General features: G+C 47.4%; 1 protein-coding gene across 1 annotated transcript; it reads right to left on the reverse strand.

Moving 5' to 3' along the window:
- Positions 1 to 3,438: 3,438 nt before the first annotated feature.
- Positions 3,439 to 93,931, reverse strand: LOC119152173 (pro-neuregulin-2, membrane-bound isoform-like). The gene is made up of 12 exons (XM_037397055.1): positions 93,761 to 93,931; positions 66,966 to 67,137; positions 54,931 to 55,049; positions 50,878 to 50,943; positions 39,724 to 39,844; positions 28,662 to 28,720; positions 17,189 to 17,212; positions 12,773 to 12,875; positions 11,723 to 11,846; positions 10,188 to 10,315; positions 7,352 to 7,576; positions 3,439 to 5,897 (listed from the first exon to the last, which is right to left on the reverse strand). The coding sequence occupies exons 1-12, from the start codon at positions 93,846 to 93,848 to the stop codon at positions 5,240 to 5,242; spliced, it is 1,887 nt and encodes a 628-aa protein (XP_037252952.1). The 5' UTR covers positions 93,849 to 93,931; the 3' UTR covers positions 3,439 to 5,239.
- Positions 93,932 to 123,613: the final 29,682 nt, after the last annotated feature.

The following is a 123,613-nucleotide window of genomic DNA, read 5'->3' on the forward strand; positions in this document are numbered from 1 at the left end:
CCTCCATCTCATGCTCCCCAGGTCTGTCTGTCCATATGCAGCCTCAAGGTTTATGGAAGAAGATACCAACATCTGCATCGCTGGCTGAAGACATTCCGGGAACTGTTCCCAGAGGAGCCCACAGCAACATTGAGTGCCATGGCTCTTTCTCCAAGGCATCATGTGCTTTGCTGTGTCAGGTACCACACAGATATCCCCTGGACTGAAGACTTTCAAGATGCCTCTACTCACATGAAGTGTTTGGTGCCCAGAAAACACTTGGAAACAGGCCTTGGAGAACCAGGCCTGACTCTTGTTCTCCATAATCCCAGGTAATATTTTGTACCTCAGCCTGTCCTTTCTGACCATCCTCTCCATCAGGCAGTGACAGCTCTAGCATGTTTGACGAAGCCACCAAGAGCAGCTCAGTCCCCCATGCTGAGGTGCCAGGCTGCCATCCTCAGTTGGCAGCAAGTTGTGGGGAAAAGCAGGATCTTGCAGAATCCTCTCTGGGCACCAGGAAAGTGCCTCGGAGCCATGGCACTTACCACCCAATGGATGTGGAATAGGGTGGCAGCCGATGTTTAACAGCCCTCGGCATGAGAGCTAAGAGGGTTAAACCTGCACTTACTGACAGCCAGCAGTTTGCCCTGATGCACAAGTACTGATCCAGGTGCATATGCATGTGCAGATGTGGTGAGCATCTTGCCTACAAGAGGGCACTGAGAATACTAAAAAATGCCTTGTTTGACCAGCTCGCAGTCTCAGCTTGTAGCTAGGAAGAAAATGCTTTGTTTCTCTCTCTTTCCCTCCCTGGAGGTGAAGGACTCAGCTCCCCACCCACCACTAAGAGAGAGACGAGCAGCGTGTCAGAGAAATCAAGCAGCCACATCTTTTTCTCCTCCTTTAGCTGCCCCAATGCACTTTCTGGCATAGCCCAGCCAGTGCCAGACTTCGGCAGGCAGCGCAGCTGCTCTGGGTCTCAGGCAGCATCCCCTGATGGTGCTGGTTCCGCCTGACCTTCCTGCCAGGCCATTTCCTCCAGACACAACCTGACACCAAATTAATTTTAGAGGGACTGTTTTTTGGGGAAGGGAGAGGCTTTGCAATCCCAAAGCCAGGAGCCGACATTCCTCTCCTGCTTGTGTCACTCCACTGTGTCAGCAGAGCAATTCCTTCCCCTCTGGGAAGGGCAGCAAAGGCATTGTACATGCGGAGCAGTGCTGGCAGGAGGCTTTGGTGGCTCTCCTCACCTTTAAAAATGGCTGTAAAATATTTACGGCCAAACCCTAGGAATACGCATAGCTGGAAATGAGGGAGCTAAAAATAAACCAGCCAGGGAAAAAGGAGAAATATACAGGCTTCTTTCAGAGGCGATTGGAGAGAAAATTGAAGTAGTGTAACCGCCTCCAAATACAGAACACAATTATGGGAATCAAGGGGCGTGTTGAACAAGAAGTCACCACAAGAAATCATGAGGCTAGACTGCCATGGCTCAGAGCTAGCAGTGTTACAGGAGAGGCAGAACATCACAGAACCATGGAGCAGTGCGGGGCAAACATGTGTCTCCTCTCTGAGGGCCCCAGGGAGCAGACAGCACTGGTGGTGCCCCATGTGGAGCAGCTGCACTGAGCATACCCTGAGGTTTGACCACACGTTGCTCTGCACCCAAGCCCGGAGTGTGGCAGGAGGAGCCCTGAGAGCTGCAGTCTTCTTGTAAATGCAGATGCTGCTGTGCCAGCCCCAGGTGGACTCCTCCATGAACAGAGCTCATCAGCATACAGACACGGGAGACCCAGGCAGGGAGAGGGGGTTGCTTTGGGACCCCTCTCTTTTCTGTGTGGCTGGTTTCCCCGGGGAGCCTCACCCTTGGTGACTCCCAACACGTGTCCCTTCCAGGAGGTCAGGTACTCTCTGCCCATGCCTGTCATCTCACCATGCTTCAGGAGATGCTGGAGAAGGTAAGCTGGGGTACCAAAGGCAATGGGAAGTCAGCCTGTCCCAAGAGAAATGGGAGGGTTGTGAGCTGCGTGGCACTGCTGCTTTCCAGCAAGGCTTGGGGCTATGCCGAGGTGGGACATGATGTAGGCAAATATACCCAAATCAATACTTGACCCTATTGCCTTTAGCCCTAGTCCCAGACATCTGAGATCACCTTTGCACATGGCTGTTGGGTCAGATGGGCCCTGTGCCAGGAGGGCAGGAGCCTTTAGGCTTTAGTCCCCACAGCACACGCGATGAATGTTAGGGGTGGCCTGTGACCCAGTCAGGGTAGCTCCAAGGCAATGGGCATCCAGGGGGTGCTGGAGCAGAAGTAGCCCAGGCTGTGAGGCTCAGCCTGGCCTTCAGCACAGGCATCTTTGTGAGGCCCATGAGCTCCTCTCATGGCCCTGTGCATTCTTCTGGGGTCAACTCAGACCAGTGCGCCACAGATCCCTCTCCTGCAGGTGAGTTCAGCTGGTCTGGGCACCTGTTCTTTTCACTGAGCAGGAACAAGGGAGTGGGAGCTGAGCTGGACTGAGCCATGGGTTCAACCCCAGGAACTGTAATTCCTGTGAATACACCATGTTCTCAGTGATTTCTCTACTGGGGGCTAGCTTGAGACATGGGCTTGCCATGGAAGAGCTAGAGAAGGGACCTGTTTTGTGGGTGGGCAGATGTTGCATAGCAGCACAGCACTTCCAGATTGGACCCAACACATCTCCACTCTACTGCAAAAGTCATCAAAATTGGTGCCAGCATGTGAAGCACATGCCATGCGTCTTGGCCTTTCTTGGCGCAACAGAAAGCTTCCACAGGTGGGGTGAAAGGGGCTCTCCTGGTCTGCAGATGAGGAAGGAATGGCATGCCCCAGGAGATGTGTGGGTAGCATCCACTCACCTCAGTGAGCCTCCACTTCTGAGCCCTGCAGTGAAGGTCAAATATCCATGCTAGGTAGAAAAACACCCGCCTCTGGATCTCTACAGGCATAAAGATGTTTATGGAACCAGAGCATCATCCATATGAGGAGAGGCTGAGAGAGCTGGGACTGTTCAGCCTAGAGAAGAGAAGGCTCAGGGGGACCTTATCTATGTATATAAATACCTGATGGGAGGAGGCAATGAAGAAGAGGGAGCTGGATTCTTCTCACTAGCATCCAGTGACAGGACAACGGGCACAAATTAAAAAATAGGAAGTTAATTCCGAACACAAGCAAAAAACTTTTTTTGCTTTGAGGGTAACCAAGCACTGGCAGAGGTTGGCCAAAGTAGTTGTGGTGTTGCCATTCCTGACATACTCAAAACCTGACTGGGTACAGTCCTGGGCAACTAGCTCTGGGTGGGCTGCTCAAGCAGGCGATGTGGACCAGATGACCTCCAGAAGCCTCTTCCAACCTCAGCGAGTCTGTAATTCTGTGCATGGTACCTGTCACAGCTCCTCATCTGCCCCCCAAACTGCCTGAGATTAATGCAGCCCACAGCTTATTATTTCTTATTTTATTTATAATATAAAAAATGTTCAAGTGTTAAACAGTCGAGAGTTCTGACATTCAGACAATCCAGAGCAAACTTTGACAATCATCTTATGACAAATTAGCAGAGTTTTCTATCTGACCCCATCATGGGTGAGGAATAGAGGGTTTAGTTACTTTATTGCTAAAAGTTAAATGAAATACACTGTCAATTGTTGTATTATCTTCTCAGTCACAGCTTCACCATGCATCCAATCTACAGTATCTGAAATGCAAAGGACATGCAGAAGTAAAAATATAAAAAGAAAAAAGTCAGGCTACAATGTAAACAGGTTTGCTGCAGAGAACTGAGGAGAAAGGGGCACTTCCATGGGGGATGCTCTGCCACCTGGACACGCAGGACTGTCTCTTTGCGCCACATAGCCGATGGGCAGAGCCGCTCCAAGTCCGGAAACATGACGTCCATCATTGATTGCAAGACGTGATGGTAACAACTGTCTTTACAATATACGGCACGGTGGTACAGAAGAATCCACTCACCGGACTGCCCCACATGAGGCCCTTCCTTGCCAACGCAAGGGCAACAAGCAGGGCCAGAAGTGCTGGGGCTCCTGCCCTACCTGGGGCAGCCCAGCCAGCAGGTGCCTGGTGCGGAGTCCACGGCAAGCTGCACTGTGCTGCGCCACAGGGCTGCCCCTGGCTGTCCTCTCGGCACCGCCTGACCTGGGGCCAGGCCCAGCATGCAGGACACCACAGCCCCGGCAGCCCTACAGCATCATGGCCTGGCTGCCCTGCCACAGGAATGCCATGGCCAGAACGGCACCAGTGTCACAATGCAGCCACGGGGCCACCACGGCTGAATGGAGACTGCCCTGTGGGGCCACCGCGCAGTGCCGTCTGCCTGCCAGGGCAGTGGCAGTGGCCTGGGCCCAGTGGTCCATCATGGGGTGTTATTTCACCACGTTCACATGGGTGTCTGCCTTGTTTGACTACAGACCTGTGCCAACCCAGCTTCAGACCCGCAGGTGAAATGGCAAAAGGCTGAGGGCTATATTGTGAGGGCTGCTGCTGCACCACTGCATTTTCTCTTCCTACCTCTGTGGCAAAAGAAACGTTATTTCTGCATTTCAGTACGGTGCTGTTGGGTTGGGGTTTTTTTTGGTTTTTCTTCCCCCCTCCTGATTTAAGTGAAAATACAAGTATTTTACAGGGCAAGACAGATCCCCATAGACATGATAATGGAAATGCTCCCACTCATGCCCTTGATGTGTGTTCAAACAATACCTTAAAGAATAAGATCATTAACAGCAGGGTACGGGGCAAAGTGGTGAGGCTGTTTTCTTCCGACGGAAGAGCGCCCTTGTGACAGGTTGTCTCCCAAACAAAAATCTATGATCTTAGAAATGCTACTGAAACAGAATCCTCGGCATGAATCCCAGCACTAGCATACAGCAAAAGGCACCACGATAGTTTTGTTTTCTATTTTTAAGTAGTCAAAAATTGGCCCACTTTTTTTTTAATTTTATTGTTTGTTTTCTTTTCTTCTCTTTTTTTTTTTTTAATTTTTTTTTTCTTGGAAGCTGTAAATCAAGACATTACATATAAATAGAGATTCCCTATAAAAAAGTCATTGTCGTTAGCTATTATAAGACAACTTTGCTAAAATGAAAATAAAACATTTTATTTGTTATATTTTTTCCCTCTTTTATATAAAATAAAAATATTTATTTTTGTTTTGTTTTCTCTTGCCTCCCTCCTCGGCCTCCTCCATGCGGGTTACGTCTACGGGTGCGCGAGTCTGGGAGGCGCCTAGAGAGGGTCTGGGTCCGGTTTGGGCATCATGTGCGCCAGGCTGCTGCGCCCGCTCTCCCCATGCACGCTGTGCCGGCTGCAGGGGTAGTGAGTCCGGCTGTCGCCTGGCCGGTGGAGTGGGGGCGACTCTGTGTGCGCCCCCTCATTGTTCTGAGTGCTTAGGAAGGGGGTGCTTTCGGCCACCAGCTCCTCATCAGATTCGCTGTAAGAGGCGCTGCTCAAGGAGAAGGAGTCCCGGACGGCTCTGGCTCTGTGAGGGATGTGCCCGTTCAGTTTGGATTTTTTCCACCGCCTGTTGCTGCTGGCTGTTTTCTTTGGCTGCTCTAGCACTGTGACGTACTCCTGTGTCGTCTCGTACTCATCGTCCTCTGTGATGCGGAAGGGGCTGGAGGGCAGGCTCCCCATGCTGTCATTTAGGTAGGTCTTCCTTTGGTGGTAGCTGTCGTACCTCTGCGTGTCCTGAAAGGGCAGCTGGTACCGCCGCAGGAGGGGCTGCTGTTCCTCCACGCGGAAGCTGATGGGGGCCGCCGGCGGCAGGGAGACAGCATGCGCCGAGTTGGGGGATGTGATTTCAAAGGTGGGCACCTGTGTGGCCATCGAGTAGTGGAAGTCGACAGGCGACAGGCGTGCTGGTGTGGTCAGGGCTGACACGTACCTGTAAAAAGCAACACTTCCATTTGGACACTGAACCACCCCAAAACCCTCCAGCTGCACACTTGCTCTGCCCAACACCCGGCGCAGGGACAGGTGAGGCCTCTGGTGCACCTGGTCCTGGAGCTCAGCACCTCCTGGGGGACCAGATGGAGGGACCCTGCACTGCTGTGCTGAGGGAGGATGAGCTGCTGGCTTTGGTGGGTGCTTGGGCACCATGCACCGTGCATCCCAGGGCTGCCTTTCCCAAGGGACTTGATGTGTAGTTCCTACCTTGAATCGCTGCAAACCTTGCAGCACTTCCCAGCAGGCTGAGTCAAGACTTCCCTGCCTCTCATGCCCCTGCCAGCTGCTTCCTGCTCCCTCTGGAGCTGCCAGGCTTGTCTCCAAAGAAGGTCCCCAGAATGCCCTCCCCCTATTCAGGCCACAGATGGGAAAAGCCTGGGCACAGCTTCCTCTGACATAGCAAAAATCTTGTGTCACAAAAGGTCACCTGTTGCTTTCCTCTACTCTAGTGATAACATTAGTGTGGCAACTCAGGTCTGGTCTAGTCCCTCTCCAAACAGCCTGTCCTCCAGCATCGCCCCTTTCTGAGGAGCAGACTTCGTTTCCTCTCAGTAGTGCCAGTTTGTGTCTCCATCCATCTCAGGCTGCCCAGGCCCTTGGCTTGTCTAGTGCCTTTGGACCCGTGTGTCTTGTGAAGTACGAGACATCCATACAAGCTGGGTCAGCCTGCCTAAATGGACCAGGGGCAGGAATGAGAACACAGGAGCTGCTGCCTTTCTCCTCTTCCCCAATGGACAAGTCCCACTGCCTTAAAGGGTAACTGCCCAGAAGTGGCATGCGGCCACCCAGGGTTGCCCATGGCTACCCACAGAGGGCTGGAGCAAGGGTGGGGATGTGCTCCTGCACCACGAGGAGCCAGAGCCAGGAAGAGGATGCCTGTTGTTGCCTCTCACTGGCTGATGATGTCTCAACCCTGCAGTTGTGTCCCCCAGAAGGCTGGGTCATAAAGAGCCCTGTCCCAGGGCTATGCCCACATACAGCACCCCTGCTCACCAGGCCACCCAGGGCTGTGCTGAGGATGCACATCTTTTCCCTGTATACCTGAGGGCCAGACTCCACTTGCGCTGCCAGGCCACTAAGCTGCCTGGGGTGTGCTCTCAGCCAGTTTTTCTTCACCAGTTGCTGACTGCAGCCAGGTATTTTCTGCTCCTCTCATCCCTGTGCTCCAAACCTACATTGCCACCAGGTCAGCAGGGTGCAGTACTTGCTGCTGCCCCTACCGGAGTGGCCTCCTGCAGTGGTGGCTTCCTCTGGTAGGGCCAGAGCTGGAGTTTTCCCAGTGCTACCACAGGACTACTGCTCTAGGGTCGGGTAGAGGCAAACATTTCTATGGCACAGAGGGCACAGTTCGGCTCTGCTGTGCCAGGGTAGCACCAAGCAGTGGGGTCTGACCTCTCACTGTGCGGTGAGTCCCGCAGAGAATCCACCGAGTCACGATACTGTGTCATGGGCCTCCGCGAGTCCTCGATGCAGAAGGCAGCCCCACGGCGAGCCCGTGCCTCCACACACGCAGGGCTGTTGCATTTACTGGTTCCCACTGAGGACAGCATTATCCCAGACTGGGAATCTGAAGTCAGACTCTCTGTCCGCTCCAAGCTCCAGGTGTGGCTTTCATGTCTGTGGACCAAACCCCATATGGACAGTGAGCAGGGAATCCCCACCAAAGTCTTCTCCAAAGAGCTGCATGCTGGCACAGCTCACACGCTGCTCTGCGATGGTGTCCCCTTTCTCCCTCTCACTAAGATATATCTGGCCAGGGATGACCAGCTTCCCAGCCTTGCCTTTGATTTGCCTTTCTTTGCTGTTTCTTGGATAGAGGGTACTGCTGGCAGACCAGTGCATACCGGCTATTTGTCACCCCACTGCCTGATGGCTGGGGACAGGACGGGACAGCCTCTGGAGGGAGGCCAGGGCAGTTCTGCTTTGTGCCTGCAAAGCGTTCTGGGTGTGGAGCAATGCACTGGTCATGCCAGGGCAAGGCTGCGAAGGATCTTACAATGTGCCATCTGCATTGCCAAGTGACAGCCCTTTCAGAAATGCTACTAGAAAGGAGTCAGACACCCCCGCCCCCCTCAAACTTACTTTGTCATCAGCAGAGAAAAGCATACCAAAGGTAGACCTAGGTATTCGGTTTTCACTGGTTTATAAAATATTTTGGCAACCAAGCACTTTCAAGATGCTAGACAAAACTACAGTACATTGGCTAGACCTTGCTGAGCACTTGTTTTGGTGCAAAGAAGAAACCCCGCAAGGAGTCAGAGGAGGGATGCATGGGGCCACGCACACACAGCCACCAGGCTGACCACTCTCCATAGCAGAAACATGCGATCCATCAGAGCAACAGCTCTGAACTCCCAAACCGCACCAGACGGAGCTGTCCTGGCAGAGGATTTTGGGTGGGGGTTTGCAGAGGAGACCAGCCTCATTAAGACTTCCCAAGAACTTGCTAATTATTGATGGCTCCAGTCACATGCTCAGCTGCAACCACCACGCTCATTTATAACTTCAAACAGCACACTTGTTAGAGGCACTGATCGAGCAAAATGGAGCCTGATCATGCCAGTAGCTTGCCTCTGGCTTGGCTTCAAGAAACACCTGCTTGCTGCACTTGACTCAGGAAGATTAGGTGGCAGGTGGCCAGGACCAGAGGCTATGTAAGGTAAGTGCCTCCCCACAGCTGTCATGTGTGAACATTGCCCTCCAGACACACCTTTGCATTTTCAGGAGGTGCCCAGAGATGGCCCCAGGGTCCCAGGACTTTGAAGTGAGCACAGAAGGCCAGCAAGGTGCAGCTCTGTGGGCACTGCAGCCTCTGTGAGCCCGGCTCAAGCTTGCACACACCTAGCCAGGGTTGGGCTGCAGTGTACAATTTCAAAAAAGCCTGGAAAGCACACCATACAGCTCACCAGGGGTAGGATTTCCTTGGACAGAGGCAGTCATTTCCATCCCCACAAGTCATTCCTGGCTCCCTCTCTACTTGCTGGAAGTCTAGCCAGAGGAGCTGAGGGAGGAATTCACCTGAAAGCCCAAGTTCAGTATCTGCAGCTGATCTGACGCACTGTACACCGAGAGCACGTGCTCATCCCTGGTGAATGCCTGAACCCTGAAGAAACCTGCCAGGAACCGTCTTTGAGCTTTAGCTGAAAGGATTCATTGCTTCCTAGATGAATGGAGACAAACACGTCGGGCTGGTGGGGTAAAGAATCCAGGATGCCTTTTGCTTTCAATGATGTCAATTTTGATGTCAATGCAATGTGATCCCTACGCCACTACAGGCTGTAGGTATGGCCCCGGCACCTCTCAGGCACTTTTCAAAGGCAAGTGCTCGCCTAGGGAAACCCCGTTACTGGAAAAAGCACAAGAGGAAGAACCTGAACATCCAAACTCAGAACAGCACTGGACTTTCTCTATAGCATTTGAAGGATTTTTCTGGACATCATAAAAATAGGAAAGCTCCATCACGAATTTAAATGCTCTCAAAAACCATGAGAACTTCAGCTACCGAGCCATGCTGCTCTTCCCCTTGATGGCTACTTTGAAATGTAAAAAACAACTGTGCCTCATCCTGTGTAGTCAGAATCATTGGTACTTTCCTGCCAGCCCCAGTTTTCCTGAGAGCTTCAGAAGGAAACAGTGAAAGATGTGCCACTGCCTCAGGGGCTGAGATTCTAATGCAACTTTGTGGACTCTGATAGATTTCACAGGAGTGTTTTTTCTGGTGAAAAACTGTGGCTCCCAAGTCAGACCCTAACTTTGAGGAACTGGTCAAAACATTTTGTGGTATTTTGCATACTTCGCCTTCCATGGGGCAAATACATTCTAAATATATCATGCGTGAAACAAATAACCTGTTTGCTTAATGAATTATTGCAGGTGTCCAGTGCAGTTGCAAACACCACTTGCAAAACCTTTCCTAGATAAATCCTCCCACTTGTGTCTGTGCAAAGCACAAAAGCACAACTTCTCTTCCTAGTTTCTAGCTATGTCAGCACTACATGTTCCTGCTGGCACCTTGCTGCAGGTCAAGGATCACACCTTTCCACACCTCTCGCTAACTGGCTGTGACAGCAAAGACCCATGGTGTTGATGTGGGCTGTATGTCAGTGTAGTGCCAAACAAAGTAAAAATAGAAAGGGAGGTGAAAGGAAAACCTTTTACTGGTTTTGAATCTCACAGTGTCCTAAGGGAAACAGCTGGAGAAAGTTCAGGGTAAAATGGTATACATCACCTCTGGCTGGATGTTGGAGTGGCTGTGGAGCAGTGATGAGATGGGGAGCAGGAGTGACTTCCCGAAAAGGTTGTCTCTGTTTCCCTTCGGATGACATGTTCGGTGGCAGAAACATTCTTAGAAATATACTGCAAAATATGAACCATCACACAGATCAGTCACCAGCTTGCCAACTCCGCCACAGCCAGATTTGGCTGGCTTGATTATTTCTGGTGAAACGAGACGAGGACTGAGTGAACGTGGCAGCTCTGTGCCCCGCGGGAAGAGACAAGGAGGCTGGAGGCTCTTCCCTGCCCCTGCACTATGAATACTGGAAAAGAGCCGTGGCAGAGGGACTGCAGAAGGGTATTCTTCATGCCAGGGGGTTCCCTAGAGGACAGTGGTACCACATGTAGCTATTGCACAGAAACACATCTCTGCTCACAGGAGGTTATACACCCAACATAGTCCTAGCAGTTGTTTTTATATATATATATATATATATAAACTTATATTTTTTATTATTTATTTTTATATATATTATTTAATATATAAATATTTAAAAAAAAATAAAAAGACAACGACATGAGATCTGCCAGAGATACGGGTCCTACAGAAACACCAGGTATAATCCAAAAACGTATGCTGAGATATTCCTTCATCTGACAACAAGCACTGCTTTTCACAGGGGCGCTACGCTCTCAGGGGAGTCAGTACTTTGGGGCCAGAGGGTTGTGGTTCTTTGAAATTCCCCTTCCCTTTTCCTTCACTGCTGGGATTCAACCTAACTCAATTTCAACATCCAAAGGGTGACCCAGAAGACCTTTGTAACTGATTCACTGCACTCATTTCCAGCAGTATATCTTCTTGTTTGGCTCTGCCTTCCCCCTCCCTTTTTCTGACCCCTTTCAATGCCTTGGTCTAGCGAGGCACTTAAGCAGATTGACAGCCCTATTGAGTTCACGGAGTTTGACGGGAAACTCATGTGACTGAAGTCACGAGAGTGGCTGAACCGTTTTTCTGGATCCAGTCCTAAATTCTTAAGATTGTTCCCATTGGCACAGCACTGGCACCCCACCAGCACATCCCATCTTCTCCAGGATGCAACTCTTGGTACGGGCAGGTGGGCTAACGTGGTGCTGATGCCATTGCCATGACGTGCTTCAGGAAGTCACAGTCACCGTGGTGGCTCTGGCCACTGCCACACCGATCACATTTGTCATGCTGCAAACTGGGGCTTGACGGATAGCTTAATAAACAGAAAACAGCAGGAACATCTCTCTTAGAGGAAAATGGGATCACACTTGCTTCATCAAAACAAGCCTGTCCCAAACGCTCTAATCTCATCCCGTACTTCAAAGTCAAATCACATTTCCCTTCAGATGTTGGTTTTGGAAACATTTCTATGCAGAATCTAATTTTTTTTTCCAAGTTTGTCAGTGTTTTGCTCCTCATGCACAGGCTCACAGATCAGCAAATGTACACATCCACATCACATCCCTGGCAGAAAATAGGCACTCAGTAACATGCAGGGAGGTGGAGACAAAAGGTCTTACATCAGCCATTTGGATTTCCTCAGGATCCAAACGTGGATGGCTTGGCCCATTCGCAAGGCTTCTGTTCTGATGGGCAGGGCACATGTTTTGCCGTAAATGGTTATGCATTTGTTTTCTTTGTTTCCTTTAAAAAAGAAAGGGAAAAAATCTCTTAGGAAGACTAATCTCATGGGGGTCTCTGCCCCCAGAGGCACCTGGAGGACACAGACAATGGAGAGGGCAAATCTCAGACGCACTTGATGTTTCAATGGTGTTTGTGGAAAGCTGCAAACAGGAAGAAACAAGGCATTCAACATTTGCCACCTTCTGCTGGTTCTTCAAAAAACTGTGAGCATTCCTCACCAAGGGCAATTTGGGAAGCAGGCTCCAGGATCCCCCTTTGCAAGACAGGGTCCAGCAAAGGCAGGGGAGCCAGGGGCACCATGGTACTGGGAGTGGAGGAGAATAGTGGGGAGAAGGAAAAGGGGAAGCAGGTCCTGGGTTGGCTTTGGTGGCAAGGCACTTGACTTGTCCTGCATTAATCACAAAGTGGCAAAGCCCACTTGTGCTCCTGGCAGGGCATCTACTCCACAAGACCCACCATGTCCCAGGAGCACCCTGAACTGAGGTGGGGTGCAGGCTAAGAAGGGAAAAAGGTGCTGCCCAGGCAGGAAAGGCTGACCATGAAAGAGGTCCCCAAGCCTCTTGTTCCATCAGGATTGCTCCAAAAGTCTCTGAAATGTACATAGCTGAGCCCACATCTCCTGCACAACAGTCCAGTGTGCTTCTGCTGTCAGGAGATGAGCTGCTGGCTTGGGAGCCAGCTCTTCCCAGCATCACCTGGGCGGGTGAAATGATGCTGATTCAGGGGATGAGCAAATGGTCCCAGGAAAACACCCTGCTCAGGCACAGCCTGGTAGATGGCTCACTACCCTTTTTCATCAGACTTTTCTGGGAATACCACAGTGCAGCATCTCCTTAAAACAGCATTTGAGTGAAAAGCATAAAAGCATGAACGCTACCACGCAGTAATGTCTGGCCAGTTACTGTCTGTTAAGCACCCATACTCACTTGGTTTTACAGTAAGCTACCACACAGACGATGCCCACCACAAGCAAGGCAACACAGATTCCTGTGATGGTTAAAACTCTCTTCTGGTAGAGCTCTTCCGCTTCTGCAAATGGAGAGAAAGAAACCAGTTACAAATGGACTCCAGCACCAGGGATGCATCTGGCTGCACAAGAAACAGCACTGTGTGTGGATAAGATGGAGAAGAGTGCTCGGTCAGACCTCCTACCAATCCACTGCCCACCTCTAATAGCTGACCCAAACCTGAGACAAGCCGGACCAATCTTACTTGCCCCTCAAGAGACCTTCACTCCTTTTGTCTCACTGCATCTTTGCCCTCTCTTGCTTAGTAGCTCACCCCTTCTGCACTCAAACATACCTCTCACATTCTGTTCTTTTCCCACAGCAAAACTCGGTGACTAATCCCCAAAAGCCCCGTGGCTCCGCTCCTCTCCAGCAGATTCCCCCTTCTTGGCAACCTAGCAGCCTACCAAAGAAGTCCCTGAGCACCCCCCACTCACCACATACACGCATGCCCTGTGATGCTCTCATCAGGCTCTCTGCCCTGAAGGACTCAGAATGCCTTTTCCTTGCAGCGGCTGCATGCCCTGGAGCTTGGCGGTGTGCTAGAAACCACCAAGCAACAGGCCCCAAAGCATGTAGGTGCTGAAGGGGACATCCTAAAAGAGTCAAAAAGCAGAATGAGGATGGAAAAGTGATAGCATGTTAGACAAAGAAAACTGAGTAGAGTAATTAAAATAGAGAAACCAATTACAATTATGGATTTTTAATGAAACCCTAGGAAGTGATTAAATTCCATAGCACCAAGTAACTCGGATGCACACACAAAAATCAAGCAGCTGCTGCTGCTTCTCTCAAATATCATCATTTGTCAGGGACTGTCTTTCAAACCAGAAAAGCATCAAAACCCAGACCATGCTGGAAGTGAGGTAATTCATTCACATTAATCAAAGCTCTAAGAAAACGCTAGGATGGCGCTGGCAGTGTGACTCAACTACCCTAGGCAGCAATCGCATGGCAAGAATGCCTCTTCCTCTGTGGCTACACCAGAGCAGATGCTCTTCTCAGCAACTCTCCACTCAGACCAGAAGAGGCAATTTCGTTCTCCAGCTGGATAACTGAGAGAAGGCTTCAGCGCACAGATACCATGAGCATTTCACTTTAGCGTCTATGAGTGATATCCTCGTGCCCCCATACTACGCATTAATGATCAAGTTATTGGGGTTTGCACCTTCTTTAATACATTAGGCAATAAAACTCATGCCATGGTTGCTGTGCTCGGCATGGTTCACCATGCCACACTAAATGCCTTGAATGGACTCTATGATATCCCCAGTGCTGCCAAACAATGAAATACAGACCAGAAGAGAAACCGGTCTGGTGCCAGAACCCCCTGGGACTAGACTTTTAGCAAAAAAGACAAGAAGGAAGCAACAAAACATTCCAGATAACTGAACATTTAGACCAACTTCAGCTTGCCATTTTAGGAGGAAAAAGCATGTTTTTTGGGGGAAAAAAGTGCTAGGAAAATCATTTATCTCTTTCTAACTTTCAAAAAAAGAATGGAGAAAGATTTGCTAAACAAGGGCTGAGAATGACAGCCCCGGCATGAAGATGCAAAACATAATCAGCAGAGCTTGCTTCATGCTTGTGCTGCAAAGCTGCAATTTAAAGACATATATTTCCATCTGTTTTGTTTGTACACTGGCCTTCGGCTTCACGAGGCGCTCAGCGTAGCAGTGAGGGTGCCGGGAAGGTAATGTCCTTCAATTCACTAGAGAGGCAGGCAGCTGAGGAGCTCCTAGATTCCGTCTTCACCATGGAGTGGGCCAGGAACAACGCATCACAGGTCTCACCTGGGCTGAAAGTTTCTACACCACAGCAGCTTCAGCAGCTGACTGCACCTCCTCAGAGCCTGAGCCTCTGTGGCCTGGGACTGCTCCCAGAGCAGGGCCAGCTGCTAGCTGATCTGCTACTCTTGTGTTTTGCTACAGTGAGCCAGGTGGAGCTGGTGTGGGGAAAGAACTTGGGGGTGAAACACCTCCTTCAGCGACATGTTTTTTCCCTTGCAGAGATGCTCTATTCTAGGCATCAGCAACCATGGCAGACAAGTTTTCTTGCTGTTGCCCACCTCTGGGACCTGGATTCCAGCTGTACAGCTCTTTCCTTCAGAGAGGAGTTTCAGAGTTTTTATTGGAATCAGGAAAACCAGCTAGGACCATATCCTGGTTACAGATGGCAACAGGCAAGAATTTTGCTACTACCCAGCAAAATCTATCTTCACAAAAATCCCCACCAAAAACAGCTGAGCAGGAGGTCAGTTTTCACCATGGACCCATCCATCAAGCCAATTTTTTTAAAGATTCTTCACCAGTTATGTTTTTTGCTACAAAGACTTTTTCCCCAACCATAGATCATCCCCTTTGAACCATGGAGCAGGGAGAAAGCGCAATGCCATCAAAACTATGCCCCTTGCTCCCTTCCCCCACCCTTTGGTTTTTTTAACCTATTTCCTACAAGACAGATTATTTTGCCCAGGGCTCAAATCACAACCCCTGTTCTGGTGATCATGTCTGTATGGGACCCTTACTCTGGCATGTCTGACTGTCCTGAGCCTTCACCTGCATTGCATGGGGAATGTTTCCATTCATCAGAAATGCAGATCTAGCCTCTCTGTCTTGACCTACAGCTCTGCTATGTGAAGCAATGAAGTGTGAGGCTGTGCGTCACTGCTGCAAAACTAAAAATTGAATCACCTGCTGATAGTAATTTAGCTTGGCTCCTAACATCTCATTAAAATTGATGCTTGATAACACAGTATCTTCATGTTGCACAAAACCATCTCAACAATGACAGAAAGAAAATAAAGGAATGCACACTACAGTTTTGTATTTGAGAAGATAAGATCCTGGAGCAAGACTTTTCCATTTGTGTCTCTATACTCTACAAACACCACGTCTTCATCAGCAGCATCGTCACTCTACAGCATCAAACACTATGAACAAACCATGTGGTGCCACATAATGCCGACAGAATCACAGTCCAGCCATGGGTGTCACAGCAACGCATGAAAGTGAAAGACGAATGACAGAGTAGAGACGACTGCAGACTGGGAACACGATGTGTGCGGTTCTGTGATGACATTGAGAATGGACGAGGAAAAGGACAAAAGGTCAACAAAAAAGGGATGTCAAAAATCCTTATATTTAAAGTTTATTTAAGTGTATTAGCATTAGCAGCACCACTTTCTCTGAAACATCTGACCACAAAATGCACGTTTTCTGCAGCAGGGATGAATACTGGAGAACACACACCAATCCTGGTGGATCAGACATGCAAAAGCCAGATGAGACAAGTTTCTCCAGCTTCAGCTAGTGCATGTCCCTCCACCTCAGGGACCCAAGAAGACAATTTAGGATCCAGAAATGAAGATTGGTGTCCCCATACCTCTAAAGAGGTGGAACTGAAGTGTCTATATGTGAGGATCTGCTCTGACTGACATTGCCAATTCAATGTTTTTAAGTTAACTCACAGGAAACTTAGCCTCAAAGATTTGCTTTCCCAGGTTCTTACTCAAGAAATACTTGATATATTTCTAAAAACAGACTGAGGAGAATGGCAGAAAAATAATATGATTGTGAGCAACTGGGCAGGAGCAGGTAATTGGCCAAAAGGCATATCTTTAAAACCATTTAAGTTCCTGCAGTGTTTTTCCAAACTTCAGCTTGCCATCATGATGCTCAGCATTACACCCTCCACTCTCACGGGAGAGTACTGCCTTTCCTGGGCTCACTGCTTTATAGACTAACTCATCTCATGCCACCTTTCTTGGAACGATTTCCTCCTGCTAAAGAACGAAAATAAGCTGCTAACCTTTGGGAGGAGGAATGGCAAAGCTTGTCCTGACCCTTTGTAGGATCCAGTGGAGGTTAATGCGTCCACTATGGTAGTTTCTATAAAAGCCCCTGATCTTCCTAAAACTTGCCTTTCTGTTCCTGGAATGTCTGCTCATTCCCCAGTGGTGCCTGCTGGCAGCCTTTCGGATGGACACAAACTCCAGCTTTTCAGTTAAATACACAAAAGCATGTTGAATGAGGAGATGTATGGCAATTGTACCATCCCACTCATGCCACACACACCAGGCTACTGCTTGAAACAAAGAAAAAAGTGCTGCTAAAAACACACGTGCATTTTTATAGGTTTACATTTAGATTCTGTATTTTGCTTTGTTGTTGGTTTTTGGTTTTGGTGTTGGTTTTCTTTTTTTCAATCGAAACATCTATCTTGGTGCCAGGGAAGAGAACAGAACAGTTGATTTTTTAATCATCCCATTAAAGCCATAAATATGTGGGCAGCTCTTAATGGCTTCTGATTAATAAATGAATGGTTGTTCCATACCCTTTAATTCAAATCCAAGATGCTCTGCCAATGCAGAAAGAAGACAAGGAAGAGAAAGAGAAAGAGAAAAAGAAAAACAGGTCTGTCAGAGAACTCTAATATATAAACACACACACTGTGCAGTTACAGCAGGTTAGCTTTTCTGTAGGCTCAGCAGCAGTTACACAGAAGACAGTGTATGCTTCAGAGCATTTCAAATTCCCACCAGAGCTCATATCTTATGTAAAGAAAGACCCAAACAAATTGCAGTGGAAGTTAATTATGAATTCTTTTAGTTAATTATGAATTCTTTTGAGATGAGCTATGTTTGTTAGTACCTGATATGGAATTCACAGTTTAGGCTGGGGGTGGGGGTGGGGGAAGAAAGGCAAAAAAATGTACACTTGTTCTGAAACAACTCCTAACAGGTCAAAACACATAGTGGCTGCATGAACCTGGTAAAAAACATTCATTCACTTTCTATAGGCAAAATATGCCCTGCATGGTTCCACACGCCCCTCTCTGCCCGGGGGCCTGTGCACCAAAGAAGTGTGCTGGGCAGACAGATATGTGGGCCTGCCAGCACGATTCTGCTGCCCATGACCTCAAGTCTGGTCTTGGATGCACAGCGTCATCTGGCAGCACTGCCTGTAAATCACCTGACAGCATGTCAATCGTGTGAGCACTGCTCTTGGCAGTACGGATCTGCAGCTGAACCACGGATACTGCAAGTGATTAGTTGCCTGGGTGAGGCAATGAATCCCTTGCAGATTTAAGAGTGCAAATTGCACTGGAAGTTTCCCTCAAGTCTCTGATCTTCACATTTCACTTCTACTGTGGTTCTGCATTGTTTTAGAAACAACAAGCATGCTGAAAAAAGCACAGATTGGAGCATCTGCTTTCAGATTCACATTCATTACAAGTAAGATTGCAATTCATCTTGCAGAGATAACACTAAGCAAAGGAGTTTGCCTGATGAATCAACAGCACAGTTATCCATAACAGGTACCCTCAGTTTTAGTAATTTTCCTGGTACCGGCCTCACCTGAAGATAGTTTTTCTTACAAAAACATTAAAGTACTCCATACTTACCACTGTGCACAAAAGTGAGCTCTGCTGTTCCCAATCATGATACACACAAGATTATTTGCAGCTTGGAGGGGTCCAGATTTATGTACTACATTTTCCATAGGAACTGCTTTTTGCTGCACAGAAATATTTGCTTTCTTTTGCAATGCTGTTCAAAATTTAGGTGGTGGGAAATTAGCACTAATTATTACGAAACATGTAAACATGTTTTCTAAAGCAGGTTCTTCTCTTCAAATCAATGCTGACATTTGGGCTTTTTTTGGGGGGACGGGGTTTGGGTAGGGTTGGGTTGTTTTAAATTTGGTATAATTTAAAGGTCACAAAACCTGGCTGCTCTCTGCTTCACTTCTCACAGTTGTGCAAAAGGAACAGCAAACTCTACCGTGTGTTTCACAGTCGTTTTGTACAAGCTGCAGTGACAGACACAATGTGGTGAGCAGCAGAGAACTGGATGGAATCCATTTGTCCTAAACCTCTCAGTTATCACATCTAGCCTTGACCTATTCCTAAGGAACATTACAATTACACACACAGTTTCACCTGACACTATGATAAATGCATGCAGAGATACATTAAATGTCATCTATATATCTACGCTATTGATCCATCTGATAGCTGTATACTGCCTGTAGGGCCACATTTCCTCCCTGTTCCAGGACGATTTGCTGCAACAAGTGCAGCTACAAATGGGTGCAATTCAAAACTTTGCCCCTGCCCCCCCCTTCCTCAGAAATGCCTGTGCAAACGGAGGTGGTGGGCAGGACCTGAGGAACTTCCCACTGTCCCTCTCACATCAGAACTGCAGTTTCTTTTGGCTCCCCAGCCCCACGGAGCAGATACAGCCAGCTGGCTCATTGGATCTTAGCTACAGGTTTCTTCAGCAGGAGACAAACCATGCAACCGTGTAGCAGCTGGAATGTATGTGCCTGCTGCTACCTACAAACCCACTGGTAGCTTTGCAGATAGAGGAAGCCCTGCCCCAGCCTATACTCCTGCATCTGATGTCCATGGCTACTCAACAACCCTCTATCATCATTTCAGGCTACAGAAATTGCTTTGGTATCACCTGTAACTGAACTCTCCCCCTGCTCAGGAGTTGTTCCCAGTCTGGGCAGGTGTTGCCTTCTGTGCTGGGACACTGAAGGAGAAGACACTTCAAGAATAGGCTGGGATTTGGAGGGTTTGTCTCTAAAGAACAAACTGTTCAAAACTATTCATATGTTACAATCTAGAGGCTACTGAGATGACCCCAGCTCCACGGAAAACGTTGCTTCAAAATGTAATCATTCTGCATTCAGCAGAGGGGTATCATCTTCACAAACATGGCTTACCACATAGTGTGTGCCTATTTTATATCAATAATATACCACTTGCTGTAGCAGCCATGTTTGAGAAATCAAAATTTCTCCTAGAGACAACAACTTATTTTAGTCTGGAGCAAAAGATATTCCTGACTGCATACCATGTTTGAAAGTCTCCTTTGCTTTTTTAAGAGGTTGATAAGGAAAAGTAATACATCTTTAAAAGCTTTGAGTTATATTTGCTGCTAGGTGGAGAAGATGCTTAGCATGACATGTAGCACCTGCACTGTGTCCTGCCACAGCTAAGTCAACCTGCATTTTACCCTCCTCGTTAGACTGGCAGTCTGGCAGACTCGGCTTCTGAGGATGCCTAGAAACCCTTGGGCAACAGCCTCCTCTGTGGCCACTAATCATACAGAGGGAGGCATCAGGTCCAGGTAAGTCCTCCAGCTCCTCCAGACAGTGATTCACTCCGTGCTGACAGCAGTGCTTACAATGGGGTGTACTGCACCCCAGGCTTGTGGCAGAGCGACCCTTTGGGGTAGCTAACATTACATGGATGAATCCCATCTGCAGAGACAAAATGATACATGCCAGGAGCGCTGACGGAGCACAGTAGCACTCTCCAGCTCCCATAGGACAAGCTCCTCTGGAAGCAATATAGCCAAAGGCTACCATGCAAATAAATTACAGGTAGCTTTAGGCTGAGAAAACGGGTGTATTATTTTTCTCACACCATCAGTCTTCTGTCTGAACTCCACACGTGCTTCCTAGTCATGGCAAGGAGCTAGGGCTGAGCACCCTGAACTGCTGTGAGACTCCCCAGACTACCTGAAGTGGGGACATGTTTTTTGGAAGATCTCATTCCAAATGCGCCTGCTGAACCTTTCTGAAAATGTTGGACTTAAGATAGAACCCATTCTTCCCAGTGCAGCCATCAGGGTTAAGGAAACAGTAACTATTGGCCTCTTTAAGGCATTACTTTGCAGTATTTATGTTATTTTTTCACCTAAAAGCTAAGCTAGGCTTTTCTGTTTTGATCCTAAAGGAGGCTGGACCAGCAGCTTGGAAATGTTCAAATACCTAACTACAGTATGTATGGCAGAAGGCTGTCCAACAGAGAAAGGCAGCAAGCATGGGAGAGCTGAGGAAGGGGAAAAGTGAAGAAGTATGAAAAAGATAACAAAAATGTTTAATTTTCACACTCTTCATCTCAGCTGAAGCACATCTACAGGGAATTCAGGTTGAATGCCATCACCCAGATTGGTACCACTCAGCTGTTCAAAGCAGGGCTTGCTGAAGAGTCGAGTGATAGATGGACCTTACACTCAAGTCCCCCGAAGGCTGGCATTCAGCTGATGTGGACTGAAAGAAAAAATTCAGTTGGACTTAGGTGCTACCAGTAGGGTGGGCACTCTGTGGACCCACTGTCTGTCAAATTTTGTGGTGGACTTTTTTCTGATCATTGGACAGAAGACAAAATGTTACACTTATTTGATCTGCAGTGACTTTGTGACCATGTTTCTCTCTATAATGTGTTTTACCTGTTTTAAAAGATGAACAGACAAAACCATCTTATCTAAAATATCCTTATAGGAGGAACATCTCCAGACAAAATGGCTCTCACTGAACTGTAGATTTATAGGATGATTAAGAAGGATAAAAGACTTCAGCAAACAGCGGTGAAAACTGGTTCTGTGGTCAGGTGGACTTCAGGCTGCCCAAGAACGTCATTAAGATGTTTCACTACTGCATGCATTATTGCCCCCAGGCACAGATGGTAACCCTAGAGGGCTACCTGGGTCACTCACAGAGCACACTCCAGTGCATGAGACAAAGTGGAGGATTAACATCTGAGGACCAGTAAGACAGACTGTTGGTAATAAATTATATATCCGGGCTTCCCCCAGGGGGTACAGGGAGCAATGCAAGACAGTCCGGTGATGCTGGGGACAGAGAACCCTGTGCTGGTGCTAAGGGCTGGGCAGTTTCCAAGTGGGATCTCCAAGTACAGAGTCTGCAAACTTTCAATAAGCTGCACAGCTATTTCGCTTCTCCAGTACTGTATCAATAAAAATAATTTGTTAGGCCTCAAGAGTCCAGATACATAACGATCGAGAATTAGCAAGTTGCTGTGGATTAGCGTGCAATTTAAGAGATCCCAAAGGGTAACCTGTACTGCTGTCCAGGGGAGAGGAATAACCCTGTTATGATAAACCACAAAAGCCCTGTAATTACCCAGCCACACCACAGCATAGTCATCACCCTGTAATTAAGTGGTCAGTGGTTATTGTGCCATTGAAAGGAAGCTGCAGAATATCTCTGTGGAATTTAAAATGTTGCTAAGCGTTGGTTTAGGATTCAGATGGGTAAGAGGTGGAGGAGGGAACAGAAAAATAGGTAAGAAATAGTATTCTTGCACTTATCATTTTCATATCGCAATCAACAGGTAGAAAACTACTGCTGAATTGAAGTGAACAGAGAAGCTGAAATTCAGATCTAGGCCTTTCCAGAAGAGCTTGAAGTGGTACCTTTGTCCTTCTGCCCACAGGGACACTGCACCTTGGTGTGAGGAGCAAGCGTCCAGAAACCAGCTGTCAGAAAGGTCACTTTTACATGTCAGATGAACAACATTCCTCTGGCTGCAGCCTGGTGACTTCAGAATGAACGGGACCATCCCTCAGAAAAATGAGAAGGCTCTCACCCAGTGAGCCTGCACCACTCTGCTTCCACGGCGGTTTAGTCAGCAGGGATGGAGCCAGTTCGCGTGCCACTGTGGGAACATGCAATTCTGTTTCCAGCCCAGAGAGCCTGATGCAGACACTGCAAATAGAAATGTTTATGCTTTTCTGGCTGGAAAGGCTCTATGAAAGCAATTTCCTTGGCAAGAATGACTGATAGGAAGACCCAGACATCCGATCTGCAGGAAATGTGTTATGATAGGGCAGGAATCATGTTGATGAGATCATTACATAGATCACACCCAGTGATGGTGTGGTGGATGCTTAAGAACAGATGGTGGTTCTCATCTCTAGAAATACCCATATTCATCATCTATTGTTGTAAGGAATCTATAATGCCTATGCCAGGGAAATGTCCTGCCACACGGCAAATCGATCAGGAGCCAGACCCATCACACCAAACGTTGATGGCTACAGTCAGGGAGTCCTGGGAGACATATCAAGCAGGGAAGTCAGGATACACTTTCATATCAGCGCCCACTGCAAGCAGAGTTGACCAGATAGTCTGTGACTGCAAGACTGATTTCTCAGCTCAAGCCCTTCTCCATTGTGTTTCCAGATCACTACACTGAGTACATGCAAAAAGAGCAAGTGCCTTCCTCCCCTTCAGAAAAAGGATTTGATGCCTGAATCTTAGGGGACCCCAAAGTTGAAGAGAAAACCTGCTCTCCCCAATGGACAGCAGAAAATGCTACTCTGTGCTTCCAAGGCAGACCAGTAGGAAGACTCCAACTATGAATTAAAAGTCAATCTGTAAAGAAACCAAGAATGAAATATGGGGTAAAAATGGAGAATATGCTAGATTACATTGTATATGAATGTCAGCTCTATTCCAGGATTTTTACAGGCAGGCTACAGACTTCAACTAAAGTTAGGTCATGAAGTAGAAAATGAAAATGTTTCACTAACAAGAAGATGAATGGTATGGTATTTTCCTCTGGATCAGTGACAATTATTTTGGGTGATGAATAAATAGCAAAGTTAAGATGAAATTTCAGATTCCACAGTCAAGAGACAAGCATAAACACAAAAAATCATCCCAAATTTCTAAATTGTTCCATAAACTGCAAGTGAAAGGATCCAAATGTGCCGACTTAGGCAAGGTATAAACGTTCTCACTCACAATGTTTAACTTTTAGTATCTTGGCCCCACCAGAAGTGAAATAGCTGCCAACATGTTTTACAAAACCTTTACAATCAGCCAGTCCAAAGACTGGCAAATTACTTGAAACTTCCAGCAGGGCTTTACAAAGACCAGAAAAGTTTCTTGTAGGAGAGAGAAGACAGAGCTAGATTGTGATCTGATGTAGAAGAGCAGCTATGAAATACAGGTGCCAGAACAGCTTTTTTTTTAAAAAGACTTTCTTAAGAGGAAGGATGATTTTGGACATGCTTTTGTCTTCTGCAAAGAGCTGCAAGCCATCATTGTGTCTTTGAAGCTGGACCCAGGAGACAGCTGTCAACTGGGTGAGTCTCCAGTACCACCCAGAAGCTCTCGTACTAGAAAGACTTCCTGACTCTTTTGTGATATTGCTGAATTTTTACCCATGTGTACCAGTAGAGATGAAGATCTGATGGCAAAAGCTAAATGCTCCCAGGATACTAATGCTATGGATTAATTCAGGCTGTGCATCAACTGTTTGATGTGTTAAAATTCTGTTCTCACTAGTGCATGGACAGCCATGCAGAGACACCTGTGATCTGTGACTCTTCAGGTACTACCTGTACCAGGGTCCTGGGGGAGCCATCCAACAGCTAAACCTCTGAGTTTGTACTCATCACCCTCAGCACCTTGGAGAATGAGACATCTCATCCTTGTGGCAGCACTGGAGCTCAATTAGACAAATGCTTCCTCTTTGGTTGCCAAAACTTGGGTGACTATGAAGGAAGCCTGGGGTATGAATTTGGACTCAGACCTCTAACACAAATTTCTAAAAGCCCACTGAAAAAAAATAATGAGTGTCTGGCTGCACTATTGCTGCAAAGCAGGGAGCAGGGAGGATAGGGGTCAGAAGACAAGCTCATGATGTGAGCTCAGATTTCCAGTATGGCTGGTTACTCCTTGCCTGCACATCACAACCCCCATGGCCAGGATCGGGGAGGATTCCTGCTTTAGATCATATTTTGGAGTTAGGATCTCCCCGCCCTCTGGTTTCATTGGAGTTATATCATAACTGCAAGATCTAACTCCTGGAACTAGTGGACAAGATGACTTTACCATCATATGTACAATGCAGTATATATATTAATTATATCTGCAATGGCAATTGTATGGAGACATAGAAATATGAAGACCTTGATGTGAAAAAAAATTTAGTAGGATGATTTAATGACTCATCACCCATGGAAATAATCCTTTATATTCTCACCTGCCAGGACATTCCCGTTTTATATAGTAATTGCAGACAATCACGGTCCCCTCTGTTCACTGCCATTAATTCTCCTTCAGTTTAAATTAAAACTGCTTTAAATGTTTCTTTAACGTGCCTCAGTTATATTGCACAGCCTCTGTAAGGCTTTCCTCTTGCAGGTTAGTTAAACCCTAGACGACATGATCCACTAACCTTGACCCATCAGCCAATTCCTTATGCGTGGATGAAGGCGTGTGCAGAGACCAACTGAGATCAGTGAAATACTGTACAGACACAAGGGATCTAACCAGGCTTAAGTCTGGACATCTTTTTCTTCTCAGATATGTACCTTTCAACTATTATAATCTTAGTGAATGCACAATTGTTTGCTCTGACATCTCTCCTTCCTTCTTCTGGTAGGTTTTCTGTTCTGATGAATGTGGGAGAGGCATCTGTCATATTGCCCTAAACTCACCTAGGATAAACAGGCTAAAGCTTTTAAGTTTTCTTTGCCCATACTTACTGGAGGTGGGATTACTGTGTGTCAGTGTCTCAAAGGCTCTCATCTGTGTTGCTGCCATTTAGCCGGTTATCATCTGTCTGCTGACTGGCGGTAGCCAACTATCTGCACATACCTAGCCACTGCTGTGCAAAATAAATGGGCTGCCTTAGATCTCCTTGTGGCATGAGCTTTGCTAGAAAACAGAACATGAGAGGCTTAGATGAGTGCAGGCTTAGTGTGAAGGCAGGCTCAGAGAGCCGGTGCAGTCAGGTCCAACAACCCTGCTCAGCAGTGGCACCTCGCCAGGCCAGAGCGATGCTGTCTGCACTACACATCCCTTTTCTCAGCTAAGTAGCTGTTTTAGCATGCTTCACTTCTTTTCTGCAGTATCTCAACACATTTCCCATTACATCTGTGTTAGAATGCAAGCAAAATAAAATGTAAACTCCTTATAAGCAGATAGGAACCAACCACCGAGATACTTGCTTGAATTCTGCTGTTGCAAATTCCCACCAAAAGCAAATGCTATATACAACTCCTAGCGAGCTCCTCTGTACAATCTGTTAGAAAATAGCAACAGTGTGAGCATAACAGAAAAAAAAAACCCTCAAGCTTTAACATTTCCTCTTCATTTTCAAGCAGCAAGGGTATAGACCTAAAATGTCTGGAAGTAGTCCCTTGATTATATGGTTGTAACAGCAACACAGAGAGACATCACATGCAAGAAAACCTTTCTAAATAAATCTAATTTGCATCTTCATAAATGCAGTGGTCTAGCAGGTATTTTAGACAATCAAAGAAAAACAAACCTCCAGAGCTACCTGTCAAACAGACAAAGACAGTTCGGACTCCTAGAGAATGTGGCGAGTTTTACCTGAGCAAAACCTGAATGAGCATTTAAACTGGTGAGATAGGAAGCTGCTAGCAGAAGAAAGATACACAACATCTGGCATGATGCTGGGATGCTGCACCATCTCCATCTGTGCCCCAAATTTGGCAAAGTATCTGCTATATCTTTTCAGAACAGCATCTTAAATTTAGTCCCCTTTGCAGGGACTCTCACTCAGCCACGGGATATACGTACTAAAAGTCATATTGCAATATTTAGTATTTATGTTAAAGTATCAGAAGGTTCTGATCTAGGCCTGAAAACCTAAAATACCCCAAATGCATTTAAAACAACACCAGTGTAGGCATCCTTATTTACTGTTTAAGTATATGTCAAGTTCTGGCAGTGTTCTCAAAACATAAATCAGGACAGAGTTATTTTATTTCCAGTGGAAATTCCTGAACCTCATTTAATCTGTTTCAGCTTTTGACCTGTCAGAACCCATATGGGATGAAGTACTGAGTGAATTACAGAGCAGCAGTAACTTCTACTGTGCCCTAATTATTGATTAAACTAGAAAGTAAGCATTTGCAGAGTCCAGATTCAAGTAAAATGCCTTTCCTATTCAGAAGAACACCAAGTTCAGTGCATGCTTTTCTGCAGTGTTGCTGTTACATGTATTACCCAACTATGACCTGAAAGTGAAAACAGCTATAAACATACATGAATCATCATCTTAGATGATTTTTATCCAAGTTCAGACAGGTAACCTGGATTGTTAAGCTGTTTTTACCTTACTATACTGCGGTTAAAGCAGAATTGAGTTAAGGAAATGTACATGTGTCAGCTTTAAAGTTGGCATTGTTCCTCTAACACATGAATAAAATTTAAACAAATCTCATTCCCATAAAAAGCAGCACTCTGCAGGCCGGGGAAAAAACACATGCCATTTACTCTTGCCATTAATGTTCTGAAAAGGCATTTTCCTGACATAAAACTCATTTTCACCCGTGTCGGTTTTGCAGCATGGCAACAATAACGTTTAAGCCAGTTGGACACCACACCATGAAGCATGCTACAAATCAGCTGCGTCAGGTGAGCATCCCACTGCTGTCTGCAGCAGGGATCCCTGATACCACAGGCTTAAAAGTGGAAAGGGAACACTTTTGCATCAGGTTAAAGATCAAAACAGAATGCTTTGTTTTGTCATTTTAAAAAGAGCTTACTTGGATGTTTTAGTCTGAAAATAAATCAATGGAGGTTTCAACTTTGGAAGGCAATTTGGAACAAAAGGCAATGTAAAAACATCAAGTTGTCCCAGGGGCCTCACAAAGCCCATTTGCTTCTTGTCTGTATACTCTGCAGAAGGGAGACTAATGGGAGGCTTGCCGGCTATTAGCACGTGCTAATGAGGCTCCTGCTACTGCCAGTTCAGGAGGAGGGCTGCTGGATTTCTTACAGAGCATGGGAGAAGGGGTACTGGCAATCAAAGAGTCATCATGGAGAGGCATTTCTCCTCTGGTTCCCTCTAATTAAAGCCTCTTTTGTGGCTCTTTTTAAAAAGCCTCTGTAAAATCACCATTTGTGGTGGTCCGCACAGCCAGCATGGAGGCAGGATGGGTCACACAGAGGGTCACCATGGGTGATGCCCTGCGCTGTAATTGCACCTCCTTTCAGGTCAGTCCTTGCCCAGACCAGGATCCCACCGATGCTGGGACACTGAATATGGACCCAGAGAAGTTACCTGCCTTGAACAAAATGAACTGGTGATATCTATAAGCGAGGCATCACTGGAGACCTAGAGACTGTAGGAACTGGAAACTAGACACTGGGAAGCATTAAGCGCAAAGGCTCTTCAGACTGTGTCCCAGCATCAGTGGGATATTTACACCTACTGAATATGAGGTTAAAGGATCAGTCACTGTTGTTAGACACAACCCCATATGCAAGGTTGTCCAGCCCCTTAGGAGAGACACGAACATCTCTGTATCGAGGAGGGATATGGTCTGAGATGCCCAGTCAGCAGATTTAGCCCATATCTGGCATGGCACTGAGGCATGGGAAGCCCTGGGACAGTGGCAGCCACCAGTGTGACCAATCTCTGGGGCTCCAGGCATGCATGTGTGCCCCGTCCAGCCTTCCTGCCAAGCTCCAGGACCTGCCTATGAACCAGCCTCCAACCATCTCACCTGAACAGCATGGATGCTTGGTTTAGCATCCTCACCTCAGGGCAAGTTTCACTACAGCCCTCCCCCATGGTTTTCTCAGTTCATACAAAGAGACTCACACACCCCCTCACAAGAGCCATGGGAAAAGGTACATCTCTTGCACTGCACGTCATAGCCCATCTTGAGACAGTAATGCTAGCAGGTAGAGCTTACCACACAGACTGTTCTCACACAGCACACCACATAACCTTGTGCCTTATTTGCATTTTGCATGAAAAGAGCAAGCAACATTACATTCAATCAGAAATGAAAGCAGAACCCATTCTAACAAATGGGGAGATGACAGGAGCCCCGATTCTCCTCTTGAACACGATCACAGCTCCTCTTAGGGCCAAGCAGAGCTGGGAGTGCACAAGACAGGAAGAGGGCTCTTGGAGAACAGAAGAACCTGCTTTAAGGACACAACACAGAGCTACAATAACCAGGGAGAGAAAGAAGTAGAAAGAGACATACTGGAGAAGCTGACCATTGCGAAATGCTGACACCGGTCTCCTGTGAATTCGATCGGACACCTACCGAAAGAAAGAAAACCAGAGAGAGAGAAACAAGATAGCAAAATGACACCCAAACAGACTGAACTGAGGCCCCTTCTGATCCCTTCCATGAGTCCTATCCATCAGCTTTCAGCCTTCACCCTTACCTGCATCCCTAAGCCCTAGCCCAAAGCTGACACCAAGAGCCATCCCTGACTAGACCACTCTACATCCACCGCTGTGCCCGGGAGGTTTTAAGTAGCGTGGTGCATTGTTTGTCTTCAAACATACTTTGCTTAGGATCTGGCATGTACAATCGCAAAGGCAGTTTCTCCAAACATCTCTGTCCGAAGAATCCGTTTGGACATCTGGAGGGGAAAAGGGGAGAAATCACAGAACATGTCTGGCACCATTCTTGAGGCTAAGGTCAGAAATAAAAAGTGCATTGTGATGAATGGAAAAATAAAGGCTTTACGCGCATATTTACTCTTTGCTTTGCTTTAACCAGGCACCTGCAACATCAGCATTCCAGCTCTGTTTTTGGCCTGGGTCTTCAAGCCATCAGCCAAACCCCTCCTTCCTTCCTCTGCCTGCCTACTTCCTTCTCACCTGCTAGAAGCACCAGCTGGCAGGAAGACTGAGATGGGCTGGATGCTACTTTCAGAGACTCTCCTTGGAGATGCTATCTAGACAAGACTGGCAAGAGGCACCACAGAGCGGCGAGCAGCTACTCAGATGACAGAGAGCATTGCGTATGGCAAGCGCCTTCCTGTTACTGCCCCAGAGGTACCTGCGGGATGTTCCAGGGAAAGGGGTTATGTTGCGGTTAGGCAGAAAGCGTGTACAGAGTCTCTGTATTAACAGAGAGACAGGGACAGAGAAGAAAGCCAAACTGAACAGGTCTCACATGCTGCCCAACTGCGAGACTCTCAGGCTATCGCCACCAACGTTACCTGATGGGCTGAGATGTGCCAGCTCACGGGGCGCTGCTTATACATTATCACAGTGCTGCAGTGGCAGGGACAGTGCCCTGCAGACAAGGGCCACCAGGCACTTACATGCTCTTGAGTAAGCTCCCCGGAACAGCTCCCATGCTGAGCCAGGTTTGGGGAGCATGGAGACATGGCTGGGGGTGCAGCAGGAGCTGTGGAACCACACACTGTGTAGCAGCAGCACTGGCATCCTCTGCACTGTGACCCACCGCGGCTGTGGATGAACCTGGGAAACGGTGGGAGCTTGGCTGTGGGTGGTCAGATGCCTCTCTCCCAGGCACTTATCTCTCTCCCTCACTTCACATCTTTTCTTCTGGCCTCCTTGGACAGTCCCTCAAAGTTATCCCTAGCTTTCTTCGAGCTATTACCTACCTGTCCCACAACCCCCTCCCTCCTTCCTCAACTGACCTCTCTTTCCTCTGAGCTTAAGAGGGTTTTTTATCATTATAGCTAGAATCTTAACATCTCTTTTCCAACTTCCCAGGGTAAGTGGGACATATCAGATCTCCCTTGCTCTCAGATGCCACCCACAAGATCACACTGTCCCTCAGTGTTTGGCTGGCCCCAGCTGGTCAGCAAAGAAGGGACTGAAAGGCACCTCAGCAAAATGGTTGTGAACCAGAGGCCCGAGCCCGAGGTCAATGGCTTAGCTCCCTGCCAGTCCACTGTGAAGGACAGCAAGCAACTAGAAGGGCCTTGGCAGAGCATCAGATGACTGGTCCCCACCAACATGTGGTGGGGTGAAGCAGGGCAGGTCTGGGTCCCACAAGCTTGCTGCCAGCCCCGCGTGGGCAGTGCAGATCTGACCCTTTCATGCCTCCCAAAGGTACACTAATGCCTGCTCCCAGGCTATGGACACAGCAAAGGGGATGAGAAATGGATGGGTTTGATGTTCAATATGACCAAAGCTTTGCAGTTCTAAAGCTTGTTGGCAGATTAATTCTGTGCTGTTGCTCAAGGGCTGTGGCAGCATTTGTCGTTCTTGACAGATTTATATTTAGATGGCACGTTACAGATTTGCAACTCCAGTGGCAATAAAAAAAAGTCAGGAAGAGAGATGAATTCTTGTTTTTTTCTCCTTGCTTAAGGGAATACAGACAGGTTTTTCAGCAACTATCTAGTTCCCTTCAGAGGAAGAGGTAGAAATTAGAAAGTCTTCCCCATTCATTATGACCAGAAAACCTTGATTTTTAATAGTTGTCCCTCATCACAGACACACACTGATTTGGGCCAGCAGTTCAGAATCATGACATGTGAGGGAATGCTAGGGGCTCTCATCAGCTGCACCAGCTGTACAGACCAAGGGTACACCAGCCCACCTGTCAGGCCTGCAAGGATACCAGCTTCTCCAAGCTGGAGGGCTCCTCTCCAGACGGGAAAGGTGAGATTCTGCTGAGATCTGGGGAAGGGACGATGTGGCTGGGCACAAGGCAGGCCAGGGTGCAAAGATCTGTGGCAATGGACGTTGCTGGCACCATTCCCTCAGTGCACTGATATCTAATCCCCACCTGGAGACTTGCATGAGCACTCACTGGGGGGAAGACCGAGGCATTTGCTGACACACTAATACACAACTGGCACAGGCTCCTAAAGGAAGCCATCCACCTGTGGGACAGCCTGCTGGCACTCCAGAGGCAGCCTGAGCCTCAGTGCTGAATGCCTGCAGGGGACCTGCAGATACACCTCTGAATCCAGCATGATCCAAGAAGATACAGCCAATAAAAGGCTGGATAATCTCTCCATCCCATCTACTGTCCTTGTCCACCTCAACACCCCCACAGCTCCAAACTTGTCCCATAAAGAATGCATTTCCCAGTTCTCCGAGGCAGGGTGCCCCATGTCCAGGGGACATTTCACCCGCTGTCCCCCTCACAGAAGAAAACTTTGGAAGGCCCTGCATGACTGGTGTGGCTTTGGCACTTGACTTCTTGCTGGTTTTCACTGCAGTTTTGGTAGGTCTGCACTGAGCAAAAAAAGCCGGTGCACCTTCACTGCCCATGACCAAACCTGTTTTCTGTGCCATACAGCATCTGGGTTTTGGGACCTATGCTAACACCTCCATGTGCACCCCAAACTGTTTGGGGAGAATTTCAGGGCATGGCTCTGCATAAGGCTTCACTGAACTCCCTAGTTATACACTTACATTTCTCAGTATCCAAGTCACTTTTGAAACTGGAAATTTGACTCTCTGGTCAGGCAAATATCTTTGAAAAATTCACCCTCTTCTCTCATTCTTGGATGTTGATGTCTTGGAGCACAGGAAAGGGAGACATGCCCATAATGTTGTTTCAATACTAGGGAGCTCAGCCAGCTCCCAAGCAAAGCCCAGCCCAAGAGGTTATCATCAGACATGAGGCTTGTTGACTGTCCCCATGATGAAGCAGAGGGAGCTGGTTCTGGGAAGCGGACTGAAGAAGATGCCCTGTTGGCAATCGAAGAGCACAAACCTGAGGCAGCTGGGTGATGCAGACTCACAAGGACAGCCCTAGGGAAGCATGATTTTGGAGAAACCTTTAAGAGATTGCACTGTGGCTTGAACAAGGCATCCAAAATAGGTGTCTTCACAATCCTTTTTGAAGTTTACTCATCACCACTGATAGTATTGAACTTCAAGGGTATCCAATTTAGCTTGCAACGTGCTGCCCGTCTGTTTGGGTTCTGAGATTCCATGTATGTTGTGAGGACGCCAAAGGGCGTCAAGGGTGCTGCTGAATGAAGCCAATGTCCTACCCACCTCCAAAAGAGGTTCTTTGCCTGAATGGAGCTAAAACTGTGTCAGGTACACACCTGCAAGAGGTCAGCCAAGGCTGGAATTTCAGTGTGGGACTGAAGCTGTACGCCATTAAGGAAAGACCAAAAATTACATGAAAATTTGTGGAAGGAAATAAAAACCCAGAGAAAGAATTGGTGAGAAGTGAAAAAGTAAAACAGAAAAGTGTCAAAGAAGCTTTGATGCCACGACAGCTACCATATAGCCCATCTTCAGATCTCTGCAGTCAGCCTAGCGTGGGTGGGGAGAAGAGCCTTCTAGGCAGAAGGCAGTAGATAACTGTCTTCTCTGTGTCTAGGACAACTCAAGCTTTTCATCTGTATTTACTAGTGAATCAGCACTTGGAAAAGTGACAGAAAAGAAGCCCTCATGAACATGAGCACTCTCTGGCACCTCCCAAACTAGCATACAAGCTGTCAAGACACATGCTCCGCTCTGGCATCCCCGAGTCCTGATTCCTCATAAATAAGGCTGCTGGCAGCAACAGTGACCAGGAGAACTCTGAAAGCATGCAGTGTTCATGGTTCTTTTTTTTTTTTTTTTCAGCTGTCTCATACTTCTAGGCTGGTGAAGGTGATTTGTTATTTATTACTACAGCTCCAGATACAATGTCTAGGAAGACATTTCCAGCATGCATAGCACACAAGTCTCCCAATCTGGACAGCAATAGAAAGCACCCCTTCTGCATGCAGAATCTGCTTCCTGTGGTAAGGGCTTCTGGGCAGCTCTTCTCCAGTGGCCAAGTGTATGGCCTGAGGGATACACCTGAACATTAAAGCTCACTAAGGTTGAGAGCCATGAGACAGTCTTCAATCATGGCATCCTTCTCCTGCACATTTGACCCTAGCCAAGAGGCTTTGACTGGCTATCCCAGCAAAACAGAGTCCCTCCTCCTTTTAAAAGCTCTTGCAGGGACCACATAGATGGTGAACTGTTTCTGCAAATATTACCTTTGGACTTCCCGGTCCACTCCCTGGTGTCATGGAGGCCCAACATGTCTCTCCTCAATAGCCAACAGAAGTGGACACAGCTGTGCCTGTATGAACAGTCTTGGGAAAGTACAAGACTGCACCAACCTCCTGCAGGCAGCACCTTGTCCCCTCTCTAGCCTGTGAGGAGGACCCCCTGATAGTGCCCTTGCTTAACTCCATCCCTTTCTGCCTAGCCAGGTGCATGAAAATGTTAAAATATTGGCACATCTGAAAATTTGCTGCTTGCAAATGCCATCAGTAAAACTGATCTGGAGGTTGTTTATTTTTTGTTCAGATTCTGTTGTTGCTAGAAAATGTCCAATTCTTTCAGTTTTGACCAATTCCTTAAGACTTTGTTTTTTACCCCATTTTGAAAACATCCACAAAGTTCTGCTCTTGGCTTCAGGATGAATTGCAGTTAAATATTTACATGGTAAAAAAAATGCAGTGAGATGATCAGCCAAATAAAGCATCTCAAAAAGTACAAACCAAAATGGTTTGGATGACCCATTTCTATGTTGTTTGCAGAGCACTTATTTACGAAAACTGAGAAACTTTGACCTTTTGCCCTGTATCAGGGCAGAGCAATAATCATTGTTTATTATTATTTGGTACTGTGAATTAATAACATAATTATCACAATGTTCCTGCTGGAAACAAAACTTTTTTTCCCCAGCTGTTGATCTAAATCTTGCAAGGGCTGGCACATTTCCTTTACTCCCCCAGATCTTAATTAAAGTATGCCAAATTTAGTAGCTCTCATAATGCAATCCATGTTACAGAAGAATGTGAACGAGCAGGTGCTTCAAAATAAGGAGAAGCTGTAGCAGAAGGACACAATGCACTGATATAAGCAAATGGAGAAATGTTTCAAGCATGTTGCTTATTTGTGAAAAGGGCTGAAAAAGAAGACAGTTCTGTCATTGTCCCCTGACCAGTCCCAGATGATCAGGCTCTGGAGAGCCACAAAATGCTGGACTCCACAAAATCACTGATGGGAAGAGAAGAAAGCAACCAGAATAAATGCAGAGGCTTTATCCAGAACAGCTAATCAAGGCATGTTTGCTGTATAGCAGAGCAGGGACACCCACTGTTAGGCTCAGTGAAGACAACAGTGCAGCTCCAACTGAGCTGTGGGAGCTTGGCAGAATCTGCAGTGTTGTCCTCACTGAGCCCCCCTATTGCAGGATCAGCTTCCACACTCTGATGGTGCTCAAGGGTCTGCTACAGTTACATGTGCATTAAAAAGGGCACATTGAATGGGATGCATAGAGGGCCACTTGAACCTGGAAAGGTACCTGATGCCATCACCCGAGATACAGTGTGCAAACCCCAATGAATGAGCCCTGGCTGCTTCAGGAGATTTGGAACAGGATGTGGAGATTTTCACCCCTAGTTCAAACTGTGGGCTCTTCATTTCCAAGGACGTTGCAACACCTTCCCGCAGAACTGCTCATATATTCATGGCAAAGTGACATCCCTGTGGCTGCGCAATGGGCAGCTTGTGCTGACCAGACCAGTGGAGTCACCAAGAAGGATGGCATAGCTCCTGACACCACAGGGGAGATAAGCAAGCTGTGGTCCAGGGAGGACCACAGCCGTACAAGATCACCTGATATTCATCCCTTTGAAAGGTACTCTGGAAAAGCACAGGAGAGCTGGCAACGTGGCTGACCCTCCAAAGTTATCTTTCCCCTTTCCTGGGAAAATCTGCAGGAAGCAAGACGCATGGAGGGGGTAAGCAAACAGGCTTATAGGAAGTGAACATGTCATCTTGTGAAAAGGTGACCTGCATACATCAACTAGTTCAAAAATTAACTGATTTTTTTTTGCTTTCTTTTGTTTTTTATTCTCTCCTTGACTTGCACTTTTTGTCTGAGGTCTTCCAGGCCTCTGACCTCACTTTCTCAACGCAATGCTGTCAGCCCAAACCCAGAGAGTCTGTTTATCTGTCAGCATTCGTAAATCCTTCAGCCCGACTCTTGCAAGCACAACTGGTCCAACATGACATGGGGGTGTTGCTCTACAAAGCTCTTTAAGTCTTCTGATACCACACAATTTAGGAAGATCCTAGGGTACCAGCCACTTCAATTGCATCAGCCACACAGAAGAGTCACAAAGCACATTTAAATGGGCAGAGAAGGACCATGCAGTGATGAGATTTTGCTTTGTTTCTTTGTTTGGCTGGGAAGACCCCAACTGTAGATAACATGTGCCAAGACCTAAGTGGGAAAAAGTGTATTTCTGCTGTGATACACACACTATCACAGCCCCGTGGGGCATGGCAACCAGCAATAAAAGATTAAAGCAGCCTCAAACTACTCTAAGTTGTTCTAAGAACCCAGTGGGCTCCAGGACTGAGGCAGACACAAGATCAGAGTCTGCTAGCCACCCCAAGCGATACAGTCAGCTGGATGCAACAAACCAGTCACCTCTCTTCCGTGTCTCAGGCCTTGAGCCTTGCTTGTGTGCATCCCTTCTGCAGGCACAGGAGTCTGCTCTACTCACACTCACCACTTCCCTACAGTTGTAGTGAGAAACCAGTCCAACTTGTAAGGCTTCTCTGAGCAAGGTGGTCTGGAGAAGGGTCAAGAAATTCTTCCTGTCAAAAGAGCATGGGGCTCTTTAATTTACTAGGGCTGTTGAGTCAATTCTGTATGTGTGTGGCTCATTCATTTCCTGGGTTTACACTGAAAATTTGCAGAATATCTGAGACAGATCACGCTTCTCCCATGTAATTTCCAGGTGGTCTGTTTGCAGAGTCAAAGTAACAGCACAGATTGTATCATGTTCAGGTTTCCTTTGGCACTAGCATGTGTAGAATTTACTTCAGATTAAGGACAAAATTATGCAAGCATACAATCCAAAAAGACACAAATTCTGACAGCTCCAAGTCCATTCTGGGCTCTTCCCTGGTGAAGAAAATGCATTGTCCAAGGTCTAGCTGAAGCACACTGAAAAGGGATGGAGGAGGTGGGTTTACAGGCAAACAGTCTGTTCCCCAGAATTTAAAAGACCAAGAGGAACACGTTTCCAGGAAGCCTGTTAAAAAATAATAAGAAAAAGCCAGCTGCCAATTCAGGCGATATAACAAATCATCTGTAACAAATGAGCCACTTCAGGAGAAGAAATAGTTTGAGAACCCAGCTGCTATTTTCACTCCAGAATGCCAGGGGTAACATCTACAGGAAGGATCTCCAGTGCTTGTGGACAGCTGCAAACAATGAAATCCACCCCAGAAAGCTGATTACAGGAGGGTGGCAGGTAGTGAACAAGAATATTCTAAAATTCTGTTTTCTGATAGCTTTCCAGTACAGAAAGGCTGGTAACATCATATGAGTGCTGGGGTTCTAGAAACTACTTAGCCTTCTGTGAAAGAGGACTGCAAGCTGGTACGTGGTGCCAGAAGACCCCCCAAGGCCCTGCTGACTCTAGTCAGAACAGCAAAATGGGAACAGCACATGGACACATATGTTGTTCCTGGCTCAAGATGCTCCAATGGCTCTTGTTTGATCTTCAAGGCATTTGAAGAGGTTGTGTGCAGAAGGACCTATCAACCTCCTCCATGCTCATGTCTCAGAGGCATGGTGTGGCTGGAGGACCACGACTGGCTCCCATGTTACAGAGTTGAGAAATGCAGGTCAAAGCCTTCATCTTTGCCTCCTCTAGTTTCTCCTCCAAATCTGTATTGTTGTATCTTTCACAAACCACAGCAGCGGATCTCCTTCTTGGTGCAACTAGGAACCTGTGAACCATTTCAGCATTTTGCTAGTTCGCAGGCAGACAAATGTGAAGTCCATTCATCCATCATTATCCTTCCTCAAGAATCATCCATGTTACTGGGAAAGCCATTTTATGGGAAATATTATGTTGAGTTCAAATGCTTCTCCGTTCCTCAATAACTATGGTCTTCTGGAGTCCAGAAACTCTAAAATTACACCACTTCAAAAGCCAGGATTTCTTATCTTCAGTCTATGATTTAATGATAAAAGCACTCAAGGAGAATGGACATCCAGATATCTCCTCAAGCAGTAAGATCAGAAATGACTGCACTGTCTGGAAGATACTTGGGTCCCCTGGGTTCCTGTTAACACAGATCTGACTTTTCTGGCAGATGAATCACGACAGTGCAGACCTTCAAAGTACCTCCTTTTAGGTCACACTTTGCTGTGCCCCGCTCCCTGCACCCCACACCCCCACACCCCTCCCCATCTTTAATTACAATCTGGTTTAGCCATTGGTATCTTGGGACTCATCAGAAAAGGAAATCAAGGCTTTCAAGTGATATGAAATAATCAGGTCTGTTCTGTACGGCACATAAAATCTTAATGGAATCCATCACTGAGCTTCACCTCCACTCATCAGCTATCATAACAGCCTGGTTTGAAGGTAGACTTTTTCTTCACTAGGCTGGAATTACTTGGGTTAAAACAATCTATCTGCTGAAGACACTTGCTAACTACGATGTGCATTGTTCATTAGGAAAAACAAGAGCCTTACCGTTACAGCTGCATGTGGCAGGAGTTCAGGTAACTCTTGTTGTAATTAGAAATTGATTCTATTTGAAAAGTCTTGATCTAGATTCGAGTTCTTTCCAAAAGAAACAGCCTTGAGATATATGCTTTTGACACCACCACAGTGCTCACAGATAGAGATACTGATTCATACACTTCTTCAGGCTTCAAGGGTTGAGCCCTCCCCAGCCTGGAAAGACTGGAAGTGCTGGAGCTTTTTGGGTCTGCAGCTGCACCAGAATAGTGTCTGTGACTTTGATTCATCATATGGGGCTTCCTCCGTGTTTCCTGTGGGGAACTTAGTGCCCCAGATGATGATGCCCCCACAAGATGAACTTCATGCCACCAAGAAGCCTACAACAGAGACAGCTACCCTAAAGCACGGACCTGTGGAGTACAAGGGCTGCTCTCACTTCATGCACATGGGAATGTAGAGGACCACAGTATTTGCTTTCTGTCCTACCCGGCTCTTTTCCTGTCTGAAGGGGCAAGCCTGGGAGAACTGGAAGATGTTGTTCATCCTATATCCTTCCCACCACAGCTGATCCTGCATTGGAAAGTAAGTGCACAGGAGCTCAGCAGAATGCATTTCCATGCGTTGTTTCCTACTGCTTCCTGACAAAACAAGGGAATACTGAGAGAAGGGAGGAGTTGTGTTAAGCGTCAGTCAGCTCACAACCCTTCCAGGAGGGGTGACAGTTCCGTTTGAAGGCGTCCTTCAAGGCCTGAGGAGCTGAGGTGTCTAGTGAGTATCACACCATGCAGTGGCAGTGGTAGTAGGTTGACATCCACAGATGTAAATACCTTGGGCTGTGCATCTCCACGGAGACGTCTCTAGGCCACACAGGGAGAAAATCAGCAGCTCTGGGCTTCTCCAAGCTGGACACAGTGATGCTTGGGTCCCCAGGTGAGCTCAGAAGCTGACCGCATCTGCTCAGCAAATGCACACCCAGGGTACCACCTCATGCTCACTCCACAGGAGCCTGGGGACTGGTACAGGTGTGCTTTAGGGAGCTATGTCTCCAGCACTGGCAACCAGACCACGCTTCCTGTTCGCAGCCCCCATTTGGCTGGAGGGTGAGCTGTGAGATGCTATTGGGCTTGCTGGCTGTGATAGGTTTGAACCAGAGGTGAAAAGGTCTCAGATCCCATTCCAGGTCCCTTGGACTACGCAGCCCCACTTTAAGCTCTCGAAGAAATTTCATTTTAAGAATAACTTAGTATGTCTCCCTGTGGAAACTTTCTGCAGGTTTTAACATTTGAAGGTGAGAAATAACGCACAGCCTGCCACAAAGTGGTGAACAGCTGTGTGCTAAACCTGCTTCTGAGCCCATGAGGTGCAGGCACTGAGGTAAGAGACAGGTCTCAGCAAAGGCCCCCTCCAGTCAGAGAGGAGGAAGATGGCCTTGCACTGGGAAAAGCTCCCCCTGCTTGCAGGGGGGGACATGTCAGCAGGAGATGCAGAGCTTTGACCTAGCTCAGGGAGAGCAAAAGGGACCCGACCTTCCCTGAAGCTGCAGAAGAGAAAGGGAAGAAAGGGAAACACCAGGACAAACATATTCATAGAGGAAGAGTCAGGAGAAGTGAACAGCAATATTTGCACAAAAAGGAAAATACAAACCCTCCTCCCCCACCCCAACCCCTTCGGTCTCCCTTTCTGAAACTGCAATTTTTCTGCTCAAACTGAAATTGCCAGGAGAATTTCAGAGCTACCCCTCCTCCAGCAGTTGCGCAGAGGTCTCCTCTCCCCCAGCCAAGTAATTTCCATATTGACACAAGAACTACACTCACTTACTTGCAAGACAGCTGATTAATCCCCTCGATGTAGTAGCATACCCCTCCATTGACACAGTAGGACTTGGCTGTTTCGTTGCATTTTCTAGCATGCCCGGACCAGGAGGAGAGAGTTGTGGTTACTGCAGAGGAAAAAAAAACAACACACACACACATACAAAGGATATATTGTTATTCCCTTTGTTGGGAAATTCTGTTTTCTTAGATGATTTTCAACTAGTTCATTTGCCAAAGTAAAAACCCCAGAGCTACAAACCTCAGCCTGTGCCTTTAGACCCACCTTCACCTTTCCAGGTCCTGGGGCTGCAACTTGACCTTTACTTTCCCAGCAAAAGTAGCTAAGTGAGTGAGGAGTTGAGGACGCGCCTTCCTCTAAGCAGCCAGCATGTCAGGACAAGGTCATATCTTTGACAAGCTGTAGGGGAAAGTGCCCCTTTCCCATCTCTCCTTTCCCTCCCTTACACATGCATGCAACCCTGCACTGGCAGGCAGGCAGGAGGTTAGGAAGAACACATGCTGCTGGGTCACACAGGCACAGCGGCATGGTGCTGAGGCCTGATTTGCATCATGATACTGGACCAAGATCCAGAGATACTGCAGGGGACATTTCATTGCTCCACAGCTCTGCAAGGAAATAACTTTTCAGAGCCAGAAGCAAGCGCCCTCATTGTCCCTGCAATAGGGGGACAGTGCAAACAAGAACAGCTCCATCTGCCCTGTCTCTGAGCATCTCTCTGCCATGCCCCAGCGGGGCTGCCTCAAGAGACCAAGCAGAAGTTCAGCAGAAGTCAGTCAGCCCTGGTCTGTGCCAAGAGGGAAGCAGCCAGCATGACTCAAGTTTCCTGGGATACAGATACTTTCCCAAATACAAATTTATTTCTGGAGAAAAGCTTTCCAGCCATGTAAGGTACAAACAAACCTGATGGTACTCTGCAGAATTTCATTGTAATTCCTGTCTCTGAATGATTCGGACAAACTTACAGCCCAAAATAGAGAGTCTCCATAGGCAAGACAAAGGCTTCTAGGAGCGGAAAAACCTTTTGTTAGAGCAACTGATATAGGTTACAAAAGCAGACGAGCTTCGGGGAATGCAGACCCATCTTCACATAACTGAAGTAAGAGCAGGGCACTCAAAAGCATCTGCTTTTTCCAACTGAATACTTCATCTCATTAAAGATAGTCCCCTTTCCTGGACCACCCACCTTGTTTATACCTTAATACAGTTACATCTCCAGGAATGGGGCTACTACTGACTTTCCAGCACCTTTTATGTTGTACCGGAGCTTTCTGAGGAGATACCCTCCTCCGTCCTGTTTTCCAAAGCATGAACAAACCTCATGGAAAGGTTAGTGACTTCAGACCAGTCGCTTAAGACCGAAAACCTCACTGACACAGGACTTGAGAAGGAAGGCTGGAGCCAGAGCCCCAGGCAGGAGCTAGTCAGAACCTCAGGAGAAGCAGTGAGGCATACCAGAGCCTGCCCCAGAGGGAGCCAGGGCTGCTCTCCACTCCTCGGGCAGCCCCCATCCCCATCCCGCCACCACAGCAGGCTCACAGGCTGCTGTGCATGCCTGCCCTGCTGCCCCTGGTGCCCTCTGCTCTCACGCTCCGGCTCCAGCCCATGCCTGCTGGGCACATCTGGACTCTTGCAGGTGAAGGTGGGCTCCCAGCATCCTGTGAAGCCTCTCACATCTGGGTGATGCTTGGCACATGAGCAGCCAAACCAGTTTGTTCTAGCTCTCCTGCTTTTAGGACTACCTCCGATTGCATGGGGTCTGTGCCTCTCTGTGCACAGCAGGAACAGCCCTGGCTGTTACCTGCACACAGCTCAAGGCAGAGCCAAGCTTACTGTTCATTTCGCTCCAACCAATGCACTGTCCAGTCCCATTGTCTTCTGTTCACACAGGGAAGTCAGTGCCTCCTGCTGCCCAACAGAGCCAGGGTTCTACACAAGAGGAGCTATTTCTATGCTTTGCCTTGAATAACCATTGCCTCTGGTGTTGTCTTTTCACAGCTGTCCAGGGCAGAGCAAGTTGTCCCAAAGTGCTCTGCAAACCAGACATGGCAAATACTTCAGCAAAGACTGAAAATGTGCATGGCCCTGGGACAGTAAATAGCTGCTCCCTTCCTAGGGTACCTAACGCCAGCCAGCTGGGAGCCAAATGTGCAGAGCAGTGTACACATACTAGAGTGTATGCCAGGTTATTTAGCACAGACGATGATTTGACCAAGCCACCAAAGAAGTCCTTGCAAAAAACCCCCTCAAATATGAAAATTTCCAAACTTCTTTAGTGAAATTCAGCACTCCCTTCCGGTTAAGATTAATGGGAACTAGAAGCCAAAACCATCATAATGGCTTCATAACAGCTCTGTATAATTTCTACCTTTACGAGACAGTAGGACATTTCTCCTAAGGCAAATGGACAGCAGTGGGCTCAGGACAGAGGAGCTCTAACTGTGTGTGGTAGCACTGGGAATTTCTTTGCAAGGCCTCTCCCTTAGCTACTGCTTGATCCAGCCACTTTACACCAAGTCTTAACAACAAATACCATTTTCAAAATGAGCATGAAAATAAAACCTAGCCTGGCAGCACACAGCTGTGTCCCAAAAGGCAGTGGGAGCCAGGCTGCGTGCGGGCTGCGCTGTGCATGGGCACGAGAGGCTGCAGGCTGTGCCGCTGCTGGGCCAGGAGCTGCCTGCTCTGCTGCAGCAACCCCAGCACTGGCTGGGCCACTCTTGTGGAGGCAGAAGCAGCAGCAGAGCAAGCAAGGGCCTGCCAGTGGAGTGTGAAAATTACAGGGGAGCCAGTACACCGAAGACAGCCACTGTCCCCAAGTGCTGCCTAGGCAGCACACAGCACGGGTGCTGCTGAAAGCTGCTCGCAGGGCAGCCTGTGGTTTGCAGTGCTTGCAGTCTTTGACTGAAGGACTTTAAAACTGCACAATGACCCGGTCTCTGTTGAAGCTGCAAGCATTCCTACAGATCAGGGAGCACTGAAACTTCATGAATGAAAGCACCAGTACAAATTGAAAGGCACAATGGATGAAGAACAAGCACAGCCTGCAGGAAGCCATCACCCCTTCAACCATCAAATGTACCAGCTGCTAGCAAGCAAAACAAGCCATGTATCCAAGTCTCACATCATAAATCCTACAGGAAATGATTCTGGGGGGAGCCTTCCCACAGTAAGGGAGTAGCAGAGAGGGAGAAATAAAAACAAAGCCCAGAAAGCTCCCCATAGAAAACAACTCAGACAAAGAGGTACACTTTCCACCAGAACAGGTGGACAGGAAGATGCGGTGCTGTGTGATGTTTGGATACCAGAGTGCATTACAGCATCGACCAGTTGAAGATTGCATGGGATTTTCATCCCATACAAAAAATTTTGCTTCTTTTAAACAAATAAAAAATCACTGACACAAATGAGGCTTGGGACATGTGTGTTGTGCACTTCTAGAAAGAGATCTGTTAACGGTGTTATGCCTGTCAGAAAAATACATGATCAGTTCTTCCAGAAGCACCTTGTTAATGTAATTATCTTTTAAATCCTGTTTTCTGCACGTGCCATGCCTTTTCTCCCAAAGAAGCACAAAGTATTTTAAAACTGAACCACAGAAACATATTACTATGGTTCATTTGTCAGCAGCAGAGATGTAGCAAAGGCTACAAAAAGAGGCAGTCAGCCCAGTTCCCAATTGAAAAGAGTGCCATCAAATACAGGCCATTATGAGAGTATAAACAGCTGTACTGGTCAAACCGAAGCCCTGTCTTCTCTCTGACAGTGGCCAACAGGCAATGCTGGAGGAAGATCAGCACACTCATGCATTGATAATTTTCTTCTGGCCACCTAGGATGAGCAGCTCAGAGGTTAGCCACAGTGCCTTTACATTGAATGGCCTTTGATGGATTTCTCTTCCACGGATGTGTCTAGTTGCTGCTTGAACAAATCTAATCTTGCAGCATCCAGAATATATGTGACAAGGGTTCCAGTGTTTGCACACAGTGTGCAAAGATGCATCTCCATTTACTTCTTTTAAACCTGCCCCTTCCTGGCTCTTGTATTAGAAAAAATAGTTAGCATGCCCACTGATTTCCCCTTGTGCTACCTGTGGCTTTACAGGTACAGCTAGCACCTCCTCCCCTAGCTGGAAAGCAATGATCTCTTTAGTAGCTTCTTACACAGGGACTGACCTGGCCACAATCCTTTTTTGTGCGATCTCTGGTTCTGTTTTTCCCTTTGGAGCTGGCAAGACCATTCTACACCCATGATATTTACATCACCCTGGTTTGTTCTCTGTTCCATTCATTGTAATTTGCAATGTTCATTTTGAATTTTGATATACTGAATAAAGATCTTTATCTATTATAATCCTGGACTCTCATGCCTGCATGGTAATGGGGAGTCCAGAGCCTCCCAAGGTGCCTGATTGCTCTGGGAAGTTGCTGCAGCTGGGACATCATGTTCATGAGGGCAGCAGCTGCAACTAGTTTGGGAGCAAGGATGGAGAGACCTGCCAAGTCAGAGAGCAGCTCTGCTGGGAGGACAGAGGGAAGTGAAAAGTCTCACTTAGAAAGTGTTAATTGTGCCTGCATTCAAATGTGGCTGCCTATCACAGGCAAGCACCTTGAAGCGTGAGGCTAAGGGAGATATCAGTGGGTTTCCACCACACTAGCAGGGTAATTCCCAGATTCAAAAGTGACTTCATTCAGTTACTTCATGTTTAGCTGTGTTCGCTCATCAGCCTCAGCCACTGGAAATATCTTAACAAATATCTACCTGGTCCTGTGTCATCTGCAGTTCGATGAATGATGCTGGTAAAGTGAGCCTCACACACAGGTTATCTGCAGACATGCATATTCATTCATCACCACTCGAACCACCAGTTCAGTGTGCCTGGTGATTCAGAAATTACTTCCCACAGCTATTTTACCTTAACTGCCCCAGGGTACCAGGCAGATTTTACTCCCTGTTGGCTGGTGTGGTAGAACAAATCCTTCTTACAGCCTCCAATACAACTCCATCTCTCCCAAATTACTTGGAAAGTTGTAAAATTATTGAGATAAATGGAGATCTGAATAAGTAAGGGAGCAGGTTTTGGCACTAGCTGCAATCTGCATGGAAAGAAACTCACATGATGGCAGTGGGAGATGATGGGGGGAGCTTGTGCAGTAACATCAGTCATGTACAACTGCCTCTCCAAGTACTTCAGTGAATTAAGGGCAGGAAACAGGGAGTGTGCATGGGCAAACTACAGAAAAGAAATGGGGAAATCAGAGCAGTGGGAATAAGCAAGGTGTCCCTGAGACAGGGGCCACTGCAAACGCACAGGCAAGCTGGCTACAAAGCTCTTGCAAGGTGGCTGCAGGCCTGACGCAGCTCACCCATCAGCATGTCAGGCCTCCAGCTGGTCTCAGCCCCAGAGCTGAGCACAAAGCAGAAGGGAATAAGGAGGTGAAGATGGGAAGAAGAGAGCTGCCTTTTGATGGATGTGACTGCGAATGATCTGAAGCCACATCTTATCGTTGCTGTCCCAGTCAGTGAGAACAGTGCAGCATAAACACAGGGGAGACCCTGAGCACCGTAGTCATTCAAAGAGTCTATTTTCCACCACATGCCTAGGTTATCTGGGACTAACATCAGTGATAGGGCCACAGCAAGGAGAGCCATGGGCACTGACATTGTCATGTGGACTTTCCTTCACACAATGTATCTATGCAGAAAGGCCATTAATGATTGTGCAGGGATTCTTACACAATTCCTACCATGCACGTCATTTAACCTTTGCAGAGAGCTTACCAGTTTGTTCTCAGAAATCGGGTGAAATACTCCCACTGCAAAGAGTTAATTAATGCAGCTTGGACTATAAATTATAATAAATTTTTCACAAACTACAGCTACTGTTGAGAGAAGCAGGGAGACAAGTGATAGTTTTGCTGCTCTTTTTTTTTAAAAAAAAACAACTGACTGGTGGGTTCATAGAGTACAGACACTTTACTCTCTCAATATTTAGACATTCAGTTAGACAGATGAACTCAGCTGGTTGGAGAGTGTATATAAATTGACTGCTCTGTATATGCCTCATGTACTTACAGATAAACCACAGAATTGCTGAGGTTCTTCTCAACCGAGTTCATCCAACTGCTTTTCAGAAGAACATGGATGAGAAGGTGTCTGGCTCAGCTATTCCTCAGCTGTAGCACTGTAATCCTGGCACAAGCCACACTAAATCCATGAGTTACACTGATGAATACACTGAGGGACTGTTGATCCTAACCATTCCCTCTGTGACAGATTTCTGTATGTCTGGTATGACACTCTCTTCTCTTAATAAACCTGAACAGAGGCTGAATGCTCACTGCTGCTTTCTGTACATAAAATCAGAAGGGCCTGTGCAGACTGGGGCTTGCCTAGCAACAGACGGGGACACTGGACCTCATAAAAATTCTGCTCCTTTGTGCTTATTCATTTGGAAATGACCCAGTATTTACCCCTGCATTTTACTGAAACAGATCCTGCTGGAATTGCGTTCCCAGTTCCTGAGAGGATCATGAGGATCAATAGTTGCAGACTAGAAGTTCATCCCAAAATATAAATGCCAGACTGCAGGGGCACTCATCTCAGAGCATCAGACACTGCTGATCAGAACAACAAACGCAGCACTCCCCGTGTCTCCCATCTGCACTGTTCAAGCGTTTCACTGAGGAGCAAGTGTAAAGGTTTCTGAGCTCCAAGGGACTGCCTGTTTCCATAGGACAGGTAGCTTTTGCAGAGGCAAAGTCCTGTATTACTATAAACCTTCTGTTGCTCCTCCAGGCTGATCTCTCCAGCCTTATGAAGGACTCTTTCCTATGATTTTCTCTACCACAAGGGTCCCAGAATGCACATTAGCACTGCAGCATTTTATTTTCCCAAATCCCCATCATCAATTGTAATAGCAGCAACATGATACTTCAATGAAGGGATCTGTTCAACAAACCTAAAAAGCCTTTTGCAGGGCCAGTGCCAGCATGAATGCTTTGCAGGACAGCTGAAGCCCAAGAAGTGAAGCAACATGCCAGGATCACGTGGTGGAGTCTGACAGAGCAGATCTGTTACGCAGCCTCCTGCTCTGAACGCTGGGCTTACAGCCTCAGTTCTTCCAGGGGTGATGAGTTTCCATCCCATGCTTCGCTCCATATGCCCATCTTTACCTTTAGAGTCACAACGGCCTGTCTCTGCTTCGCGTCTGGAGTGCTAGATGCTATGGCTACTTAAAAAATACACAGCATGCAAAATAAGCAGGGACTTGAGAGCAGGCATGACGCAGCTCTCTGCAGACTGACAGCCAGATCTCCAAAACATACACTGCAAGGTACCATGCCTGCGTGCATGCGGGCTCCGCTCAATTATTAACCACACCTCCAGCTGTGGGTTTTAAATTATTTGAGCAAAGACCACGCCAGGACTTATTTTTAGTCTAATATTGAAAACTGGTCTGTCCGCGTGGGCCTTGGTGGACTAACTTCTGTCTGTTACACCCGGGCTCTGGGCTGGCTGGACACCCTTCAACTCCAAAGCAACAGCACCACGCTCACGTCTGTAGCATTGCTGGCTTGAAGAGAGTACAGTGCCTTCAGACTGGAGTGACCAGACACTGAGCAGCAAATTAACGTGCAGGTCTGCCATGGTCACCCAGTAAAAGCCATGCCAGACTGGACTGGAGACAAGATCTGGGGGAATTGGCTGAACCTGAATTACATGGCACATCTTACTATGGTACATGCTGAAGCTTCGATTCAACTAGATGTGACTAGATGTGAATTTACCACATCACAGTAAAGACATCAGTGAGCCACCGTAATCATGCAAGTCCACCAGGCCTATCTCACCACAGGGAGAGCAAGCAAGGAAAACATTTCTGACACCCAGCCACGCTAAGCATCGGGGAAGGTATTACATGGGAGAGGGAGAGCCTTAACAAGTCTAAACCAATAAGTCTACAAACTTAGTCCAATGGCATCACCATGACAACAGCTATGAAATCTGTGGACTCAAACTGGTTTGGAAACTTAGACTTCATCACAGAAAGAAGGGCTGTTTCACCTACCCTCTCACAGGAATCTCTAAAGGGACTTCAGGCAGGGCTTGTGATCCGCAGCAGTTGAAATAAAGGTCCCAAAAAGTCAATCCAGAGGGCCCAGCTTTCATTCAGGTGTCTCACATTATCCCCCAATCCTCATGTTCTCAGCACAACTCAGCACCACCTCTTCTGCTCTTTCTCCCTCTTTCATCTTCTCACCTGATCCCAAACCCCTCTGTTGCACAACACCACAGAGTGCGGTGGCCCTGGCAGCACTGCCAGCCTGCATGGGCTGGGAAGGTGACAGCACTCAACCGGATCAGCCAGGCGACGATCCTGACAACGGGCGTAGCAGAGTCCGGCTGAGCAGCTGCAATGATCCGCATGTTGGCTTAGAGCATCTGCCCATCACTGGTGGATCCTCTTGTATCCTGACAGCATCCAAACACACCTCCTCCACCCAGCCTGTATTCTCTTTCTACCCTTAGGACTTCACCTGTTTGTTGAAGTCCAGGAAATAAACTTGAGGAGAACTCAACAGCAGAGAACAAGCAAAAGGGATTACCTGACTTTTTTGGTGATTTCAAACATTATCTTACTTTTTAAAAATGAAACTTTGATAAGACTTTAGTATCTTTGTTCTGCATAAACCTTCCATCTCAGAACGCTCTACAGATTGCTGTGAACCTTCTTCCATTTTTGCCTCTATCAAAATGTTTCTAAACTTTGCCACTGATTCCTATTCTGTTTACCAGGCAGGTGTGTGAAGAAGGCAGGGGTGACGGAATGTCGCAGGATCTGCTAGTAGCTGCACTCAGAGGTGGTAAGAAAGGCTCTAACAGTGCTCCAAGGGGGAAATATGTGATATCCCACTCCTTTTCCCAAGGCAGGGGTAGAAAGGAAGGCCAGACATCCAGGAAGGAACTGGGACCTTCAGGAAAAACACAAGTTAAAAACGTATACACCAGGAGCAACAGGGCTTCAGGAGGTGAGGCACGTGGGGCTACACAGAGTGATGGGGTTTCATCCCCTTGCCCATAGGGACTGTCTGGGCCATGGGGAGAACACAGTGAGCTTCTGGAGGTGCAGGGTCTAAGAGCCTTGCCCAGCCTGCCTGGTAAGATGCCTGCCTCACACCACAGGCCAAACAGGAGCAACCAAGCTGCCTGTGCCTGGCAGCCTCTCCTTTCCCAGGGAACTGCAGCTACCCCTGAGTGTGCATGGTGCTTTCTCAACATGGTGTCTAAAATCCAGCAGATCATTTACAACCTTTCAGTGAAACAATGAGAGGTGGGACTACCTACAGGTGCCAGAGAAGCTCTTGAATACTGGCATTTAAAAGAAATGCAAGAATTTTACAAAAATGAGATACTTGTCAGCTTTCCAGATCATCACACCTCACATCTTCATTACCTCCCCATATGTTATACACATGTGTAATTCTACGATAGATCATCAGTAACTGTAAAAATCAGAGGGACTATGTGTAATTTAGATAAAAATTGAGAGACATCATAAAAAAGGAATGTGAAGGAAGAAAGTCAATTACAACTTTAACTCTGGAGACTCCACCATCTCTTAAGACAAAAACAGTCAAGGATGATGTTCCCACAGAGGAAAGAAATTTTTCAAAAGGAGAAACTCCTGTGCAAGGCACACAGCATCTTGCCAGTTTCCTTTCTACTGAAATTTGGCTTTCAGTAAAAATAGCATATATCTAATGCAATGCAAATAAGTAGCATGGATCTATGCTAATGAGCACAAAGGAAAAATCCTGGGGAAGGATGGTATGGTCATTGCATTAATGGTGCTGCCTCTCAGCTTGATGTCTCCAGTGCAGTGGAAGGCTAAGCACAACACCAGAGCAAATTTTGAGTGCAGTTTTCTAATCAGAAATGCTTTTAAAGGATACCTGGCCATTCCCTGCTGTGGCTGCAATCGGATTTCCTTTAAAATCACAAAAGATTGAGCTTTCCGAGGACGAAACATCTCCATAAAATCTGCAAAGTAGAATTGCCGACAGAGAAGCACAGCCAGCTGCATTGTTGGTTCTGGGCAGGAGCAGCTGGAATGGAAATAGAGCACGGATCTCAAAATAACTGCCCAGCCCGCAGCTCCCCAGGCTCCCGCTCCCGTGGAGGGGATGCTGGTGGGCTGTCCAGCGTGCTGACACCACCAGGGTGGCACACTGGCCCCAGGGTGGGGGGTCTCCCACACAGAAATAATGCCTTCCACCAGAAAACGGTGAAGCAGCGGCCAGGCACCTGGCTTCTAGATGTTCACTCGTGCACATGCTTGGATTTTTATTTTTGTGTGTCTATTTTCTATTGTATTTGCGAACACTGAATACAAGGGGATGCTGAAAAGCACATTTACCACATTAAATCAAATTAAACATTTTTGGAAGTCTGTTCTTGCTTTCTGGAGATTCAAGGAAAAACGTCATGGCATGGCACAGATGTCTTTTCTGCAGTTTTTGTATGACATGCTCAGAAGACCCATGTCTTCATTCTTGTATTTCCTATAGCCTCTTCTGGGTTTCTTTCTCCCATACCCTCAAAAAAAGCGCAAGCTCAAACCCAAAAACAAACCAAGGAAAAAACCCACTAAATCAAAGGCTGTAACAAGCTCAGCCAGCAGCTAAGTACCTCTTCCCAATTCTCCTTGCCATCCCATGGAGGGGTGGGGACCGTGGGGATGGGGGGCGGCTGTGCACTGCAGGGAGTGAGCCAGAAGATGCATGGTCCTTAGTTGCTGGCTGGGGTTAAACCATGACAAAGTCTAACAAGCATCAATAAATCCATGTATTGAAAAAGCTGGGAATGCTTAAAATCCAGCTGCAATTTTAAGTAGTATGTTCTTCAAGTTACCATTGCATTAGCAACCTCTCCCTCTCCAAGATAGACACCAGCAATATAAATCATACTTCTTGAAAGATCTAGGGAAAGATCAGTGGCTTTGGGAGAAATCAAAGAGAAGTAGTGATTAAAGAAGATTCCAGGAGGCAATAAAGCAGTTATGCAAAATGTCTCATAAACCCAAAACAAATAAGGGGAAGGAAGCTATATGGGGGAGCAAGGGAGAAAGGTACTTACACTCTTCTTCCATAACAACTATTTTAGTTTCTGAGGCTGGTAAGACTTGTGGTGCTTTCGTTGTTCCTGGGGAAATTAAGGTAAGAAAGTAGTGAACAAAATATCTATTTTGAGCAGAGAAGAGTGGGCTTAGCTACTGCAGGGAGGAGGACAAGAGCAGGTGCTGCTGGGTGGTGCAGGCTGGGGGGGCTGTCAACGTGTTAGTACTGGTTAGGGTACACTCAGATGGGTGACTGGGTAACAGGCAGAAAAAATGGAGCCCTTCCAGGGGACGGCACAAGGCACACCGGTCCCCTCACTGGAGGACCTCATGCCATTAGGTTCTCTGTCATGACAGAAAGGCAGAAATGGTTCAGGATTCACCCAGCAGGTGATGAGTGAAACTGTGGGAGGTTTTCTTAGCCCTGACAGCCACGAGAGTGCAAAGACGGGATCACAGAACATGACAGTGAGAAAAATATGGAATTTAAGAAAAGGTGAGATCATCTGAAAAGCCTCCATCCCACAAGTATGTGCAGCTCTGCAGCACAAAGTAATGCTCGTATAAGAGATGGAGGAATGTGAAACAGATGAAGGCCATGGCCCAAGGCAATACAGGAGCCAAGCACATGGAGAGATTTCCTCTTTATGAACCAGGATACTGGGAAAGCCCACAGTCACCAGCTGTACTCAAGCCCACTTGTGGCAACAGCGCCTTCTGGATCAAATTCCCTCACCACCCTCCAGATGCACAAAGGAGAAAGCACCAGGATCCTACGCTGTGCGTGCAGCACCCTGTCAGAGGTAAGGGGTGAGACCACCATGAAAAGGTACAAGCAGAAAGAATTTTTCCTGCAGTGTTTAGCAAAGGGGAGGGGGTCAGTGGAGGAGGTGTCTAGAAATTTTCTGAGGAAAAAATGAGTCTGAAACAGTCACATCTCAGCTGTGCCCTCATGCCCACGTGATACCAACATTAGACTACTCAGTAAAGAGAACTGGGAAATGGGACATTTTTCTAAGAAAGCATCTAATTTACCTCAAAGTAACAAAAATAAAAAATAGCATGAAAACACAAAATGTTTTGACTAAGTCCAGAAGCATTTCCTCGGAAACTGACACCCTCCCAAAGCCTCTCAATGCAAAAGCATTTATTTCTGAGCTTTGTGGAAATACCATAATTGCAGAGCAGTGGTGAGGTGATGGGTTTGGCTGATGGGCATTTTCTAAGTGACAAGGGGCGACTGCACTGCAGCCAGTCTCTTTCTAAAGAAAATCTCATTGCAGTGTGGTGTTTTCAGTGATTTGCAACAGAACTGCATGGCTGAAAAGATGCTTTTTTGAAAACAGTATAAACCAAAAATTGGTAGTGGAATACAGCAAAGCATACTTTGCAACAGCAACACTGCCTCATCAGGCTGAGAATTTTTTACCAGCAGGGACTGAATCTCAGACCTTCACATCCATGGGCCCAAGGGTCTCACATGAGAGCTCTTTCTCTGCCATCCATGACTCAGACAGGCTCAGGAGTCTCCATCTCTGGCCTCTGCACCCCTGGAGGGGAACGGCACGTTGGGCTGAGGGCAACTCGCTCCTCCGTGATGCTAATCTCAAACCTCAACAGCTCAGGCCATCTCTTGCAATGTCACCTCTCTACAGGGACACCCGGAGACATCCCCAAACCTTGTGTCTCTGTATCACAAGATGCAGCCTTAGCTCAGGACTTCTTCCCAGTCCTGGATTCACCCGCCTGTATCATAGCAACGTTACAGGACCTCCAACAATACTAAAGTGTCAGGTCAGAAAGCATGTTTCCAGCAAACAGTGCCAGAGTGTTAGCCCCAGCCAGCCTGCTCGGGATGGGCAGATGCACCAGCTTCCCAGGGACAGGGCCGCAGTAAAGATGCAGAATATAAAGTAGCAGATCATACAGAAATAGCAATAGCTGGATAGAGCTTCTGCAAAAGAGGAGTGCTGGCTCTGAGGGGAGGCCAGCTTGCATGTCTGCTCTGATTAACTGTTACAAACTGCTAGAACTCCACAGAGCACTCTGTTGAGACTTGGCCACAATAGCATCAGTGCTAAGGAGCCTAGAGAACACAGGCAGGGACAGAAGTCAGCACACATGTGGATTCAGAGACAAGCAGATGCCCCGAGGTGTTTTCTTCTGACAGATATCACAGAAGAAGAGAGCTTGCAGAAGTGAGAAAAGCTGTCCAGGTCCCAGGAAGGTCCAGCAGTAAGGAAGGAGGGAGACTCCAGGCCAGCAAGTGCCTGGGCCCAGGTGAAAGCTCTTCAGCTCTTGGTAGCTCCAGTGGGAAGTGTAAAAAGTGCAAAGGAGGTGACAGAGCTGCAGAAGCCTACAGACATCACCATCATCTTCTTTACCTTTCCAAGGGATTACAACTAGCATTCAGCTGCTGTCCTGCCAGGTGACCTGCAAATAGCACCAGCAACGTGTGCACGCAGCTGCAAGTGGCAAGCCAAAGGCAGATTTTCCAGGCATCTTAGCAAACAGGTTTATCAAGGCACTGCTGTAGCAGCATGCAGCTGGCAATCTACTGGATCTGCAGCACCTTGCAGCCTGCAGCTCCCAGTACGAAAAGGTACAGGCCAGATCTTAGGGTCTCCTAGGTTGCTTTTCAGGTCTCAACACATTCCTGAGCAATTCTGGTGTGTCCTCATACCCCCTGTGACCTGGGTGAGAGCAACCATCTGCCCCTGCCAGACAGCATGCCTTCCTGTGCAGGGAGTTAAACCCTGACCCATGCTGCCATTACCTGTGAGTGCGGGAAGGGACCGTCAAAGTTGGAGTGGCCTGAGGTGCCTTTTCCTGCTGCCATAAGCAGCATGCAGGATTGCAGCCTTGCAGTGCGTGCCGCTCAGTCACACTCCTCCTCTTGTGAAAGGAAGGGGATTGCTAGTGACTGGGATGGGTGAGTGGAGAAGGCGGACAGGGCTCTGACGGCAGCCACATGCTGCCCGTGCACATTGCACATGGAGAGGAGGGGTTGCAAATGCTCCCGGTCCAAACAGGAACAGTTTACATTGTGATGGGACAGCCAGAGTGTGAGTCATTAAAAAAGGAGTGGCACTGCCTTAGTTCAGCTTACTCTGGACACCTTTACTATCATGATTGTAAAGAAACACAGCAGAGCAGCAGGGCTAACTTCATAGATGTGAAAAACAGAGGCATGGAGGTCTGAGCATGGATGGCCTTTCTCCAGACTTTGCAAGCAATGGGTTTTTACAAGCAGAGTAACTGCGGGGGAGGGTATGTGATACTGCAGCTGCACAGAATAAAAGATTCAGGACTGCAAATGCTGCTGAGGAAGAGGTTAATAGAGAAAATAATGCCAGCAAGCAGCAGGAGAAGGCTACCTTCCTTCACATTTGACTAATGCTAATAAGAGCACAACAGAGAAACTGGATCACACCAAAGGGCTGCAGAGCACAGAGCCTGGGCTTCCGCAGTGGCCCACTGCGAAAGGCAAGAGGAAGAGCTTAGGAAACAGAGCTTGTACAGAGTCATCCCTCCCCTAGTTGCACTCTCCCAGCTTCTGGCAAGCACTGTAGGGGCTTTCTGAGCTGGAGGGTACATCCAAACCATCATGTTAAGCAATATAATTATCATGACCAAGATAATAATAAAACCACCTAACTTCAGGCTCCATCCACTGAGCTCTAAGAGATGGAGCACACATTCTAGGATGAAAACCAGAAGCAACTTCACTCATCACAAAGCTATGGTTTAATTACTTTTCTCCTGGTGAGTTTTGCTTCTCAGAAATTCTTTAAAAAAAGAAAACATCAAGCCCGCCAGCTTTCTTTCCTCCTTACCCCTTAAAAAAACCCCACGTAGATCGTAAGTTTATTTAAAATGTAAATTAACCACATTGCCAGTGACAGATAACAAAGATAAACATTTATATTAAGCTGCATTTTTCTTATCTCCCAAGACTTTTACTTGATATCCTGAAAGCATGAAACAAAATACAAGACAGATCATGTGGAGAACCTCCTGCTTTCTATGTGAATGGCAGACAGCTCAAGACATTTGTTGGCTTCTTCACTTACCACTTTTCACATTCAGGCTGCCTTTTGCGGTGTCTTTCCCTAAAATGTTCTCCGCTTCGCAGCTGTACTCCCCAGCATCTTCCAGCTTCACCTTGTTGAACTGCAGTCTGGAAATCTTTCTGTTGAAAAGTACAGCAGACATTTCTTACTCAATTGCTAACCACCCTCATGAATTGATAACCATTCCTGGCCCTGGTACACTGTCTGGTACGTCACCCCTTCTTGGGAGGATGGGCTGCCTGACCTGCAATCTGAACAGGTATTCAAGCCTGGTCAGGATTCAGACGAGACCCTTCCCAGGAACCATAGCCACCATAATTTTTCAAATGAGCATCTCCCTCTGAACCCACTGCTCTCAGCATGTTGCCATGGTCTAGTCTCATGAGTGTCTCATGAGGGGTTAAGCCCAAGAGCCCTAGCATCCCAGCACACAGACTTTTGGCACTGGAGAAAAGCCACTTTTCTGATGGACAGCAGGATCTGCCTATGAGACAGAGGTGTGGAGATGAGATGCATGTTCTGCACCTTCCTCAGCAAGGAGCCCGACCAGTCCGGTGCCTCAGTGGCTGCATTCAGCAGGGCCACACACTTGAATGCAAACACCCACAGATTCTGGGTGGACTCATCCCTTTCCAGCCTGCAAATCAGACTCCTGTGGTTTGACCTAGGCAGCTAACTTGTAGCTTTATCCAGGCCAACAAACAGGGCAAAGACTTTGTCTCCCCCAACTACACACACCAATGTACTACAAACATGTGGGGCTGAACTACGCAGACTCATCTTATCAGCCAGAAGTGCCTAGAAAGAGCAGAAAATTATGTGACAAGTGCCCATGACACCTAACAACCTGTGCTGAGTACTTCGTTGGGGAGGGAGCAGCTCTGTGGCTCTACTGAGAAGACGAGCATTGCCTTTCCCACCGCCTATGACCAACGATTCATTCTTGGGGATGTCTCTCTGACTAATAGGAAAAACCTTTTGTTGCCTAGTTCAACTGAGGTCTATAGGAGCCTCCAACACACACTGAATCACTCATGAGACCACAGTGGGACTCCCACATTAGCCGCCCTGCATTTCCTTCCATTTTAGCCATCTTATAAAAACCTACCTTGTGTGCTCTTCACATAAGAACACCTCTCTGCTTTCTACCCCAAGCTTTTGTCTCAGGTCTGTGTCATATAGTTGCTTTATTCAGAGACTTGGAAACACTGCCACCTTTAGAAAGAGATCCCAGTAGCCTCTGTTGCTGAAGGCAAATAAAATTCCTTTTCTGTGAAAAAACATCATTAGCTTTGGACATATTTGCCATGTTACATGTGTCATCTGAGAAGGACTTTTCTTTGGACTGTGCAGATCATCATCCATAGGAAGTCCTTCACAGAAGCACACTGGCATCTTTTTAACACCTTGACATGCTGTTCTACTTGGGAGGCATGGCACAAGGACACAGCAGGAATGTCTCACTAGTTATATTAGTAAATTAAAAGCACTTGTGGACAACTTGGTACAGCTCCCAGGATACAGGCGCTGTCCTGTTTTACAGGATGCGGTCAAGTGTTCAATTGCATGAGTTTAGACCCCATGCAGAGCAATTTTTAAATGAATGTTGACAGTGTGCAAAGATCTCTTGAATCCCTCTCATTCCTAGGTCTCCCCTAACACACTGTGCAAAGCCAGTTATCAGGGCCAACACGTTCCGATGTGCATGCCTAAACCAGCAGGCTGATTCAGAGCAGTGCAAAGCTGCCCTGACTCACAGCACTGCACACTTCTCTGAGTTTTCTCAAGTCTCTTAGAGCAACCTGTGACAGTACTGGGGCTCGTGGTCCTTGCTGCTGCAATGCCTTAGGAATCAAGCAGCACCCAAGACACAGCAAAGCATTTAAGGGCCTCCAGGCAGCTGGGTTCTGCATCTGGCTGGGAAGGTATGGTGGGCACCTGCTGAAGAGGTCTAGCTCTGCTGGGCTGTAGTAACCAGTCCAGGACCACGTTCCCCACTCCTTCCACAAAAGCAGGTGTAGAAACAATCAGCAAAGGGGCAAGGTGGGCTCTGGGTACTACTGGATGCAGCTCCAACAATAGTACCCCCAGCCCAGTCCAGCCATGACTTTCTCTCAGCTGTCTCAACCCTCAGTGACAGAATATACCATTTGTTTTATAAACCACCCCTATGACAGGCTTGTAGTTGTTGCTGCAACGCAGAGCAAAAAGCCAGGCAGCACGCGTTGAAAGCAGCTTGGAAGAGCGAGGCTCTAACTCAAAGCCCTGTAGAAAACCCCACCCTCTCACCCCAGCCTGCTGAGGCTATCTGCCAGCACAGAGCCGAGAGCATTAACAAACATGCTGCCTTCAGCTGCCGGAGGACAGATATTCTAATGATAATTAGCTGCATTGCAGTCCCATATGCACAGCACGTTTTACTGTGTGTAGTAACTGGAAAAATCCACTACACCATTAGAATATCACCTACATACATGGTCTCTTACAGATAAAGGGTTTAAGTCCCAAAGACACAAATTGGTAGGTTATTAGTGACAGAAAAGGCTAATGAAAGGGGGCATACTTGACAGATTCATCTCCAAAACCAGGATGAGAGACATTTGGTCTTTTACCTGGAACTGGAGAGGAATGTGAGCAGAATAAAAAGCAATGTTGGCATTTATAGCATATCAGCATCAAGGTGAAACCAAAGAGGATTATGTTGTTTTAATGCATAAGACTGTTGTACTGTCAAAAGAGGTTATTTTTATTTTCCATCACAGTTTGTTGAAATTCTCCTGGATTGCAACATCCCCTTGGATAAAATCAAGAGGTTTTGTTGCTTTTTGTTGCTTTTCATATTCCAGACCAATGGTGTAGCTACCCTTGGTCTCCACACTCTGCTGTATAATGCCAGGTAACAGACCTGGGGGGAGAGATGAAGGGTACAAATGAGGATTGGTTTTAATGCGGAGTGTAGCCATAGTAAAGAGAATTTCCCTATTCCAGGAAGCGCTGAAACAGCCAGAGAGATACCTTGTTTCGCAGCGTTGGTCATGAACCTTTTAATTCACATGGATAATGCCTGTGCACTAGAACTGAAGGATGTAAAAGAGACCAGACCTTGCTTGATCTGTAAGTGGTAAGACAAAGATGACCAATCTGTCTCAGTTCTACTTTACTATCTGCAAGTGCTACTGAAATATCTTAAAACTGCCTAGGAAATTGATTTTTCATGTCTGTGTTCTTTCTCCTGCTGCCCCCAAAGGTAGGTACTTTGTTCATTTGAGGGCCGAGACATGTTTTTACAGAAATACCAAGTAGTAGCATATGAGGAATTGTGTTGTACACAGGAGCTTTGCATCAAGTCCCCTGCTGCCCTTCTGGGCAGCGTGTCTCTTGGGGTTGCCAGCCCCTGGGAAAACCCTACCGTGTGCATTCGCAAGGGTGCCTGGCTGCCAGACGATGCCATTCTTCTGGGGGAAGGCACTGCCCTTGGCTGTTTGTTCAGTGAAAGGGCCAGGGTCACTGACAGATCCCATCATTTCACCGCAGTGCAACTCTGTTGACATTTCTTTACTCCAGGGGAAAATCTGCCTCATTGTCTTTTCTGACCCTCAGCACATATGACTTAGCCACGCACTAATTATCTCCTGTAGTGCTAGTGGAGGAATAAACCATGGGGAATATGTTGTCTGCAAGCTCTGGGGGATAGGATTCACAAGGAGACCTTCAGCCTGGCCAGAAGAAGATCCCCCAAAATACCCTTCTGGCCAAGAGAACAGCATCCCCCAGGAAGGCAGTTTGGAGTGATGAGTAAATCACCCTCTGCAGTGCCAAACTCCAGACTACAATGGGAAACAGGGAGATCAGGCCTTGACCAGGACCTACACAAAGATCCTGGCAAATTCTGGCTGGGAAGGGAAGCCTCACCTTCTGTAATTCAGACAGCTCAGAGCTAGACATCTAAACGTGAGCATGAGCCCTGAGGCTGCAAGTACAATCAGAGGAAAAGAAGCAGGCACCTTGGCCAAGGAAGAACTTTTCATGACAGGAGTCATGCTCCCACCAGCACTTCGGTCAAGCTTGAATCATTTTTCTCCTCTTACTTACTGCCGAGTGGAACTGGGACCATCCTCCAAAGTCATCTCCTTGCAAAGCCATTCACCTCAGAGTGTGTGAGCAGGACAACAGCTGCCACGAGCTGCCTCCGAGACACTTACGTTTCACTGAGGGCTCAGCATGCCCTGTGCGAGTTCAGCTGCTTCTGCATCGCTCAGGACAAAAATAGCTCTAGGATTACTACTGCTGTAGCATTTTATTAGTCTTCTAAAAATAGAGTAACTAACATGTAAGTAATAAAGAAGTCAAGGAATTAGCTGATGAAGAGAATTTGAAGACTACACCGTATGTGGCCCCTAAATTGTCAGTGAAGAACACTTCACATAGTAAACACACCTGAGGTCCTAGGAAAAGGAAATTCCCAAATGTAACCCTTGCAAAGGACACACTGCATACACTGCTGTGGTTACCCATTAACTCCATTCCTCTCTGTTTGCACAGACAGCCGGTGGCAGGAAGCACACCAGTACTGGCAGAAAGCAGAAGGGCCAGCAGCTGCTGTAATGTGTACTGCTTATACCCCTGCCAAACATTTAATTGGTGCCTATGTGCTATCCTGGCACTCTGCACAGTGGTGCGTTTGCCTTGAGAGAGCAGGTTAATGATTGGCAAGAAGTTTCAGTATATCCAGTTCTTCAGCTTACACTCAAGAAGTGTTGGCCAGCAACCGTCACGCATCAGGCAGCCCCGCTGGCTGGAGCAGGAGCTCTCAGTGCCCTGGCCTTTGGGAGCACGTTCATCTTCCTCAGCACACAGTGGGATCAAAGCAGGTAGAAAAGATCACTGCAATGCAAAGCAGAGCAGGGATGGCTGTGGCAACACACCTTTGTCCAGCAGGGCAGAAGTGGCAAACAGGGGCATCTTTGCCCCTGCACAGCCTCTTCCCTGCCCTTCAGATATGGAGCAGCACAACAGATCTGGGCAAGCCAGCTGTGCCTCGCCGTGCTTGAGGAAAACAAGTGGCCCTATACTGGCTGATATGTACTCTAGCGCATGATCTGGCTAGCTCAGGATTAGCTACAGAAACAGCAAATGAGAAAGAGGGGGAAAAAATGTTCTCAAGCAAAGCAATCAGGTAAGAGGGATAAGGACATGAAGGGTCAGACTGTTCAGTTCAGCCATCATCCCCTCTGCAGCAGGCAAAGTCCCCCTTCCTCCTCCCCTCACGCCACCATCTACCCCACTCAATATCTGACCTGCTGGGACTGTGGGACAAGCAGGCGTGGGAGACCGCTAATGTCCTCATGGGTGCCCAGGACAGGAACAGCCATCCCCTGACCCCCTCTGCCTGCTCTCTCCTACCCCTGCCCCGCAACATTAAAGTGCTGTTCTAACCTGAAAATCAGATCTGCCCCTTCTCTGCTCAGCAGTGCTGTTGTCTCTCTGTGCCCAGGCTTGGGACAGGCTCTGTTTAAAAGCAAGACTTGACCAGTCCTCACTCTGCCGAGCTGACACTGACGCTGGTCTCAGTGAGAGCTGGAGTTCCTTCTGGGTCACAAAGTGTCAACAAAAGGGGAAAAGATCGATAAGTACGCTACAAAGAGCAGGGTCACTTGTGCAACCCCCATCCATCCTCAAATTCAGCCTGGGGCCAGTCGCTGAATCACCATGGATGTTCCTGCAATGGGAAGGGGTGCAGGGCAATAGAGGCAGCCTAATGAGACCACACACCAGTCTCTGGAGTGGACCTTGTGGCCACTCTGTTGCGAGGCAAACCCTAGCCTCTTTGTGTCCAGCAAGTCTACAGCAGCTGCCAGGGTGTGAAATCAATAAATACCTAAAAGCTGAGGTTTGGGTTAAGACCAGTGCACAGACCTGATGTCAGTGCACGGTCCCTGGTATTACTTGTCCTGGAATTCAAAGGCAATTGATACATCCCACAAATGTTTCCTCCAACCCCAATGCCCGGATTTGAACTTGTTTGAGAAAATGTAGATCCTGGAGCAGTTGAGGCCAGCTCAGAGCAGATTCTTTCCTTGCTTGCTGTGATACCTCAGAGGAGCACACTAGCAGCCTCCCAAGAGCCAGGGGCCTTGCAGCACCGAATGCAGAACAGATTCCCTATCCCGGAGTGTATGACCTTAATACAGAGATGAGATACCCCTGGTGGGTGTGCAGCCAGGACGGCGTGCAGGTCTCACTACCTGTGCAACCAAACCACAAGCTTGCTCTGCAGTAGACAGGGGAACAGCAGGTCAGTGCTGCTGAGAAGGCACAGACGTCCTAGGTTGGAAGCGTATCACGTACTACATGGAGACTGATATGCTGGGCAAATCAGAGGCAGAACCAAAATTTCAGGGATTATTGGCAGAAGTGGAGGAGTAAGACCTGAGAGGACCTTTAAAGCAAAGCTTTTAAAGAACCAGGGGAGGAGGAGAGGGAGGTGACATACTAAAAGCAGCTGTCTGAGGAGAAGCCCTGTGCAGAGCGCAGGAATGGAGATGAGCAGAGCCAGGCTGCAAATACTCAGATTGGGAAAAAGCATTTGTGGGAACAGAGGTCATGGGAAATTACGGCACCTTCAGATGGACAGAGAACTACTCCTCCAAAACCTCTGTGAAACATATCATCATGGTGGTACATAGGGTTGTGCAAGGCATTCAGTTACAGTTTTGGGGCTCCATTCTGAGTTTGGGGCCTTTGGGATGCATGTCATTCTTTTCTTCCTAAGTCATTTCTCTGCAATTGGTATGCGTCACAGATCCTCACAAGTGCCTGATCTATGAAGTGTGAGGGAGACCTGGTAAATTCATGCCTGTAGGTATATATTGTGCTGTCTCAGATGAACTGCCTGCAGTCTCAGCCCTCACCCCAGCCCTCCTCCCCCAAGATAAAGCATTTTAACTTAAACTGGATGAATGGTATTTCACCTCATGTCTCAATGAGTGCTTCAACCTAATCTGTGACATTTTGCAACTGCAGTGGGCTAAGGTCTGTAGGGAGAGATATTTTTTTTAAGCAGCCAACATCACTGGAAAAAACACACAAAATTTTGGGCACATAAAGCTCCTTCCACCTCTAAGTTTGCACAAACCATCAGTTGAAGTAGCCCAGCATCTGATCATAACTTGTTACCCACTATAACGCATTCAAGTTTGATTAAATGCCCATTCCCTGAATCTCTTAGGAGCTCCAACTTGCAAAGCTTGTGGATTGTTCTAGCTCAAAACCCAACTGCTTCTCCTTTCAGTTCTCAAATTCCCTGGTTCAGTCCCAGGTGCATTGGCCAAGATGACGTCCATCATCTCCTTTAAAACAACAGACAAACAAAGGAGATGCTCTCCTTCACCCACCCACCCCCCTCCAATAAAGTGCCTTCAGCAGCTAAACCCAAGTCCCAAATATCGTAGACTTATAATGACATCGTGAGAGTTAGCAAGGCAGAAGCTCCCCTGGTGATTATAACAACACCGGTGCTTGAGAAGACTCTTAGCTTCAAGGCATCTGGAATTGCTCTTGCAAGATCCATTGTCAAATGAGCTTTTTCCTTTGTTTAAAAATGTCAGCCTGAAGACCCCTGCCAGAGTGGTGGTATAGCCTGCTTGGGTTCACTCTGGCTCCCACAAGGCTTCAACAGTTCTTTTTGCCCCTCCTTGTCTCCAGGCTTAATTAGGAAATCATTTATCTTTATTGGCACTCTCTTTCCCCTGCTGCTTTAGCATTATTTTTTTTTCTCCCTTCATTCCAGAGCAGTGAGTTGTACAGGGAAGACCACAGCCCCATTCATTGTGGGTGGGGAATAATCTACAGCAGGGACCTCTACAAGGAAGACCCCAGCAATGAATCTCCCCCAACTGGCATTGCCGGAGGACTACTGTACAGAAACAGGAGAGAAGGGTATCCCTTGGCTCCACTTACAGGCTAACAATAGGGATTCCTGGTGATACTGAAAGTAGGACACTACTCCCAAGGGGTGTCATATGGTCAGCCTGTCCCAAACTGAACTGCCAACCCTCTCCAATCTAATGATACGCCTACTTCATCACCCTAGCAATCTCCCTTGGCAAAAGAGCACACAAAGAGAAGAGGCTGTAAGAACAGCCCCAGCTAGGAGACTACCAGGCTCCTGGACCCCCTCTGACTCCAGCTGAAGATCTAAGTGTCTCAGGGCTGAGCCCTGAACACAGCCTGGAGTGAGGCAGGTTCTCTACACCTCCACAAACAGAAATTCCCTTGGATTTCTCCACAACTGGCATCTGACCATTTGCCAGGACAGCCAGAGAGCCAAAACCCAACCTTAACTTCCCAGGACCCAGCAGCCTCAGTTGGATCAGGGATGTACTCAGCAGACAATGGCGCCGCAGAGGGACAGCCACTCGCTATGCTGCACTTCCACTGCTGCATGCAACTCTTCCTGGGTAATTTCTCTGGGTTCCCCATCAACTGTGTCTTATTTAAATTGAGCCAGAGATAAGATTCCAGCCACTAATTCCTTCCACCTTAAAGAGAAGTTTCCTCTTTGTGCAAGCCAGGCTTGCCCCAGCCTGTTACTAATTACAGATGGAACATGCAGTTCAGAAAGGAGGAATCAGAATTGTTCCCCTCCCTTCAACAAATATCCATTGAAAAAACCTGACTCCTTCGCCTGATGGCCCCCGAAGTTTTGCCGGTAACTTTAAAAAACAAGAGGGAAGATGACTGATGGAAAAGCTGAAGAGCTGACATGCAGTTAACTGCTCCTCTCTCCTTCTCACAACATATACTTCCCTTACTTCCAAAGAGATCTCCTACTCTAGGAAGGTCAGTGAGGTTGGATGAAAACTGGATCACAAAAAAAAGGGCTTCGGTCATGCTTTCTACTTAGAGATCTCAAGGCTTTTTAAACACACAGGGAGGAAAGCCAGGCACAGAGCGGTAGAGAATGAGTCACAGAGGGCAGCCATGTTCTTCTTGTCTCTCATCCTCATCCTCTGCATGCTGTCTAAGGACCGCAGAGATGCAGACAGAGTCTGACACAGAGCTGAGGTAAACACTATGCACAACACCTCCACATCCTGGCAGGGCTCATTTAGCCTGGCTCCAGCAGCCAACTATATGAGGTCTTTTGGATCAAACGTTTAAAGAAATGATGCTGTGCACCTGGCCAGGTACTGCATAGTCCCTGAAGCTTTTTGCTTTGCCTAATTTCTCTGTGGAAGTCCCTCTCCAGTGCTCCATTTCTAGCCCTCTGGAAAACCCACTCTACTTTGAACTGAAAGGAAGAGCAGAGGATTATCTGGAGACTAGTGTTATCTCTAAGTAGAGCCAGATGTATAAACCCCATTATTCTTGAATTAATCGTCATAAAGTAAGACTTCCTTTCTGAGCTTTAGAGTTCAGGATGCTTATCCTTCCCTAGAGTCCCCTCCTAACATGCAAGAAGTAATGATGTACACCCATATCCCGTGTCCAGTTTTAGGTCTCTCCGCTAATCTCAGCCCCACTATCTACTTAATGGAGACATGCAAAGTCATGAGCGCTTTCTCGATCCTCAGCCTGCATTCACAGAGCATTTTGAATGTTTTTTGAGTGCACTCAAGACCAGAAGGAAGCAGGTCCAATGCCAGTGAGCACTCTGACCTCGAGCTGTTTTCAAGCACTGAGACCCAGCAAACCCAGTGGGGTGGAGAGTCCGACAGCTGAGGATACCAGACAGGGTGTGCACAGACCCATTCAGGTCTGCTTGGAGAAGTGCTCCTGCACTTGACTTCTCAACAAGGGGCAAATAAATGGTCAACAAGGGTTTATTGCCTCAGAGCTGTCCCAGCTCAACAGCTGCTTGAGTCTAGCCTCTGTATCTGCTGCCCAGCCCCAAACAGGCATCCCCTCTGCTTAACTGCATGCTTTAGTGGCGGCAGGGAGCAGAAACTGGGATGGGAAGTGATTCTGGGGGCAGGTCAGCTGGGGACGCTTTGGGCTCACACCTTTGCTGCTGAGGGAGCCTCAGACACTGGAGGAGGCAGGTGCTCAGCTTTCTTTAAAATGTTTATCCTTGGGCTTATTTTGCCAGCAGGAAGCACTTCTAGCACGCACGTTTTTGGCCTGTCACTGGCAGGCTGTGAGCCAATGTGTTCCCATGGAAACTGGTAAATGAAAAATTATGACTTGACAGCAGTGTCCCGAGGAAACAGGATCAACCTCGTTCCATATGTTTATTCCCTGACCCAGGGAGTGCATGCCCGCTCCACACCACTGTGGGTGGGATGCCATCCTGTCACAGCTTCGTGCTGGACACAGGGTGCCAGGAGGCAAGGAAGGACTGTGATCTCTGGGAGCACAGCAGGAAAATGCTGCAAGAGGCGCTTCTTGCCATCACCAGGATCCCTCCCCAGAGAGGTTTGCTGGGTGTTTGGTCTGGGCTGATTGGCATCTAGCTCTGAGGGAAATACAGCTCCCCAATACCCCTGTGAGACCTCAGCACCAGCAAGCTCCGGGTTCCACAAGCTGCCTGCCCTCAGGGATGCAGTGCCCACACAGAGTGGACCAGCAGGCTTCCCACGCCTGGCTGCAGCAGGTGGTGCAGACACTCCTCCGGGGCATCCCAGCTCCAGTACCCATGGGTAAACAACTGAGGCCACAGGGCTGACAAGGGCCACAGAAATACTGAGAGCAACAGAGCAAAGAGGCGGGCACAGCTCTGCCCTACCTCTGCTGCCTGCAAGCCCAGACAGCCCTTCCTGAGCCAATGGCATCCCCTAGATACAGGCCAGTTATTCTGGATCTGCTGGTGTCTCTAGCCTAAGCCTTCCACTGACTACTTCTCTGCCTCATCCCAAAACCTCCACAAATCCTACAATTATTATGAAGGAGGTCAACCATTTTGGGTGTGACTTTGAAATAAAAACCAACAGGACTGAAATTAAATTAGAACAATTTACAATGACCCATTCCAGCACTAACTGATTTTTCTAACTGATTTTTCAGTGGCTTCTAATTTTAAAAATTAATACTTTATCAAGTCCATAATGAGAAGAGGCAAGCTATTTTTCTCACACCCAGACATAACATATGTTAGCAAAGTATTAGTTTCAAGTTTTCCAAGGTGCTGGTCAGTTGCAAGCTGACTTTGTTGCTGGCTAGGTCAGGGTATATGAATGTAAGCATAGTCTCGATTATGAAATAATTTAAAGATACATCATATGTGAATATTTGGCCTTGAAAAATATCAACATGGATCCATTTAAGTAAATTCCCAGTGAGAGCCCCTTAGCTTAGTCACTGGCGTCTATTTCTTCCTGTGTTTTTCCACTGCCTGACTGGGGCAGTCCCCAGGATGACCCTCACTGAGCGCAGCTGCCCGGGAGCCTCGCGCATGGGGACTTCGGGGCAGCTACGACGGAGCTTGCCTTGGGTGCAGCGGTGCAAGGTCTTGCATGAGACAAGACCTCGACAGGTGACTATGGGCCCTGATCAGACAGTACCGTGATATGCTCTTGCATCCTTGCGGTTGCCTTAGATGCTTTCAAGTCCACCTAAATTCAGGAGAGAACAGAGCAATTTCTGCCACGTTTATGCAGGCCTGCTGTTGGCTGGTGGGGCGACTGCCAAGTTTGAATACCTTCTGCATTCAAACTCCTAACCACAAAGCAGCATTCACCCCAGGTGGCCAGAGCTGCCTACTACCAGTCTACAGCTAGCAGAGAAAGAGTTAATCTCCCCAGGTCACCAGACACCTGTCTCAGATATCCAATGACAGTTACCCAAGGAAATCCCCTTCCACAAACCCATCATCTATCCTTTGCATGCCTTGCTCCTCTCTGAGGAAACTGGGAATCTTGCTTACTTTCCCAGACATGATAAATGTGCTGTGCATGGTCCCGTGACTCCGAGGGAGCACCTCAGTATTGCCCAGCAGTGACCTGGAGAGCACAGCACCAGTTCTACCCAGATGGTCCCCCAGCCCCAGACACTCAGTGTTAGGGCACAGAGGCAGAGCAGCCCCATAGCATACTTACTTCCCGTTCCCATACTTGATCCGGATGTCTTTGCTCTTCTTCAGCTCTTTGCCATCTTTAAACCATTTGTAGGATGGCTGAGGGTTTCCAGCAGTTGCCTCGCATTTCAGTGAAATTTTTTCACCGACATGAACATTTGGGCTTTTCAGTTTCTTCAGTTTGGGAGGGACAGCTACAAAAAGAGAAACCAGACAATGTGAGAACTGCCTCTTTCAGAGGCTACACACAAGCGATGTGACCCCCCTGAGACCCCTCCCCTGGGAAAAGCACTTGCTGCCCCCATTGCCCTGTGATGGCTGGAGAGGGGCTGTATGCCAGCTTAGCTGCCCAGGTTTTCCAGCATACAGACGGGGAAAGAGCACAAAGTCAGAAACGACCACGTGGGAACAGAGGGAGCCCCTGGGTCTGGCCAGACTCGATACTCCACAGCTGCCCTTACTCACACATGCAGGATCCGCGTGTCTCCTGGTAGCGCAGGGCTTTGCTCTGCTCTCCAGGCTCTCCCACCAGGCCACAGCCAGGGATGCAGGAGCTCAAGCTCTCTGCAACCTTTTCCCTGCATCTTGCCATTGTCGCTGCTGATTACCAACACCTACACGACCTCTGCCACTGCTGACGGGCATGCTGCCAATCCCACACACCCCCCAAACCACAGCCAGACTCTTTTGCTGCAGAAGGAGCACAGGCAGGTCACAGGGAGTGGTCTCCTTTCCCTCAGCAGTGTGTGCCATGGATGCTCCGCGCCTGTTGCTGAGATGGATGGTTATTCAGCACAACAGCAGCAGCAGCAGAGCAACAGCTGCTGAGGGGAACTGCAATAAAAACCTGCACATATCAAGGAGGAGAAGGGGAAGGACAGCTTTTCTTCAGGTTGAAGTTAGAAAACTGAAAGAGTAAGAGTAAAGCTATTTAAAATGGTCTTAGGACCTGCAATGTCAGGCTGGCTGGCAGCCTCTCCAGTCTGGAGCCTGGCTCTGCATGTGAGCTTTCCTGGGTGTTTCAGAGAGGTGATTTTGCCATGCACCTGGAACATCAGGCAGAGATGAAGACATGTCTTACCAATCTCTGCCATGCTTTATATTAAACCTGACTAGAAAGGATTAGCAGGCTTACGATTTTTCTTTCAACTGACAGCTCTGCACTTTTCTAGCTCCCTTTTTCATTCTCAGCCCTAACCTTAAAAAAGGAAATAGCAAGTTGCTGGTTTTGCCCTAAGAATATTGGTAACAATGGTTTCCGCTTGTCTAAGATATGTTACAGATAAAGTATTTCCTCTGTCTAATATGCATAAGCCATATTTTAATTGCGTACTGCATTCTGATCTTGTGATATGGAAGAGCAAGCAAAGGAGAAGGAACTGGATGGGTTTCATTAGAGCAATCACTATTTTATAGATCTCTCTATGTCTCCACTTATTCTTCATGCCAAGCTAAGCTATCATAGCTTGGTTTTATTTGAAGACTTATCAATGAAACTGATCTTATACAAAATAAGAAGCACAACAATCATCAGGCATATGCTCCTGTGGTATGAAGCTCGGAGGACTCTCACATTCCCTTGTTTTACATATGAGGGCATGAGAAGCAAAATTGTCCTTAATCAAAAAGATACAAGCATGGACAGAAATGGAACAGTTCAAGGTAACACGAGTTGGCTGGGCAACACTCACAGCAACTGAAAGGCAAACCCAGAAACATATGGGAGTCTTAGAGGAGAGGTGCCTGGCAGTGCCTGGGCGGGTAATGCATCAGATCTGGTCCCAAGCACGCCAGACCTTCCACTGACTCTGAGCTGCACAGCTACACTGGTGCCAAGGCACAGAAGCAAAGAAAGCATGTTTAGCACACCAAGGAAAAAATAACAAACCCCACCAAATATTATTTCCAACTATTATTTTTGCACACCCAAGCCTGCTGCAGGCTCACTAGAAACCTGTGCCACAGGCAACAGGATGGGGAGGGCTGCACACGTGCTGACATGCTGACAGGGCAGGCTCAGCACAAAAAATGGCTCAGACAGCTGCAGGCAATTACCTCAGGCTGCTCACTGACATCTTGCACTGCTTCCCAGGTCACTGTGTTTGGGCACAGACAGACTTCTGAATGAAAACAACCTCAGCTTTCCCCAAATTTCAGGAGTTCTGTGAAAATCCAAGGTGTCCTGGGTTTTGTGAAGCCAGTATGCCTGATCCTTGCCTGGAAATGGGTCACCCAGAAGAGCTGGAAGGCAATGCATGGAGAAGAAAGCTTGTCTCTTCTCGGAACACTGTGCACGGAGAGCCGAGAAGGTAAACAGGACCTTGCTTTTACAGGGGTCATTTTGGGGAATAGAGAAATAGAGTCTGTCAAATATTTATTCTGTCTGAATGTGTGTGTCGGTTGGCTCCTATTGTACACTGAGGTCACCCTGTACCATGCCAACAGTATACATATGCCTTGAATACTGGGAAGGTCCTGACCTTGGCATTGGTGTGTCTGCTTCACATTACTTCCAGGCTTGTGGTCTGCAGAATTATAAAGCAGGCAGCATGGCCTGGGAGAAAGATGTCAGCCCTGCCCCTCTCCCCAGAAAATACTGGCAAGAGCAGAGCAAAGCCCAGAAAACTGGAGATCGCTGAAGGAGAGGGCCAAGGACAAGTAAGAAACCTTCCAAGGTCTCTATTCCCCAGTTCCTCCCCACCAACATGAATCACATCTCACCCAAACCTGTGCACCTCTTGCCTCTTGCACTTTCTGCTCTTGGCCACCAGTGATAAATCACACAACCTTCCTGAAAAGTCAGGTCCAAAGAGACATATGCCAATTGTGGCACAGAGGAGCTGACACTCACACAGGACAGGGGCTCTGCATCACACCACTCTGCAGAGTCCTGCGCTACACAGAAAAAGAGAGGAGAATGTGTCTCCTCCGCAGATGTGGCTGCACTGCTACAGGAGGGAAAGGAACTGTGCAACTGTGCATTCAGCTCACAAGCCATGCTGTACGGACTGTAATTCCCCGGATGAGCCAGACAGGCCAGTGAAAGGGGTATCCAACCCAGAAGTATTTTGGACTGTGTCTGGGAAGAGCACTGTGCACAAAGAAACAGAGGTGTGCTCCTGATGCCCAGCACACCTGTGCGCCTTACTGCTACGCTACAAGTGTAGCTTGTGCTTGGAGAGCAGCATAGGCAGAGCAGGCAGAGCCCAAAGCCTGGGGATGCAGCACCCAGAGCTGTGTGCTGGCTGCTCCAGTGGAAAGGGAAGCCCAGGCTTGTTCTGGAAGGGCTGCTCTGGGCTGGAAAGCCTCTCTTCATAAATCCTGCATCTTTCAGGAAAACACAGAAATCCTCATTTACAGCCATTAACTGCTGATGAGCCTGCTTAATGCCAACCAAAGATCTTCCACTGTTTTTTGTTCGTATCATTTAAACTGAAGCCCTTATTCCTAGCCTGAATTTCTCTAACTTTGGCTTCCAGCAAAGAGACATATCTGCTTTCCTCTGGTAGATTTGAATCCCATCTAGTAACCAGAAACCTCTTCCCTTTTTAGGTACTTGTAAACTATGAATGAATCACCTTTCAACCTTCTCCAGCAGTAAAGTAGCTTGAGAAACCAAAGCAGCACACCGAGTGCTAATACTGGAGTACGTCGAAGACAAAGTTTTACATTTTGGTTTGTTTTCAGCTTCAAAATCAACACATTTCCTACCTCTGCTCTGTTCAAATCACCAAGTTGCAGCTCAGAAAGTCACAAGCTTATTTCTGTCTGTTCAAACTGACATGAGGATTTTTAAAGTGCCCCCTTTCTTCAGTGCTCTGAACGTTTTGGATCATTTTAATCTCCTCCCAGTTTGGTATTTTTTCAAACACATTGAGCAAACAAAGTCACTAGTTTCATACATATCAAAATAACATACCGTACCTGGCAAACACTCCCAGATATATACCAAGTGGGCTCCAGGTCCAGTTCTCCCACATTTCCAACAGTTTCTGGCCCCCCAGGCCCCCTCTGCACAGTTTACCACTGCTCAGATGTGGCCAGCACAGCTTTTGTCAAAGCCAAAGCACTGAACCAGGGCCACCCAAGTCACCCTGTCATCCTGGCACAGGCTGAGCTGAAGCTGCCGTTCCAGCTCCTCATTGCAGCCCCATGGCTCTGGCCCGCCAGCTCACGGTCCCCTCCACAGCTAGTTTAGCAACATGTACCACAGCCACCACTGCTGCTGGGGTCATGAGAATGAGAAGGGGGCTTTTGGCTGTGCTTGCCAGACTGAGGCTACAGATAGCTTCAGGCAATCATTTTGAACTCGAATCTCTGGTCACCTTGCAATCCTGTCAACTGCTCCTCCACCCAAATTGAAGCTTTCTCTCCATGGGGTGAAGAGCTACCAGCCTCACAAAGTGTGAGGGATTGGACAGAAGAGGCAGCTGCACGATCCAGGCAATTTTTCTGACAATCACATCAAGGGTATGCCATGCTGCAGAAAGGAAGGTTTAATCCTGGTAGAACTGAGACAAACAGTAAATACACATTTTCTACAGGTTTGTGCTCATTCCAAGGTCAGATGAAGCCCAAGCAACCATTAGATCCCAGACTACACTAGTTTTGTAAGCCACAAGAATCAACACTAAAGTGTGCCGGGGCCTGGATCAACAGATGTCCACAATTTCCTAATCTATTTCAGGAGTCGTGTTTCACTAAGAGGCCTTTACAGGAGAGCTTTGCCCTCGGACAGCAGTCCTGGCACCTACTGCCAAGTTACCACCTTCTTTTACAGAGAGGAGGATGTTACAAATGTCTAAAAAATTAAGTTCTAAATTATGCCATATGAGTTGCTCAAACATCTACCACGAAAGGACTTACGTGTACACACTGCTTTAATGAATTCACTTCTGATTACGTTTGATATTACATTGAAGTACCTTGATGATAACAACACCTCTTTTACTGCTGGTGCCTGGAGTATGCCTGAAAGCACCTTAAAGCTTCAACTCAAAATATCACTGATCAAAAATGGGCAGAGTGCCCAAACAGAGTTCCAGCAATGGAGTGGTAGCAAAACTGCGCGCTACTTGCAAAGCATCACACAGCCCCTTGGCAGCACAAGGCAGAAGCCAGTCACCCTGGGAAGGGTGCTCAGTGACACCCGCCTCAGACACTGCTTCATGAGCTGTGTCTTGCTTACTGTGGGAGACCCTTCAGGGCAAACTATCTACAGACACATCTGGGATCTCCAGGCCACAGACATCATGAGTAGATGTGGAGTATCTTCCTGGCCTCCTCCAGGGGATACAGTGCCAGCCACAGGAGGCTCCCCCACACTGCCTGGCACATGGCAAGTGGCAAAATGTTTAGGCAGATGGATCTGGAGAACTGGGAGCACAAGATCCTTCCATGTCCCTCTGAGCAGCTGAGGAAGAAGGCAACTTGGCTTGAATTCCTGTGGCCACAGAAAAGGGAGGCTGAAAAATGGTTTCTCACAGGAATGGGGGTAGATTTTAGGAGAGTTAGGACTTACAGACTCACGGGCGATGCCTTGACATGCCTACAACAGAGCAATTGCTTCCAGCACACTCCCTCCACGTGACTGCAGTCCTCAGGTCAGGACACTCCTCCCCTGCCAGAAGGAGAGGAAAGCTGCACAGGTGATCTCTTGGAAATGGGCTGCGTTTCTCAGACTGTCCAAGACATTGGCCTCAGGAGAGCCCTTCCACACAGGTGCCAGGGCTTCTGGCCTCTGGGCTGCTGCACGGGAGTGGAGAAGCTGCAAGCCTGGCAGTCTCCAAGGGTTGGTGCTCCCTGTTCTTAACAGAGAAATCTGGACACACAAAGGATGCTACAGGCACAGTCCTTGAGGTTTGCCAGCTCCTTGCCACTGAAACACAAGATCTGGACTCATGACACCTGCCCAAGCCACATCTCAAAGGTTGCTACTCCCTAAGCTCCCTCTGGAGACTCCCCACCATGATTTGCTGTTCAAAGTCTCACCCACAGGCATATAGGCCTTCCCTTTTATGTAGGGAATCTCAGATGGGAGAGTTTCAATGTTCTCCCAGATGGAAAATTCCAGAATTCGTCTTTCCATGGGAAATGTATTGCAGCCTCAACTTGCTCGAAATTCAAACACAAACTTTTGCAAAGGTGACAACTCCTTACCAAACAGAATTTTCCCCATTTCTGTCATCTCTACTACAAGGTGAGGACACATGTCCCTGGCACAGGGCATCACTGTGCAGACAGGTCTGGACACCAGGTGTGTCTTTGGTGGGTCAGCATGCTCTGTACTGAGCTAATACATCTTACTTCTTGGCTAATGCAGCCCTACTGCTCCTGGTACATTTGCTGCCTCTAGTGTTTTTATCAGAGACGATGCTCCTTTGGCCTGTGTTTGCTTTGGCCCTTATTTAACAAGGAGACAAAACTGAATCGCAGCAGCTGCTCCTGCCCACCTTGGCTCTTTGACCATTTCAGTACTGGCTGCAAATACCAACTTGTCAAAGAGGGACCTGGTCTGAAGAAAGCTGTCTCCAGCCAGAAGGAATGGAAACATGGGGTCCACTTGAAAAAAAACAAAAAACCCGTTGCTTAACACTTTATATGCTCTAAGTGTTTGTCCTCCTTTTTTCTGGGTTTTTATAGGGAGGGTAAAAATGCAGTCACTGCTGTGCACCCAGGCAGGCTGTGGCGCCTGCAGCACTGGCAGACCACAGGGACATCAAACGAAGTTCAGCTCTTTGGTGGTAGGGTCACAAGAACTCTTCCGAGTCTGTGACCCTCCAATGCCCCTGAAGGTAACAGGGCTGTATTTTCCTAAAGCCATACCTGAAACATGGGAGGGAGCAAAAGACCCCAGATTTATTCAACGTATGGACACAACCTCCACAAACCACATAGTCCAGAGCCTGCGGGAAGGAACCTTGATGTCAGACTGATGTACTGCCCTATACCAACCTCTGCTGCAACCCACCAGTGGGTAGCTATAGGCTCCAAACTAAGAACATAAAATATAACATAGTGTCTGTAATATGCTCTAGGCAACCTCCAGTTTATGTAAAAAAGATGATCGGACTTTCTCAAGCTGTTAACATGACTGTCTACGCACCGCAGCAGCTCGCTGTGTCCTAGGCAGGGGTACCTGGCAGGCAAACCGCAATGTCAAATGTAAATTTCCAGGGGGCAGCACCTGCTGTAGCCACTACTCGGCCTTTTAAAACATAGCCATGTCACTCTTAGTAGATCTGTGATGGCAAAGACTCCACTGTGGGAGCCAGCACTAGACAATGGGGCTCACTTTGGGCATTTACACCTTGCCTCCACTGCCCATCTGTGCAGTAAGTGCAAAGACACAGGCTTCAGCAAGGGTTAATAACCCAACGCTCTCCAAGGACACAGGAGATATGCTGTGTGCCTAGCATGCACCATGCTGCCATGTCCTTCGTGCAAAGGTCTGCCAGCAGGAGTCAGAGGCATATCTTTGCGTTGCTGGGAAAGGTCCCACTTCAACAGCTGGAGACACTAGGTATGACAGTGCAGGAGCCATTCCTCCAGGTCCTAGAGGGTCTGCTGAGGATACCCACCCAGCTGACTCACAGAGAACAGAAAGTGATGCAGAGAGGACCCAGATGACTGGAAGCGTGAAGATGCTGAAAAGACTGAGATCAAGGAGACTTGGGGTTGCAATGAAGCTTGGAAACCTCACTAGAGCCAGAACAACTGCATTATTCCTCCCTACATATCTCATAGCATCACTACCATACAAGTTCTTTTTCCTTAATTAGGTTCCTTTAGCTCTCTGTCTCAGGGAGGAGAAATGACTACAATGCCCATCTGCAGCACTAGATATATATTTAAAACTGTGAGTTACAACAATCAGTATCTCCATGACCATTCCCATTGGCCACAGAAAATTGACTGGAAAGTCACAAGCAGGTTTGCTGACTTAGGCTTTCTCTCTGTAGGATCCCTCTGGTAGGTCATACCACAAGAAAAGGTGCCACAAATCCAGCAAGTTCACTCTCCTTTTACAAATACTGGCTCCACTTACATAAAAGAGCAACTGATAAATTCCTCCTCTCCTTTATTTCTCTTTCCCACACTTAATATTTAGTTATTCTTCTTTCAAGTAAAAGTTTTGAAATCGGTATATGTTTTGGTACAGATCCCTAGGCTGAAATCTCAGCTCCATTCGAATCAATAAGCATCTGGCCACTGGGCAAGAATGACTTCCCAATACTTGGGCTTTTCACCCAAACTGTTAAGACAGCTAGGGAACGTTTTTATCACAGAATGGGCAGACATGCTGGAGGTGCCCATGCGCAGGGCCGCTCAAATGCTTATCTGAATAGCACAACAGCTACAAGTAATTCACATACAAATATCCAATATTAAAATCCAGGGGTGAAGTGCTGGATTTGCCAAACCTAGTACTCTATGAACACTAGCTGGTTTGCAAACAATGTAATTGGGAGTAGAATTGCTATTGTGTTTGTTTGTTTTGAATATTTTTGGCCAGGAAGTTGTCCTGGAGGTATAGTTGAGCATAAGTGGTCTGGTGGAAAAATGTCATTCATTCTGTTCCTATTAAAACCAAAAACAATAGCCACACAAAGACAGCAGCGACAATTTCTGCTCTTCATGCCTCTAACAATGTGTTTTCAACCCTAAAGGCAACATCTTGTTTGTACCCAATTGATTCTGGGATCATATTTTATATAATCAAATCTATCTTTGAACAAAGATATATTTTATGAACTTCTCAATTTCCAGATGACCTTGGAAACAGCAATTCATAAAATATAGCTTTATCTCTATCTTCACAATCAGTTAGAAAAATGGCCCACCCGTACTCTGTGGACTGCCAGTCAAGACCCAGCCAACAAACAAATCACCCAGAGCATCCGAAGCCCTAAAATACATTAATTCTTTGTTTCAGCCACTGAACACTAAGCACAAATTACTTGTCCTAGTCCCTGGTAAAGACATGGGTGGCATCTATCATCTTTCAATCACCAAAGGAAAGTGTAACCCTCACCCCAGGAGAAAAAACAACCTAAGTTAGCAAAAAAACTTGTTTCATTAAATGTTTATTATGAAATCTGTACATGAAACCATATACAGAACCCTTACGGGCATGAAGAAGCTGAAGGCTATGTTTCAGGCTACAGGGAAAGATTTGCTGATATAAAATGACCGTTAGTGGAATATCAGGGATGAAGAAAGCCTGTTTGGTGCTTTACAGCTCTATCAACCATAGGAATGCTTCTTTAAAACCTAGCGGGGAAAAAAATTCCATTAGCAGGGAGCTGAAATTCTTTTAATAGGGACTGCCTGTGCTGCCTGAGCTCCCCCAGTGACAAGAGAACAGAAGACACATCATCATGGGCTGGCGGGACCATTGCAGGTAAACTTGCAAAAACAGGAGCTGCTGCAACACAACCCCAAACAACACCCGCTGAATCCTTCAGATGAATCAGCAAGAAGGGCCACTAAAACAGGTAAATGCGACCCAGCCTCCATGTGAGGCGCAACGTTTACCAAGTAAACTTTTCTCTCTCTGCTGAGGCCTGTCTCATGCCCATGAAAGTCAGGTGTAGAATGAAGGACCAGGGATGCACTCCTAGCTTCAGATAGCACAGCACTTCTGCACATCTTTTTCCTCTTCTCTCAATATATTGCATTTAAACAGAATGAGGACCCCCAGATCTTAAATTCCTGAGATGTGAGGTCTGAGGCCAGGGAGATGATAAGCACTGAGAACCACCTGCAGCACCTGGCTGTGGGGAATGTTCAAACCCAGCCCATGTCAGCAAAACCCCGGCGCAGAATCTGTCCCCTTCCCCACTCCAGCAGACTTACAAGCGAGACTCATTTTTAAGAAATGTTTTTCAATATGCTGAACAATGGCAAGTAGGGAAAAATCAGCAAAACTTGGGGTCTGTTACAAAGATGTTAATTCAGGGCAGGCAGAGGTCAAGCAAAGGTCAGGTGCGGCAGCCCAGCTTGCAACATTTTGGGGATATTTTGACCTCCCAGGCAGTCCTCGGCCAAAGAACGTCGTGGCAGTTCATACCTGGCCGGGTGGAAGCACCTCATGGAGCAGGCGTTCAGAGAAGGAAGTACTTCAGTGTCTGGACAAATACATGCGATTAGCAGTCTCTAACATTGAGGCAGGGGGATTTTTAACTTTTAACCTATAAAATCATATTTGCTAGCATTCCGTGACAAAAGCCAACCATTTGCTGTCTTAATTACAGTATTTTTTTTCCATGTCTGCTTACTTTGAAAGTTCACCATTGTCTCTGTTAGGGTTTTGACAAATCCACCAGAGGGTATTTCCAAAACAGAAAGCTGTGTTTTTATCGGGATCTCCCCACAAGAGACCCTGGGGCTTGCATTAAAGACTTGTTTGTTCTCTGCAATGTTGTATTAGAAAGATTAAAAGTTTCTCTCTTAGCTCAAGAAATGCTTTAAAGCACTGGTACCAAAAGAACCTCAGACAGTGACCGCAGGTCTGTTTTTTATCCAAACACAGGAAAAGGAAAGAAAATAAAGATCATGCCTGAGACAGCTTCTTTAAGGCAGCCAGACACATAGATGTCCAAACCCCACCAAGTGTGGATGGAATTGCCATCCTACACTATAACATTCTCCCAGCGCCTAGGCTGCCCTGGGTCTCTGCCACGGCTGGAGCAACGGCCGGCACCAGGCCGAGCCCTGCTCTCTCCCCACACGCTGCCCTCTCCGCTGAAGGCAGCGGGACCCTCCACGTGGGAGAGCACGACGCGCAGGGACGGGGGGCTCTGCTCCGCACCAGCAGCATCCTGGCCCCCTGCGAAGGGGCCGCCCTCCTGCGCGGCGGCAGGGAGGCAGCTAGCTGTAAATTCCATCTGGGACTCTGGGCACTGCCCAGCGGAGACACTAACACAGCGTGTCTCCCGCCTTGTCCAGAGCGCGGCTTCCCAGCATTGTTCTGAATAGCTCCGGACCCCCACTGGAGCACAGCGATGGGTGGCTTACACTGAAATGTCCCCCAACCATGCTGATTTACAGCTGCCAGGAGTCTCAAGGATGTCAGCTCTTCCTGATTAATTTTTTTATCCTTATTTTCCCTCGTTTTATATTTGAATATTGCTTATTGCAATATTTTTCAGAACTATTCTCTGGAAAGCCATACTGGCTAATTTTTGGCTTGTAAATTGCTCATGAGCAGTTTGCGGCTTGTGTTTAAAAAAAAAATAATCAAGCAACTCTGGCTCATTTTGGTTGGATAAAGAGATTTTGTAGCCTCCATCAATTCTAGTCCCTGACAGCAGTGACAGAGCTCTTGTTATCACAAACATACAGTTGCAATTTTAGAATTTGCTTTCTGTGACTCTTCGTTAAAATTTAATCAACAGTTTCTGCTTCCACAAACATTTCCATCAGAAAGTTCACTTTTATATTGTATGAAAAGAATTCATTACAGTATATAATTTTATATTTATATAAATATTCACATGCGAGAAGTAAGAAGGAAGGTAAAGCAAATTTGAGGTTTTGATGCAAGAAACACTTGCTGGTTGTCCAGCTACTCCATTGAAGGATTTAGGGAAGAGCAGCAAAGGAAGGTGTGAGACAAGTAATTTCCTAGGAGATGTTGTAGAATGTGAGCAACCAAAACAAAAACCCAATGATTCAGCAGCAAAATGTGGGTGAAGAAAAGACAATGCAACATAGCAGTGGCCCAAGCAGAAAGACTATTCCGAATTCAAAACGGATAGAGGTTTATTGGACCTGCTTTACGTCTAGCGGATCACAAGGTTGGGACCTTTCACCAAAGTGCCCAACAGATCCTGTGCAACACAAACAACTTAAGGTGAAAACCAGAGTTCTGAACAAAAGATGGTTGTTGAGCAAAAAGCTATTAATAGTGCTGGGTTTTATCCCAGAAATGTTGCGTAAAGTGGGACAATTCACATCCCTTCTCTGTGCTTCCATTTCCTCTCTCAAAGATCCCACTTAATATATTTGGGGCAGGGACTGTCTCTTGTTATGACTGTGCTGTGAATAGCACAAGAGGAACAATGGTGCAGTCAGGACCTCCAGATGCAACCACAAATGCCAATTTTAAGCAGCAGTGACAAGTGGAAGGAGTTTGTGATCCAAGGAAGACCTGAGAAAAGACAGGGCACAATGCCAGATTCATCTTGTATTATAAGCATGGATGGTTCTCTTCTCCATGCAAGAGTGACAGGGAAAAGCAAGGAAGCGGTTGAGCTAGACAACAAAGGCAGTGGCTTTCAGCTTAAGCAGAATTCCTCCAGAGCTGCTCCTTCACTTCTGCACTTTCAGTGCCCCTCCCCTTCACCATCTCCCCAAGCCACTCTTGAACAGCTCCATGCAGAGGAACGCAACCACCTAGAAACCCAAAAAAGGGATGTTTAGGGGTCTGAGACACAGTATGAAAAACCTGATGGAAAGGGTGGGCTCTCCTCTGCTGAGGAACATTTTTGCAGGAAACAGTCTTAATACCCTGCGCATGTGACTTTCCACATGCAGGAGGAGCAATGGTGCTGAGGAGCTGCCCTGGAAAGGCCTAGATAAAGCTTTACCACCTTCAGTGTCTACAGAACCAACCTGGAAAGGCCCAAAGACAGGGTTCCAAAGGACAACAAATCACAGGACAACAAGGACAAGCTTGGAAGAAGCTGAGCAGACCACATCCCTGCCCTGAGGTGGGATCAGCTCTGCAACATCCATCCAACTCACCAGGATCTGGACACACAAACAACCTAGTGCTACGCGTCTATGCTGCACCCCAGAGTGCCCAAGGACTTGGCTGACTTCAAGGACATACCTGATCCAAACCTTACAACCTCTCCAACAGGCAACACTAGATCCCCTCTGGGAAGAGGCCCAGGGCCCCTGCAAGAAAGGCTATTAGTACAAGGGCACACTAGTTAGCAGGTGATGGGGAAGCCAGCCACATTATGTACTGTTGAGACCTCTGAGGCTCTGGTGGTCCCCACATGTGAAAGAGATCTTCCATCTATTCCCAAAGAGGTAGCCTATCTCTCCTTCTATCTTCCAGTCCTTTACACTGCCCCTTCTGTTTTCTTCTCCTTGCCCATGCCAGCTGCCACTAAGTAACCAAAATCACTCATCTTTGTCCTCCCTGTCTCAATTCACCTTGGCTGTGAGATGCAAGTTTTTATCTTTCCTTTGCAAAATCAATGATCTTCAAAACCTTGAACATCACTCTTCAGCTCCAGGCTCATCCTCCTTTCATTCCTGGAGATGCTGACCACCTCCTGCATGTCACTGAAGAGCTCCCGGCAGCCTTGCTTCATAAAATTGAGAGGGCTTGAATCATCCTTTCAGACAGGCACCTGGATATTAATACTGTCTTTCTGGTTTTCTGCCAGTTTGGGATGGTGCGTCAGGAGCTCCGCCATCACACACAGCTCAGAAACCAGCGCTGCTTCGAGGCTGTGTTGCTCTCTGGTCACACTCCCCACCTGGTTGCAGGATGTAGAAGCTGAACTTCCACTTGCACTCACGCTCAGTGAAAGGTGACTGCTCTCCCCCCTCACTCCCCATCTGTCCCTCCAGTGGCAGTTCCTCTACATAATGTTCAAGCCTGAAACACCAAAAGAAAGTCTTCCTGCTCACCTAGACACTGCTGTTTGCAGTTGCAGGAGCCCCATACACATACCGAGGAAGGATCCATCCCAGATCTGCTTTTATAATGGTGCTGCTGAGCAAAGACCCATGCCGGTAGTTACCTGGGTCTCACCCAATGCTGAGGGATCATGAACACTGAACATCCCAGTCAAGCACAGCCAACCCTATTATGCTTTATATCCCATTTTTCAACTTGCACCCCTCCCTTTGTAATTTGGTGCTAAATAAATGTCTGGTCAAAATATCAGATAATTAACTGGGAACATCTTTGCAAACATGAACAAAAGCTAAACGGACACCTCAGACAGGATCACACATCAGCCCTGCTATATTAAAGATATTCTGAAAAGCCTTCCCAGGTAACTAGAGACAGATACAACTTGCCAAGGACACCCACAGGCTCCCCTTAATTGCTGTAGGAGCCCCAAGGAAACGCAGCAGAGGTCAACTATGCGCGGCTCACCATGAAGGGCAGCAACTGGCAAAGCTTTAGCTCCCAACACTGCACTCTCCTTCACTCCCCTGACAATGTGACACACTGCTGTTTATCCTAATCCATTGTTCATGGTCCGCCCCACCCAGTTTTCAGCCCATGTGATACTCTCCTGTCCCTACCAACTGGAATTAATTTGGGGTGCTAGGGGTCTATCAATAGACTTCACTAAAATCTAAATGCTGGCAAGGTATTACCTGCTTTCATACATACATTTTGGCTTTTTATCAGACACCCAGAGTAAACAAACAAGCCACTGCATTTTCCTGGGGCAGCCGGCTTGCAGTTCCTGGCTCCCTCAGTGATCCTCTGACTGACCAGGTAACTTTGAGAGGGAGATCCTGGTCAGCAAGGGCTGTTTATCAACACAAACCTTATTCTCCTAGAACTCCCCTCTACCTCTCACTTGTTATGTAAAGCTGATGCTGCTAAAATATTTAGCTGAACTTAGGTCAAGAGAAGATGGCTTTTGAAAGACTTCCAAGGGTTCATTTGCAATAAATGGCTGAGAAATAAATCATTTCAGCCCCGATGAGTCCTGAAGCAGCCAACTGTTAGCAGGGCAACTCCAGCAGTGAAGAACAGGGGGAAGGCTTGGGTGATGCATGGGGACTTGTGACAGGCACAGAAAGCAGCCGGAAAAGACCATTGTGCTGCAGAGAGGCTGCCATGATGGGCTGGACCATGCTCCTTGCTAGACAGGGACCTCCACTTCATGGCAGCAAGTATCACTTACTCCTTTTGAATAACTTCCCAGTAGGAAAGTCTTCTGCATTCTCTCAAGGACAGAGCTGTTTTTCTGCTCTGATGCCCAGAGGCTTATAATCCCTGTGTGCATTTTTACCCTAGTTAATCCAGCTGACAGCATGCCTATGTTTCATAGAAAAGTCTCCCCCTTTCTGCCAGTCCTGCTATGTTCTTGCCTTCAGTGACTGCAGTGACAGCTTCCAGGGGATACTGACAAACCCAGTGAAAACTCGCCAGGAGCAGTTTGGGATGTCTGTGACTGTACTGTCACGGTGTCCCTTCTCTTTTCAGAAATCTCAGGGTTCAGTCCTGTGGGGTGCAATCTGTTACCAGGGTCCCTTCCTCTACTCCCAAATGCAAAGGTCCTTCCCTACTCACACACCATCCTTGCAAGAGCCACAGTCATGCTTCGCACAACAAGCACTAGCACCAGCACGTGCAGCCTTGCACCAGCATGACTGGGGGCACAGGACCTCCATCCACCACCAGGAGATCGGCTTGGGACCTCCACCAGGCCTCCGACCCCAGCTCAGCAAGCACAGTCCACCCATGGGCCACAGTCAGCTCCCCACAGAACAATTTCCCCAGCATCTCAGGTCTGGCATAGTGGGGCTGCGACAGCACTGGAGGGGTAGGTTTGAGGAGAAGGCTTCATGCTCTGGCACATGAGGGTCACAGATGAAAGCCAGGGTGGCTAGTCCAATAGCTGTCAGTGAGGACCATATCTGCAGTCTACAAAAGCAAAATACCATACCCACATGCAACTTCTGCAGCATCCCGCCGCGGCAACTCAGCCAGCTTATGCTGAATACAGCATGGAAGGGCTGCTGACTCAGGGTGATTTATCAAGCTGAGTCCCAGGCTGCTCGGACAGGTTTGGACTCGAGCAGCTAATCCAAGCCCAGACCTGAGGAAGGGGGACCGTCAGCTTGGGTTGGCCTGTGTTGCCTCTCTGTTCAGGGTGGCTTCTCCAAAGGGTACAAGAGCCCCTAAGGTAGGCTCAGCTCTGAAGTGGTCCTCCTTTTCTAGGTACACAGGGAGCCCGAAGGCACCAGCCTCTTCCTCCTCCTCCCTCCCTCCCTTCCTCTGCAGCCTGCCGGAGCCAGCATCAAGAACCCACGGCCAGCAGAGAAAACAGAGCTGCCACAAGAGCATTTGGCTGCTCAGGTCAAGTGCAGCTGTTCAACCAAGTCTAGCCATCAGCATGGTAAAAATACCAGTCTTCTTCTGCAGAATAAGAGCATTTAAGGCAGGAATCTGGTGCAGAACAGTTCTTTCTCTTTAAATTCACACCCTAGGCCAAGCATGTTTTGCAAGAGCCTCCCTGTGCAGACAAGCCCCGAGGCTTCAGTGCAGCAGAACGCCCCTGCTGGGGGAAGCACCCAAACCATTTCAGCCGAGTACTACAATGAGGTGGCTGCTAAGCCTGCATGTGGCAGAGGAGATGGGGCAGGCTTAGAGACATGTGGTTCTCCATTAGCATGAGCCGACAGCAAATACGTACAAGAGACACTTGGTATCTCTTCCGACCTGTGAAAAAAACCACCCATGAAGAAAAAAAGGGAAAAGGAGCTAAGGACAAACAGATGCCACACACTCAGCTCAGCTCACTTGGAATTCATGAATTGGGCCTCTTCTCCTCAAAAATGGCAATATTGGATTAAATATAACAAGCCGTCCATCTAGAGAAGTGTTTGAGGCTTCCTATCATCTTTGATGTTGTGAATGTTTAGGGCCCAGAAAGGACACACTGCCTGGCTTTGTCTTGCAATGACAAAGGGTAAGTGAAACTGGAGATTCCCAGAAAATAAAGCAAGTACAGCTCCTGAGGCTTAACGGGAAATACCAGATTATCACCGTTCTGGCAATAGAACCAAAACTGTTGGCAGTGCTCCAGATTACTACTGCTTCTTTTTTCCTTTCTAGCCCCCCCAAATGAACAAGACACCTACTGAACCCCATCAGAAAACCAGGGCTGTGACTCATGTCATCTCTCTCACTCAAAACATTACCAAACAAAACATTACAACACATGAAATAAGCAATGGCCCTGCTAACACAAAGCTTGTTCTTAAAATTGCATAGCCTGCCCACATTTTCTAAATATAGGGTAGAGAAGGAAACCTCTCCAGAAGCACTAATAATTCAAACAACCAACCAAATACGTGCTACATGGGCAGGTGGCTTTGAAAGCTGTTATCAACATATTTCCATTGTACAACATTTCTTTGCCACTCCTCTTTCTCTTCTGCCCATCAGCAGCAGGTAGAATGGATAAACTCAGCCACAGAAAGGAGCAATTCCCTTGCAACGCATCTTAGGAAAGTCCTAGGCAACAACAACAGCACTGAAGCTGCTTGTCTGCAAATTCAGGAGGGCTGCCTTACACCTGGAAGTTTACCAGTGGAAGAGCTAGAAGTCTTATTGAAAAAACTTAAAGCCTGGGAGGTCTGTGGAAGCTGAGGTCACTTGTGCTGGGAAGGGTCTGCACCACCTACACCATCATCAACAGGACAGATCAGCATCCACAAGCCTGCCTTGACAAATTAGCCGAGAGAAGCACCAAAGAGGCAGAAGCACACACTGTAACCAGTATGTGAGGGCTAGGTACTAGGGCTACACAGCCTAAAACTGTAGCACGCCTTTACTGCTGCTTTATAGTACTGGTATCCAAGCAATTGACAGAGAAGCTTCCTCAGGATGCCTTCGTGCAGCAATGTTCTTTCCTGACTGTAGTGCAGACTTCACACCAGCTGGGTGAGAACCACTTGCCCATGGCAGCCTTTTTCTCTTGACAGCTCTGCTTTGGTTATTGACAAATATCTTCATCCTCATGCCCGAAAGTGCACAACTGTGGATCAGGAAAGCTGAGCTAGATCCTCAGCCTTGCTGTTAAGAAACAGGCTGCTGCAGTGCAGCATGGGACGGGCACTTCACCTCTTGCAGGAAACTCAAGGGTTCATTTAACCATCATCTGCAATTGTTCCTCCAGATTTTTACCATTTTGTGCCCCAGCTGCCAGCATTATTTTCTAAGATCTCTCTCCTGAAATCCGTCCACTGACATTTCTTCAGGGGTTCCCATACCCAGGAGTTTACTAGGTATGTGTCCACTCCAGGTGGCAGAAAGGATTCCGTATTCCTAAATGGTCTCACTAGACCTGCTGGACAGAAAGGGGGTGCCCAGGGCTCATCACAGGGGAGCAGTGGGAAGGATGCCCAGAAACTGGTAATTTGTACTGTCTCCCATCTTTCTGAGATCACCTTTTTAGGGGAAAAGTTTCAGATTCTGAACAGAGATTATTCATACCTAGAAGGACTGGGAGAGGTAATCTAGGACTGAGTCGGAAATGTTCTCTCAAGTAGAGAAGAAGCATGGACATTATTATACACACACTGGTTTTGGTACTGAGCCATAATTTCATGTAAGATCAAGGATAATTTCTGTTTTGGGCTGAATCTCTTTTTCTTGATCATATAACTGGCATCTCTGCCATGTTCAGACCCCTTCTGCAATGCAAAGTGTTTGTTACCCAACAGCTAGCCCGAGAGTTTATTTTAGCATTCATTAAATGTGCCTCTCACTCAGACTCTCAGCACAAATACAGAAACCTAATCTCATTTATTGACAAATGTGAAGCAGAATACACTTCCATGCCAAAGAGAAGTTCATCACATTCCTTGTCCTTGCCCTTCAGGCAAAAGCCTAAATGAGCAGATGAAACACGCATGATCTCTGCAGCAGAAACAAACTGCTTCTGCAGTAGCAGCAATCAGGCAGATTCCTGGCCTTTGAAGGACAGCCTGCCCAGCTCAAGCACCAGCACCTTGACCTATGGATGCAGGACCTATTAGCAAGACCTTCTGGATCTGAATCACTTTAACACCTCAGTCATTTTCAGGCAATCAAGATTCACAGCACAAGTTCTGCAATTTGCTCTGCTTATGGTGCAAGTCACACAGCCTCGACTGGGATACTGTGTGATGTACAACCGATGCTGCTGCACAAGCTGACATGTCCATCAGCGACTGCATCATGGAGCGGCACAGCAGCAGTACAGGCTAGCTCTGAAAACCTGCTGGCTGAGAGCACCCTACCTTGCATTGCCAGATGTCTACCCAAAAGGGAGCAATGTACCAGCAGCGGTAGCCACTGCAGTGTCTCCCAAGCCTCTTCCCCATCATTATTCCTCCTGCTTGCGAACCCTGCAATGGAAGTCAGGCAGGTGATTTTGTTTTGTAGTGCAGCTGAGGCTTCTCTCCTGCAGAGAGCAGCAAGTTAGCATGGGCCCAGCTGAAGCCGGTTACCTTGCCCTGCAGAGCAACACTGCTAACAGGTGAAAAATCCTCCCTCCCTTTGCCTGGCCCAAACTCAGCATTCCTCTCTGCCAGAGGAACTCCCGCTCACCAGAGCTTGGATGCAGGCACAGGAGAGAGGCATCTGAATACCCACGCAGTGAAGGCAAGGGGGGCATGGCCAGATTCAAGGGAGCTGGCAGTGCCTTTTCGCCTCAGCTTCCTGGCCAGTTTTCTCCCAAGAGCATCAATAGCCAGTTCCTTGCTGGGACCTGAGCTCATTTGCTGATCTGACTTCTCACATCACAAATGTGGGAGCACTACCCATAATCTGGCCAACACCAGATTAAACTCCAGAAACCCATGCCTGTGCACGCACCACTTCTGGAGTAAGACCAGTTTGGCCCCAGAGCAAGGAGGCTTCTCCCTGGCAGCACTCGGATCAAGCTGAGAGGTGGGAAACAGCTTAAGCACAAAGAACTCTTTTGGTGTGCTTTGAATCAGAGACATAACTGCTGAACATGGGGAGTTTTGTCAGTGGTTTGACTGGACAAAAAGATGTACAAGAGGCATACAAGGAGCAACAGAATCAGTACAGGCTTTGCCAGAGTAGTGTGCTAGCCAAAACTGCATACCCACACCCCTCCAGAGGGCTGGAGCACATCAGGAACCAAGGGTCTCTTACAAAACGCCATGGACTTCAAAATGAAATAAAAAAATCTGTGTGAAAACAAACATATGTAGACACACACACATACACAACTTTGGAGTCAGAATAAAGTCCCAGCCTTCAAATCAAAAAGCTGTTGAAAGCAAGAGGGTCAGATGCTCAGCTGGCACATATCACACACACACCAACAAAGCCAGAGGAGATAGGTCAGATAAACATCTGCCGAGAACCTGGATTTTAACCTGATTTCACCCTCAAATTAAGCAAATGTGCAAATTCTGACACCAGAAAGAGGTTTCTCTGAAGGGCTTCCAAACATCAGTCAATGATGCAGGAAATCTGCTTCAAATTTTCAGGGTGTTCTTTTTAAAACAAAAAATGAAAGCACCTGACTTTAGTGTAGTTCTAAGGTAAATTACAGTTTCATTGTTTCCCTAAAGAACAATTCTTCTATCCATCTCACACATTTGTAGCTGGCTTTCTTTTTCTGAGCTGCTAGCCACTGAGTCTCAGACTTGGAGAGGAAACGCATCTCCCTTCCCCTCCCCATCCTAACCAGGCATGAAAATTCAGCAAGAAAAACTGGGCTGAATTCCATGTCTAGTCAAAAATGTAAGGAGATAGTAAGGATGAGACAAGCTGCAGAACAGCTCCAGGACCATTGGACTCCTCAAAAGTATGATCATCACCATTACTACATGGATACAGCCTTGTGTGTCTTATTGCTCTTCTCTGCAAAGCAGCTCTCCCTCATATTGAGGAGTTCTTGCCTTCCAGACATGCCTGAACTAAAATTCTTGATAAGGACCGATGACTAAGTCTGCCAAGCCTAATTACCAAATTACCAGAGTTAATTACCAAAACACTTAATTTTTACCATTATTGCTTGTATTTCTTGTTACAATTTGGAAATCTCAAAAACGCAGCAACATTACGCTGCCCTTGTCATAGAGGAGACAATCCCAGGTCACATCAGTTCAAACCACAGCTTTCTGTCTGGAGCACAGCACAGGAGCCAGGACTGTCTCTTGGCCAGGAGGCCACACACACCTTGCACACTCTGAATGCTCTCATGGGACACTGAGGGAATCTGCAGCTTTGCTCCAGTCAGGCCCTTACAGGTCCGGTGAGAGCTTCCCTCTTGGGCAGAGTCACATTTCCCAGCCACAGGAGCTCCATTGTCCAGCCCCAGATGGGAGGTCAGTGCGACAGACAATGCCTGTCCAAGCTCCAGCCCCAGTGGGGAGGCCTTCACCCTTCCAAGCCACCTCTGCTGCCAGCACGTCCCCCAGCCCCAGTGGTGCTGGCAGATCAGCGCAGGGTGACCAGCCACCAGGGTGGCACGCACCGACAGGAACCAGGGTGAGTAGCTCGGCACCAAGCAAACTTCTGGGTGAACCAGGAGCGGTGGGTGGCTCCCACCCAGCTTTCCACTCCCACTCCAGCCTCATCCTCAGTGACACAAGGTGCAGCTTTCCCAAAGGAAAGCTCCAGGCTATCTCGCTGTCTGACAGCCTCTGAATGCGGTCTCCAGCATAGAGTGGGTAGCCAGCCTCTGCTGGGACTTCACACTCCTGTGAATTCTCAGCCAAAGGAAACGGCCTGGATTTACAGTCCTACTGACGAGCTGCAAGCTCATCTACTCTTGAACTTACTACGTTCTTCATTCAAGAGATACTTTGTTTTTCATGGAGCTTTGCTCCCAGAAGAAAACAAGCACATCCAAGCAAGAGCCAGGTGTGACCCACGGCTCCACTTGTTGCTTATTGCAAGAGCACAGGCCCACTGTGACAAAGCTCCCCGGCACTGAAAAAGGCACAGGATCATATGACCCCGACACTGAACTCCCCTTATGCACCTGAAAGTGCTCACTGGAATCCAAGGGAAAATGAGGAGGGGTCAGAGGAACATGAGGCTCATTTCCCCTCCTCTCGCTGCCTCCAGAATTATGCAGCAGCAGAAGCAGGATGCAGGACTGCACACTCACCCTGCCCTAGTCTCATCCCATCTTCCCCAGTTAGTTTTGAGTTCAAGCACTGCTGCAGTCCCATCAGAGCTCAGTGATGAGCCAAGACTGGAGATCAGGGTAGCACTCAGAGCAGAAGCTGGCAGTCTAGATGCAGGAAGAAGGATGACAGAGCCATGCTATTCATGGCCACACAGCTTTCCTTTAGCTGCTTTGCAGCTGGAGCCTGTCACATTAAGAAAGGCAGGAGAGTGAGCCAAGGGCATGACCTCAAAGGTCGGCAGGCAGGCTGTGCTTAGCTCCTCTCCAGATGTTCCTCCTGTTACCAGAGACTGCCTTTCCCAGGTTACTTACACCCATATTGAAAAACGGATTGAAAATGGGATGCCCAGGGCTCTGACTCAGCAGCTTTTGTATCCATAGTAGAATTACTTACTAACGTACTGTTCTGCTCCATCCTGCCCCTCTGCCAGGAGTTCCTAGCTCCATGTCTCTCCATTCAGGCAGACCAGGTTATTCCTCAACCCTGCTGGGTCTTAATCCCAAAACCCTTACATCTGCATTAACACCTGAGACTATGAGCCATGGGCAGTGGAGGAACATAGCTTCATGCTCATTTATCGATCCCTTCTTCTGTAGAGCTAGTGAGCTCCAGCAAAAAGACCAGAAAGCAGCTGGGACATATAACGTCTTCCTTTACCCCAGCATGAATCACTCGAGCTTGTGAGTCAGACCCCCTCTGTTCCCAAAGCTGAGCAAGTTACTGCATGTTTGCTCATCGGTGGTAGCTGGCCACATGCATGCTCTCAGCCACATGCAACGGCAACAGCAGCCCATTAGTTTAGCCAGTGGAAATGATCTAGTGAAAACATCCATGTGGACAGATCCTGGAGCACAGCTGACATCTGGTACCTTGTGTGTCTGGCTGTTTATAGAAAACAAAACTGCTACTGTAGGATATCCGCTGTGGGTTATCCTCCTTGTAAACAAACCTTTTGGATAATGTTTCTACAAGCTCCTTAGAACTGGAGTGTATTTCCTATGAACAGAAGACTAAGAACAAATTAAGACCGTGTTCACCCTGCAATGTGGGCATAGCTCAACACAGAAGTACCTCAGCCAGCAGTGAAGTAGCTATTTTGGTTGCACTACTGTTGAGTATCTCCAACAGCATGAGCATCCACTACAAAGCCTGCACTGAGTGCCTGCAAGGGACTTTGACATCTCTCATCAAACTCCGTGTTAATGTAGCAGCACTCTAAAGCACCCCAGGCTGTTAGAACTGACTGACATACACCTGCTTCTGCTGCAGTCCCACTGCTGGCTCGTACCCAGCGGCATCTTTCCCCTTAAGACCTCTGGAGTTTCAATTGCAATACCCTTCTGCACAACATTTCTACCAAATCCTGACTCACCTGGGAACCAAGGTCAAGCTGGTTCCTAATGAAACATGAGATTGTCTCTGCAGAGACTCTTCACCTGCTTTCCCAGTAGTTTTCCAGCATTAGCATTTGCCACGGGCAGTTCAAGAGAAAGGCACAATTCATGTGTTGCCAGCTTTATTAGCACTGATGAACAACAAAAACCTTAAGCACACACAATGTTTTCCTTACCGCCAAGTAAAAATAAGAAAGAATGTCTGGAATTTCTGGGGAATTTAGCCAATCAAATGCTTTACATTTCTCTGGTCTTTTCTCCCCAAGCGATCTCGTGGAAGTACGGATGAAACGGACTGTTTCCAGTCTCACAGCCCTTCCCTTTCCAACTTGCTCCTCACCTACCCCACTATCAAGGCTTCCTCCAGCCCTTCTGCTTCTCCTGCCTGTCTCACCATGAGGCTGGTGCACTGGTCCACTGACACAGCTCTGGTGCTTGCTTGCCCTGTTCTGCTCTGAACTCCTGCATTGGCACCAGTCCATTTGTCCCACTTCTCCAGAGTCTACTCCAAGTCCTTCAGAGTGCAAAAGGGCAGCTTCTTTTACACCTACGGTCGTGCCTCAGTGTCAAGTCTTTGATTGCCTTAAGCCATCCAGTGTCTGATAAAGTACCATCTTTCCTTGCAGTGAGGAAGTTTCCTTCCAGACCTGAACTTTGCCAGCATTGTGAGAGCATTATACATTTATTTGCTGGTCTGTTGCTACATTCTGCAGCTCACGTAGTCCCTGCAGGGTGTGCCTTCCACGTGTGCTGGGTGGGATACGGTCTGTCTATCTTTCAGTGCACATTACAAATATCTAAAAGAGGGATCCTGATGGTGCTTCTTCATAGGTAGACACCATCTCCCTCTGGAGGCCTTCACAGGCTGTTCCACTGGCTAGATCTGTAGCCGAGGCACTCCCGTATAGGACGACTGCATCACTAGAGGCATAAAAACATGAGTTTAGGTTAAAGATAGCCCTTGTCCTCAGAACGAAGATCAGCAATCCTCTTGTACACATTCACACAAGAACGCAAAATAATTGTGTTAAAAGCCACAGTGGAAGAATCCTCTCCTCCCCTGAATTTGAGAGACCTCAGAGGAAATGTAGCAGCCCCCACAGCACATTGATTTTTTCCTGAAACTACTACTACAGCTTGCTCTTCCCCTAGGAGGTTTTTCTGCTGCTCTGATTCACTAGCAGTGAATAGCTTTTCTACATGGAGCAGTTCCCCCAGACAAGCTGGCAGGGCCGGGGAGATCTGAGGCAGTCTGAGGTAAAGCCACAAGCTGAAGAAATAACGTCCACAGGATAATCAGCTGCCTGGAGTGAGGGTCTGTGTACCAGGACTGGGGCATCTGCTCAGGAGTGACTGGGGGAGAAACTCTTGTTTTCTAAAAGTCCTTTTGGGGAAGCATTGCTGTGGTGCCCCTCAGATCACATGGCAAAGGTGGCCCATGATGGCAAAAGGTGTTCACAGATTACACTGATCCCAACACACACAACACAAAGTGGCATTTGGTTCAGAGACACCACAGACAACCAAGTGTCTTCCTCTGATGGACCCACACAGCAAACAACGGGCAACCTCTGCAACAATACAAGGCAAACGAGTGACCTGGATCTAAGTAATCTAAGTCAGTAATGAATTCAATAAAAGGAATGTATTCATGCTGTGCAAACCAAACCCAGAACCTTTCTTTCTTTGGTTGAGGTGCAGACAGGATCAATGCAACCATCCCCAGTCCTGCTTTAGATCCATTAGTAGAGAGAAAGGGGGTTCGCACTCTGGCCAGCGTGTCCAGTTGTGTGGGATCTATATGTGATAAAACACCCTGAGAGTGCACCACAGCAGAGGAGTGGGTCATCAGCATGAGTAACTACAGGTAAAGGGTCTTTACATGTTCCCCCTAGAGCAGTGAGGTGCTGGAGGGTTTTGACATGGCACTAGAAAACAGAGTGCAGTCTGACCCCTCAGCTCACACATGTAGCTTTTCCCCACATGCAGCCCCCACAGGCCCACAACAACACATGCAGCTCAAGGCGAGTGGCGACTCCCTCGGCAGTCCCAGTGTGCCTGAATCCCCCACTGTGCCCAAGCCGGCACCTCTCAGTCCCACCAGCCCCTCCATTCTGCCCCCAGTAGAGAAGATGCCTACGACACAGGCACTGCCCCATCCCATCTGTGTACTTAGCAGGCAGGGTCGTCCTGCCAGTGGCTGAGACAGCACCCAGTCCCTGCACACTCCAGAGCCCCTTGGGCAGATCAGGGCATCTTCAAGCAGCTGCTGCCTCTGCTTGGTGGTTTCAAAGCTTTCCGTCCTGAAAAAGTTCTAAAAGCCTCCTCTCAGATCACACAGCAACAGCTACGTTCTGATGTCATAAGCAGGAGACCGTCCATGCGGTCAGCCTGCCAGGGCATCAGCATCCGATGCCACCCCAGCAGCTCTGGGGCACAGCAGGGTGGTGGGTCTCTGTGCTCAGGTTAAAGGGATAAGAAAGGGTAGAGGCAAATCCTGCCACCAGTGATGCCAGTGCCAAGCCAAAACAAATCTGTTCAGGTCAAAAGTGCTCACCAGCATCATGGAGCAGGACCAAGAGTAGAATTGCATCCAAGCAAGTGAAGAGCTAAACTGACAGACTCCTCCAGGACCTGGTCCAGCTTGTAGCCTCTCTTAACACTGATAAAACACAAAGTCTGACAGAGTTGCTGCTCTGTCCAAATACATCGCCAGATAAACCACGGATAAGAAACAGCCAGGGATAATCCCTCCCCGATACCATGACAGAGAAAGAAATACCACTGTGCTGCACTGCCACCAAACTCTCTGTATCTTTCCAAGACTGTTCTTGAATTGCCCTGGCTTGTACTCCCCATTTACTCAAGAATCAAACTTTATCAGTTAAAGGCAATCTAAACATTTTATCCTGGCAACATTTTAAATATTACCTTGCTCATTCAGCAAGGAACAGTCAGATCTCCTCTAAGGAATAGCCTGATTTTGCTAATAAGCGTATCAGCGAAGAGTGAAAGTTTACAATCCACATGTCTTTAACTACACCTCAATGCATTTATCTCAAAAGGCGAGGCTGTAACTTAACTCTGATCTCTGAGAGTTGGTCTGTCCCAAGGAACAGTCCATGTGATCCTCCAAAATAGTGGCTTTTGATATGTACCTCAGGAAGAAGCAAGAAAGCAACCAACCAAACAGCAAAACATGACACACCAGAACCCCCAGAGAATTAGCACAAACCCCCTCAATTACAGTATCATCGTGACAAGAACAGAGTGCTGCTGGTTTTTGAAAATGTACATTGCCCTGAATTCTTGGGGCTTTGAGTATTAAAAAAAAAAAAAAAAAAAAAGGCAAAAAAAAGACAAGATCAAGAAAAAAGCAGACCTCTAACAGCATGAAATATGAATGAGATGCAGAGATTCTCACACTTGCCTGGCAAACACTCCCTATCATTTGCACCCTCATGCAACACACAAGTACTTTCCTGCTGGCTTTCTGGCTTCTCTCTTCTTCCTTTAAGTAAAATTTGTTAAAAATGGAAAGTACCTTTTCCTGGGTCAGGTTCTTTTTCCCCCTTTTTCCCTTCTTTGTTCTTTTTGCTCTTTCCTTTCCCTTTTTTCTTGCTCTCGGACATTCTGCACAAGTGTTTACAGTCTCAGGAAAAGACAGTCCACACCAGATCTATATGCCCCAGGACTGCTACTCCAAACGTTACTTGCCAGCTGCAACTTCCGACTGTTCTTATATTGTTTCTGACACAGACAACACCCACCACTGGGTGGAGAAGCAAAACTTTAACCGTTTGCTCACTGCTCCCAGTTGTCTGAAAAGATGCACTGGGTTACAGTGGAAGGGTAAGCGGAGCACAGCTACAGGATGGGAGTAGCTCTCCCAACAGAGTCTTGGACACGTGAAGTCTAGAGGTGGTTTTCCACTTGCTGATTCTGTCTCTGGTTGCACATAAGTTCTGAACAGCTTCCAAAGCATCACAGAAATAAGTATTTGGGGGAATTGCTGATGTTCAGACCTCAGTGATATGTGAGAGGCAGTGGAGTCTAAAGAAAAGGGTAGAGGCTTGCAACCCATTCTCATTCTGCTTTGACGCTGCAGAGGGACTGAGTTGCCTTTCTCCTCGCATTGTTGTTCCCACCATAAATCAGAGTGACTTCACCTGCTCTTGCACCCAGTTCTTTGCTGTCTCAAGAGGTCTTTCCAAAACCTAGGGTTAGCTGGAGACCCCTTACTTGCACTTCTCATATCTGTCTTCCATCTCTGGGATGTTGATTAAGACCATCTCTCATCTGCTTGGGGGTTAACAAGGCCTTTTCCCACAGGTTCAACATGTGATGAGTGACACAGCCCAATCCCCTTCTGTAGGGCAGGCCACGCTGACACTGCCTCAAAAGTCCACCAGGATCCCCAGCTGGAAAGCCCCAGAGTACTGCCAAATCATTCCCAGATGCTTCTAAGGGCTTCAAAGGCCCAAAGGGATCATAAACCGTAAGGCACTGAGTAGCACATTCAATCCAGTTATCCACGAATCAAATCCAATTCCACAGCCGTGAGTAAAACATGTCCTCCAGAGAAGCACTCCCGCCTGGTGTATGGACATCAAGAAATGAACGAGCCATCGGCCCCCTTGGGATCCTCTCCCAGTGGTTAATCACCCTCATTGTTAAAAATGTCTGCCCGCTCTGAAGTGGAATATCTGGCTTCACTGTCCAGCCATTGTTTCTTACTCTTGTTTTCTCCTCTAGATCAAAAAGCCCTTCAGCAACTGGTATTTTCTCCCATGGAAGTACTTACACACTGTAATCAAGTTATCCCTCAAACTTTTTTTTTTTTTTTTTTTTTTTTTTTTTTTTTTTTTGATAAGCTAAACAGATCAAGCCTTTTTCCATTGCTTGCTGTATGGCATTTTCTTCAGCTCAGGGATCATATCTGTGGCTATCCCATTTTGCAATATCCTACTTAAGCTAAGAACACAAAAACCAGGCGCTATTCCATTGTCTTCTGTGTACAGAGGCAAAATCCCTACTGCCACCCATTCACAGCCTTTTAACCCCCAGAAGTCACATTTGGACACCAGGCTTCACAAGGAAAATCTTGTTCTGTTGTGTTTCTGCTGCAGCTCCTACCAAGTCCCTGTTCTGCCAGACAGTCTCCTGCTCCCTGACTAGGAGGAATTTCTTGCTCCTTCCAGCACCACTCTCTGTAGTGAAGCTTTATTTTGTTTTAAAAGAGCCAGTGTGCCAAGCCACTCAGATCACCCTTTCCACCTCCCTTCTCCCCACTGATGCTTGAAACTCCATCAGTCTCTGTGTCACCTTGCTAAGTTACGAGCATGTTCGCCTGCAGGTTGCTGGTGACGATTCCACTGGAAACCCTTCTCAGAGCAGTGACTACCTTCCAGCAATGACTTTTTGGTACAGGCTAGTAGATCACTTCTTCATCACTATGTGAAGTACATTAGGGAGCTTACAACAATTTTCCAGTTTGAGCAGAGGACATCACCAAGCTGAATACCTTGCATACAGCCTTACGAAAGGCTGAGAGGTACATGCCAGAGAGCACCTAGGCAAACTTGCATTGAACTATTAGGTAAAAGCTACCAAGCCTGCCAGTTTGGAGTCTGAGCCTAATATACATGCTCTTAACATCCTCCATGGTTTCTTGGTCACAGGACAGTAGTAGCCCATCATACTGTTCCTTTTCCAAATGCAGGATAATAGTGGTTACTGACCAGTTAGTGTCTTCTAAGTCATTATGAATGACAATTTCCATATGGTTATTTCACTGCTTGGCTCATAACCATATTCCTCTTTGCTAGTATGTTTCTAGAGTCCCTTAATTCTGTACTTGAACTGTACCTGATAGCCGATTTCCCTTCAGATGTCTTTAGCTTGTTGCCTACACACTGTAACTCCAGATGCACAAGGATTGCTATCTATTTCACTTTTTTCTAAATTTGTTAACCTTATCATTGCTTCCAGTTGTTGCTTTCATTGATACCAAGCTAGGATGGTTATTAGCTAAACTTTGTCCTCTTCCTTGACTCTGAAATCTCAACTTTCTTGGCCTCTGCTCAAAGAGCTCCCGGTTCTTACTCACCTTTTCCTGTAAATGTTTTAATACCCCATCAACTTCATTCAGTTTTCCTCAGCCTTGGAAAATCAGTTCCTTTGAAGCCTCAGGAGTGTCTTATATATATTTATGATTAGAACTCTCATCTGCTAGTCCATATGAATGAAAAGTCATCATAGTCACTGGCCCCGTGTCAACCAACAGCAATTCATTCAGCCATCCAAATCAATAAGCCAGCACTTACCAGACACAGTGAGGCCCAAAGAGAGTTGTCTCCTTTAGTGTGGTAACTTAGTGTTAGATCTACAGAGTTTTGAGAGACTTTGATGTTTTACTGCTAGCGATAGCGCTCTTGCCAGCATATGTCTCCTGAATGGATGTGTCTCATAAAAAACACATTTTCCTCCCTCCTTTCTTTTCTTTTGCAATTTTATTCTCATCTTGAAGTATTTTCTACTGTGGGTTCCTTCACAGGCAGGCTGTGTTTTTTTCCTTTCCCCTGTCATTTCTGAAGATAAACTATAGCTCTTCCTCTACTCCAGCAAATCAGTGCCATCATTACTGTTAAAAACAAAGTCTCTTTTCTTGGGATCATCTTTCCAAAGTGCTTCTATTTAGCAGAGGTTTGTTAAAGATAATGAGGGCACCTAAGATGATGCCCTGCCTTCCCACCCCCCCATTTTTTTTTCAAATTAACACATAAGCAAAGACTTCCTACTGCTGAACAGTGCTCAGAGGGTAAAGCTGTGTGCAGCATACACAGTTCAGCTTCAGCAGCACCCAGTATGGGTATTTTTTGTACCTTGGCAGCAACCACAGTCTCACCTGTGGCAGAGGAGGAATATTATATGCAGATCAATTTTTGCCTTGACAGGTGTACATTTGGATATCTTACCCAGCTGGCTGGCCCCTGTCCCAGGGCAGGGATCCGCCCCTCTAGATCGGGCTTTAGTATCACAGGTGTATATAATACGCTCGCTCCTAAACAATCCCGATGCACAAACACAGAAGCTAAATCCAGCAAGTGACTTCAGTCCTCATGTGGCTACACTGATATAGTAAAACCTATCAATGGAAAGGGTATTCCAGTTTGGTGTCCCAAGTGCCTCATCTGGTGGCTGGCATGTATTGTAATGGCTGTGCTCTCACGAGTCACTTAATGCTTCACTCTAAAATAGGTTTTAATGCTTATTGCTTTAAACAGCCTTATGGAGAGTTATAACCTAAACCACTATCAACCTGTGTTTTTTCTAGTCTTTACAATTCATGTACAGCTTTAAGCTTAAAAAAGAGGCATGTAATTATATGAGAGACTGAGCCATAACTTAAGCACAGATAATTCTTGCATGAAATCTAGCATACTGAGTTTACAACATACTGTGAGCAACAGGGTAAGTTTACCAAGCAAAGCATCCTTACCCTCATTAGAGTTTGCCTATAAGCCAACCTAACAAGTTGGGCTCCTGAATAATCCCCAGGGGGTCAGAAGCAAGATCAAGTGAAAGAGAACCTCCCTACCTCTTCCCATACACAGTGTCCATTGCAGTAAGCGGCTGTAAAATTACTTCTTCAAACAAAAATCCCAGATCGGCTCAGTGGGGAACGGAGTCCGCCGCTAAGAGTCACACTGCTGCATTGCATTCTGGCTTCTGTTCTGGGAGGATGTAAGGCACCATTCCCATGGAGAACAGCAGTGTGCTCTCCAGGGAAAAACAGCATAGCTTGCAACAGCAAGGTCTGCATCTGGAAAAAAATTATTAATGCAACACCCCTTGGACCAATGGAGATTAAAAAAAAAAAGGCACTGACCCATCAGCACTACTCAATATTCCCTGAAACCCAGACGGCAAGCCTACTCCAGCTCCTCCAGTCTCCAAATTTCAGAAGCAAAGGCAGGCGCGCACACTCCACAGACTTCTGAGGCTGTGTTTATGGCAGCAATCTTGGGAGCACAATGACCCATTTTAAATTGTGGCATTTTCAAAAGCTCTCAGTATGGGTTTAACTCTGCTCTCACTGGCATCACCAGGAGGTGGCCATCAGCTTCTGGGGAACCTCTGTGTCACATTACATGGTCTGACCTAGAACTGTCAGCTCCTGTTTAACAGAGGAGTCAACCCAAAATTGGTGGTAGCCAGAAATAGTTACACATTATTTCTAGCGAAGTAGAATAAAGGAAGACACAGTAGGACTGTACCTGTCAGCATCCCTTTGGCTTATCAAGGCAATCTGCTGGACACCACTTCTCCACAACTCTGTTCCAACAAAACACTGCAGGTTTGACAGAAAGACTACAGCATCTGGAAAGCGGCAGAGCTCAGGCTCCTGACTCACCTTGAACTGGAGATATACTGAATCCTACCCAGCAGGTTCCCTGAAGGTTCTATTGAAAAGCAGCAGAGCCTTCCTGTCATTGCTGTTCAGACAGCACCTCCAGGACCAGGGTAAAAACCAGATCCTGGCAGCTGTCTCCTCAGGACAAGCATCTTGTGCCAGAAGAAGAGACATTCACACTTGCTGGATCATCAGTTCAACAAAAGCTGTGCTATAGGTTGTCTGTTGGAACTGACAGGCCAGGAAAAATACTTTTAAATTGAAAATACTGCCCTTCATTTTACACACCTCTCTGCCACATCTTTTGCTGCCACACAGGAATAAAAACCCCACCAACCACGTAACAAGCACAGCTATTTATTTGTCCAACAGGGGCTCCAATAAGTTCCATCTGACCATCACCTGATGTCCCTCTGCTGCACAAATGGTGTTTTGCCATGCTCACGTGTCTCATCAGCATGCTCCCAAGCCCAGCCTTACCCGCCACTGCACGTTCAAATGCAGCTCCAAAACAGGACAGGTCTTGTGGATGATTGATAGGGACCTGGCCCAGTCAGCCTGAGTAGGGTATTTCGTATTGCATCTTCTTTTCCTTTTCATCCCTTAAGGAATGAAATATTCATCTTGACATGATTTATCACATAGCAGCTATGTCTTATAACCATATACATTTTTTCTCCCAGCAGTCAGCATATGTTATCAACTCTTATTGAAACACAGCTGAATTTGCTTCTGAAAACAGGTAGGAAGACAGGGAAGGCAGTGCTGATTTGCCCCCTGAAGATAGCCTCTCCCCACTCCTGACACATTTAGCAAGGCCAGCTCTTGGACGATGATGACAGCAGAGTCACTACCAGCTTGGATAAATCCCAGCCCTTGTTTGCAGCTGCTCCTTGTGGGTCCAAAGCAGGGCTACACAAGGCTCCACCACTGGGGAAGATGGGTGCTACAGGGTGTCTCTGGGGGGGTGCCTCACACAGGTGCCCTTTGACATTTGGGTGCCCTCACATAGCAGGCAGGTCAGCCACTGTGCTTTACTGTGTGGACACTCCTCGTGCCTGTGGGTGCTCCTGGTCCACCACAGCTGCGACAGCCAGCTCTCAGCTCGGACACAGGCTTCGTCACCACTTTGGAAGTGGCAATGCTGAGGGCTTGCGTGTGACCAGGCCTCAGTCAATGAGCTACAGCAATGGGCTTTAAATTACAGACCTATCCTTTCCTTCTCCCAAACTGAGCCTCCGAGGCTGCCCAGAGCAACGCTGCTGTGAACCAGCCCAAAGTCACTAACCAGGCTGGTGGCAGCTCCAGTTAAGTTAGTATATCCATGCCCATGAGCCAGCCCTGACATCTTACAAGTAGAAGTCAGCTCCTTGCTGAGCCAGCCATCCCAACCCTCAGAGTCTCTGAAATCCTCCCGGACACTTTTCATCCCAGCTAGAGACATCTGCCATTTCCTTCAGAATTTCCTCTTTACTTCCATTTCCTCCTTCCGCCCTGTAGTGAACAGCAATTTTCACATGACACCAATGAGCAGGGCACCCTCCATTCACGTCTCCCTCCTAAGCCTTTCAAGTACGTCTGGCCAGAAAAGGCCAAGAAATTTGTGGAAAATTCCATTAATTCCTACGGTTTATTTTTCTCTAGATGCAACTCTGCTGAAGTGCTGAAGGCCCCAGCAGGTTATAGGCTCTCACAAAGAAATCAGAAAGTTGCTTTTAGGAATGTTTATATTTAAGCGATAGCATGAAGCCTCTCCCCCCTGGCTCTCTGCCTGCTTGCGGAGTCAGTCTTGTGTTGGAGGAGTGGAAGCAGAGACAGAGCCTGTGCGTGTGTGGACTCTAATGAGAGGCACTCTAACACATCAGCTGCTTATCTGGGTGGATCTAAAACCATCCTTGGCTAAGCACTGTACCAGCCCCACGCACAACCTAGAGAAGTCTATAAGAGGTACTGCTCACATGCAATCCCTCTGACTTGTGCATCCCCAGATCCACATTACCCCTCCCTGTTGTAACATCCATATATCCATTAGCTCTCCTCAGACCTACAGCCTAAAGGCTGCTGCCCAGACCCAGGGGATGTTCTGCAAAAATAAAATGCATCCAAAGCTACAGTCACATGGCCCCAAGGACAGAAAAGACATATGTAATGTGTTAGTTCCCCCAATCAGAAGAGAACTTGGACAGAAGAAAGGTTGGACAGGAGAAACTGAGACCGCCTGGAACAAGAATAATCAGAAGCTGCTCTTGTAGTTTCTACAGATCTGATATTGGCAAGATGCTGCACGTAGGACATCTCAGATATCTAAGAGCTCACAAGGCTGCATGAAGCAAAGGGATTCCCAGGCTTATCTCACCATGGGTCCAGTTTACTTCTGGTTCTGTGCAAGCATCAGAGAGTGCAGGTGCAAGGTCCTGCCAGTGACATACCCACCAGATCTCACTACTTGGGAAGGCCCTCCAGGGTTGTCAACTGAAACACCTGAGCTCTGCTTTACAGAATTGTTTAAAAAAAGCAATTAGAGATTACATCTCTACCTAAACCAAAGGGTTCTTCCCCAGAAGCCTCTTCTGGAATCTTAAAAGACCAAGAAAAGCAGATACAGCATCACTGGTTGCAATGTTGTGGGTGGAGAGCGTAATCAAATGGAAGAGTACATTTGACAGGGTGGGTGCTGTTGCCTGGTTAAAATATGCCTGAAGCAACAGAGTAATTGAATCTGCTGCATTTGATTCAATGGAGGAGATGCTCTGGGTTAACCCCGGTGAGCAACTAAGCACTACACAGCTGCTCGCTCACTCACTCACTCCCACCCACAATGGGATGAGGGAAGAGGAAAGGAAGAATAAAAGCAAGAAAACTTGGGGGTCAAGATAAAAATAGAAAAATAGTAATTGTTTTATAAGTGAAGGATGAGTAGAAGAAGAGAGAAGAAAACACAAAAAAAGTGATGCAAAGGCAATCACTCAGCACCTCCCATGGGCAGACCGATGCCAGCCAGCTCCCAAGCAAAAGATGGCTAACCCTTTCATTGCTGAGCGTGATGTTACGTGGTGTTGAATATCTCTTTTTTCAGGTCATCTGCCCAGTTAAGGCCCCTCACAACCTATCCACATCCCCGTCTGCTCACTGGAGGTGCAGAGTGAGAAACAGAGGTGGCTTTGATGCTGTGCAAGCACGGTTTAGCAAAAGTTAGAACACTACTGTGTTATCAGTATTGTTTTGGTCAAAAACCCAAAACACAGCACCATATGAGTTGCTATGAAGAAAATTAACTCTATCCTAGCCAGGACCAGTACAGGAGAGCATCAAAGAGTCCATTCAGGGACAGTACTGATGCTTGCATCACCTCCCCATGCCTGTGCAATGCTAGGGAATGTGTTTCCCCTGGGCAGAGTCTGCTGGCACCAACACCACGGCCATCTGCACTGTTACATGATTTGGGCAGCCAGGGGACAGTGACAGAGCTCGGACACAGCTGCCAGCTCTGCTCCAAGGAGAGATGGGCAGCTGAAGCATCTGCTGTTGCCTCTGTCCACGGGAGAAAAGAGTGGGGGAGCTCAGGCAGCTGCAAGAATAGTTACATAATCTCCTTGGAGAAGGACCAGAGAGCTTGGGTGATGCTCAGCACAGGAAGCAGGCTGCATGGGATTCCTCTAGAATGTGTGGGGAAGAAGGCAGAGAGGGGGTTCCCTGTGATTCCCAGAAATAACACAGCATGAAAAGGCCTGAATTGACAGCACCAGCTGCTCAGCCAGGTAAGATCAGCCTGCATGGATTTTAGGCAGCCTCTGTCCCACAGGGACATGGGAGAGCTAGTCTGTGCCTTGCTGTAGACTGCCTTAGGATCAGGGCTACGCAGAGAGCATTTTCTTTGCATAACTTCTCTAATCCAGAGAAAGAAAAGCCTGGGGGAATGGCTTGTGACTTCGCAGCAGGGAAGAAGCAGCAGCAAATCCACATTATTATTTTTGTTGTCCCCAACAGGCTGGCTCTTGTGCAGGTGTGAGGGCACAAAGCACAACAGGAGGTGCCTCCTCCTTTGATTCACTCCCTCTTCTCACAGCCACTCCATATATTTGGCTGCTTTAGGCCAAAGGAAGGCCTCCTGCCCTTTACCAGCCAGCCCATCCTCTTTTTGGGTCACTGCCGGTTTACCTCTGCCTTGTTCACTAATGCGCAGTCGAGGCTGCAGCTGGCCCAAAGAGATACCACCTACTACTGCCTCTCCCCACAGATGCCTGGGAGCAGGGAGCTCAGCACCACTCCGTATTACAGCCTGCTGTCCAACTTGTTATCTATGCAGGCAGCCAGGGCTCTCTCAGAATTACTGCTTTCCAAACAGCTCCTTCTTATTACATAATTCTGCCTATAATTGGTTTTGCCCAAAGGTATTAGCTGTGTTTCTCACAGATTATAACCAAGATTATTCTTTTCTGCTCACTGTAAAAACCCTCCATCTTGCCTTTTATTCTCTGCTGTCTTCTTTCATGTGCATTATGCCTTTCAAGAAACCAATGTGAGGGTTTTCCATGCCGATCCCCCCATGTTACTGCCAGCACGTTACATAGGAGGGGTGAGCAACTCTTTGCCTGGGCAGCATCTCCCCTTCCGCCCTTGCCAGACAAGTGCTTGGTGTGGTCACTCATGCCTCCATCAATCCTTTCCACATATTGCAAGCTATTCCAGCTAATTGGCACTCCAGTCTCCAACAAGGTCTACACCGCACCACAGCACACTGCGAAGGGTTATCCGCTGTCTTCCCCAGTCCACTAATTGTGTAATTATGCAGAAATGGCCTGTCTGGTACAATCTATTTCTCATAGTCCCCTGTGGTGCTTCTTGCTTACAATGCTCATTATTCCTCTAAGTATTTGCAGACCTTCACCCTCCATCATATTTCCACAAATTGCAGTTCTATTAACAAGGGAACAATTCCTGAAGTCCTTGCAAACATTGTATTCATTTTCTCAACTGCTGCCTCCTTTCTGGTCAGGAGCAGATCTAGCACTGTCTCCAGGCTGGCTCAGACTCCCCTGCTGTCTCAGTTCAGCAAAGGTGCCTTTGCTCTGGAGTCTCTCCCATGCAATTCACTCATCTGCCAGACTCAGGAGGCTAGGCTCTGGAGGACCTCAATGTGCAAAGCAGAAGGAGGTGTGCTGTTCCACGCCGACCACCTGCAGGTTTCACACACCTCACCCTCTGCTATGGGTATGTGCCACTGGTTCTTTGCTACTCAGTCCATCTACCACGGAAGAGGTAGGCAGGCTCTTTGCTTCATACAGGATTTCTTCCTGGTGCCAGACTCATCTATCTGTGCAATTAAACACCAAGTAAGGCTTCTTCTTCAGACTCAGCTTCCTGCCACAAGCATGCACAAGGTCTGAACTTGGAGAACACCCTCCTCCAGAGAGAAGGAGCCTACACATGTTAGAATGCAGCTCCATGCTTTCATCTGCTTGATGTGGCTAGCAGCGTGCCTGGACAGGGTCAGCACCAGACCTCCCCAGTCTGGACCTTCTGAGCTAGAGGAAGGCGAATGGCCAGAGACCTGGCTGGAGTTCCTAATACACTTCAAGGTAGCACAGCAGCTGTGAGCCACTGCTTTTTGGGGACAGGGCACTGGAGGCAGGCTGGGGAGGCTCTAGACCAAGCACCAAGTTCCCTGGGACTGTGGCTCCTCTAAGGCTATGCTGGAGGGCACAGGGGGGTAGCTGCAGGAGGCCAGGCCAGGCTGGTATAAAGTTGGCAATGGGGCTGGAGGGAGCTGGGCACAAAGGTTAGCCCATTGCCCAAGACTCAACACAACAGGAGACCTCCAGGCCCTGAGAAGTAGTATTTCAGGGAAATTACCTCCTTGCAAAGAGGAAACAGAGGGACACCAGGGCAGCCACCAGATGACTTCTTAAAAATTAAGAGCCTTCCCTTGTGTCAGCACCAGCACAGGCAGGAATGGGAGTAGAAGCCCCAGAACCAGCAGCTATTTTCTGGATGAGAGCTAGACACAGTACTGTTGAGCAGAGGTACTATATGTCAGGATATCCCCCAAATCCCCCACTCCTCAAATGAAACTTTAGATGAGTCCATGTGAGATCACCGAAGGCCCAGGAGTGAAGGACAGTGGCAAACTGCACTAACAGAGAAGCACTTGGCATTCCCCTGGGCAGGCACACCAACAGAAATACCTTCCCAACAGTGAAAGTTGTTAGAAGGACCTACCTCTCGGTCTCTCGCAAATGCAAATCCTCAGGAGTTGAGGGAACTTTTAGGATGAGCAAGGGAATTCTTAGATTTTGTGATAATAGTTGGTTGGGTTGGTCTTTAGTTTTGGTCCATTTGTTCAGCTTCCCTTCCTAGCTTATCTGTGCTACTGACTATCCTCTCTGCCCTTTCCCAGCATCAGTCTCAGTTTCTCTTCAACATACTGGTGCTTCTCCCTTGCATTTTCCTTCGCAGCTCCAAGCAGATACCTTGGTCCTGTGACGCCCATGTCCTGCATATGCACCAAGGCTGAGGGCACAGAACAGCTCATGTGACTAACTCATCCATGCAGTTAGGATGCAAGAGTTGCAAGAGCTGGAATAGCTGGGGAGGGCTGGGTAAGGTAGGGCCAACACATGCCGGCCAGAAGCACATGTGCACTGTGCACCTTGTCTCACAGTGCCAAAGTTGCCTCAGCAATGCCCAAGTTACCTCTATGCACCTGAGGTCCCATAACAGTCCCTTGGCAAGCCACATCCAGAAGAAGCTGAGTGACACCCAGGCACATAGAGATGAAACTTTGATTACATGCAAAGGGTGAACCTGCAGCATCAGCCCTGCAGCTGCTCCACCCCTTAATTTCATGCCCCTCACCCATCATGCCCCAGCTGTCTCCGAATCACCTCCCTTCCTCGGAGGACGCTGGGAGCAGCCCTACAGCCTACAGCTGTTGTACCTTGTGCATCACACCTCACGAACAGGTTAGCAGAGCACAGCAAAACAGGGATGGTCATGCAATGGGCACACTCTAACAAACCTAGGCAGTCAGTTGGCACATAACACATCTTTGAGCTCTTCCTCTCTGCCAGCCACGATGCCTGTGTAACTTGGACTTCTCACCTACCCCCAGAGCTATGCAGCAGATCATGCAGGTGAGCGCTCATTGCAATAGTCCCAAGCTGACCATCGGCCCTTAGCAGCAACAACCAAGGAAAGGGTCTCCTGTGGAGACCTGCGGGACCTTTCTACAAGACTAAATTGGAGTTTACTGCAGAGCTGGATGCCCCGGACAGTCTGACTATCAGCGATATTCTGAGGAAACTTATATCAGGCTTAATTTGCATTGAATTTCCAGTACAGCTTCAGGCTTATTTGAGTTGTCCCACAGACACAGCACAAAAAGAAAAGAACTGTTGCAACTGTTGATCATAACAGACCAAGTGTGTTACTAAGTTTCACACAGGGTTATCTCTGGCATAGTATTCCACAAGAGAATTTAAATGTCCTTATAAATTTTAATTCTAACCATCTTTCTGCTAGATATTTCTGAAGGGGAGTCCCCCATGAAAGAGACCTGGTGCTCTCTGCTTTCATTAAGACTAAAAATTTCATAAAACAGTCTCTCCTTTTACTGTTCTGGCTTCATCACTGTAAGCCAAGAGTTAGTAAGACTTCACAAGAAGAGAAGAGGAGAATACACTGGGGAAAAAAAAACCACCTTGACACCATTTGGTCAGCAGTTGTAGATCTCAGCAGAGAGTTAATGGAGGAGAATGAACATGTTGCTCAGTCAGACAGGACTTCTCCATCCTCCTTTAATGACAGACCAAGTGCTTTTGTAACTACCCCCTGCAGATATTAAAGCCGAGAAAAATCCTTCTCATAGCAAAGCACAGAAAGAGTTTTTTTCTGGAATGCGATGTCAATTAGCAGGATGAACGTCTTAGAACTAGTCTGAAGGCTGCCATATCTTAGGCTTCTCAGGCTAGGGAATCATTGACAGATACACCTGGATGGATTACACATTGCGAGTAAATTCACTGAAGGACTAGCTATTCCTTCCTGTTTGTAAAGTGTTTCTTAGCTGATCTTACCAGCTAAGATTACAGATACATTTATAAACATCTGCTGAATGGTTTACAGGAAGAAATGTCAGGCTCTGACGCAGGTCGTGTGTTGTGATCTGCATGATGTTCACACAGCAATCAAAGATACAGTTGTTGCAATCACACACATCAGCCTGTGGGCTTTCGTCTTACCAGCATAGGTAAGGTATCAGCAAAGAGCGCGCTCAGGGCAAGCCAGGAGCCCAAGTACACCAAATGTATCTGCTTTTCCACTCTGAACAGGAGACTTGCACCAATCCCCTGCAGCTATCATTCTTATATATATAAACTTGCATTACATAATGCAGCACTTCAGCATCTCTCCTGCTCAAACCACAGGTGTGCAAAGCGAAGTGATGTCGCAGGTGCCAGCAGATCCCCTAACTACCAAGTACAGCCCCATTAGCAATGACCTACAACTCTGCTCAAAAAATTGGAGCAGGCACCCAAGAGCCCAGCCAACCTTGTTCAGCCTTTGCCAACAAGCTGTCTTACACCAAGCCTTTGACAGCACTGCAGAAAAATAAGCTGGTTGACAAGTCTGCCTGATCTCCAGTGGACTCATTCAGCCCCAAGGGAAGCTTCACGATGGAGATCCCTTGCAATACACCCCCTTGAGCACAGCTAAAATTGAAGCAAGCAGGGGGGAATCCTAGGGAGAGGGCCAGGGTGTCAAGTGAAAGCCTACAATACCCCACAGGTGCAATTCAAGTGCTCAAGCAGTGGAAGAGTGCTGCAGAAGGAGCAGTGAGGGCCTTAGACTGGCACACTGGAGATTAAGAGGGTACAGGGCAGTGTCTTCACCTTTCTATGGAGCATTCCTTTCTACAGTGTTAAACGCCGCCTATCCTGATGAAGGAGTCTTTTCTCCCTCTCAGAGATTTTTGTTAAATCAGGTAAGCGCACACAGAAATTACTATCTTCCTCTATAAAGCACACAAGCAGACACGGCAGAATTTAGGGAAGAATAACAGATTTTGATCCCACACATTCCCCCTACTTGTGGGGAGAAAATTCTTTCCCTTTCCACCATTCACAATCAGAGCCTTTGCTTTAGGACTCTGTCTGCAATTCTTTGGTCTAATATAATGAAGTGTTTTTTCTGCCTTCTGTGCCATAATGAAATGATAATGACCTTCTCTGGCAATCATTCGACCCTGAATAATTTGATCCATAAGCAATGAAAATGCTTGTCCCATCTGCCTCTATTTAGAGCACAGTGAAGAACAGTGAAGATGTTCTGCTTCTCTTCTCGGCTAAGGCATAAAACTTAGACTGACCCCACCATTCGGTCCTGTCCTCTGGGTTCCCCAAAGGTAAGCTGGCAATTTTAAAGGCAAATTCAGCGCAGATGACTCCAGCCCTTAGGATGCTGAATATTAGTCCCTTTCTATAGAATAAGGCTGGATAGTGCAACGTACAGTGGGATTTTTTCATTTATTTTTTTTTTAACTTCCTAACTGGCTTTCTTGGCTGCCTGGACAGAGACAGTAATAGGTCAACCTCAGGCTCAGAAGCCATGTTTCTTAATGGCTCATCTCTGCTGAAGACCTGGTAATGACTTCCGCACATGCTATGGCTCCAAAAGTTAGGCATAAATCAATGACTAAGTCCCAGGATGCATTATTCTTCTAGCTGCTTGCTGGGGAATTACCCATGTTTGATTTCTGAACTGTTGCAGATAGCCCTGAAAGCCAGACTTAATGACTGAACAGCTAAGCTGCTCAGGAGTCTGCAGTCCTTCTGGGGGAAAAAGTTGTGAGCTTCACAATTGAAAACCACTTCTCTCAAGCTCTTATTCTGCTAACTGCAATTTCTACCCCATATGTCAAGTTGTCACAAATCACACTTGCCAGCAGCTGCCTGACCCTGCTTGGGTGGTGGCAGGAGCAAAGCAGAAGAAACATGGACCCAAGTGTTTAAAGGAACAGAGAGGTAGTTGGCAGAAATAAGGGAAGAATGCAAGACTGGCAGCCTTCAAGCTAGAGAGCTGTGCACTACACCAAGGTCCCAGCTGTGCTCCTTGGACCTTCCCAGAAGGACTAGTAAATTCACACCCTGGAGGAGCTCTAACAGAGACCATGATTTAGCCCTTGATCCACAAAGCTCACCAGTATGGGGTGGTTCAGCTTTACCCAGGCAACTAGTGCCATTTGGATGGACCCCAGCTGTGGTACCAGCTGACTGTAGCCTTGTTATGCCAGTTTGATATCCCCTGCTCAAGGACATCTCCATGGAGAGCATAGACCTTCAACACTCCTAGCACCAGCTCTGCATTCAAAGCTACCAACAGGCTTGCTAGGCACGTCTGTGTGTGCGTGTGTTCCTCTCTGGTCCAAGTGGTAAAGCATGAGAAGAAACCTTGGCGCAGGCCCAGAGACATCTGAGCTTAGTAGCAGCATTTGACGACAGATGTGTGTCTTGCAACATCGCTACTGAAGTGTCTTTTCCTTTCAAAGCAGGAATCATTTTCCTTCACGTAATAGTCCAGGCAAACATAATCCTATTAACAGGGCTATTAAATTAAACAATACTTGGCATGACATGACCTAAAGAAGCAATCCACCAACACTGGCAGCTTGTAAACAGCCCTGTCCCAAAGGCAAAATGGGCATTTCCTATGCTCAAGTGCCTTCCTAGCCAGCATCCTCCCACCCTGCTGCTGCACCAAGCTCTGCAGGACACCCAGTCCTTAAATGTGTGGGAAAGCAGTTAAGAAGATGGTGTATTCATAAAAATTGTCTTTTCTGAGACAAGCAGGCCCCTTTCTAGACCACTCTCCTACCCTCTAAATCAACTTTACTCCCTAGCCCAACTAACATTCACTCAAGTTTACACCAAGACTGGATCTTTGTTGGCATCTCTGCAATGTCTCTAATATCTTGGGCTTTACAGGTCTTTTGCTCTTACATATACCAGAATTCCCAATCCAGTCTCACACTCAACTTGAAAGCCTGACACCCATGTCTTTTTGCTAGGGCTGCCAACAGAAGTTCCATCTCCTGATCTGGTCTCTCCACTGAAGTAGTCCTAATACTTGCTTCACTCCCCCAAGGATACAGCTGGCCCTTCCCTGCCCTCATTAGAAGCTGTGACAGGGAATGAGCTCTTGACAGCACTGCCTTGGGAGGTAAGGAATGCTAGGGCACACAGGAACTCCACGCACAGCCCCAGGCACCACCTTCACCTCTGTAAACCTGAAAATAGCTACCATTTCCATGGTGCTACAGCAAGCAGAAGAGCAAGGAGAAGGGTTTGGGCTGGGGAGTCATTTGGGACTGGCACCAACACTGATTCCCAAATACTGTCTTCTTATCACTCCTCAGAGCCACCCACACAACAGGACCTCAAGAGACCTACATGCTATGTAAACCACTTGTTTCTGGCCTGCCAGTACTGTTGAGCTCCCCAGGTGGCTCCAAGGAGAACAGACACACTTGCCTATCAAAGCACTGCTGCTTTCCTTCCCCTGCAGCAAGCTCACAAGAAGACTGGAGCAGTCGCCTTTCTCTGCCTCTCCGCCCACACTCACCCCCTGCCTCTGTAGCCATAGATGTGTCCAGCGTACTGCTGCAGTGAGTGTAGGATGGCATCATCTCATCTGTCCTTTCCAGCATAGTTCATCCTTCAACCCCTTGCTAGGCAGCTGTTCTTTCCATGGGCTGAGATCAAGATTCATTGGCAGAGATCATTTACCAGATGGGTGAGGGATGTTCTATCATTGTCCCAAGCACTTCTGCTAGTTCCATGAAATGAAGTGGAGGTGTTCACCCAAATAACATCCTTGGTTACATTATATGTTAGAGCTGGGGTTTCCAAAGAGATGCACCATCCTATCACTCTGCTTTGGAAGGAGATTTGCTCCAGTCCCACCACCTTACAGAAATCAGATTCCCCCTGAAACTGGGGAAAAACAACCCAAAAAACACTAGCCATTTTTCAATTCCTTTGTTATTGTATATTACCTTAGAAACCTTTCCAAAATAAATAATGCAAACAAATCTGGATCAGTTCTCAATTAACTCTGTGGATCTCCACAGAGTCCCAGCCAGGAAATCTAGGCTAGAGAAAACAACGTATGAAGCAGTGTGGTTAAAATCGCTTTGTCACTTGACTCTTGCACAGCCCAGCTACTTCAGATTTTCTCCCAACCAGTTGGCTTTCCTTGTTGCTTTGCTTTATGGGAAAGTTTTTAATATTGCAGATTAATATGTCCCTCATCTGCTTTTAGGGGAAAATTGTATTGGAAATCCCCCATCACACAAAACTCCTGCACAAAGTGAAGCAAGGACAAAAGGATTTCTTGATCAGCTGTTTTCTCAAGGCTCTCATCTGGGCAGGGTCTGAGATAAGGCTAAGATGAGCAGTCCAGCGCTAAAACACTTGAAGGGATACGATAGGATGAAGATCTACAAATCTGCCCCTATCAGAAAGTACAATCAAATTACAGGAATTCACTCAGGTAAACAAACAATCCTAAAACGTGTCCAGATATGCACAGGGTGATTCAGTCCAATGACAAATAGACCAGACAAAGCTCCAGCCACTTAAACTGACCACAGCACTTTTCACTCCCCCCCACCTCCTCGAATTCCCAGAATAACAGACATTCTGTGTTGTTCAAACAAACAATATTTATTTTATTCTTACGTAAAATTGTATGGGTTCTGCAGATATAAACATAAGTAAACATTGCCTCCTCTTCCCAGTGCTGTAATGCACAGCAGTATCACAGGGAGAGAGGGACCACAGTGCCTGCATTCACCTCCCAGTTCTGCCAGACCTTCCCAGACAACTTTGCAGTGGTCAAGCATCTTGTGTTTTGGCCTGCACCAGGCCAAGCACCTAAAGCCAATTTCACTTTAACACGTATCAACACAAGCCAGTTTTCAAAAGTGTTGAACTGCAGAACCTGTAACCAGCATTTTCAGCATTTGACAGCCAGGCCACTTCAATTTATGCAGCTAAATATTTTAAGATATTGACAACAAACATTCTGTGTTTAGTCACCTAAAAAGAGAACAAGACAGTTTTCCTAACTGAAAGGCTGAGTTAGGCTCTTTGTGACAGTGAACTGAGGACAGAAATAAGCACAGAGCATTACAAAATGAAGAGCAGCAAGTGCATATGCTGGATTCAACAGGCTGATTTATTTCTCTTTTAGCAAAAAGCATTCAGAAACTTACATCTTTGTCTCTTCACAGATGGTGCTAAGCCAGATTGTCCTGCTGGAACCATTATTGACAGCATCATTGAATCATCTCCATCAATCCCCATGAGGAGGCATGGGTAATTCTGGAAGGCTAGTGTGAGGCAAACCCCAGTGGAGCTCATTTAGTACTTTATAAACACTTTTGGAAAGCTGAGTTCCTGCTTCAAGCCTGCAAAGCCAAAGATAGCTCTGGCCAAGGTTAAAAAAAACCAACTACCTAGGTTTCTGCCAGGAAATTGCATGCAACTTGGTTTCACCTTTCAACCAGCACTTTGCTAATTGCCAATATCCACTGGGGATGAGGACCTAAGATCCATCTTTCAACAAACTCATCAACCCCAGGGGCAGCAAAAAAAATGAGAAAAAGTGATACTTGCAAGTCACACCACAATTCTTTGCTGCAACACCAGTGGCTGCAATACCAGTTGCAGGATGCAAAAAGAACAAGATTGAAGAACCAGTCAACCCAGGGAAGGTTATGAAATAAAGAGCACATCTAATGGCTCCCCAGCGTGGACCAGCCCTAAAAGAGTGATGTCTTCCAAAAATCATCTTCCTAGAGGTTATGCACTTGTGCACTTGTTCTCCAAGCATGAAGTTAGTTGGGCAAAGGGTGGGAAACACATGAGAAGAACTTGAATATATTACGTAAGTCCCTACTAAACAGGGAGAGCCTTTCTGTCACCCTCTCACCACCCTGCATGAAGCCAAAGGCTGCAGAGCCCCTGGAGCACTCAGCACTGACAACAAAGGGCAGAAGGAACGTTTGAACGGGTGATTTTTTAATGACACTGGGAATTTGCCAGTCCCCCAGTCTTGCAGCGTTTGCAGCTCTCTGGAAACACTGGGAATCAAGGATCCTATCATGCCTCATAAGTCTTAAGCATTTTGTCTCTTCTGAAGCATCTTGCTACCAGGGTAATTTCACTATCCAAAACGATGAGACCTTCTAATGAATTTCAGTTGCAGCAAGCCATTGCACAGCTTCCCTTCATCAAACCCTGTGTTATGACAATGGGTAAATCCATTGTCGGGGTAATTTTAATGATATATTCTGAAAGAGGCAACAGTATTATGGAGAGGGAACTATGAAGAAGTTACAGAAAGAAGCCTGATGTCATCTTTTCTATCACCTTTCTCTGTCACAAAAAGCAGTAACAGCAGCAGTGCAAGTTGAAATATTGCTACGTGGGGTCCAGTTTTGAGGGCTGCATCTACTGAAAGCAAGACAGTCAAAAATACTCTTTTATTTGCCTTTGGTCTCTGTTCACACAGTAGTTACGCACCTGCTTAGATCCCAGAGCAGCACATGTGCCTAACCATCACAGGGAGAAGGTACCTTTCCTGGATCTCCATTTTACTACAGCACAAGATGACTCAGAAACTAGGACTTACGAAAAAGATTTAAAGTCAGTCGATCACAGGGATTAGAGCTATCCCTGCTGCACAAAGCTTGGGGACATAGCAATAATTTCTTGGGAGAGCTATATTGTTATCAGGGTACTGGTTTATCGTGGGAACATCTGATTTCAGGTGGAACTGTGTAGATCCAATGTGCTTACAGCACAAACAGACAAGGCAGAAAAAGGGAGGACTCAGAGGATGCTTTGGATGGGAGCAGCAGAAGCAGGGCATGCCTAGTCCTAGGTCATCAATGATATTTCAGTGTGGAACATGGATGCTTGAGTCCCACCAACTCTTCTGGCCTGACAATGCAAGTACTTTGTAGACCAAGGGACTCAAGCATCCACAACCCACACAGAGCACATGAGTGCACTGAGTGGTGAAGGCAGAGGGTGTGGAAGGGCAGTCAAAGGAGTTAGAGATTCTGGCTGAAGAGAGACTGTGTTTAGCACATGAAGGAAGCACAATCCATTTTCAGTCCCTATCAGCTACACAGCTAATCTGGAAATTTTGGAAATCAAATCAAGCTTGACTTAAAGTGCTGCCAGCACCTTTTCCCTGTAGGGCAGCCTACAAACACCAATGAATCCGGCCACCACAGAGATGGAATCACTAATGAACAGGAGAACCACTCTGAGAGCAGCCAGGCAGTACCACTCCAATTAACTAGCAACAGCAGAAGAGGACACTCACATCAGCAGCCCCAGGAAGTTTTCAGCCCCAGCACTACACTGCCAAAACCATATTATTTAGGCAGATGTGGCACTACCAAAGCCTTTCTCTAGATGGAGAAGTTCATGGTCCCTCCATTTAAGTACAGGGCTGAGCAGGCAGGCTCAGGTGGTCCTGCAGGCTGGTTTCCCTAGAGCCTGAAAAGACTTGGGTGCCTGTTTGAAACACCCTTAGTCATGCAGTAAGTTCAAGGCATGGCCGTCCTATGTGTCTAGGGGCTTGCTATAAATTCCTTTTCTGGACCTGTGTCATTTGTAGCCTGATTTCCCCAGGCACACAGAGGGGAGTTCATAAGTGACACAGAGCAAGGAGCGGCCAGACAGTTTGGTGATGAGACCTCTCCCAGAATCCTCACCCCAGCTCTCTGCAGGTTATGACCTCTCTGCAGTTCAAATAACTGAGAGAAAAAAACCACCTTGGTCCATCAAAGCAGGGCACAGCTTTTCTGCACAGGTGGCCCTGGAATTCCTGGACAGCACAGCGAGGGGCCCAAGTGACTTGCACAGAGAGGAGGGTGGACAGGCTGGGTGGCCCAGGGAGATACACGGGCTGCAACCTGTGAGCAGACCTTGAGACAATTTCATACAGTGAAAGGGGATGGAGTCACTTCCTTGTTCCAGATAGAACTTCCTAGAGCTAACAAGGGTCCCATCTACTCTCCCATCAGGTTTTGAAACTCCCAGTCAGTTTAGCAGACAACCAGGAAAGCATCCACTCTCCCTTCTGCAGAGGATCGCAGCTCGGCTGTCCTCTTATTTGAGTACTGCTTTGAGCTTAGGCCTGGGCTGCTGAGCGCTCCCTGGTCCTAAGAGGCTCCCTGATGTCACCTCCAGCTAGAACACATCCACCCTATGCAAAGGGCAACGCCAGGCCCAAATTAACCCAAACACATCTAATTTCCCTTTCCGTTATTTGCATGGCCAAACCCGAAAAAACAGGACTCTAACACATACTCCCCAGAGCCAGAGCTGAGCCACCCCAACCCCTTTGTGCATGATAACCATCTAGGCTTGTTAGCAAACAGCTTTCGGATCATGCAGAAAAATATAAAGATGGCATTCTTGTTTAGGTTTTTATAAAACCTGGTCAGCACCAGGTGAGGTGAGAAAGGGAGAGCTGGTGCAGGTCTCTTTCTTGGTCTTAATAAGAAAAGCCCAACGCAAAACCCTTAATTAAACAGCTGCTTTAATAAGATAGTGTTAAAGAGAAATATTGATAGCAAGTAAATCTTACATCCCTCCAGATGCTGGGAGCCCTGCATTCATGCAGCAGCAGACAGACCCTAGATTAATTTTCCTACAAGGCTGCACAGATCCTGTCCCTGAAGAGAATCTCCCTTTTGGTTATCTGCACTATTATTTTCTTACAAGAAAACAGCTCTATTCACCATGTGTACTGTCAGACAGAAAGAATGTTCACATGAGAACTCCTTGCTGCACAGTTAAAGGCAAAGCCACGCAGGTGCTGTAATTGTGGGTACCCAGCAGGAGCTGTCCCCGAGCTCCCCTGTCACGCTGAGCTGGCTGAGCCTGCCCTGCAGCCACAGGATCCATGCAGCAGCAGCACAGCACAGCCTGAAGGCCATGCTGGACACCCAGCACAGCATGGGGCTGGGCGTACTCAGGGTCACTCTGACACGGATCACCAGCTTCTCCATGCCCAGTGGCACCCAATCAGAATCACTGCATTCACCCCTTGATCCATATATGATTTTCCTTTCCAAAGGAGCTATAAATTACAGATTACGTTAATAACATTCAGGCTTCCCAAGCCCCAAGTGCGAGGTACACTAGAACGTACGTGGCATGTTCAAGATCACAGACACCTCCAAGACAAGGCCTTCCACAAGGCTCCCAGTACAAAACCTTAACATAACCAGCCATGCAACAGCAGGTTTCAGGGGTATTTATCCCAAGTGCTACTGAGTTCATTTTATGAGGATTATGCTCCAATTTATACACTCTTGTGGAATTTCATTCATCTTTGGTTGAATTTTCCATCTGTCTAAACATGCTCAGCAGGAGCAGAAGATGGCCACACAATTTCTGTAGTGTTGCATCTGAGTGACAATACTCACAGCTCTGCCCAGCCACCTCCCACCCTGCTTCTGCTCGGCTGGCAGCAGTCAACAGGCCTTTGCCTCTGCACCTGGGTTCACGCAGGCATGTGTGCCCACTTGCCACATTTAATGAGGACACCAGCTCACAGCACCAAGCTCTGCTCCTTTCCAATGGGCATTGCTTCTTCAGCTCCCCCGGCACAGCCCTGAGCTGCAGAGCTCAGCTGGTACCTTCAGCACAGCCTGCTAAACAATGAGATCTCTTTTCCACTATCCAAAGCAGACACTCCTCGTGGGGATTTACTCAACAGAGCTAAGTTTCAGTGAGAAAGGGACATACACAGAGCCAGATACCTAGGTTTTGATCTCATTTGTCGAAGCCTAACAACCACCGGAGCAGCTTCACCAATGCAGAGCAGCTCAGCAGCCTCTCCACACTCGGAGAGCTCTGCCTCTCCAACCCAGACACAACAGTTCTGCCGCTCTGGCTCAAATGTCTTAACAAAGCCTTTTCTTCCTGGACAAAGCCAGTGTCAGCATCAGATCTGCATTCGAGCCCTAACAACCCTTGGGTTCTAAGAACTTGTAAACTGAGAGGCTTTTGTAGTGAGAGTGACCAAAATGTAACATGGGTTGCATGCTTGTACAGCTCACAAATGGAAGACAGCATTGAAGTCCTGCTACATTTTAACACCAGCACTCCATAAGGAAGAAGCAACAATTTTTAACTGATCTTGAAATCTGAGTCATCTCCTTTGCATAAAAATCACTTCTAATCCTGACATCCTGGGCAGAGCTCTCTGATTCACACCCCCCCCCCCTTTGCAGTCACCAAAGCTCTGTGATCCCTTGGGCTGCAGTCTTGCTAAAGGAGCCAAGCTACTTTTTGTTCACATTTCACCTCATCCTTCCTCTCATCACAAGAATTACCCCAGAAGGGAAGCTGAGCTGCTGCACACACCAAAAGACAGAAATCACCTTGTGTAACCTGGGTTGGGATAGGCCACCAAGACGCAGCTTCATTTAATTGACTGTGGATCATCAGAGCACACAAGACGAACAGGTTTCTCATGACAGCACCTAAGCGTCCAGCTGCAGAACACAACTGATGCTCACAGGGTCAAAGCCCTGATGCTCGTATCAGCTCCTGCTGCTCCACAAGAGAGGGAACCATGCAAAGGGCATGCACACACACACACGGAGGAACACATGCACCAGTGACTGGCTCTCAGATCAGCCTCTCCTGAATCAACAGGACTTCCCCCAGAACATCTGCTTCCTACTGGAGCAGGTCCCTTTGCTTTCATTCACAGAAAGTTAACAGCATCCAGGCATACCTTACCTGGAAAAGGTGCCATTGGGAAAGCACAGAGAAATTTCTGTTGTCTTTTAAGGCAACTAAGCAACTGGAATCAAGAAGTCATCAGCAGACAAGCGTCTGAGAACCACCACTTTAATGGATTTCTAAGCAGAGACTGTGATGTTATTAGTCACGTTCCAGCCAAGCAGAATCTAAATGCTTCTGAGTACAATGACACAAAAGCACCATGGGCCCAAAACCACACCATCACAGAGACCACAGGCTTGTAGCAAAGTATCAGAGGACAGGGCTTGGCAGGCAGGCACACTGCAGTTATTTTGGAGTTAATGTGGTTGTTCTTGGTGCCACCACCAGAAAAAACAGCATGCATGAGTCCAAAAACAGTGTAGACCACTGCAGCCATTGGTGGTTTGCAATGGAGGTGGCAGTTTGCTGCAAAAATCCCCTCCTTCTCCAAGCAGGGTAGTGAAGGAAACACGTCTTCCCCAGATCCCAGGCTGTCAGACTTCACTGCCGTAACCCTGCGGTTTCTGTAGCAATGGCCTTCTGGCCAGAGAGCACCTCATCTCAAAGCCTCTCTGCTGCATTGGATGGATGTTCTTGTTGCCTCCAGAGAGATGTCATATGGACACGCTGCTGGAACCACTTCTGCTAGCGAATGGAAACCCTCCCGCATGGCTACTGAGCCCAGTGCTACAGCCGTCACTCACTCCATGCCAAACTGAGTCATTTCAAGTAACAGCTATTGATGTGAGGTTGATCTCTGGGAGCCAGTGCAGCTATGCACAAGGCAAGGATCTGCTTACTGTGAATCACAGTAGGGCAGAGCAGTACCAGCTGACCTATAAGTAGCCCCACAAATGTAAGCCAAAGGCACTAACAGATATCTGCTCAAGTAAAGAATCAGAAAAGAAGCCAAACACCATCAAAGCCCACATCTCCTCTTCTACTACAATCACTCAAAATGGGCATGCTTTTATAGAAATCAAGGGGTGGTGCTAATGCCAAATCAGCCAGGTGAGGGAAGGAAGCATCAGGGCTCTTCATTTGCTGATACCCGCACACAGGTGAAGTCTTCATCATTGCACAGAGCCAGGGCACCACATGGATACAGTGCAATTTAGTCAAGAACCTAGAGCCTTTCCAGAGGTACACAATGCCATACAGAGCCAATGTGCTGCCACAGTCCTATCCAGAGCTGCCACACAAGGGCAACCTTGTAAAGCAGCAGCACCAGCCCCGGGTAGCTCTCCCCAGCCATGGTGCCAGCCTGACCCTTTCCCTGGCATGTGTATCCTGGCCTGCACCAGGCTGTCTCACCCTGTGCAGCAAGCACAGCTGTGTGTGTTTAGTTTACCCGGAGTGGCACTGGGGGTGGAACAGTGACCTTTCTCATGAAACTGTATGGGAAACAAAATTCCCTCTTTCAAAACTTTGTCATGTCTCAACTAGCCACTCTGCAAGTAATTTTTACAAAAGGAGGGAGCTGTCAGCTGAGACCTGTCAGTGACCGAGAGCACAAATCACACTACCTCCCCAAGCCATGGAGACAAAAGCAAAGCACTTGGCAAGGCAACTGCTAACCCCACTGCCTTGGTGCCAAGCTACCCAGGCTGCCTCCTCCAGCAGGCTCCTTGGAGCAACGCAGACAGGAGGAGCTGGCAGCCACAGTGACAGGCAGCAGGGGAGGGCTGGGAAATCAAAGAAGGGCTATTTCCACACAGAGAAACATTCCTGTGCCTTGAAGCAAGCAGGAGCTTGTGCCTAGAAGCGCACATCCCATCCAGCCTGCCTTGCTAACGTAGCAGAGTGCATGTGCCTTGCTGCCACAACACATGCCACCTTAACCGCAGGAGCAGAGTCGGTGCTGCTGGGTGAACCACAGCTTCCATCCTGGGCAGTTAAGCTACCCAAAGACTAAACCTGGGGGAAGTCTGGCTCCTTCCCCTCCAGCAAGAGCAATGAGGGTAAAAATCTCTTTGTCTCTGTTTGTCAGGACAAACAGTATTTTGTCAGGATCACAGTATTTGTAACCTTGTAATAGCAAAGCTGCTGGCTTATAACTGCAGGCAACACTGTTAGGAGACACTGGAAGACAGGAAAAACCTTTGGTACAGAGGACTTAAAAATAAAGGAGCAGAGATGATTGCCTGCATAGGAGAGGTTTGTCTAAGAAGGGGATTTCCCAAAGCATCACACTCAGCCTCTGTTTCAAAAGCATGTGTTGAACAGGGTAGAAAATGCTCCTCTGCACTCAGATAAAGACACACAGAGAAAAATCACCACCTCCAGCTTCATCTGAGCTCCAGGCTGTTGCTCAAGGCATGCTGATGCTTTCATATCTTGGGGAAATCTGTCACTTCAAAGTCATGCTGACATATTAGGAGTGAAAGGCAGGAGCAGCCTCATGTTTGCATGCTGCAGCTAAATAAAGCAAGTTGCCAAGATACATTTACTGCTCCCAAAGTATGTTGCTGAACATGATCCAGGTGGGCATACATGTTAGACACAACCATTCACCCTTAGCGCTATGATGCACCATTGGCCATTCACATGCTAAGGTCTCTCTCTCCTTTACCAGGTTCTTGCAGGAGTTTCTCCCATTACTTCTATCCCAGTTACCTGAATACTGAGTGCAGAAAACAGATCACTTCCTAGCCCTCAGGGAGCTTAGGACTGGATTTTCCCAATCATCCAATAAAAATGCAGCCTCTTGCTTGCTTTAGATCAATGCATTTGTGTACAGAGAATGAGCAGCTTTACTTATCCATTAAGCCACTCTTGCAGAGGTTTGGGAATCTTGCACCAGACTCTGAGAGGCCGATGGCACAAAATTCTGCTTTATCAAGGAGAGGACATACCCTTTAGCTTAGACCTGTCCTTTTTTTACAACTCTGCTCATCAGCATTAATCACTTGTTTGTGATTTTTCCTGTTTTTAATGGGCTCTTTTGGGAGACAGCTATGAACAAAAGGAATTCCTAAGGAGTCAGAGACCCTATTTAACAGGTGCCTTGAAAAGGTTTGTCAGTGCTAACGGAGAGCAGGTGGAGGTACCAGCAAAACTTTTTCCTTCAGGTCAACAGCTGTAGTGACAAGATCCCACTCCTTGTGGCACTGTAACTTTAAGGTTCATGTAATGCCCTAGACACATACCGATTCATTTCTGCATCAGATTGGAGCTCTGCTAGGTGTATCCTCATGTAGGACCAAAAATCTGTCCTCAGCTTCTCTGTTCAGGTCCCAGAGCCTCAAAGCTGTGGATCCAGTCTGGTGAGAACTGTGGCTACATAGTTAAGACCGCTTAAGACTGCTTCAGCCACTTGCCATGATGGAGCAAGGCACCTCAACACTGCTCAACGCTATGTCTGTGGGGTGGCAGTGTCAGGACCATGACAGCCAGGACCTCTGCAGCTAATGTAGCAAAAGAGAACCCTGCATAAGTCATGCCAAAGGGAAATCTTTATTAATTACTATCACTGAAATTATTAGGCCTGACAGTAAAATCCAACTTGGTATTTTATCAGAGTCATTAGCACCCTCCAGGTATGAATAGAGGCCTTCCACAGCCAGGTCAGATTTCAGGTCACCAGAAACAGAGCATGAAGATGTTCTAGACTCAATTTGGAATCTCCAGGAAGAGATTTGGGAAGCAAAGTTTCCAAACGGTGGTATACAAAGAAGATTTGATGAAAGCAGCACAGGCATTGGTGCTTGCCAAAATGAAGGAAAGAGATTATCCAAGGCCTGAATACTTAAATATGGACAATTTAAATTTGAAAAAAAAATAGACAATTTAGAATTATCAGATGGGAAATGAGTTAAAGATCTCCTCAAAACCTTGGATCTCTTCCACAGCACAACACACCACGGCAAGTTTCTTCCTCTCCTCCTAGAAGGCTCTTTCCCAGGCCCCTGCTCCACACAGGACTTTGCTTTCTCTTCATACTGTGAAGTTAAGCTCTAAGCTTGCCCCCTTCAGTTCACTCCATTTACTGTCCAGAAACCAGAGAAAAGTGCAGTCACACCACTTTCTAGACAGCATGATCTTCCCACCATCCAGTCCAGGTCTTCTTTTTCCCTGCAGGCCAATTTACTTCAGAATCTCCTCTGGCACTTCCCTATCTTCTCCCATCCACATCTTCCCCTCCTAAGGGCCCCCAGAGGTCACCCCCGGGGGTCTCTGACAAGTGGCTATACCATGCAAATTCAGAGAAACACCCTGTGGCCCCAGCACCCACTGCAGCTCTTCCATATGTTCTCCACATAGCCCATGCACTGTGAGGTGAGGAACAAAGTGTCACTAGTCCACTTCAGCTAGGACCACTTAAGTGCTGCCATCTGGCCACTCAGGACACTTCATGACAGCTAGCCAAGAGGGGCACATGGGCTCACCTTTTGGGAGGCAGTCAGCAACCCAGGCAAAAGCCTTCTGCCATCTTTTACCTTCTAAGCTAGTGTAGGAAAGCCAAGGAGTGTTTTTTTCTTTTCTTGGTACCTCCTGCAGGTGAGAACTCTCAACATGGGTCAGATACCCTTTGTGAGTAGAAAGCCATTACAGGAGTGAACATATTCCTCCCATTTCTGGGAGTTCGCATCAAGTCATTATTGTTAGTTAACACCTTAAGGGGACTAAGAAAGGAAAAAAAAACCAAACCTTAGAGGTTTTCCAAATCATACAATGTTGTGGTATTTACTGGAGGGTCTGAAGGCAAAGGCTGTGCTGAGCCAAACCAGCAGGGTCCACTGTTAATTATGAGCTTTCCCTGGAGATGACACACCTACCGCCACTGTCATTCCCTAGGTTCCTGGCCCCAAATCCAGCCAGCACCCTGCACCCAAGCCATGGTACTCACTACTGTAGAAGTAGCGTATAATGCTGATCCCTCACCTGCAGAAACCACATGGCAAGATGTCTTGTTTTGCTAGAGAAATCCAAATGGAAATGAAGAGCCAAACTTCCACACACACACATACATGCCAACACTGCCTTCTTCCAGCCTGCATCAAGACCACCTGGCCCTTGCAGATCACACAACTCCTCCAAATTCCACCTCCACCAGGTTCCTCACAGCAGGGACAGCCTGGTCCCAGGAAACCCTACCTGACAAATATGGAGTCTGTGCAAAAGGTTCAGCAGAGTTGCAGGGAGAGTTAATGCTTGCAGCATATCCCCTGACATGGACCTGGCAGGTAACCCACGATAGCCTCCCCCACCACCATATTGGTTTTTTCAGTGAGCTGCTGTCAGGGCCCAGGCCACAGTGCACACTGTGCCATCCCAGCTAGGAAACACAGCAGCCAGAAACCAGCACCAGGTACATGTCATGGAGCTGTGCTGGAAGCCCAGACCTGCTCCTCCCCAATGGTCATGAGGGTATCATGCTCTGCCACTCACAGGACATCATTATCAGGAGATTGATGCCGGCCCCAGAGATCTGGAGCTAGAAAAGCAGTTCTCCATGGGCAGGGAAAAGTTCTGGTTTGTGGTGGTAGAGCTGATGTCAGTGCCTGGAGCGCTGCAAAGTTCATTCAGATTAACCCATGTGGATCTACAACAGATCCCTACAGCAGGAAAGCAAGGGTTGGTGTGTCTCCAGTAACCAGTAGGTGAACAAGGATACACCAACACTAACTGGGCCTGAATGTGACCCCCATCATCAAAGGGAATTGGCCAGGAATTTAAATCCTTACTCAGACTTTTTGCCACAGGCAATTGGGCATGAAGCAGGGAGCCCCCAAGTTCAACATTTGATTAATCTAGGTGCCAGGTCTTGGAGGCTGCAAGATTCAGTCAGTGTGGAAACAAAATCAACATGAGCCATGTGGGCCAGGATCCATGAAGCACTCCTTGTAGCAGCAAGGTTGCCACTACTAGACCACGCAGAACAATAAACAGCAGACTAGTGCCTTCAACAGGGCAATTCCTTAGTTCTTTTCAAATCCCTTCCCACCTCTTCCTTCAGTTCTGTTCAAGCCTCTCTCTCTCCTAGAACTGCTCTACACTGATGAACAGCAGCTTTGGTGGTTGGACCTACAGACAGATAAGGAAGAACTTTGCCTTTCTAGAAACCAGAAAAAACATTTCAGCCTGTCTGCCTAAGAAATGGGTCTAATTAAACTGCTTGACCTCCGCATGAATCTGTATTTCTCCTCCCAGAAACTTC

Source organism: Falco rusticolus, chromosome 8, assembly GCF_015220075.1.
Source record: "Falco rusticolus isolate bFalRus1 chromosome 8, bFalRus1.pri, whole genome shotgun sequence".
Lineage (NCBI taxonomy): Eukaryota > Metazoa > Chordata > Aves > Falconiformes > Falconidae > Falco > Falco rusticolus.

Coding starts and splice junctions, on each gene's coding strand:
- LOC119152173 (XM_037397055.1), bottom strand. CDS start 93,848: ATGTCCGAGAGCAAGAAAAAAGGGAAAGGAAAGAGCAAAAAGAACAAA. Junction 39,845..50,877: donor AGTTGTTATGGAAGAAGAGT/GTAAGTACCTTT, acceptor TTTCCTCTGCAG/TAACCACAACTCTCTCCTCC. Junction 12,876..17,188: donor TCTTGGATTTGAATTAAAGG/GTATGGAACAAC, acceptor CTCCATTTGCAG/AAGCGGAAGAGCTCTACCAG.